Below are 144,179 nucleotides of genomic sequence, written 5' to 3'. Positions count from 1 at the left end.
AGCATTCTCTGTGTAAGTGTGTATACATAGATAGCTGTCAGTCACTGATAGCTGTACATGGGGAAGGTGTTACCAGTGATTGATAGCATTCTCTGTGTAAGTGTGTATACATAGATAGCTGTCAGTCACTGAGAGCTGTACATGGGGAAGGTGTTACCAGTGATTAATAGCATTCACTGTGTAAGTGTGTATACAGAGATAGCTGTCAGTCACTGAGAGCTGTACATGGGGAAGGTGTTACCAGTGATTAATAGCATTCTCTATCCAGAAAGTTTCAGGAATATCAGTTCCAGAGAGTTGCCGGAATTAGCCTGTCACCCTGGAGATGTTTTATGTTGGGTGCGTTCTCACTACAGAGGAAATGTTCTGGGTGCCTAGGCATGAATACTTCAACACAAAGATTCAGAGACGTGAACGGGGACCACTTTCAGCATCTTTTGTGACTTTTGTGTGGGTAATAAAAAATAAATAAAAAAAAACAATCCACTTGCTCGTTCATCTTGTCACACTATCGCTGGAGGTGGGCTACTTTTTTGCGGGCCACGCTGTATCTTGAGGATAGGTCATCAGTATAAAACACACGGAAAACCCCTTTAAATAAACTAAAGACCTAGTTTCAATTATAATTATTTTAAATAGTCATAATATACCAACCGAGGGGGGTAAGTACCCTGTCCACATCAGTCTTTCCATCCAGCGTGTACTGTGAATGTCTTATAAGGAAGATGTGACGAGTGGCTTTTGGCTTGTGCTTAATCAGATGCTGATTGAGCTCTTCCTCTCCGCTCTCACCATTGATCTTGCTCAAATTCACCAGAGACATTGGTTCTCGGCTATAAAATATAACAAAAGGATACACCCGTCATCAAAGAGGTATCAAACCAGTCATCAAAGAGAGATATGCTTGTAAATTTCACAATAACCTGGGGACAGAATAAAACTGCAATCATTAGTATTTTCTTTAGTATATCCGTCTTGTACTGGTCCCAAATTCTAGCCTGTACATTATGTCAGTCAAAACCACTCATTTTACATATACCCATGCTGGGTGAGATAAATATCTCGGTCAAATGCCAACTTTGTATAAATAAAATGGCAAAAGTTGTCTTTTGCCGAGATATTTCTCTCACCCAGCATGGGTATATGTAAAATGACACCCCAAACCACATTGCCCAACTTCTCCTGAGTACGGCGATACCAGATGTGTCACACTTTTTTGCAGCCTAGGTGGGCAAAGGGGCCCACATTCCAAAGAGCACCTTTAGGATTTCACAGGGCTTTTTTTTTTTTTTTTTTTTTTTTTTTTTACACATTTTGATTTCAAACTACTTCTCGCGCATTTGGGCCCCTAAAAAGCCAGGGCAGTATAACTACCCCACAAGTGACCCCATTTTGGAAAGAAGACACCCCAAGGTATTTCGTGATGGGCATAGTGAGTTCATGGAAGTTTTTATTTTTTGTCAAAAGTTAGTGGAATATGAGACTTTGTAAGAAAAATAAAAAATAAAATAAAAATCATCATTTTCCGCTAACTTGTGACAGAAAATAAAAAATTCTAGGAATTTGCCATGCCCCTCACGGAATACCTTGGGGTGTCTTCTTTCCAAAATGGGGTCACTTGGGTAGTTATACTGCCCTGGCTTTTTAGGGGCTCAAATGCGTGAGAAGTAGTTTGAAATCAAAATGTGTAAAAAAAAGCCCTGTGAAATCCTAAGGCCTCTTTCACACGAGCGTGACGGATTAGGTCCGGATGCGTTCAGGGTGCGTTCAGTGAAACTCGCACCATTTTGCAAGCAAGTTCAGTCAGTTTTGTCTGCGATTGCGTTCAGTTGTTCGTTTTTTTCCGCGCGGGTGCAATGCGTTTTGATGCGTTTTTCACGCGCGTGATAAAAAAACGGAAGGTTTACAAACAACATCTCTTAGCAACCATCAGTGAAAAACGCATCGCACCCACACTTGCTTGCGGATGCAATGCGTTTTTCACGCAGCCCCATTCACTTCTATGGAGCCAGGGCTGCGTGAAAAACGCAGAATATAGAACATGCTGCGATTTTCACGCAACGCAGAACTGATGCGTGAAAAACAACGCTCATGTACACAGACCCATTGAAATGAATGGGTCAGGATTCAGTGCGGGTGCTATGCGTTCACTTCACGCATTGCACCCGCGCGGAAAACTCGCTCATTTGAAAGGGGCCTAAAGGTGCTCTTTGGAATGTGGGCCCCTTTGCCCACCTAGGCTGCAAAAAAGTGTCACACATCTGGTATCGCCGTACTCAGGAGAAGTTGGGCAATGTGTTTTGGGGTGTCATTTTACATATACCCATGCTGGGTGAGAGAAATATCTTGGCAAAAGACAACTTTTCCCATTTTTTTTATACAAAGTTGGCATTTGACCAAGATATTTATCTCACCCAGCATGGGTATATGTAAAATGACACCCCAAAACACATTCCCCAACTTCTCCTGAGTACGGCGATACCACGTGTGACACTTATTTGCAGCCTACATGCGCAAAGGGGCCCAAATTCCTTTTAGGAGGGCATTTTTAGACATTTGGATCCCAGACTTCTTCTCACGCTTTAGGGCCCCTAAAAAGCCAGGGCAGTATAAATACCCCACATGTGACCCCATTTTGGAAAGAAGACACCCCAAGGTATTCAATGAGGGGCATGGCAAGTTCATCGAATTTTTTTTTTTGCACAAGTTAGCGGAAATTGATTTTTTTTTGTATTTTCTCACAAAGTCTCCCTTTTCCGCTAACTTGGGACAAAAATTTCAATCTTTTATGGACTCAATATGCCCCTCATGGAATACCTTGGGGTGTCTTCTTTCCGAAATGGGGTCACATGTGGGGTATTTATACTGCCCTGGCATTTTAGGGGCCCTAAAGCGTGAGAAGAAGTCTGGAATATAAATGTGTAAAAAATTTTACGCATTTGGATTCCGTGAGGGGTATGGTGAGTTAATGTCAGATTTTATTTTTTGACACAAGTTAGTGGAATATGAGACTTTGTAAGAAAAACCCAAAAAATCAATTTCCGCTAACTTGTGCCCAAAAAATGTCTAAATGGAGCCTTACAGGGGGGGTGATCAGGGAGTCTATATGGGGTGATCACCCCCCTGTCATTGATCACCCCCCTGTCATTGATCACCCCCCTGTAAGGCTCCATTTAGACGTCCGTATGTGTTTTGCGGATCCGATCCATGGATCCGCAAAACACATACGGACATCTGAATGGAGCCTAACAGGGGGGTGATCAATGACAGGGGGGTGATCAGGGAATCTATATGGGGTGATCAGGGGTTAATAAGTGACAGGGGGGGTGTAGTGCAGCGTGGTGCTACTTTACAGAGCTACCTGTGTCCTCTGGTCGTTGATCCAAGCAAAAGGGACCACCAGAGGACCAGGTAGCAGGTATATTAGACGCTGTTATCAAAACAGCATCTAATATACCTGTTAGGGGTAAAAAAAAAAAAAAAATGGCATCTACAGCCTGCCAGTGAACAATCGCCGCTGGCAGGCTGTAGATCCACTCGCTTACCTTCCGATCCTGTGAACGTGCGCGCCTGTGTGCGTGTGTTCACAGGAAATCTCGCGTGAGATGACGCGCATATGCGTCACTGTGCCTGGGACAGCCGCCTCCGGACCGCAATCCTGCGTTAGGCGGTCTGGAGGCGGTTAAAGGTGTGAATACCGTCATAGAATGACATTGGCTCTGTATCCTGCATACTCCATGCAGAACTTTCACACAGTTGGATTATAGGGGCTTTTTTGTGCCTATATTAAGCAACTGTATTATGACCATCTGAAAGCACACTTAGGCTACATTCACATCAGTGCTATCATTTCCGGTTCTTCTGCGCCGTTATAGGAGCAGAACAACAAAAGTGCCGAATATGGCACATAACAGGAATGGAAAATAACTTATCCCATTGACTAACGGAGCCCCCATCGCAGATGTGAGCATAGCCCAACGGTGGGTGTAGACATGGAGATGAGCAGCAGATTGTCAGAAAGGAAGCGTTCCTTCCCGACAGTTGGCTGCTCGCTCAGCATTTACCTGCAGCAATCTCCTTCACGGTGTTGAAAGGAGGGATCACTACTGCTATTGTGCGGCGGCATAGGAGGACATATTAGTGAAGGGATAGCACATCGGGGCTGGCTGTGTGGGGGCAGATTACTATGGGAAGGATTACTGTGTGGGGGAAATTAATATATGGGGCAGAATAAGGTCACTGCTATTGGGGAGGCACTGTAGGGGCAATTCAATTATTTTTGGGGACACTATACAGGGATTATTACCTGGAGCACAATATAGAAAGTTATTACTGGGGGCACTCTAGGGGACATTATAATTGCTGTAGACACTATAGGGCCATTTATCAAACTGGCATAAAGTAGAACTGGCTTAGTTGCCCATAGCAACCAATCAGATTCCACCTTTCATATTTGACAGCTCCTTTGGAAATCCAGTTCTACTTTACACCAGTTTGATAAATGACCCCAATTATGTCTACTGGGGTCACTATTTTTTCAGCAGTATTGTACCTGGGACATTGGGGAGCACAGCGGGCACAGTATTGGGGCTGGCAGGATGACACTGTGGGGACACCAGGATGAGGAGGTTGACAGAAAAATTGAGAAATCTAACGTGTCTGTAATGAACTCTATGTAGAGACGAGATGCGGCTGAAAGAATTTTTCATGGCGGTTTGGGTCAAATGAAGAAGAAGAGGAAGGAGAAGGTCTACATGACAGGAGATGTCCCTGGATGTAAGAGGTATGTGGTGCTGTATTCTCCTCCAAGTCTTTTTTTATTATAATTATATGTATTTAATTTAGGAGCCAATTTTGGGGTATTTTTTTTTTTGTCTGGAGAGGTCATATTGCCTAGAAGAGGCATAAAACAAATTAAAATAAACATTTAAAAAAAAACACTAAACTAAAATGGAGGGAGGGGCCCAAGTTGAGTAGACAGCCCCGGGCCCATCATGCACTTAACCCAATATATGCCCCAACCAGGGATTATTCTCAAAAAGTTAATAATCCGCATATGCCCCAACCAGGGATACTACTCAAAAAGTAAATAATCAGCATAAACCTATGGTATACACCATAATATGAAACCTACAAACAATTACCAGACCGCTTATGAATTAATGTCATGTCATTTTATTACATGATTACAAATCTCTCACAAACATGATTAAAGAACATGGGTGCAGGGAAAAAGCGACATTAACTGGAGGATAAACACAGCGGATACTATGTCCGTGAATCAGTCCATCTGTATACACATGATTAACAATAAAGTGCACTCAGTCACAATCAAAAGGACACTGAACGGCTACCCATGCTGCGTTTCCTCCAGGATGGTGCCGAAACGCGAGTCGGGGATGGCACGATCCACGAGGAAACACAGCATGGGTAGCCGTTCAATGTCCTTTTGATTGTGACTGAGTGCACTTTATTGTTAATCATGTGTATACAGATGGACTGATTCACGGACATAGTATCCGCTGTGTTTATCCTCCAGTTAATGTCGCTTTTTCCCTGCACCCATGTTCTTTAATCATGTTTGTGAGAGATTTGTAATCATGTAATAAAATGACATTATTTCATAAGCGGTCTGGTAGTTATTTGTACGTTTCCTATCATGCACTTAATCTGCCCCTGCTTATGGGAGATGTGAATGCAGCCTTATGCACACGACCGGTGTGTTTTGCGGTCCGCAAATTGCGGATCGGCAAAACACAGATGGCGTCCGTGTGCGTTCCGCAATTTGTGGAACGGCACAGACAGCCATTGATATAACTGCCTATTCTTGTCCGCAAAACGGAAAAGAATAGGACTGGTTAATTTTTTTTTGCGGACCACGGAACAGAGCAACGGATGCGTACAGCACACGGATTGCTGTCCGTTTTCTTTTGCGGCCCCATTGAAGTGAACGGGTCCGCATCCGAGCTGGGATGCGAACCAAAACAACGGTCGTGTGCATGAGGCCTTACACTTGTGGTTTTTGTCAGGCTGAAACCTGGAACTCATGCCAGAAACTGACCAGATCCCATTATAGTCAATGGGGTGCAGCGGTAAACGGCAGTATCCAACTGGGCAGGATTCAGTTGCAAGCTGAGACCTGGAAACCTTGAGGAACTGATAGTGAAAGTAAGCTAGCAGCTGTGTGCCTCTAGTTGCACAATGAATAAGCAGCGTCTGGTGAAAATGGAAAACCCCTTCCACAATAAACGATGCTGTTGGCAGCCCATGTCCGAGACCACATCACCCTGGGTGCTCCCTGCAGTGCACATTGTACTAAAGCACCGCCGGCCGCACATGCGCACAGGCAGCCTCACCGATCCCAGTTTCGGTCCCATCGCCCCTTTCCTCCTGGCACCGTCAATGAAGAGTCTCCTCCGTTCTTTCCAACTGCTACGGCAGCGAAGATAGCGGCAGTGGCGGCGGATCCTCCTATGACAAATCTACGTAGATACATAATGAAGACACGAATGAACGGGCACAAGACACAAGCCTGCTTTCCGGACTCCGCCTACTCTAGCCAGCTGCTTCGGCGAGCTCTAGACTAGAGCATTGTGGGAAGTGTAGTTTTGGCCTATCCTGGGCTTTCGGCTTGGGCTTCCGGGCTGCAGACGCTGGGATTGGACGATGATATGAATGTGCGATTACTGCGCCCGGAGTCAGAGCCTGGTCATCGCCTCAGGACTGTAATTACTGACCGGAGGTCCTAAAGGGCTGCTGCGGAATGGTTTCACCACCAGATGGCGCCACTGGTTCTACAGGTTGTGTGCAGTTTTCAGGGGGATAGACTTTTCCACACGTGTGGATAGGTTTAACAAAAGGTTACGTTTCCCCTAAACAAACTATACGGTATTTTCCTTGCCAGTCGCTCAAAATGATCTTCAAAATCTATTTTACAACGATGGATTTAGGGGCAGTCCTGTCAATGTCCTTTCTTCTCAAAATGAAATATCTTTCACACACACACACACACACACACACACACACACACACGGGGTCCGTGGGTCCGTGATCCGTGACTGTTTTTTCGTCCGTGGGTCTTCCTTGATTTTTGGAGGATCCACGGACATGAAAAAAAAGTCGTTTTGGTGTCCGCCTGGCCGTGCGGAGCCAAACAGATCCGTCCTGAATTACAATGCAAGTCAATGGGGACGGATCCGTTTGATGTTGACACAATATGGTGCCATTTCAAACGGATCCGTCCCCATTGACTTTCAATGTAAAGTCTGGAGTTCTTTTATACCATCGGATCGGAGTTTTCTCCAATCCGATGGTATATTTTAACTTGAAGCGTCCCCATCACCATGGGAACGCCTCTATGTTAGAATATACTGTCGGATATGAGCTACTTCGTGAAACTCTGATCCGACAGTATATTCTAACACAGAGGCGTTCCCATGGTGATGGGGACGCTTCTAGTTAGAATACACTACAAACTTTGTACAAGACTGCCCCCTGCTGCCTGGCAGCACCCGATCTCTTACAGGGGGATATGATAGCACAATTAACCCCTTCAGGTGCGGCAGCTAAAGGGGTTAATTGTACTATCATATTCCCCTGTAAGAGATCCAGGCAGCAGGGGGCAGACCCCCCCCCCCCCCTCCCCAGTTTGAATATCGTTGGTGGCACAGTGTGCGCCCCCCATCGGGCCCCCCCCTTCCTCCCTCTAATGTTAGAAATCATTGGTGGCACAGTGTGCGCCCACCATCGCCCCCCCCCTCCCTTCCTCTATTGTAATAAATCGTTGGTGGCACAGTGTGCGCCCACCATCGGCCCCCCCTCCCTCTATAGCAGTAACAACATTGGTGGCAGTGTGCGGCCTCCCATTCCCCCCCCCCCCCCCCCATCATTGGTGGCAGCGGAGTTCCGATCGGAGTCCCAGTTTAATCGCTGGGGCTCCGATCGGTAACCATGGCAACCAGGACGCTACTGCAGTCCTGGTTGCCATGGTTACTTAGCAATAGTACAATAGTAGAAGACTCATAGTTACCTGCTTGCTGCTGCGATGTCTGTGTCCGGCCGGGAGCTCCACCTACTGGTAAGTGGAAGGTCTGTGCGGCGCATTGCTAAAGAACAGTCACTTACCAGTAGGAGGAGCTCCTGGCCGGTCACAGACATCGCAGCAGCAAGCAGGTAAGTATGAATCTTCTACTGTTGTACTATTGCTAAGTAACCATGGCAACCAGGGCTGCAGTAGCTTCCTGGTTGCCATGGTTACCGATCGGAGCCCCAGCGATTAAACTGGGACTCCGATCGGAACTACGCTGCCACCAATGATGGGGGGGGGGGTGGGAGGCCACACACTGCCACCAATGTTGTTACTGCTATAGAGGGAGGGGGGCCGATGGTGGGCGCACACTGTGCCACCAACGATTTCTAACATTAGAGGGAGGAAGGGGGGGCCCGATGGTGGGCGCACACTGTGCCACCAACGATTTCTAACATTAGAGGGAGGGGGGGGGGCGATGGTGGGCGCACACTGTGCCACCAACGATTTCTAACATTAGAGGGATGAAGGGGGGCCCGATGGGGGGCGCACACTGTGCCACCAACGATATTCAAACTGGGGAGGGGGGGGGGGTCTGCCCCCTGCTGCCTGGATCTCTTACAGGGGAATATGATAGCACAATTAACCCCTTCAGGTGCGGCAGCTAAAGGGGTTAATTGTACTATCATATCCCCCTGTAAGAGATCGGGTGCTGCCAGGCAGCAGGGGGCAGTCTTGTACAAAGTTTGTAGTGTATTCTAACTAGAAGCATCCCCATCACCTTCTGTGTTAGAATATACTGTCGGATATGAGTTTTCACGAAGTGAAAACTTAGATCTGAAAAAGCTTTTATGCAGACGGATCTTCGGATCCGTCTGTATGAAAGCAACCTACGGCCACGGACACGGATGCCAATCTTGTGTGCATCCGTGTTCTTTCACGGACCCATTGACTTGAATGGGTCCGTGAACCGTTGTCCGTCAAAAAAATAGGACAGGTCCTATTTTTTTGACGGACAGGATACACGGATCACGGCCTCGGCTGCAAAACGGTGCATTTTCCGATTTTTCCACGGACCCATTGAAAGTCAATAAGTCCGCGAAAAAAAACGGAAAACGGCACAACGGCCACGGATGCACACAACGGTCGTGTGCATGAGGCCTTATTCTCACCCTTCCATGTGCATTTTGGATTAACCCTTTCCTGATGCAGTGATTTTCATTTTTCACTCCTTGTCTTCCTGGGCTATAGATGTGTCAGGCAGTGGCATGCCTAGGGTCGCGGCATATGAGGGGTTAATCCATCGGCATCGGCAGTATCACTGATGCTGGTGGATGCAGCAGGGATCCGGTTGTCAGTAACAGCTGGATCCCTGCCGTTAATTGCCGGACCCCTAATGAAGGGGGGGGGGGGGGGGGGGGGGAGGACCGCAGGACGAGAATGCTCGTCCTGGGGCGCAAAGTACCGGCCATTTAGGATGAGCATTCTCATCCTGGGTCCTTAAGGATTTTTAATAATTTGTTTATATTTACTTCAACAGATCTGTATGTGGGTTCATTTTTTGTGGAAACATCTGTAGTTTTAATTGAAACCATTTTGGGGTATGTATGACTTTTTGATCATGTTTTATTTAATTGTAGGGAGGTGTAACGGCCAAAAAACAGCAATTCAGACTTTTTATTTTTTATTTTTTTCGGTTATGCCATTCACACCAAACAGGATAAATATTTTAATAGTACAGGCATTTTGAGATGCAGCAACAATAATCATCTTCATTTTTATTTGCAAAATGGGGAAACAGAGGTGATTTGAACTTATATTTTTAAAACTTTTTTGCACATTTATTTTTAGTCTCCCTAGGGGACTTTAACTTGTGATCACTTAACCCATAGACTGAAATGATTTACCAGTACAGTGTATGGCAAAATCACAGGCAGGGCTTGATAGGAAGATGGGTCATCAATATTGTACTCCCTGGAAACCACTTTAACCGCCTCCGGACCGCCTAACGCAGATCTGCGGTCCGGAGGCGGCAGCTCTGCGCAGAGTGACGCATATACGCGTCATCTCGCGAGAGCCGAAACTTCCTGTGAACGCGCGCACACAGGCGCGCGCGTTCACAGGAACTGAAGGTAAGAGACAGGATCTCCAGCCTGCCAGCGGCGATCGTTCGCTGGCAGGCTGGAGATGTGATTTTTTTTAACCCCTAACAGGTATATTAGACGCTGTTTTGATAACAGCGTCTAATATACCTGCTACCTGGTCCTCTGGTGGTCCCGTTTGTTTGGATCGACCACCAGAGGACACAGGTAGCTGTGTAAAGTACCACAAAACACTACACTACACCCCCCCCCTGTCACTTATTAACCCCTTATGAACCCCTGATCACCCCATATAGACTCCCTGATCACCCCCCTGTCATTGATCACCCCCCTGTCAGGCTCCGTTCAGACGTCCGTATGACTTTTACGGATCCACGGATACATGGATCGGATCCGAAAAACACATACGGACGTCTGAATGGAGCCTTACAGGGGGGTGATCAATGACAAGCGGGTGATCACCCATATAGATTCCCTGATCACCCCCCTGTAAGGCTCCATTCAGATGTCCGTATGATTTTTACAGATCCACGGATACATGGATCGGATCCGCAAAACACATACGGACATCTGAATGGAGCCTTACAGGGGGGTGATCAATGACAGGCGGGTGATCACCCATATAGATTCCCTGATCACCCCCTGTCATTGATCACCCCCCTGTAAGGCTCCATTCAGATGTCCTCATGATTTTTACGGATACATGGATCGGATCCGCAAAACACATACGGACGTCTGAATGGAGCCTTACAGGGGGGTGATCAATGACAGGCGGGTGATCACCCATATAGATTCCCTGATCACCCCCCTCTAAGGCTCCATTCAGACGTCCGTATGATTTATACGGATCCACGGATACATGGATCGGATCCGCAAAACGCATACGGACGTCTGAATGGAGCCTTACAGGGGGGTGATCAATGACAGGGGGGTGATCACCCATATAGATTCCCTGATCACCCCCTGTCATTGATCACCCCCCTGTAAGGCTCCATTCAGACGTCCGTATGATTTTTACGGATCCACGGATACATGGATCGAATCCGCAAAACGCATACGGACGTCTGAATGGAGCTTACAGGGGGGGTGATCAATGACAGGGGGGTGATCACCTCATATACACTCCCTGATCACCCCCTGTCATTGATCACCCCCCTGTCATTGATCACCCCCCTGTAAGGCTCCATTCAGACGTCCGTATGCGTTTTGCGGATCCGATCCATGTATCCGTGGATCCGTAAAAATCATACAGACGTCTGAATGGAGCCTTACAGGGGGGTGATCAATGACGGGGGTGATCAATGACGGGGGGTGATCAATGACAGGGGGGTGATCAATGACAGGGGGGTGATCATCCCATATAGACTCCTGATCACCCCCCTGTCATTGATCACCCCCTGTAAGGCTCCATTCAGACATTTTTTTGGCCCAATTTAGCGGAAATTGTTTTTTTTTTTGTTTTTTTTTTTTCTTACTAAGTCTCATATTCCACTAACTTGTGTCAAAAAATAAAATCTCACATGAACTCACCATACCCCTCACGGAATCCAAATGCGTAACATTTTTTAGACATTTATATTCCAGACTTCTTCTCACGCTTTAGGGCCCCTAAAATGCCAGGGCAGTATACATACCCCACATATGACCCCATTACGGAAAGAAGACACCCCAAGGTATTCCGTGAGGGGCATATTGAGTCCATGAAAGATTGAAATTTTTGTCCCAAGTTAGCGGAAAGGGAGACTTTGTGAGAAAATACAAAATAAAAATCAATTTCCGGTAACTTGTGCCAAAAAAAAAAATTCTATGAACTCGCCATGCCCCTCATTGAATACCTTGGGGTGTCTTCTTTCCAAAATGGGGTCACATGTGGGGTATTTATACTGCCCTGGCTTTTTAGGGGCCCGAAAGCGTGAGAAGAAGTCTGGGATCCAAATGTCTAAAAATGCCCTCCTAAAAGGAATTTGGGCCCCTTTGCGCATCTAGGCTGCAAAAAAGTGTCACACATCTGGTATCGCCGTACTCAGGAGAAGTTGGGCAATGTGTTTTGGGGTGTCATTTTACATATACCCATGCTGGGTGAGATAATATCTTGGTCAAATGCCAACTTTGTATAGAAAAATGGGAAAAGTTGTATTTTGCCAAGATATTTCTCTTACCCAGCATGGGTATATGTAAAATGACACCCCAAAACACATTCCCCAACTTCTCCTGAGTACGGCGATACCAGATGTGTGACACTTTTTTGCCGCCTAGGTGGGCAAAGGGGCACACATTCCAAAGAGCACCTTTAGGATTTCACAGGTCATTTTTTACACATTTTGATTTCAAACTACTTACCATACATTAGGGCCCCTAGAATGTCAGGGCAGTATAACTACCCCACAAGTGACCCCATTTTGGAAAGAAGACACCCCAAGGTATTCCGTGAGGGGCATGGCGAGTTCCTAGAATTTTTTATTTTCTGTCACAAGTTAGCGGAAAATGATGATGATTTATTATTTTTTTTCTTACAAAAGTCTCATATTCCACTAAGTTGTGACAAAAAATAAAAAATTCTAGGAACTCGCCATGCCCCTCACGGAATACCTTGGGGTGTCTTCTTTCCAAAATAGGGTCACTTGTGGCATAGTTATACTGCCCTGGCAATTTAGGGGCCCAAATGTGTGAGAAGTAGTTTGCAATGAAAATGTGTAAAAAATGGCCTGCGAAATCCGAAAGGTGCACTTTGGAATATGTGCCCCTTTGCCCACCTTGGCTGCAAAAAAGTGTCACACATGTGGTATCGCCGTACTCAGGAGAAGTTGGGGAATGTGTTTTGGGGTGTCATTTTACATATACCCATGCTGGGTGAGATAAATATCTTGGTCAAATGCCAACTTTGTATAAAAAAATTGGAAAAGTTGTCTTTTGCCAAGATATTTCTCTCACCCAGCATGGGTATATGTAAAATGACACCCCAAAACACATTCCCCAACTTCTCCTGAGTACGGCGATACCAGATATGTCACACTTTTTTGCAGCCTAGGTGGGCAAAGGGGCGCATATTCCAAAGAGCACCTTTCGGATTTCACCGGTCATTTTTTACAGATTTTGATTGCAAACTACTTCTCACACATATGGGCCCCTAAATTGCCAGGGCAGTATAACTACGCCACAAGTGACCCCATTTTGGAAAGAAGACACCCCAAGGTATTTTGTGATGGGCATAGTGAGTTCATGGAAGTTTTTATTTTTTGTCACAAGTTAGTAGAATATGAGACTTTGTAAGGAAAAAAAAAAAATCATCATTTTCCGCTAACTTGCGACAAAAAATAAAAAGTTCTATGAACTCACTATGCCCATCAGCGAATACCTTAGGGTGTCTACTTTCCGAAATGGGGTCATTTGTGGGGGTTTTCTACTGTCTGGGCATTGTAGAACCTCAGGAAACATGACAGGTGCTCAGAAAGTCAGAGCTGCTTCAAAAAGCGGAAATTCACATTTTTGTACCATAGTTTGTAAACGCTATAACTTTTACCCAAACCATTTTTTTTTGCCCAAACATTTTTTTTTATCAAAGACATGTAGAAAATCAATTTAGCGAAAAATTTATATATGGATGTCGTTTTTTTGCAAAATTTTACAGCCGAAAGTGAAAAATGTCATTTTTTTTGCAAAAAAATTATTAAATTTTGATTAATAACAAAAAAAGTTAAAATGTCAGCAGCAATGAAATACCACCAAATGAAAGCTCTATTAGTGAGAAGAAAAGGAGGTAAAATTCATTTGGGTGGTAAGTTGCATGACCGAGCAATAAACGGTGAAAGTAGTGTAGTGCAGAAGTGTAAAAAGTGGCCTGGTCATTAAGGCGGTTTCAGCTAGCGGGGTTGAAGTAGTTAAAGAGACCTTTCTGTTTAAGGAAAAAAACAACTCACTTTAACTTGGGAATGAGCAGAATACTTACCTGGTAATTTTTCATCTTTTCAGCTGCAAATCCATCAATTCCCAGGCTCCTCTAATGTCATCCAAGATGGCCTCTCCACTTCTCAGACTGCCTGATGCACACTCTGTATTGGTGGCTGCTTGTCCAGCCCTGCTCTTCGATTGCCCAGCACTGTTCACGTTAGCCAATCCAAAGGCAATAGGACATGTCTTGGGCTACCAAATGCATCAGTCAGTCTGAGAAGGGGTGCAGCCATCTTGGATGGCAGAACAGGAAACTGGAATCTGAAGCTAGAAAGATGAAAAGGAGGGCATCATGTAAATGTCTTGTTTGTTCCCCAGTTAATGTGATTTTTTTTTTCTTGAACCAGATGGTTGCATTAAGTTCTCTGAGTAGTGGATGGGACAATGCTGCAATACCCTACATAGCTGCTACTTAGTATACAAGGTGCAGTGTAAATAATGAACAAACCTTAGCGCTCTCCTGAGTGCAGCAGTCTCTTAAAGCAGAACTAAACCCAGGAAAAATATCAATCATACAAATACATTTAATCCATAGTGCACACACAGCTATGTGTACAAGTGCTCCCCAGACTCCTGTCATAAGGAATTTAGGAGAGATCTTGCAGACAAAGTATTTATCTGCACTGCTATAGGAGTCCCTGCCCTTGGTCCCCACAGCCATTTTCTCTCCCACTCCGCTGATATCATCTGCGTCCCTGCCTTTCTCATTCCACTCCAGACAATTCAATTTCACCCCATTTAACCACCGAGACAGTGCTCTGCAGTGCAAAGAAGTGGTGAAGGACCTGTCTGATGTCACCATGTGGGTTTGATGTCACGTGTTGTCTACTACTAGAAGTTGTAGTTCTTTCCTTATACTCTCTCCCTGTAATTGTCACGGACGGTGTACAGGAAACAAGACAATGCAACATGCATATATGACTCACTGGATCCAAAGCTAAGGAACCAAGGGGAGACCCCTGCACAAGACCTAGCACTTTCCCTGGCTGCTCAGCCTATGCAAAGATCCCAGAGGTGGATGGTTGCATATCCACGTACCTCGACTATATAACCCCTGAACACCCTACAATAGTGAGGGGACACGACCACCGGCTCCCTACACCAGACACTGAGGGAGTCAGCGTCACCTGGGATCCAGCAAACAGAAAATAACAGATAAATGTACAGCACTTAACTTTGTAGCAGACAGGAAAACAGGATCAGGATGCACGCACACTCTAGGAAGAAGTATAAGCCGCCCAGTAATGCATTATGGGGCGGAATTTAAAGGGATGCAATCAGTCCAACTACATGACAGCTGAGAGAGGCTAACGAGATGAGGAACTGAATACCACAACAAAGAACACTCAAGGAGGAGGTTCTGAAAGGCTTCTGTCAGAGCTTCTCAGCTGTCTGGTTGTGACAGTACCCCTCCCTCTACGAGTGGACTCCGGACACTCAGAGCCCACCTTCTCAGGATGGGACCTATGGAAAGCCCTGATGAGACGAGAGGCCTTAATGTCCGTCACTGGGACCCACATCCTCTCCTCAGGACCATAACCCTCCCAATGAACAAGGTACTGGAGAGAACCGCGGACAAGACAAGAATCCACAATCCTAGAGACCTGAAATTCAAGATTCCCATCAACCATAATCGGAGGAGGAGGCAAAGGCGAGGGTACAATGGGTTGAACATCAGGTTTCAATAAGGACTTATGAAAAACATTATGGATCTTCCAAGTCTGAGGAAGATCAAGACGGTAGGCAACAGGATTGATGACAGACAGGATTTTGTAAGGCCCAATAAACCTAGGACCCAACTTCCAGGAGGGAACCTTCAATTTGATATTCTTGGTAGACAACCACACCAGATCACCAACATTCAGGTCCGGACCAAGCACACGTCTCTTATCTGCCACACGCTTATATCTCTCACTCATGCTCTTTAGATTATCCTGAATCTTTTGCCAAATAGATGACAAAGACGAGGAGAATCTGTCCTCATCAGGTAAACCAGAAGACCCCTCTCCCGAGAAAGTCCCAAACTGCGGATGAAACCCATATGCACCAAAAAATGGTGACTTATCAGAGGACTCCTGACGACGGTTATTTAAAGCAAACTCAGCAAGGGACAAAAAAGAACACCAATCCTCCTGATTCTCCGCCACAAAACAGCGCAGATATGTCTCCAGATTCTGATTGACGCGCTCCGTCTGGCCATTCGACTGCGGGTGGAAAGCAGAAGAGAATGACAACCGAATCCCCAAGCGAGAACAGAAAGCCTTCCAGAATCTGGAAACAAACTGCGTGCCCCTATCAGAGACTATGTCTGAAGGAATACCGTGCAATTTGACAATGTGATCAATAAATGCCTGCGCCAGCGTCTTAGCATTGGGCAAACCAGGAAAAGGGATAAAATGCACCATTTTGCTAAAACGGTCCACCACCACCAGAATCGCAGTCTTCCCCGAGGAACGAGGCAGGTCCGTTATGAAGTCCATGGACAGATGTGTCCAAGGACGGGAAGGAATGGGTAAGGGAAGGAGAGGACCTGATGGCCGTGAATGAGGGACTTTGGCACGAGCGCAAGTCTCGCAGGCTGCCACAAAACCCTCAACCGACTTACGAAGCTCAGGCCACCAGAATCTCAGAGCGATGAGATCCAGTGTGGCTCTTGCCCCCGGGTGCCCAGCAAGGACCGTATCGTGGTGTTCCTTAAAAATCTTGTGTCTTAAAGCGAGAGGCACAAACAACCTCCCAGGAGGACAAAGATCAGGAGCCTCTGACTGGGCTGCCTGCACCTCTGCCTCTAATTCAGAAAAAAGAGCAGAGACCACCACACCTTCGGCCAAAATGGGACCTGGGTCTTCAAAATTCCCGCCTCCCGGAAAACAACGTGACAGGGCATCTGCCTTCACATTCTTAACCCCAGGGCGGAACGTGACAACAAAATTAAATCTTGAAAAGAACAAAGACCATCTGGCCTGTCTCGGGTTCAGACGCTTGGCTGACTCCAAGTAGGCCAGATTTTTATGGTCAGTAAATACGGTAATAGGGTGTCTGGCTCCCTCTAGCCAATGGCGCCATTCCTCAAAAGCCAACTTGATAGCCAACAATTCCCTATCTCCCACATCGTAATTTCTTTCTGCGGAGGAGAGTTTTTTCGAGAAAAAGGCACACGGTCGCCATTTGGCAGGAGAGGAACCCTGAGACAAGACCGCACCCACACCCACCTCAGAAGCATCAACCTCAACTATGAAGGGTAAAGAAATATCAGGTTGCACCAAGATGGGAGCGGAAGGAAAACTCTCCTTGATATTAGAAAAAGCCTTACGCGCCTCTACCGACCAAGAAGAAAAATCTACCCCCTTTCTGGTCATATCAGTGAGTGGTTTAACAATAGAGGAATAATTCAAAATAAACTTCCTGTAATAATTGGCAAAGCCCAAAAAACGCATCAGCGCCTTCTGATTCTCAGGAAGCTCCCACTCAAGCACAGCGCGGACCTTCTCGGGGTCCATGCGAAAACAGAAGCGGAGAGAAGAAACCCCAGAAATTGAATTTCAGGAACCGCAAACACACATTTTTCCAGTTTCGCATATAATTTATTCTCCCGCAGGATGAGCAGGACCTGACGTAAATGTTCCTTATGAGTTTTGAAATCAGGAGAAAAAATCTAAATGTCATCCAAATACACTAATACAAATTTTCCCATCAAATGATAAAAAATGCTGTTCACGAAATGCTGAAAAACGGCTGGGGCATTCATCAAACTAAAAGGCATAACCAAATTTTCAAAATGGCCCTCAGGGGTATTGAAGGCCGTCTTCCATTCGTCTCCTTCTCTGACCCTGACCAGGTTGTATGCCCCTCTTAGATCTAATTTGGAAAATACTTTAGCCCCAACAACCTGGTTAAACAGGTCCGGGATCAGAGGAAGCGGATAAGGGTCACGAATAGTGATACTGTTCAGCTCCCTGAAATCCAGACAAGGTCTTAAAGAACCATCTTTTTTCTTAACAAAGAAAAAACCAGCGGCAACAGGTGACTTCGAGGGTCGTATGTGTCCTTTTCTCAGACTCTCAGAGATATAAGCACGCATAGCGATCCTTTCAGGTTGGGAAAGATTGTATAAACGAGATTTAGGCAGCTTGGCGCCTGGGATGAGATTAATAGGGCAATCATACTCCCTGTGCGGAGGCATATCCTGAACTCCACTCTCAGAGAAGACATCCGAAAATTTAGAGAGAAAAGATGGTACAGTCTTAGTAGCAACCTCAGAAACAGATGTCGTGAGGCAATTCTCTCTGCAAAAGTCACTCCAACCATTTATTTGCCTCGCTTGCCAATCAATGGTGGGGTTATGTTTAGTGAGCCAGGGTAGCCCTAACACTAGAGGAGTAGGCAAACCGCTAAGGACGAAACCTGACACATCCTCAACATGAGCATCACTCACAATTAAACGGATATTGTGAACTATGCCCTTTAATGATTTCTGAGAAAGTGGAGCGGAATCAATAGCAAAAACAGGAATATCCTTTCCCAAAGTGTATACCTGGAAACCATGAGTTATCGCAAATTGACTATCAATGAGATTGACCGCTGCTCCACTATCCACAAAAATCTCACAAAAAATGCTCTTGCTCTCTAGCAGGCAGGACAAAACGGGAACTACAAGCAAACGGAAAACCTTCAATTTCCGCCTCAACCCTGCCAATAGTAACAGACGGAACATTTTTAAAAGATTTTTTCCTCTTTGTTTCTTTATTACTCCCAGAGAACTGCCTGAATCTCCTAGAAGGACAAACATTTGCCAAATGATTTATACCTCCACAACAAAAACAAACCCTCCCATGCGGGCTGAATCTTCTATTGTCAGAAGCAATCAACCCCAGCTGCACGGGCTCCTGCTCAGAAGGGGCTGACAGCGACTGAGACCCCTGCGCACAGAATGGGACCGCTGCACCGTCCTGGGACTGAGTATGACAGGAAGGAGAGATCTCTCCTCTCTCTCTAAGACGCCTGTCAATACGAACGGCCTGAGACATAGCACAGTCCAAGGAAATAGGCCTTTCATGAAAGGCAAATGCATCTTTCAATCCTTCTGAAAGACCATGGCAAAATTGACTTCGGAGTGCAGCATCATTCCAACCAGTATCAGCTGCCCATCTCCGAAATTCTGAGCAGTATATCTCTGCGGATTGTTTACCCTGGCATAATAGACGTAGTCTAGACTCAGCCAGAGCAATACGATCCGGATAATCATATATCTGACCTAGGGATAAAAAGAATTCATCCACTGAACGGAGGGGCCGTGCCCCCTCCGGCAGCAAAAAGGCCCAGGACTGAGCGTTACCCCTGAGCAGCGATATAATGATCCCCACCCTCCGTTCCTCATCACCAGAGGAATGGGGAAGAAGGCGAAAATGGAGTTTGCAAGCCTCTCTAAATTGCACAAAATTCTCACTACCCCCGGAAAACGTATCCGGGAGCGAGATCTTAGGCTCAGAACAAACTCCATGAACGCCTGCTGAACCGGTCACTTGAAGCTGAGAAAAAGTCCTGCGGAGATCAGCTACCTCCAATGAAAGACCCTGAAGGCGTTCAGCCAAAAGTGAAACCGGATCCATGCTTGAGACTGTTTTGGCGGCTTATAATGTCACGGACGGTGTACAGGAAACAAGACAATGCAACATGCATATATGACTCACTGGATCCAAAGCTAAGGAACCAAGGGGAGACCCCTGCACAAGACCTAGCACTTTCCCTGGCTGCTCAGCCTATGCAAAGATCCCAGAGGTGGATGGTTGCATATCCACGTACCTCGACTATATAACCCCTGAACACCCTACAATAGTGAGGGGACACGACCACCGGCTCCCTACACCAGACACGGAGGGAGTCAGGGTCACCTGGGATCCAGCAAACAGAAAATAACAGATAAATGTACAGCACTTAACTTTGTAGCAGACAGGAAAACAGGATCAGGATGCACACACACTCCAGGAAGAAGTATAAGCCGCCCAGTAATGCATTATGGGGCGGAATTTAAAGGGATGCAATCAGTCCAACTACATGACAGCTGAGAGAGGCTAACGAGATTAGGAACTGAATACCACAACAAAGAACACTCAAGGAGGAGGTTCTGAAAGGCTTCTGTCAGAGCTTCTCAGCTGTCTGGTTGTGACAGTAATGCCTTCTGATAGTCCATAATAACATCCTAGACATGCTTGTAGTTTTCTTCTATTATAGTGTAGTGTAGTAGTGGTGCCATGACAGAGTGGGGAGGGTGTCAGCAGTAAGTTTGTGTTGACATCAATGTTTATTTTTTCCTTCTTCTGATCCGTCAGAAGAACAGCCCCCAAAAAACTGATCCTGTATTTTGATTATTCTCCTTTACATGGTCAGTGATTGATCAGTATTGGTAAGGCAAAAACAGGAGTGGGTCCAAAATAGAGATGACACAGGAAGGAAATACACTGCCCATGTGATAGAGGTCTAATGCGCAATTGACATGAGTTTTGGACATTTGCGTCTGATATCGGTTTTACTCAGATGGAAAAGAAGTCCTGCGTGAAGAACTTTATTGGCCTCTATCACATGGTCATTTTTTTTTTTTATCTGTATTTGATAAGTATTGGTAAGGCAAAAACAGGAGTGGGTCCAAAACAGAGAAGACACATGAAGGAAATATTTGCATGTCTTCTGTGTTTTGGACACACTAACTGCTTTGGGCTTCAGAATCATGATCAAATCCTGATGAAAAATACTGTGATAGATGCTCCAATGACAGAATCCGCTGTGTTTTTCATTTTTCGGTTCTTCTGATGAATCAGGAGAATGGTAAAATAAACTATCATGTCAACAAGGTCAAACTAGTGTCCCCAGAACAGAGTGGTGAAAGTGGCAACAGCATGAGGAGTCAACATAGTGGACCAGTCACAGAGTGGGGAGGTGGAGGGCAACAGCAGTGTCAATAACAGCACAGGCTGTGGCAGCATCAGAATAGTGGCTAAAGCACATGGACAGAAGTGACAGGCCAGAACATTAGTGCCAAATGATCTAGTCTGATGCATTAGGCACCAGTGTGGAAATACTGTCTGATCCACGCCCGATACATCTTTATAAGGCATCATTGGTTGCTATGACGCTGTGCGCTTCATGCCGCCGCTGCACTACAGTAATACACTCGTATAGATCATACGAGTTATTACTGTATATCAGCGGCGGCATGAAGCGCACGGCGTCATAGCAACCAATGACGCCATGCGCTCCTGCTGTCTGCAGGAATCCAGGCTGGGATACCACGGACCGTTCACGTATGTGCATTCGGCCTAAAGGTTAATCTCTCAACATTTTGTATTAAAAGGCAAATTCTCTTTGGGGTAACTATGCCCCCTGCCGCAATAAGCACCGGCTCTGATGCCACACTACTGGCTGGGCAGGAAAGTTTGTCCAGGGAAAACTCAGCCAGTTACGGTAACAATTCAAGTTTAGCTGCCCAGTAGTTCAGGGAACTTGGATCTGAGGTGACAGGGTGCAGTCCAAGTATGCCACCACCTGCTGGTTCAGGTTCTGCTCCATGTTCTGTTGCTGCTGGCTAGTTTGGCTAGTTTCTTCAGTAGGCGGGTGAATAAACGTGCTTATCAGAGACTGGAGGACTCATGTTATTGCTCCCCCACCACCCTCCAGCAGTCATGGCAGTGGAGCGTGAGCGCAGAGGGTCCCCCAGTCAGACCTTCGGGAGGATGGGCGATGGCTCACATAGGCAGTGACCAACTGACTAAATAAGGATGTCTCCATAGTAGTTCAGTTTATCCTCCCTCTCAGCAGGTGGGAAAAAAAAGGCCCCCATTTTCATCCGGTAGCGAAGGTCTAACATTGTGGAGAGCCTGTCATCATCCCTCTGCCAAATGGTGATAATAATAATTGTAGCTCCTCTCCTGTTGCTTATGCAGATAAACCACCTACTTCTGTATACATTTCCTGGGCGTTAATGTCCTCCTGCTCCACCAGTTCAGCCCTCACAGGATTAAGGTGGCCATGAGATGTAGGCGCCATGTCTCCTGACCCCTGGCCAGCAGGGGACATCTGCTCCAGGACGTGAAGGAGTGGAATAATATCATTCATACTGTAGTCCTGCCGACTGACAAATGAAGTGGCCTGCTCAAAGGGCTTAAGTAAATGGCAGGTGTCACGCATGAGCTGCCTCTGGCTAACGTCAAAATTACACAGGGGGGGACCCCTGTCCACCTGCACCATCAAGAAATAATTTACAGCCTTCCTTTGCTCAAACAGTCAGTCGAACATGTGGAGGGTGGAGTTCATACTTGTGGAAACGTTGCATATGAGGCGATGTTGTGGAACACTATTCTGCCTTTGCAGCTCAAGGAGGGCATGTTTTGCATGGTAACAGTGACTGAAGTACATGCACAGTTTCCTGGCCATTTTCAAGACGTCTTGCAGTTGGGTGGAAGACTTCAGGAACTGGGTTACAACCAGATTAAAGATGTGCGCCATGCAGGGCACATGGGTCAGCCCTCTTTGTTGCAGCGCCAACAGAATGTTCTTCCAGTTATCGGTGACCATGGTTCCGATCTTCAGTTGGCGCTCGATTTCGATTTCTTGGTTGATGACGCAGATCAGTTTCTCCCGGGGTGACTCCGTTCACCCTGGCTGGCCAGGTGCCGGATAGCATGACACCGCAGTTCTCTGCATAGGTGGTATGCTGGAGGACGACTCAGAACTGTGCCTACAGTGGAGGCTGAGGAGGACATTGGTGCTGCAATAACATAGCACAAGAACGCGGAGGTGTCATTGCCAACATTTGGCCAAGTTCCTGCTGGGTCTGGGCAGTAACCACATTTACCCAGTGGGCCGTAAAGGACATACTGTACAGTTACTGTATGTAAAATAAGTTATTTAGTGTCAATGTGGACACCCCAATAACAGTAATATTAAACAGCTTATTCACCCTAATTTGAGAATCAAGGCCTAATGGATTTGCTCATCTATTTAACAAGGTGGGCACCCCAATAACAGTTAAATGACACTACTTATTAACCCCAATCTGAGAATCAAGGCGTAATAGATCTGCATATCTGTTAAACAAGGGGGGCAGCCCAATAAGTTAAATTACACTACTTATTCACTCCAATTTGAGAATCAAGGCATAATAGATCTGCTTATCTAATAAACAAGGTGGCCACCTCAATAACCGTTAAATTACACTACTTTACCCCAAATTGAGAATCAAAGTGTAATTGATCTGCATATCTATTAAACAAGGGGACACCCCACTAACAGTCAAATAACACTGCTTATTTACCCCAAATTTGAGAATCAAGGCCTAATGGAATTACTTATCTACACTGAACAAAAATATAAACGCAACACTTTCGGTTTTGCTCCCATTTTGCATGAGCTGAACTCAAAGATCTGAAACATTTTCTACATACACAAAAGACCCATTACTCTCAAACATTGTTCACAAATCTGTCTAAATCTGTGTTAGTGAGCACTTCTCCTTTGCCGAGATAATCCATCCCACCTCACAGGTGTGGCATATGAAGGTGCTGATTAGACAGCATAAATATTGCACAGGTGTGCCTTAGACTGCCCACAATAAAAGACCACTCTGAAATTTGCAGTTTGATCACACAGCACAATGCCACCGATGGCGCAACGTTTGAGGGAGCGTGCAATTGACATGCTGACTGCAGCAATGTCTACCAAAGCTGTTGCCCGTGCCATGAATGTTAATTTCTCTACCATAAGCTGTCTCCAAATGCGTTTCAGAGAATTTGGCAGTACATCCAAACTGCCTCACAACCGCAGACCACGTGTAACCACACCAGCCCAGGACCTCCACATCCAGCATGTTCACCTCCATGATAGTCCAGCCACCCAGACAGCTGCAGCAACAATCAGTTTGTCAAAAACCGTCTTAGGAAAGCTCATCTGCATGCTAGTCATCCTCATCAGGGTCTGGACCTGACTGCAGTCGTAACCGACTTGAGCGGGCAAATGCTCACATTCGATGGCATCTGGCACGTTGGAGAGGCGTTTTGTTCATGGATGAGTCACAGTTTTCACTGTTCAGGGTAGATGGCAGACAGCTTATGTGGGTGAGTGGTTTGCTGACGTCAACGTTGTTGATCGAGTGGCCCATGGTGGCGGTGGGGTTATGGTATGGGCAGGTGTATGTTATGGACGCACATTTTATTGATGGCATTTTTGAATGCGCAGAGATCCTGAGACCCATTGTTGTGCCATTCATCCACGACCATCACCTCATGTTGCAGTATCATAATGCATGGCTCCATATTGCAAGGATCTATACTGTACACAATTCCTGGAAGCTGAACCACCCCCACCCCCCACCCCCTTTTATTGTGGGTAGTCTAAGGCACACCTATGCAATATTCAAATTTGTGAACAATATTTGAGAGTAATGGGTCTTTTGTGTATGTAGAAAATGTTTCAGATCTTTGAGTTCAACTCATGCAAAATGGGAGCAAAACCTAAAGTGTTTATATTTTTTTTCAGTATATAAAACAAAGGGGATACCCCAATAACAGTTAACTTACACTACTTATTCACCCCAATTTGAGAAGTAAGGATATAATAGATCTGCATGTATATTAAACAAAGAGGACACCCCAACAGAGGCGTAACTACCATAGCGGCAGACCATGCAACTGCTATGGGGCCCAGTTGGGATCATCTCTTCTACTGGGAGTGAAAACTTGGTCAAGACTCTACCCTCTAAAGAAACAACATTTAGCAAACAAGGCATACGGTCGTGTGCAAGATGCCTAAGAACGTTACCTTCCTTTTTTGTTTGGATTCTGGCTTTAGTTCCCTTTAAAAAAAAATGATTGGCACCTCTTTAAAAGGGAACCTGTCATGTGGATATTTGATTATAATCTAACTAATTATATACAATCATTAACTATTAAAAAGTACCTTAAATGTATTCACTTACTGGTGGGACAGATGGTTACCTCATAATATACACACAAAGATGCCGCATGCTAATGAGCTGATTTGAGTCCAGCGTGATGACATTGAGTCCAGCGTATATTTAATTCAGAGCTATAGCCACTCCCCTGCCCACCTGCTGCGGATTCATATGGAAAATAACTGTCATTCAGCTGCAGGTGGGCGGGGAGAGTCAGGAGCTCATGAATATTCAGGACTTATCATTATCAGCTGGAGCTTTTCAATACAAGATGTTGGCAGATTGACTGGGTCAATTAAAGAAAGTCACCCAGTATTTTTCTAAGCGAATCAGTCACTTATTTATGTTGCCCTTAGTTAGGACACCATAAAACTGGCGACAGGTTCCCTTTAATGATTGTGTTCTAAAGAAAGGCATAAAATGAAATAAGGAAGGACCTGCTAAATGGTAAGGTAACACATCACAGGATACGTGCCTGCAAGGCCGCAGTCATGGTTCCCATGTGAAGCCAAAATCAGAGTGGAACATACAGAGAAAGTATGATAGTTTTTTTCCACTTTGAACCCGTCAGAACAGTTTATACCCCTAAATTGCCACAACTGCCTTATACTGTAGGTAGGGCATTAGATGGATCCCTGTATCTATTCTTTGTTAAAATCTATAAAAAAATAAATAAAAATGTGTGAACATGGCATGCTGCACAGACCAGATGCAAATTACCTTTAAAGAGTCATGGAAGTAATGCACTGCTCACCTTGAGAGTTGCATTGACTGGTCCTGAGACACAAAGGGCATTTACCAATGTTTTTATGCCAGTATTGTGGGGTTAAAATGTCACACATTATGGAACACGCCCTATTTGCAACTTCTTTTTAATTTTCGCAACTCCTAAAGAAGCAAGTCTTAGTAGAAGGGGCGGGGCCTATTGCAGGCCACCAGATTTACTATAATATACTATATTACACCATAAACTGGCATAAGTTATATCTCAAGTCTCTGCTAGCCTCTAGCTGGCATACACTTGAGTTTCTGGTACATGAACTGCCTGAGATGTACCAACTTTATAAAGAGGCTTCTGACTCTTACACACATCCTACTCCAGCGCAGGGGGATCTAGCCTTGCATATGGGAGTGCCAGTCTTGATAAATGCCCCCAAATGTATCTGTCCTGATTGAATTAAAGGGGCTGCCACAAGAAAAATATTTTACATTTTTTAAACCAGCACCTGGATTTGAAAACTTATATCAGCTCGATATAATACTAGCAGAAGAATGAATGGGAAGATCTCTGGATCCATGTGAGGTACATGGCTGGTTCTGGCTTTGTTAGAAAGAGATCATGTACTTTATAAATGTTTGATTTTAATTTTTTACATTAGTCATCGGATAACCACTTTAAAACATGAAACGGTACGTCATTGCATGTCGGCTACATTGACACCTAGCACATGCGCAGAGGGATGTCAGTCAAGCCAGAAAGGAGGAGTTCAGGACTGATCAGTGTGACTGAACTACAATATGCAGGTGTTGAAAAATACCACTAAACACCACCCTGAAGCAGTTATATGAATAATTATGCACCACATGTAAAAAAAACTAACTTTACTTATTTTTTTTAATGCCTTTTACATATTTTCTTTCCCCCAAAAACAGCTGTCTGCAGATGAGGTTCTGGCTGGACTATAATCCTAAATTATGTTGCAAGGCCTGTTTAAAAGTTTGAACACTGACTTATTGGGCAGATACTGTCCAAATCGTGACACCAGAAGCACAGCTTTATTTTTTTGGGAAAGAGATAATCTGCATACCCTTTTCCTTGAGAAGCACCACATGGCCTGCTAGATATTCATTACAAGGAGAAAACAACTCTTTAACCTGAAGGTCCATCAAACATCTCCTGGACCTCCATCAGTATGATATGGAAAAGAGACAGGGGGTTGGTTGGTGAAGTTTTGTGGGCACCTGCATTAACTCAATTTTTAGTATTTTACATCAGGCTTTTATTATATAAGAAATTGTGAAATATTTTAAATGGTTTTGTGCACCTATCCATATAGAAAAACCATCCTTAAATATTCCGTTTTTACATTGGGCACTGAAGCACAGTTGGTTATGGCATTTGGCGTCTTACCTTGGAGAAGGGACAAGTATGTCCCGAAACCAGTTGGTTACCTGAACACCCCTCAATTGAAACTAAAGTAAAATCTTGTATAACTACCTGTGTTGCCCCCTTTTGTATCTAACTCCTTGACCTGCCAAGCCCCAACAATAGGTCATTTTCTGATGACACATTCCCTTTAAACTGCCTGATCCTTTTGTACTCTTTTGTGTCGGCTTTCTCCCTTATCCCAATTTACTACATATGAATGCTCAGCCTACTGTCCACTTTGGTTTCATCAAACTGTTATTCACTGCCCCCACCACCTGCTTATTGTGCTTTCTTTTCCTTTACACTCTCTCTAGTCTCTGCAAGAGGTCACCCCTTCAAACCCCCCATACTGTTAAAGGGGTTGTGTGCTGTAATTATATTGATGACCTTATCTCAGGATAAGTCATCAGTATTAGATTGGTGGGGGCAAACTTTCAGCACCCCAATGATCAGCTGTTTGAGGGGTCACAGTTACTTCCTTTTCACTGTTTAATTAGTTTATAGCAATAGTGCAGTGTAACTGTTAGTGTTCTAGTGAACAGGACAAGTAGTGACACTGCAGGTAATCATTGAAGAAGACGCAGCGCTCGCACAAGCTCCATGACCTCTTCTAACAGTTGATAGGTGGGGATGCTGGGGTCGGACCTTGCTGATCTGATATTGTGACCTATCCTGAGGACAAGTCATCAATATCAGTACAGCACACAACCCCTTTAATATTCTTACCCCTTCTGTATATAGCATCATGAGCTACAAGCTGGTTACCCTGGTGTCCTTCAATCTCACCTTTTGGTTAGAGAATAGATCACCCTGTTTCGATGTGCTGTATTTTTCTAGAAAGTGGCTTGATAGGTTTGCTACCCTGCCTTTTATTGGCCGATTTTAATATTGTACATTGTAAATGGTCTTTATTTCAATAAACACATTATTTCTCTTCTACATACTTACATTTCATTAATAAACCTAAATACATGACATGTTTCCTCTTGAGGGGAAACTCTGGACAAAAAACAAACAAAAAAAAACAGCGTACTATTATTGGAAGAGGATCAGAACATTAAACAAAAAGTACAAATATGACAGAAGGAAAAATGGGCAAAAAAAAAAAAAAAGAACAACATTTTTTTATTTGTGGGAATAACTGAAAAATACAGAGAACTTTATAAATTTAAAAAAATTGCAGGGAAACAGCAGAAATTAAAGTACATTGACAATGTAATTACATATACTGAAAAGAAAACCAAAACAGAAGCTTTCTGCTCTTTTTTTAATACAAGAAAAAAAATAAATATCTTGCTTTTAACCAGTTAAATTAGCTCATGCAAATTCTTATTTACACATACACACAATTCATAGGAAACCCTTGTTGTAGGGCACACCAATTTATGATACTGCTGCTAGTGTTCATATTTTACAACCATGTCTGCTCTTCCTCCTCAGGACCCAGAAAACAGGGTAACAGTTATTCCCTCTGCAACGGGAAGGTTGATCCACCTATGAGTGTAGTCCACCGGGCATGGCGGGCAAATCTAACTGGCAGCATCTGTGTGAAATAGTTAAATGTAACATACTTGTGAGGGCGACCCCTTATACATTTATTTCCTTGGAAAACACTGGTAATGCTTTTATATCCCTGCTTAAAGACGGGTGATTGGAACAGATAAATATGAATTTCTGCAGGTAAAACACTACAGTATTTTAAACATTTCTTGGGCTTTTCCTGCTTGTCAACTGAACACCACTCATTTCTAATTGGAAAGCTATTCTTCGCTATGGATACATTATTTTGGTCCTGGTGACGGACCTATTGAAATTATACAGATATTTAGAAAGTTGAATCAAGCAGAAAATAAATATTCAGTGTTTTAGCCCAGCTTCACACTTGGTTATACTAAACCAACCTTACATTACCATAGAATTGCCCTCTAGGTGCTGCAATCATAATGAGACCCTAAGGCTACTTTCACACTAGCGTTCGGGCGGATCCGTTCTGAACGGATCCGATCATATTAATGCAGACGGAGGCTCCGTTCAGTACGGATCCGTCTGCATTAATAACTTAGAAAAATTTCTAAGTGTGAAAGTAGCCTGAGCGGATCCGTTCAGACTTACAATGTAAAGTCAATGGGGGACGGATCCGCTTGAAGATTGAGCCATATGGGCTCATCTTCAAGCGGATCCGTTCCCATTGACTTACATTGTAAGTCTGAACGGATCCGCACGCCTCCGCACGGACAGCTGAACGCTGCAAGCAGCGTTCAGCTGTCCGCCTGGCCGTGCGGAGGCGAGCGGAGCGGAGGCTGAACGCCGCCAGACTGATGCAGTCTGAGCGGATCCGCATCCATTCAGACTGCATCAGGGCTGGACGGAGGCGTTCGCGTCCGCTCGTGAGCTCCTTCAAACGGAGCTCACGAGCGGAATTGCGAACGCAAGTGTGAAAGTAGCCTAAAATGTGGCCTTATTACGAAAGCATTCAAACTGTTCCAGGTTTCTTTCAGCAAGGCCACTGGTTCCAGTAAAGCTGCATTCATATAAAATACTGATACCTTTTTCCACTTTCTATTATAAAATAAAATTATCTGAAGATGGAGGTAATATAGTCTATCAATGCAGAAAAATAACCTTTACAAAAGGGGGTCAGCACACTAGCCGTTGTGAAACTACAACTCCCAGAAGAGACACCTGTTTAATTGTTCTCTACATTGCTATAGAAGTGGAAGGGAGCATGCTGGGAGTTGTAGTTTCACAACAGCTGGAGTGCCAAAGGTTGCCGACCCCTGCCTTACAGGATCCTTGCACTTTGCAAGCTCACATGGAGTTTGTATACAAGAACATAATAAATAATGCCAACTGAATGTACTAAAGGATGGCATTAATCTTTACTGAAGGGGTTGTCCCATGGGACGCCATATAAGAACGCCATAAAAGCAATGAAAAATTGTAACATTTTATGTGATCCTTAATTGTGGAACGACCCCTTTAACTCCATTTTAAACATAAGATTAAAAAAAAAAATAGATACTTTGGTGACTGGATCTCACCAACTTTCTACGCACAAAAATAATACTTAGACAGCTCTAACCATCATAATTAAAAGGGAACCGGTTTCCTCTTCTGTAGGATGCTCTAAAGGGAATCTGTCACTAGGCTTCTGCTACCCGATCTGATGGCAGCATGAAGTAGTTTCCAGCAATTTATTTCTTACTGGAATGCTTGCCGCAGTGGAAACAGAGGATGCTGCCTTCGAATCGGACAACAAATTTAGTGACAGATTCCGTAAAAAAATATATTGTGTCTGTAAATCACAGGCTAGGAGCAGTCCTGTTTCAAAGGGGTCATGGATGCAGGTAGGTTTGTCAGGTCTGTAAGTGGCAGTGAGGGATCATAGACTAGTCATGGACCGGTAGTAAGGCATGCTATTTATTAGCATGGAAGGCATGTTATGTTTTGCCATTTTATTGGCATTTTACTTTAACAGCCAAATACAATTCTAAATGTGCAGTAAAGTCTGCCATATATTCTACAATAGTCGATACAGAACATTTATAGCCATTTATAATTTGCTGCATAACTGCCTCTGGAAAGTGGGGGTGTAGTTTGTAACACAAATAGGCTAATGGGGTGTGTATAGAATAGGTGACCCCTAAATGTGGAAGAAGTGCCACCAGAAATCCTCTACTTTATGCTAGACTGCCCGACCTGGAAGGCAGTTATCGGGAAAGAACTGTTCCTTCCCGATAACTGCCAGCTTCTGAGTGGAAGTAAAGACCTGCATTTACATGCAGAGATCACCTCCACTATATGGGGATAAGCGATTGTCCTCATATAGTCATTGGGGAGATTTATCAAAACTGGTGTAAAGGAAAACTGGCTAATCTCCCCTATTGTTTCTGGGTAGCAGAGTGCTGTTCTGATCCCCAGCAATTATTATTGTGCCGCAGGAAAGATCATTTCACCTGATGACCATTCATCCGGTGATCGGGAGCACATTTACATGGATGGGCCTATTTTCGGGAACAAGCATTCATTGTAATGTTCAATCCCGATAATTGGGCCGTGTAAATCAGCAAGTAGGGAAAAGCCTGCCATGTGCTCCAGCAAAAGGAGTTCCAGGGCACGTGTGAACGAATTCAATGAAAATGAGAGGAAAAATACAGTTTTCCAGGATATAACTTTAAATAAAAGATCTGTAATAAATCAACAGGGGGAAAAGACTTGCAGATATTGCTAGGTCTTGTGTTAATTCTACCCAGAAAGGTGAAATATTTTAAAGGTTTAGATCATTCCTTATTTTTGGCACAAACTTGTCCTAATCTTCACATCATGCCAGACTTATCTTCTAGAGCATCTTCACCTTACATACGAAATGGTAAATTATCCATGAAGAGCGAGGAAATAAATAATGACAGAACTACAAGGTTACTTCATTTATATACATTAGAGGGCACTTGGGAATCCATTCCACACATGGCAGGATACATGATAGTCATCAGACATATGGTAGCTCCTGATTGAAGCAGGGGTTAAGAAACCCTGATATCAGTTCACACACTAAGCAGCACTGATGCACCAACCACAACAAGATAAATAGAAGTCCAACTAATGGATAGGGTTTGCTTCTTTCCATTGCTACTGAGCTGTGTGACATTTATAAATAACTGTTCTCTTTGATACATTCCTAGTAACAATAAATGGATATATTGCACATTTCCTGAAAATAATAGACTGTTGCAATTAAAGAGGTTGGTCCAGAAAAACTGTTTGGTAAGTCAATGATACAGATGATAGAAGTGGAATTGGCAAAGGTCCTGAAATTGGGACTGCCGCCATTCCACAAAATAGGCAAATATCAGCCTTGATCGGATCTCAGTTTCTATGGTGAACTTGCTGCACACATGAAGCCATTCTCCACTGAAACGACCAGGAGGTGAAGAGGAGCCGTCACCACTCCTGACAGGTCTGTTTTAGTAATTACTTGCATTCCACATGTAATAACAATAATGAAGCATCTATTCTTATGGCTCTATGCTGTGCCATTCCTTCATCATTCCTGCTAGAAGTTATAAGTGAATTACTAGCAGTTTACAGCGAAGGTCCAGATGGCTTCAGAATCTGATTGGACAGGGTCAGACTGCGCAGGGACACACACCCAACTGGAAATACCCATCTGAACCTTCATTGTAAACCGCAATTTATTCATAACTTGTAGCAGGAATAATAAAGTAATGTCACAACACTGAGTCATAAGAATAGATGCTCCCGATTGTTATTACATGGGGAATACAAGTAATTATTAAAACATATGTCAGGATAGGTAATAGGTCCTCTTTAAGAAAACTTAAAGGGCTTGTGCAGTGATTTATATTGATGACCTATCGTCAGGACAGGTCAGCAATATCTGATCGGTCGGGGGGTCCCAACACCCGGCAACCCCCCAGTTGATCAGCTATTTGAAGAGGAGGCTGCTCCACGTGAGTGCTGCTTCCTGTTCATTACACTGCACCTTGTCTCCATCACTTGAATGGAGTGAGTACTTGTAATTACACTACACCACCTCTCCACGGGAGAAGACGTGTAGTGTAAAGACCAGGAAGCGGTGCTCGCATGGAACGCAGCATGTTAATCAAACAGCTGATTACAGGGTGTGCCGGGTGTCGACCCCCCGCCGATCAGATATTGATGAGCTATCCTGAGAATATAAAATTGGTGCACAAACCCAAAAGTGTTTTCACTCTCAGGTTTCCATAGCTGCCATGTAATCATCCTTCAGTGGAAAAGGACAGGATGTTCTAATGATCTGTGGATGTTCTAGCTACTGGACACACAAACATCTGACCTGTTCCAATTCAAAAGTGGTTTCTTGAGAAAACCATTCAACATGGCACATGTGTGACAGGGGCAATCTGATACTAAACTATTATTTATTCATCTCAATTATACACATAAGGCTACTTTCAAACTAGCAGCGCGGACCTCCAGCAGGTTGTTCCGTCGGGTGAAAAGCCTGACGGATCCGTCCTGCTGCTAGTGACCGTGTGCCCCCGGACTGCCGCTCCGTCCCAATTGACTATAATGGGGGCGGAGTCCCGACGAAGGCACGGCAGCGCACGGCGAGAGGCTGCCAGAATAAAACTACAACATGTCCGACATTTATTATCAGCAGCCTCTCGCTGTGCGATGCCGTGCCTCCACCGGAACTCCGCCCCCATTATAGTCAATGGGGACAGAGCAGCAGTCCGGGGGCACACTGTCACTAGCGTCAGGACGGATCCGTCAGGCTGTTCACCCGACGGAACAGCCTGCCAGAGGTCCGTGCCACTAGTGTGAAAGTAGCCTAACAGATCTGCCCTAAGAAATAAACCAGAGAAAATCCATTAAAATAAAGACATGATGTCAATGAAACACTAGTACGGGAAAACTCCTGAAGCAGACCAGAATGTGTACACAGACAGGGCATTTTAGAAAATCACTAAGAGGTATGCAAACGTTTCTAAGCAATGTGGGAAGCCTACAAAGCGACGGGCTGTGCAGAGGTTCTAGCAGCAGAAAGAGGTAGTAATGCTAAAGTACATATCTACAGGTCTCACAAGGAGCTCATGCTTAGGTCTAGACACAGGGCTCTATAAATACATGCCAACGTGTGCCAAAGAAAGAGTGCTAAAACTCTCTAAAAGGTCCAGATCAGAACTGGAAACCATGAAATTAGATAAAGAAATAACACAACATACTTATAAACCCAAAATGCTCTCAACAAGGAGAATCTCAACCTAGATTTTCCTTCCTTACCAAATTGGAGACTATTCATGAATGCGAGTGGTGTTAAGCTGTAACCAGTCAGATCAGTGTGTTAAAAGGGATTCTCTAGTTGTAATACATTTCTTTACTGTAACTCGGTGTGAAAAGTGCCGAAACATTGTAAATTACACGCTGTTGAAATTCTGTCCCTGAGCCACGATCTCAAGCATGACAGGACTAGGCTTTGACGTTTTCAGCTCTATATACACTATGGGGTCAATTTATCAAAGCTGTACACCAGTTTTAGGTTGTACAAATGATGAACATTTTTGCACAACTGACATTCTGTTAAAAAAAAACAAAAAAACTTTTGGGTATTTTACAATGCTTATGGCACTTTTCAGGTAAGTGGAGCTTGGTAAAAGTGACAGTTATCAGATTTTACTCTAAAATATTGGTGTGAAACTATAGCTGGAATCTAGGCCAACCATAGCTAATGTAGACATTAGTTTGTGGCCCGTGGACAGCACAAGATGCAACACATTGATTAAGAGGTGTGTGCCTCTTAACACATTTGGCGCATCTTACGCTACTAGAGCTTTTTACCAAGACTAGCGTATGAAATGCCGGTCTTAATATATCGGCCCCTATGTGCCCCATAGAGACGACTGTACACAGCAGGTCTCCAGCAATAGAATTTTAAAAAGAAAGAAAAAAAAGCTGCAATCTCACCACCTCTAGTTTTCACAAATAGACTCCAGTTCAATATACTGCCGATAAACCTGTTCAAAATGCTACATAAAATGTTTACTGCAAATAGGCAGCAAAGGGACTGCACGTGTCCAACTGGATTATACCTTAATAATACATAAAGAAACTGGAAATTAGGTATTAGCAAGCATTTGAAAAATGAGAATGGGCCAGCTTTTGTTTGCCCCCATGTGTTTTGTCCTCCTATATTCTGAACATTCACACAACGTAGCCGTTTTGCCATTCCATGGGATATAATACACGTAAGACAAGATATTTGCTTCATTAAAAAAATAAATATAGAAAAAGTTCGTTAAAAAGGACCTGTAAAACATACACTGTTGCAACAAAAAGGCTAGTATAAAGAAAAATACTGAAAAATTAAAATAAATAAAAACAAAACAAAAAACAGTGCATTCTTAACCTGCACAGGGTACATTTTTATAATCTTGGATTTTTCCACAGAGATTTAACAAACAAATCTCCTGCTTCTGTGCCATGGTTTATACATAGTTTATTATGACATTTTTAATTCGTTTAAATATCGATTTTTATACTGCATGTTTTTCATTTCACAATTAATGATAAACACGACTGCCATGTGGCTGGATGGTGCCATGCGTTACGCAATGTCAATATGGCATTTACAAGGGCACTGCTCTGTCTGTATAGTGCAGTGGGGCAATCTTCATGGTATGATTAATTACACTGACTAGAGAGCAGGAAATATTAGCAGCCACACAGCAACACATTGCTTAACCCCTGTTCCAGAGGTGAAGGTTAAGGCAAGAAAACATCTACATGTATAATAACACTGATGCACCACGGCAACAGAGCGACAAAAAGACAAACACAATAACATGTTGCCTAAATGTGATATATAAAAATCTATGTAAAATTTTGCCCAAGGATAAAAATATGCTGCACTTCACAGATAAACCACTTCTGCTGCCTATTTTCTTCTTCACATAACACTTTTAAATGCCAGGAAAGACTTGTAGACATTGGTAGCTGGTGTCTACAAGCGGGAATAGAATTTTTAATATAGTACAAATTGTACAACAACTCAATCACATTTTAGAGTGCATGTAAGTTTACCACACACACACACTATATATATATATATATATATATATATATATATATATATATATATATATATATATATATATATATATATATATATATATATATATATATATATATAGTTCTCCAAGTAAAAAAATATGGTTAATGCTGCAATAAGAGATAGGCATGGTTAAGGGGTTCTACGGAGCTTTACCTAAATTCTCTCTACTAACCTGCGACAAAGAAGAGATTCAGAAGTACTTACCCTTCCGTTGCGCTACCGATTCCACAAGCTCAGCTATTATCACATGACTGCCCAACAGTGGCTCTTTCAGTAAGGTCCCAACCTGGTGTGGGTCTGTGTCTTCAGCGGAAGAGCCAGCAGCCAGACATATGGTCATGTGATCACAGAAGAGATTGTGGAATCGGTGCCGTGGATTAGCTGAAAAATTTAGGTAAAGGCCCAGAGGACCTCTTTGAATTCCTGCCATGTTTCCAAGCACCATAGAAGATTTTTATCTCAAGGAAGGGATGCAACTGAGCTGAGAAATCTCTAACATACTGCTGAAAATAAGAGGTATGTCAAGCATATGTGGTTGTTAGGCAATGTGCCCCTAGCAACAAGGCTGTCAAACATTTGCCACCTCAGGCTGCAGACTGAATGTAGCGGATTTCTAAATTCACCTGGAATTGTGCACAAAGTTATCATTCCACATAATGTCTGGAATCCATAGTGAATGAATACATTCTATATAGATTGGTTTAATAAACAAAATGGCCGAGGAAATATACGTATGCACAGTATGTATTTTGTTATCCAAGACATACCATACAAACACTGCTTTATGGTCAAAGTTACTATGTGAAGAAGAAACTACTCCATAGCACATCAGGGGGCTTATTCTTTGTTTTCTGTTCATATCCACTGATCCTGGAATTTATGCTCTCAGAACAGCTAGATTCTTTTATTATGACCTAATTCATTCAGACCCTGCAACTGAAAAGTTAAAATAAAATATAAAAAATGTCCTACTGCTCTCACGTTACAAGTTTTAAAACATTTCTTTTTTTTTTCATGGACAGACACACGTACAATGGCTTATTTTTTCTGTTCATCACGTAACCAATGTCCTCCCATTAATAATCATAGTCTTTGTTGTAAGAGGTTCTTCATCAGTCTTGACGTAAAGCTCCCACTGACCACATTCTCTTCTGAACGGTCCAAAAAAATATGCCTTGTACTTTACTGGTTCATTACCTGCAGCGTTCTGAGTGTCTGAGACCCTCAAATGCAGGGAAGTCTACACTGATATTTCATATGTAGTGCCTCCAACTCCAGAAACCTTCTTTACACTAGAATGCCGAGACGGACTCACTGTGGTAGTGCTCTGTGAACTAGACGTGGATCCCAGCCGACACTCAGGTCTTGATAATCCCTTTGGCTGTCCATTTATCTTACCATGAGGTGTCTTCAGATCTTCCCTGAAGAGAAGACAGTATGATTATTCTGCTAAGCTTCCATACAAAGGTTATTAACCAAGTGAGCAAATGAGAATGTAAATGAAGTCATAGGAAAAATAAATGATAATTCCATGCATTTAAGTGAGTCATGTGTTTCATTTCAGTTACATTAATATAAATTAAAAACAATAAGGTTTATTTTCTCTCTCCTGAAGGTGACCTAATTGGAGAGACATTTCCTTCCTGCATAAATCTCCCCCTACATTTCTACAAAAGGGTGCAAATACTGCAAAGGCATGACACTGCACGCCCACTTTATGCCTCAACCACTAGGATTTCAATAAAATGCCATTTTCTAATAATACATTCGCTTTAAATTAGTTCTATGTGGCTTTCATCATTATTAAGTTGGTGGGGTGTCAGACATCTGGAAACCCTGCCGGTCAGCTGTTCAGCAGTAGGTCCGGGGCCAGAACGACACAGCCCGTTCACTGTGATCAGACACCGATGAGCTATCCTAAGGGTAGACCTTAAGTATAAAAGTTCCAGAGAACCCCTTTAAGCTTCTGTGCAATCTCAGCATCTTGGGAGGTCACACACATATGGTCTGGGTTACATGATGACTTTGTCATTATATATAATACCTAAAGCTGATCCGAGATTACTGTTCTTTTCACACTATTCATGTCTGTGTCGCTTAATACATTTACTCTTTAGAGCTGTTATTTCCACCCCAATTATCATACGGGAAACTAATTTTTTTCCATACCAAGGAAACCCATGCTTTCTTGCCACTAGATTAAAGCTTAGATGTGATTCTGAGCAGTTTGACACCCCTACTGTAAAATTGATCTTGCGCGATTGATCTTGCTGATGTATTTTAAGCCTAACTTGCCTATGTGCCAAAGAACCTCGGTGCTTGAAAGCATGCTGGTTGCCAAACCCTGGTATACGTTGTAAGGTGTCGCGTACATTATGTGCACTAGGGGGAGCTAGAGATTTTAGAAAGGCTAGGATTTACATTGTGCCTTCATTTAACATCAAAGCATCTTTGGTCTTCACAAAGCTAAAGGTGGCACATAAATTTACCTGATAAAAATTACTATATAAGGACTTTTACATTGAAAACAACATGGAGAGTGTATCTACATTCCATGTACACCAAAATTTGATTGTAAGCTTTAATGGTCAGGGTCTCTTCTATTTCAAGCCATTACTGGGTGTAATACCGCCTCTTCCGATTGAAAAAAAAACTGGAAATAATGTACTATATAAAAAGAAAAGATTCACTGACACATACAGTTTGCCACCAGCATGAAGGTCACATCCTACGTATAAGCAAACATCACTAAGACTTCTGCTTATACAGGTCATCGAGAGACCATCTTCTGTTACATCCTATGTAGAACACCTAGGTGGGCGCGCTCTTCTACAATGTCCCCCAAAGCGCACCGAATTATTTCAGAAAGGGCTTATCTACTTTTCAATCTACTCTTGATATTAACCATCCCTCAGATGTGGTTTCTGGCTCGCAAGCTCATCTCTGGATACCCTGGACACGTGGGCCAGGTGGTTCTGTGTGGTTTAATGTGGGCCTAGAACTGCCACCTGTCGATACTTAGCTCGCTGATAGCTGTGGTCCTACTTCTGAAGGGGCTGTTTAGGTTTAACTATATCTGCATGGAAGCTGACTGTCCTAAGATATGTCTTATACAGGTATGCTGGTACCTGCAGAGTGGTATAAAGCTATTCAGAAGAACTTTTACAACCCAAAATGTCATTATGCAGGTATACGCATACTTGTGCAGAACGTGTCCCAAGACAATTAGATTCTCTTTCTTTCAGTTAGATAGAAGAGGCTGAGGTTTTGGGCTCCACATACTAAAAAAGGATATAGAAAAGGTAGGCAACTAGATAATTCAACGGGGAAGAAAGTCTCTTGTATAATGAGAGACTAGAAAAATGCCTTAAAGGCTAAATGTGTGCAGTCATACAAAAAACAGGCACGTGGTTTCTGTTCCAAGGACTTTACAAGGACCAGTGGACAGTCTTTACATGTAGAAGAAAGGCAGTTTGTACATGCATATAGGAATGGGTTCTATACAGTTAGAGTAGTCAATCTATGGTATGTCCTATCCCAAGAGGTAGCAATGGCTGACACTATGCCAGCATTTTAAAAAGGGCTAGATGCTTATTTAATAGCAAATGGCATTTGCTGAAAACTGTAATAAGGCCTTAAAGCCTCTCGGCCCTGAAAACATGCCTTCCTAAAGGAGCAGTTTCACGTGAGTGTGTTCAGTAGGGCAGGCTCGCTCTGCATGATGGGTGCATTTCCCAGACAGAACACATCTCCTCTGACACAAACTCACTGCATCATAATGATCTTGACCTAATGCGGTGAGTACAGTACAGTAGACCTGCAGTCAGACAGAAACTCAAAGCATCATAAATCATTATGCTGCTGCGAGTTCAGGTTAGATGACAGTGTTCGGTTCAGGAAACGGAGCCGGATTTTCTGGACCGAACACACTCGGTTGAAAATGGCCATATACGAGATGTATTTTACTAACTGGTATACTGGTCACAAGATTGCTAACATTCTTGCAATTGCTTTTAATCCTTTTAGAAGAAAGCACATACACATGTAAATTACAAAAAACTGAACTCGTTCACTCTTTAGAAATGTACTGTCCACATGAGTTATACATGTGGCAACAATGATTGATGATTAAAAACTGCCTAGGTGCTTCCATAGGGGATACAACTCTACAATATACAAAAATGAAAGGGTTTGGTCACTTTCTGGCTATTGATCAGCGTGTTTGTAACATGTGTATATGGCACTTAGGGTACTTTCACACTTGCGGCAGGACGGATCCGACAGGCTGTTCACCATGTCGGATCCGTCCTGCGGCTATTTCGCCGTGCCGCCACTCCGTCCCCATTGACTATAATGGGGACGGGGGCGGAGCTCCGGCGCAGCACGGCGGTGCACGGAGAAAGGCCGCCGGACTAAAATTACTGCATGTCAGGCTTTTTAGTCCGGCGGCTTTCTCCGTGCACCGCCGAGCTGCGCCGGAGCTCCGCCCCCGTCCCCATTATAGTCAATGGGGACGGAGCGGCGGTCCGCGGGCACGGCGAAATAGCCGCAGGACGGATCCGACATGGTGAACAGCCTGTCGGATCCGTCCTGCCGCAAGTGTGAAACTAGCCTTACTAGTATAGCCTTTGTTGATATTCTGTGCCATTTTCAATATTTCATAAAATATGCTCCCTTTTTGGCCTAGTCTTTTGTGCTGCCCATATGGACGGCTGCTGATGGAGGGTCATGTGACCAGGCAGCTTACTCAGCCTCCCCCATTCAAATGCAGCCCAGTGTGTTTTCATAGATGAGACAGAGTAATGTGTCTGGTCACAGCGGCCATCTTACGGACAGGACCTCTTTGCGGACAGCACGGAAGATTTGCCCTAAATGGAGACATGGCTTATGAAATATAGCAAAGGGCAAAGAACAACAAAGGCAGTATTACATACACATTGATTAACAGTAGCTAGAGAGCGGCCCCCTCAGTTCTATCGAAATGTCAGTTTGGGTAAATATTGGCATCTTTTCTTAGAACTTTTTGCTGTTCTTTTGTGATTCCTACTGGAAACGTATGAATAAGTTGACACCTGGCTGTTAACACCCCCTGGTCAATAAGCCATGTCCCTACACAGTAAGCCCCGATTGGACTGCGCCATAATGGCTATTTCATGGGGAATACAAACATTTACTAAACACACGTCAGGAGAGGCAACAGGTCTTCTTCCAATATATTAACCATAAACCCCTTAGTGACCATCCTGTTTTGGGCCTTACTGACCGGGCGTTTTTTTCATCGTCGCATTCCAAGAACTATAACTTTTTTAGTTTTCTGTCTATATAGCTTTATGAGGTCTTGTTTTTTGCGGGGAACAAGTTGTAGTTTTTAATGGCGCCATTTTGGGGTACACATAATTTTCTGATTAAATTTTATTAACTCTTTCTGGGAGGAAGATAGGAAAAACAGCAATATTGCCACTGCGTTTTTACGTTATACATTTTACAGCGTTCATTTTTCGGTATAAACACTATAATATCTTTATTCTCTGGGTCACTACGATTACAGTGATACCAAATACATATTTTTTTTTTTACATTTTACGACTTTTTTACAATAACTTTTTTTTTTAAGAAAAAATGTTTTTGCAATCTCAAGACCCATAACTTTCTTATTTTTCTTTCTATAGAGTTCAATGAGGGCTTGCAAATGGCACTTTTTGATAGCATGTTATTAGGTTTTTTCGGTGGCAACCAAGAATAAATTACCAATTCTGTTAATTTACATGAAATTTATGTAGAGGTCGTTACGGACGCGGCAATACCAAACGTATGGGGAAATTATTTATTTTTTTATATATATTTTCTTTCCTATAGTGCATTGCATTTTTAACACTGACCAGCAGGCTGCACCAGAGAGGCGCATCCTGCTTTAAATTACTGAAGGCTGAAGGCTGGTCTGGGGCCTACATCAGACCCCAGGCAGCCTTCACACACATCAGCACCCCACGATTGCATTTGCGCAGTCCGCTCCCTCTATGAGCACATTACATGCGGTGGGCACCATTGCCCGCAGCATGCAAAGTGTTAAACAGCCCGGATCGGCACTCCTGCCTGTGAGAGCCGGGTCCCCATGCAGCGCTTAGACTGGGATAGGGAAATTTATATCATTGGCTGTCGCATTTAGGTTAGTTGTCCTAGGGTACAAATTATTATTAAATGTTTTTCACTAGAATCTCTGCATAACCCAGAAAACACTGCCTGTTTCTTTTTTCCTAAAGATGTTACTGTAACCAAGGAAGTATGGGGCACAACACCCCATAAAAATATGAAGAAAGCTGTAATAGTCAGCATTTTAACTTGTTTTATATGCTATACGGTCATAAAAACCTAAATACTATAGCACTATATATGTATGGAGTACATGTTTTACTTGAGGGAAGAACAATTTTTCAGACTTTCACAGATTCTTACCTCTGAACCGCCATGGAAGCTCCTTCTACAAATTCCATGGTATTTAGAAATGTGACAGTTTTCCCTCCCCCATAAGAGGGAGACCTAGGTATTCCAGAGGGTGAAGATGGAACCTGATGACCAGGGGACTTGTATGACCCATTACTAACCCGTCCTTGCAAAGGCTGATGACTCTGGATATTGTTATTGGCCAGATCGGCCTGTAAGGATGTTGTGGAAGTCCTAGGCGCTCTGGAGACTGCACTAGAAAGAGAGGATACAGAGGACTGTAGAATAGGGTTCCTGGAGCTGAAGTTAGTAGCGCCTGCCAAAAGATTGTCCTTTGAACCATACCGGCCTGAAGTAGTACGTGGGTTCTCTGAGAGCGAGCTGACCTGCTGTAGGCTGTATGTGCTCGGAGTATCATAGACCCCTGAGTCTGCAAAAACAGAATCTGTATGAGAATGTAGCAGCTTCTCCCTTTCCTCCATCTCCTTCCTTTCCTGGATGGAGGCCATAATGGATTTGGAAAGGTTGTCATAGCGCACGGGAGAAGGATCTCTTTGATGTCCGGCAGCCCTGCTTAATACAGGACTGAAACTTTGAGCTGGCTGCCGCTCTGCACCTCTTAGATGGCACATTTTGGCAGACATATATGGTGAATGGTATCCCACAGAACCAGCGGCAGAGTGTGCAGTGCATTTACCAGGGGCTGGAGAAATTGGGTTGAGCAAACTGTCATAAGACAAACTCCCATTACGGTTAGACAAGGTGTTAGGGGAAAAAACACTCTTGTATGGTGTAGTACTGTCACCCTCCGATTTTACCATCTGCAGAGGAATTTTCTCAGACTCTCGACGCCCAGAATTCTTCAGGCTCAATGAGCGCGAGTTGGCAGTGAAATTGTCAAGCTGCAGTGGGGATGACTGGTAGGACTTATGGAGGGAGTTCTTGCGGTACTCATGAAAATCCAGGTTGGGCTCTGATTGGTAATCAGGATTTCTGCAGTCTTCCTCCAAGAACACACTGTCCTTTAGTCCTTCTTGCATAGAAATCTGAAATAGAAAGTTTTGCAAACATAGTAGCAAACAGTTACATCCCAACTAGAAAACGCTAAAAGGAGTATCTTCACATTTTTTTGTTATTTTTGTTGTTGTGGTTTTGAATTTTTTTTTGTAATATGCAGCAAAGCATATTTTTTACAATTTGCAAAAATATAAAAGAAAGTCCCATGTAAGTACATCAACGTCTGTGCTGGTTGAATGTGGTAATCTGCACCAGCATTACAAGATATTTGCCTTTTTTATATGATCTACTACCAAATCCACCACTATTTTCTGGCACCATGCTGTTTTATTAACAGCCTTCCTTGGGGCAGTGCAGGAACATTCAAGGACACCACAAAAATGTATTGGAAGGACACTACTCTCTGTTCGTGGATAATGCCCCACTAATCAAGTCGTATGCAGATAGCAGAAAAAAAATTACTTGTGGTTCCAATACCATGATGGCTTTTACTGTTACCTGTTCTGTTGCTGGATGGTAGTGCACTTTGGGATTTGCTCCAAATCTTGGACGGTATTTATACATGGCTGGAGTTGGAGGACTGATCATTTTTGGCGATAGTCCACTATCTGTGAAAAAAAATAACATTACAATTCCATAATTACATAGCAAACTTTTGTGCAAAGTTACTGTAACTTTTAAGTCCTAATACACAGTAGGTATTTTACAGCTGCAGTTATGTTGCTGGTATTTTTGGCCCTACAGAGTCTGCACCAGCCTTTAGGCTACCAAATGTGATAGCCTGCACAATCTATACATCAAAATTGGGACATGCAACCAAACAATGATCCAAAACACAAATATACATCAACAGGTTGGAAATGATTTATCTTAGAACGTATAAATTAAAATGGTGACTGTAATGCCATTGAAATACTGTGCCATGATCCTAAGCAGGCCGCTAAGGAAGAAAAATAAAACAGACACAAAAACGCCTCCTCGTCGCTCTATTCTATCAGTCTAAACTGTTTCTCCAGGAAGCTTTTTCTGAAGAGATTACCAACAAATGAGATTCCACTACATAATAAACAGAGGTCATCAATATGTATTTCTTAATGGAGTTGTCCCATCTGGACATACTACATAAATGTCCACTTTGTGCGAGTCTCACCTCTGGGACCCACTCCTATCTCTAAAACAGGACCCTGTCACAAACTGCTGTGAATGGAGAGCACACCAGGCATGAGCAACTTTCTCCATTCACTGCTGAAAATAGCCAAGTATGTGCACTTAGCTATTTTCAGAAGTCCCACGGCAGGGAATGGAGAAAGGCACACATGTACAGCCTGCTCTCCTTCACTGCTGTGCACAACGGGGTCCTGTTGTTGAGACAGGAGAGGGTCCCAGAGGTGGAACATCGGACATTTATGGAATATGACGGGGAATATGTCCAGATGGGTCAATCCCTTGAATAAAGAACCCTCCTGTTTATACCTTCATTATTTCCAAGTGTGCCCTTCAAGTCTGAATATTTGGTGGGGTCTCCTTTAGGAGGTAGTGGTGGCTGTATATCCAGAGATTTATCATTTATACCTTCCAGACTTCCTTTGGACTAAAATAAAAAAAATCATATGAATTAAGGGAGAGAATAGTAGAACAGAAATGAACACATTTTACTAAATCCGATATTCACCTTGGATCGGTGGAGGTTAGCCTGGATACCATTGTCGCTGATCTTTACCGTTATTTGCCTTTCTGACAGTTCCTGACGTATAAATGGAGGCTTGAGCGTGATTGATTGTCTCTTCTTTGGTTCAACCACATACCTTATGAGGCAGAGAAGTTTTCCTGTTAGACAACGTACTGACCAACCATGAGGAAAAAGTTTTACACAATGACGCAAGTCTGTTTATTCATCACTATAAAAGTTCCTAGGTTGATAAGTTATAGTCTTGTGCCTTTTAGTTTAGCACGTAAAATGCATACACTGCCAATGATAAGGGCACTTAGATATGTTTGAAACGATAAAGATGTTGTCCAGGCTAAGGGATAGCCTAATCTCAGAATAGGCCATCATTAGCTGCTCGCCATCTTCAGCGTAAAGAAGAACAAGGAGCCCTAGAAGTTATGATATTGTCCCCATAAAGCCCTGATCTCAACATCATTGAGTCTGTGTGGGATTACAAGAAGAGACAGAAGGGTTTAAGCAAGCCTACATCCACAGAAGATCTGTAGTTAGTTCTCCAAGATGATTGGGACAACCTCCCTGCCAAGTTCCTTCACACACTCTATGCATATGTACCTAGAAGAACTGATGCTGCTTTGAAGGCAAGGGGTGGTCACACCAAATATTGATTTCATTTAGATTTTTTTTTTTGTTTATTCACTTTGCATTTTAATTCATAAAAATAAACTATTGACACTTCTGTTTGTAAAAGTATTCTTGCTTTGCAGCATTTTTGTCTAAAACTTTTGCACAGTCCTGTAGAAGAGGATCCAGGTGGTGGGATGGAGCTACTGAGCATGTGTCTATACCAGTACTGGATACATTAAGGTGGCTGTTTTGAGAGGAAATCAATGGAAGAGAAGGGGGCACCATATATTTAACCGGAGCTCAATACCGGAAAAAAACTGATCAGTTTTATCCTAATGCATTCTGAATGGAGAGCAATCCGTTCAGGATGCATCAGTTCAGTCCCTCTTACGTTTTTTGGATGTAGAAAATACCGCAGCATGCTGCAGTTTTCTCTCCGGCCAAAAATACTGAACACTTGCCGGAATGCTGAATCCGGCATTAAGTGTTCCGGCAAAATGGATCCGGCTTTCCGGTTTGCACATGCACAGACCTTTAAAAATGCCAAAAATAAAATAATACCGGATCAGTTTTTCTGGATGACACCGGAGAGACAGATCCAGTATTTCAATGCATTTGTCAGAAGGATCCGCATCCGGATCGTCTGACAAATGCCATCAGTTTGCGTCCGGATTGCCGGAACCGGCAGGCAGTTCCGGCGACGGAACTGCCTGCCAGAATCCTCTGCCGCACGTGTGAAAGTACCCTTATAATTTCTATTGAAAGTGCATTCTGTAAATTGTCAGCTGCATCCACTGTGTCCATGGTAACAGACTACAAACTGTAACCTTTTTATGTAGTCATGAATGCTGGCTGACAGTTTGTAGTCTGTTGCCAAGAAGACAATTAACAGTAACTCACGATCTTTATCAAAATGCAGCAAATCTGAGCTAAACTGGACCTGCGCTGTACAAAAAAACAAAACAAAGAATAGATTTTATAGTGATTATCCTTATATGCAGAGGTAAATTTTATTTAGGATCGAAATCTTCTTCAAAGGGGACTGCACATATCACCTACACTGATGACTGACACACACAACTTCTTACCTTGGTGATAATGGGCTGCACAAAACATGCTGTATGTTCCCACAGCATCCTCTGGTGAATGGATTAACTCCTCCCCGAAATTTCCCTGTCACCTGGGTAACATTTTCACAAAAAAGGTGTAAGTTTGTGAAGAGGAAATCTAAAAGGTTAAAGGGAATGTGTCACCTATATTTTCGCTTTCTAATCAGTTTTCATTTTCAGATAAAAAATAAATAAATGTTTTCTGTACATGATTATGGGCGCAGCCATCTTGTTTGTGCTATTGTTAACCACATTTAGAGAAGTGCATAACAGCAGCCACCACGGACCACAGATACAATAACCTAGAGAGGGCTCATTGACTTCTATGGGAGGGTTTCCTAGGCATACTCTGTGACCTGTGTAGAATTCATTGTACAGGGAGGGAGTAGATAAGCTGCGATATCACCTATTGTGAATGGTGGATCCTGTGTTATGTAATTTTGCCTGTGATGAATGCTAAAAAGCAATCTCTACAGAAATAGTTGTGTTAGCTATTATTAAAGACTTAATGGCCAGTCTGAAAATTGCATGATTATATATTTTTTTCAAATGTTGTAAAAATTAAAAAGATTTAAAAAAAAGAAAATAAATCAAATCTATAAAATTTATTAACAAATATGCAAAAACCATGATTCAAACAGGTGGTCATTTTCTGATGACACATTCCCTTTAAACAAACAAAGCAGTTTTCTTTTCAGCCAGCAAGGATACATGGAGGTTAGGTCTCTGTTAGGGGTGGGCAATATAGAAGATATGCGATATAAACAATATAAATTTGGCCAACGATAGAGATTTTGTTTATATTGCCATATCGCAGAAGAACATGGCATGCGCCGATCTCGGCACGCACCATGTTCTCCTGAGTTGGCACTATGGAGAAGGAGAGAGCCCCTCCCTCCCCACTGTGTGCGGCTGCCGCTGACCGCCAATGAGAACAGACTAGGAGGAGGAGGGGAGGGACTGTGGCCACTCCACCACCAATGAGAACAGAGTAGGAGGAAGAGGGACTGTGGCCACTGCGCCACCAAGGAGAACAGAGAGGAGGAGGAGGAGGTGGTGAGGGACTGGCCACTGTGCCACCAATGAATATAGTTAATATGCCTGAATACAAACGTAGCCTGCATGTGCCATCCATATCCCATACCTGGCCTCTATTACTGCGAGCCGGGATCCGCCGCAATTATCCCCTCAGGTCCTGAGGGGTTAATTGCAGCGGCTCACGGAGCGCAGTAATAGAGGCCAGGTATGGGATATGGATGGCACATGCAGGCATATTAACTATATTCATTGGTGGCGCAGTGACCACAGCCCCTCCCTTCTACTCCCCCTCTTCTAAGTATTATATTAATTGCGCCCCCCCCCCTTCCACACGGATTAAATCACTGGTGGCAGTGGCCCCAGGGTGGCAGCTTCTGATCAGAGCCCCAGCAGTGTAATCGAGGGGCTCCGATCAGTTACCATGGCAGCCAGGACGCTACTGAAGCCCTGGCTGCCATAGTAAGCTCCCTGCTGCTGTGTGCACTATGCACAGGGCAGCAGGGAGAGTGTGAAGTCCTATTCACCCTGATAGAGCTCTATTAGGGTAAATAGGACAAGGGTTCTAGCCCCTAAGGAGGCTAATAGTTAGATTTTAGGCCATATCACCCACCCCTAGTCTCTGTTATACTAGCAAGTCTCCTCAAAAGAGGTCAGCATGTAATGCAGGTTAGTTGATTTTACGTCTTACTTAACCATAATGCATTTTACACCATAATACATTTTAGACCTAACTATAGGTGAAATTTGACAAAACTAAGGTCAGAACCTGTATGTGTCCAGTTTTTCAAACATTGAAAAAATACTTTTTACCTGTTCATTAGTGGTGCGACCTCGTACAACAAGAACAATATGGAAGCCAGTGAGACCAATAACAGGAATGAAAAACAGGCCAGTCACACACATGACTGATATCCTGGACCAACGGGATAAGGATTTTTAACTCTCCACAATTATTTTTAGTGAGATACATCTTTTCTGCAGAGAAACGTACTTTCATCAGACTGGCCTACCAACTCTTGTGCCCCGAGATGCTTTACTTCTCAAACCCATTGGTTATCAGACAAATGGCCTACAAGCTGCATGCTGCCAAGAAAATGTAAAAATTAAGAATTCAAGGTGAGCAGGGGTCCATTTCTTTCCCATTAGAACCACCACGAGATTGTCCGTCTGGATCAACACACGTTTCCTTGCCTGTTCTCCAACTACAGACAATGGGTGTTTTAGTTTTTTTACACCACAGATTTATTTGGATTAGGATATTAGTCAGGACAAACAATTATTATGGATAAATCTAATACATATTTTGCCTACTAACATTATCTAACCATAAATACTAATATCAAACATTAAAAGTGCAGGGTATTTATTTTCAAGGCAATGCAATCCAATATTGTGCCAACTAGCTCTTTTTGGCTATGATAACTTGATACCAGGACAGTAATCACTTGTAGAAATATGGCAATCATAAACTAATTAAGCAGAAAGGAATCACTACCATGAAATATGTTTGTTGACTGGCAACAGAAGGTCAACTAGAATTTACATTTGCTTTATGTGTGCAGTGAAAGGATACGTAATACTGGTGTGGGCTTCTCCCAGAACCTCCAGATGGTGCAGGACAAATATGAGGCCAAATGAGAAGACCCCGACCATGTGTGTGCTCAGAGACAGCAGGAACAGGAAGAAATAGCGGTAATTCCTGCGCCCTATGCAGTTATTCACCCAGGGGCAGTGATGATCAAAATCCTACAGACAGAAAATAGCCTTACATAAATCACAGTATTGTGATACTACAGATTTACAGTAATATTATACAGTAGTAATAAAAAATACATGATTATTATGACCATCTTTCTAACTTTTTAGACACCCCACACCACCATTGATCAGCTGTTCCAAAATACTTCTGGTGCCAGAACAACACAGCTCCATCCATTGCGTAGTGGACGGTGCTGTTTACTGCAGCGCTGCTCCAGTTTACTTCAATGGAAGCAGAGCTGCAGTACCTAGGTCTGTCCACTACGCAACGGACGAGGTGTTCAGTTCCAGTGAGAAGAGCTACTCTGAAACAGCTGATCGGTGGGGGTGTCGGACCTGAGCTGATCCGATACAGATGGCCCATCCTGAAGATAGGAATCCATATAAAAATCTTGCATAACACCTTTAAAATTCCTAATTCTATTCGGTATGAGCATGCACAAAGAATTATTGCTGAAGAATTTAGTACTAGTACAAAAGGTGGGAACAACAAATAAGTGCATTAGGTCATGCACAGGAATGGATTGGCTAAGAAATTCTACATATCTAATTGATATTTGTAGACTGTAAGCCCTTGCGGGCAGGGCCCCCTCTCCTTCTGTACCAGTTTCTAACTCGTCTTGCTCATGCTTATTGCAGTTGTCTGTATTATGTATGTATACCCCTTAAATGTACAGCGCCATGAAAGGAATGGCGCTTTAATAAATGATAATATGCCATCAATGCCTTCGATAAGAAAACATTGCTTAAGGTTACCTGTGACCTTAAAAAAATATCTATTATTGGTGTTCACGAGTATCTAAGCCTGCCACCTCAATTCTATGAGACATTTGCACAAGAGAGGAAATTTTCTATGCAGGTGCTATATCGCATCACATGGCGCCTGCGCAGGACGTTAGGGGAGAAAGCCAGGCACAACTTAAGGAGCAAGCAGCAGGGAAGTTCTGCATCAGTGTGACTTTGGGGAGAAAACCTTTGCAGCTTAGGTTAGGTATACAGCGTGAGCGGGGGGCTGGGGCACTTTGAAATCTAAAGCCCCCCCCCCCCCTTCCCGAGCACCTTGCAGCCGTTTTATGAAACTGCTTTTCCAGGACATTCACTACAGACAGAAACGACATAGAAGTATGTCTAGCATGCCTGGGCAACATTCTGCTGGCCATTACTGGCAGTTTAATGGTGAAAATTTGGCGAGATTGAGAACCTCCCTGAGAATACACAGAATAAAAATAGAAATGAAAGCCTAAGCCTTACCTCCACACAGTTATCACAGACACTGCAGTGTGAACAGCGAGGAGGCCGGTAAAAGTGACAGGTGGCACACCATTTCATCCGTACTTGTATTCTTTTGATCTCCACATTCTTGTAAAGGGGAGCTCTGAAGTCATCATCCTTGTCTTCATCTTCATCAGCTTATTAGATAAAAAAAAGAAAAAAAGAAAAAAACACAATCAAGAAGGGACTTGAACACAGACCATACAATCTATAACCAGCAATAGACTAGAATGCTAAATTACTCAAAAGGGCTATTCCAGTAATTTCAAGTTACCACTGGGACCCCCACCCATCACAAGAATGGAGACCTTGTAACCCTGGACATGAACAAGAGGCAGGTGCTCAGCTATTTTTGCCAGGTCTCAAAGCTGAATGGAGCAGCAGTGCAACCTGCCCATCTGTTTATTTTGCCAACCCTGCAGGATACAGAACCCACGTTCTTGTCATTGGAGGTGGTCCCAGCTGTAGGATCCCCACCAATCTAATAGGGGAGGACTTGAAAGTACCAGAATACCACATTAAGCCCCATGGCTTCAAGACTTATATGACAAAGCACAGGGTCAAAGTGACATGATTCCATGGACCTTTAGGCACCCTAAGGGAATCGGTCACTATGGTCTTGGACTATTTTCTGTAGTATGTCAAAGCACGTTTGAGAGATGAAAGCAGGAGCAGTAGGAAAATAAAAAAAATGTGATGTGGACTCTGTACCTGCAGCACAGTTCATATATTACTTCAGATAGTACTCCAGAATCAAGGTGACAGATGCCCTTTAAGAATATATTGTCCACTACAAGAAAAAATGCTTCCATAATAAAGTATCCAGTGGAGCACTGCAATGAACCATACTGAATGTGAAAGAAAGATAACTCCGCACCAAATTAGAGGCAGACAGACGTATAGCATGGCCCTAGGGATTTCTGTAGGAGCTTTATTATGTCTCCATACAACTCTGAGCATGTACAAAGCCGAGAAATGGCCATTCAGGGCATATTCCTCCTCTGGGACCTTCACCTATCTCCAGAAAGATCTCAGCCATCTCTGCATTATTTCTCCACCTGAATGCAGCGGATATGCCATAAACATCTCAGATGGGACTATGCCTTTCATGGAGTCTGTTTCCTGGCATTGTGCCTGATTTAACAATGAAGTTCCTGGTGACTGACTTCTTTAACTTCCAAAGTCACATAATTATTGAATAACATCTCCCCGAGTGGAATCAAACTCACAAATGATGCGAGTATGAATACAACTATGATTGCACCGGGTATCAAATTATCTATACCAGGGATGCTCAACCTGCGGCCCTCCAGCTGTAGTAAAACTACAACTCTCACCATGCCCTTCTGTAGGCTAATAGCTGTAGGCTGTCTGGGAATGATGGGAGTTGTAGTTTTGCAACAGCTGGAGGGCCGCAGGTTTAGCATGCCTGATCTATACCCAAACAATACTTTTGTCCCTGGATCAATTCTATACCGGGATTTGCTATTTACCGATACTAGGCTGCACAGCCTAGTATCACTGAGGGAACATGGCATGCGCCACTCTCGGCGCGCACCATCTTATCCTGCCATCCTGAGCAGACACAGTGGAGAAGTAGGGAGTCCCTCCCTCCCCACTGTGTGCGGCTGCCGCTGGCCATCAATGAAAACATATATAGATCAATTAATATAATACTGAGAAGAGAGGTATTAGGAGGGGAGGGACTGTGGCCACTGCGCCACCAATGAATATAGTTCATGCCTGAATACAAACGTAGGCTGTGGGTGACCGCCAAATCCCATACCCAGCCTCTATGACTGCGATCTGAGGGGTTAATTGAGGCAGATCGCAGCGCGCAGTCATAGAGGCTGGGTATGGGATTTGGCGGTCACCCACAGCCTACGTTTGTATTCAGGCATAAACTATATTCATTGGTGGCGCAGTGGCCACAGTTCCTCCCCTCTTCTCAGTATTTTATTAATTGCTCTCTATATATATATATATTAAATATAAACACAATAAAAAATTAATATATTACATATCACCACGTCCGAAAAAGTCTGAATGATTAAAATATTAAAAAATATCCTATGCAGTGTACACTGTAACAGAAAAATAAAAAAAATTCAAAATCATGCAGGTTACCATTTTTTGGTAACCTTGTTTTCCCCCCAAAATAGGGTAGGACTGTTCTATTATGGGCCAGACGTTCCATAAAATGCGTAATGCACAAGGCTTTTTTTGTGTTTTTATTTTTTTTGCGTGGTATCTAGTATTGCAATACTTTTTTATGGTATCGAAATAGAATCAAAATGTTGGTATTGTGACAACCCTAAATACACCTATACCTGAAAAAAAAAGGTCCACAAATCTGCAAATTTTTTTTCTTAAATCGCCTCCCTTTCCCCAAAATCTAAATAAACAAAAAAATAAACATCATGAAAATATTTATCCAATATGGCAAACTGCAAAACAGTAAAAAGTCAAAATGGACGAATTCGCCTTTTTTGGTTGCTTTACCTCTCACAAAAATAAATTTAAAAATTGAACAAAAAGTCACACAAAATCCAAAATGGTACCAATGATCGGCGCACAAACAAAACAAAAAAAAAAAACAACTTTACAAAATGTGGGATTCCTGTAATCGTACGGACCCGGAGAATGAAAGTAACAGGTCAGTTTTTATCACATAGGGAACACTGTAAAAACAAAACCCTTAAAAACTGTGGCAGGATTGCATTTTTTTTTTTTCGAATTTCACCTCATTTGGAATTTTTTGCCCGAGCTCTCTACTACATCGTACGCAATATTAAATAGTGGAATTAGAAAGTAAAACTTGTCGAGCAAAAAACAAGCCCTCATACGGCTATGTGAACGAAAAAAAATAAAAAAATAAAAGTTATGGACCCGGAAAGGTAGGGATATAAAAAAAAAAAATAAAATATCCCAATGTTATTCCATAGAGCAGCATTAAATTAATCTTAAAATGGAAAGACTATGGCACAACTAGGCCACTCACTGAAACTCACAAATGGGGAAGGAGGACATTAATCAGAGATTCAACACCGATGATGACACTGAACGAGCTCCAGATCCACAGTGGAGATAGAAGCATCTGACCTTGGGACCACTATAAGCCACACACCCCACAGAGTGGGAAATTATGGAAGAGTGGTCACCCGAAAAAAATAAATAAAATAAAAATCATAAAGAAAGCAAATTTTGAGTTCACCAAATAGCATGTAAAACATTGCATATGTAAAAACACATAGAAGGTTCTCAGGTCAGACGAGACTAAGGCCTCTTGCAAACGACTGTATGTATTTTGCGGTCCGCAAAAAATACAGATGACGTCTGTGTGCATTCCGTATTTTGCAGAACGGAACAGCTGGCCCCTAATAGAACAGTACTATCCTTGTACATAATGCGGACAAAAATAGTTCCATATTTCTGTTCCGCAAAAAAATAGAAACTGAATGCACATGGAGTACCTTCCCTTTTTTTTTTGCGGACCCATTGAAATGAATGGTTCTGTATACAGTCCGCAAAAAAAAACAAAAAAAAAAACGAACGGAACGGAAAGAAAATATGTTCGTGTGCAAGAGGTCTTACACTGAACTTTTGGGCCATCATGGGAAACACTGTGCGACATAAACACAACACATCCCATCACGCCAAGAACACTACTCCCAGAATGAAGTATGGTGGTGGCAGCATCATACCATGAGGGTGTTTTTCCATCAGCAGGGACTGGAAAACTGGTTGGAATTCAAGGAAAACGGATTGCAATAAATACAGGGCAATTCTTACCAGAGATTTGAGACTGGGAGGAGGACAATGACCCTAAACATATTGCCAAAGCTAAACTGGAGTGGTAGAAGGGGGACATTTAAATGTCCTGGAATAACCTAGTCTATGTCCAGATCTCAATTCAATTGAGAATCTGTGGCAAGGCTTGAAGACTTCTGTATACTAACGTAAAAAATCCAACTTGAGGCAGTTTTGTCTGGAAGAATGGGCAACAATCCCAGAGTTTAGATGTGCTAGATAAATCCAAAGAGACTTGCATCTGCAATTGTAGCAGAATGTGGCTCCACAAAGATTTGACTTTCAGGAAGTGAATAAAATAACTGATTAAAGGAATACTAAAATGAATGATAAAAGAAAGCAAGAAATATATAGTTGCCATGAACGTTTTGGTCAGTCTGCAGTATTTTATGCATCATTATTAGGGATGAGCAAATCGACTTCACATAAAACATCTAAAGTCGATTTGCATAAAACCTTGTTCTAATACTGTACGGAGCAGGAGCTCCCGTACACTATTAGAATGTATTGGCTCCGATGAACCGAAGTTATTGCTTTGCGAACTCTCGCGAGACTTCGCTCAATAACGTAATAAATTATTTTGTACTGTAAAAAAAACATTTCCCGAACTCACGTTCGGTTCCAAGGTACCACTTGGAGCCAATACATTCTAATACTGTACGGAGCTCCTGTTCCGTACAGTATTAGAACGAAGTTTCAAGCAAATCGACTTCAGATGTTTTAATGGTGTCATCTCAAACAATGGTGCATGTCGCTACGATATGCCACCAATGTCAGACAGGTGTGGGTCCCACCTCTTGGACCCGCTCCTATTTCCAGAACGGGACCCTGAAAGTGAAGGAGAGTGCATCCAACGTGCTCTCCATTTATTTTTATCGGAGTTCCAAAAATTTCGGAAGTCTCATAGAAGTGAATGGAGAGCGCACATGCATGCACAGCCACCCCTCTATTCACCTCTGTGGGACTACCAGAAATAGCAAAGCAAGTGCTTGCTTTTTTTCAGAACTCAATGGAGGGTGGCCAAGCTTGTGTGGTGCTCTCTCCTTCACTTTCAAGGGCCTTTTCTGGACATAGGAGCAGGTACCAGAAGTGGGACCTGCACCTGTCTGACATCAGTGGCTTATCCTAGGGATATGCCACCAAAGTCTGAGATGAGACAACCCCTGTAACTACCTTTTTTGTCTACCGCAGACAGAACACAGCAGGGAGGTTCCTGCTTCAGCCAGTTGTTTCACGGCAAGACACAGGACTGGGACACGACGGGACATGGTTGACCTTCTGGGACACAAAGAAGATTTCCTTACATATTACTCAGTTTTAATAGGAGACAAAATAGGACCAATTAAATGGAGGAAATTAAGGGGAATGCGCTGAACTTTTTTGTGCAGAATCTGACACCCGATGACATAGGATTATTGTAGAATTTAATCTAATTTGCATCTTTACATGCTAAACGTTTAGGCCCATATTTCATTATATTTGTTTAGGTCATAATACACACTGCGCACTTTACACAGTAACAAAGCATAGTGAATGTAATCCCTAAAGAAGTGGGTATGGAATGTATCCATAATTCCATTCAAAACCGATGATTAGGTATATGGAAAACATTTAGGAAAATAACCATGGGTGTAGCAGTTTACTTTGTGGAAGGCTGGCATTTCTATTCTAAGCTTTTTTTATTCTTTAATCTCCTTTGTTATACAATGTGGCAGCGCAGGGTTAATCTTCAGCAGGAAAAGACTTGCTAGGTAGGTAGCTTTGGCAAAATGATTCCATTTGTGCTGAGCAAAGGCCTGCGTCCTGCCCGGCTCTGCTAATCTCACCGTCCTGTTGTCTTATTAATATTGATTGCATGGAGCCAGCGATGGGTTCAGCTCGAGGTCTCCCTGTGATGCGAGTCCCTATACAAGGCAGATGGGAGTCAGCAGCCACAATCCACACACTTATCATACTCTAGAGCTAAAACTGACAGCTTCAGCAACACCATAAACCTCACGTGAGGTCGCTCCATCTGCACAGCAATATTTGCGATATTCCTAAAGGGGGAAAAGTTACCTCTTGGGAAGATACCAGGATCCATAAAGGTTGCCATGCTGAAATTTGCCAACACAAAGAGGAACACAAGCCCATTGTACACTGGGATAGCTGGAGAGATTTCTCTTGTTAACCAAGGGCACCTAAAGAAAGAGAGAAGATGCTGCATAAAACACTTTTATTGACTGGTAAAGTATAGGGAATTCTACTCTGGCACACAAGACAGCAATGTATTCAAAATCCAAGACCAGGTCCACAGAATCGATAACGAGCGTCTTATAAATAGTGAGATTTGTGAATTTCACATGGAAAACAATGGAAGGTGGATTCTGAGTGAATGTATTGCATGCTGAAGTGAACATACCCCAAAGCCACTATCACATGGTCTGTATTTGTAAGCCAAAACCAGGAGTGGAGAAAAAGTATTGGAAAAACGTGTGCCTCTTCAAGGTTTTGAGCCCATTCCTGTCTTTGTTTTAGAAATACTGTGAAAGTTCGGGAACCTATGACACATATATATTACAGACTAACCATGGGATTAACTCACGTGAACTCACAGCCTCATAGATCCCCATGAAGCTGGGAGTTCAGGTCAGTTAAACTCAAGGTTGGGCTGCAACACATCCAGGGAAAACGGATGTATAATGCACTGGAATAATGACATCATAATGAATAACAAATCCGGCCTTAGCCTATATGTTACTACAGAGGTTCATTACCCAGTTCCCATTCAATAACTCAGAAAATGGATTCACTTTTCTTAACTCATTAATGGACTACATGGATAGATCAATCATGGCTGAAATATCAATAAAACTATACGTTATCGTAGTATAAAATGATTAGGATGGGTCAGTAGTTGACATTTGACAAATGGGCAAACCTGGCCATACACAGGAGATTAAAGCTGGCTGGAATGAGGGATGTTGGCCATTACGGCCGACTGACATTTAAAAAGTAGCATGAAAGATCGTGCACGATGATTGACGGCAGACTGTTCTCGGCCATGATGGAAGATTTTGCTCGTTGTCGGCTGAAACTGCATCTTTATGGCATGATCAGCTATTTGTCTGCCATTGTGCTCAAGAACTGACTCCCTGATCGGATCATTCATCCAAACAATCACATGGATGACTGATCGGCCACAATGCATCCAATCATTGTCTCAAGTGTATGACCAGCTTAAAGAGCCCTTTACACGGGCCGAGAATCCGCCAGATAATCGATAACAAGTGTTCATAGGAACGGTCGTTAGCGATTATTTGGTGATGTAAAGGTGCTGCCGATTACCCAATGAACGAGAAAAAGCTCACTCGTCGGGTAATTGGATTATTTGTGTATGCAAAGAAGGTGCTCTCTAAACAGCCTCTGGTGCCGGCAAACAATGATTCTGTATGGGAACGAGTGATGGCACTAGTGATCACTTCTCCCCATACATGTAATAGCAGAGGTCTCCTCCACTAATGAGCAGGCGATTGCCAGGAAGGAACGCTTCCTTCCCAACAATTGCCTGCTGAATTGTCCTGTCTAAAGGGACCTTTACTGAGAGTAATGCCTGCATTAGACTGGCCGATTGCCAGCCAGTTTATCATTAACGAGAATTCACAGGAACACTTGTTAGTGATGATCTGGCAGTCTAATACTACCGCTGTTTAATCGTTCATTGGGCAATCAGCATCTTGCTGGCGGCAGATCGGCAAACAACTAGACAGCATGGGGACAAGCGATGGCATAATGATCGCTCGTCTCATCCCGAGAAGGAGATCGCTGCATGTTCTAGCAACTTTGTCCTCTGCCAGCAAGCAAGCAATTGCTGGGAAGGAACGCTTCCTTCCTGACAATCGCCTGCAGGATCGGACTGTCTAACACCGATCCAAAAGGAATTGAATGCAATCTATTGTTCCCAGTTATCAGAAAATTCAGATAAGGAAAGTTAATGATGTAGTAGATGGTACCCAGGTGTAGGAATGCCAGAATGGTGTACGGTGGCTTAAATGACCCTTAATGTTGGTGAACGCGTCACGGTGCTTCTACCTGTATACGCTGGACCCTAAGCGTTGGCTCCAAAGCAATGAAAAGGGGGTAGTTGAATGATGGAATAAAGAATAAATTGAGTCCATAACTTGTGATGAAGTTGAAAACAGCTTTACTTTGCTTAAACGTTTCTCCAAACAGTTTCAGGCTTTGTCTTGGTTCCCAGCAGGCTTTAGCATTAACGGTCTGTGACAGGCAAACGTCTCTCTGCTGTGCTGACAGGCTTAAATAGAATCTCTGCTTCGGCAGGATGCTGCAACTTCTCTCTGTAGTCTGATTCTAGATTTGTCCAGGGAGCTATATTTCGTGCCTTCAGAGGCTCCAAGCTGTGGCTTCTACGTCCAGCAGAGCTGAAGGTGCTCTAGCTGGCCTAGACAAGGCTTGGCATGGGCACATCAAATGGCGACGTGCCCAGCCCTTGCTTCCTTCCCCAAGCAGGGGGTAAGCTAGACCAACTCAGTAACACTCCACTCTCCCTGCAGCAACTGGGACATGCCCACCACACCGCAGAGGGGGTGTTAGAATGTAATTCTCCATTCTATGCAACTATTAGGGATCGACCGATATTGATTTTTTTTAGGGCCGATACCGATAATTTGTGAACTTTCAGGCAGATAGCCGATAATTTATACCGATATACTGGGAATTTTCATTAAAAAAAAAAAAAAAAAAAAAAATCCTACACAAATCTGCTGAAAATTTATGTTTATTGTTAATGTGTAGTTTTGTTTTTGTAAATTTTATTTTTCATTTATACTTAATATTTTGGTTATTTATTTTTTTAAGTTTTAGTTTTTTTCTAACTTTTAGCCCCCTTAGGGACTAGAACCCTTGTCCTATTCACCCTGATAGAGATCTATCAGGGGGAATAGGAGATCACACTGTCCCTGCTGCTCTGTGCTTTGTGCACACAGCAGCATGGAGCTTACAATGGCATCCAGGGCGTCCTGGCTGCCATAGTAACCGATCGGAGCCCCAGGATTACACTGCTGGGGCTCCGATCGGAGGAGCAGGGGAGAGGGGATCATGTGGCCACTGCCACCAATGATTAATACTGGAGGGGGGGCTTGGGGGCGCACTGCGCCACCAATGTTTTTAAATTGGGGGGCGCACTGCGCCACCAACGAAGTTAAATCTCTAATTTATTCAGATACAGGAGGCAGGAGCTGCAGAATGACATAGCCGGCTCCCGACCTCCTATGAGCGGTAGCTGCGATCCGCGGCACCTGAGGGGTTAACCGAGGATCGCAGCTACAGCTCATAGGAGGTCGGGAGACGGCTATGTGATCCTGCAGCTCCTGCCTCCTGTTCAATTTTAATGAATGAGAGAATCCTCTTCATTGGTGGCGCAGTGGCCACAGCCCCTCCCCTTCTCTTGTAGGGGACAAGAGAAGGGGAGGGGCTGTGGCCACTGCGCCACCAATGAAGAGGATTCTCTCATTCATTAAAATTGAACAGGAGGCAGGAGCTGCAGGATCACATAGCCGGCTCCCGACCTCCTATGAGCTGTAGCTGCGATCCTCGGTTAACCCCTCAGGTGCCCTCCCATTGGCTGCAGAGGCAGCAGCAGCACAGGGGGAGGGAGACACTGCTTCCTTCTCCCCTGTGCTGCTGAGGGAACACGGAGAGCGCTGTCAGCAGCGCGATCTGCGTTCCCCATAAGTTATCGGAATATCTGCAAAATAAATGCCGATACCGATAACAGTCAAAATCCTCAATATCGGCCGATAATATCGGTAAAACCGATAATCTGTCGATCCCTAGCAACTATAGCTCTGCCATTCACGCTGCCACCTGCTGATGAACCAGGCATATTACATTTGAACATAACCATGGCAAAATAGGAAATGCACATTGTGAAGGACTTGGAAATAAATACACAGGATGACACTAGGTTAACCATAGGAGATAGTAGCGAGGTGCATAAGTAGTAATGACACTCTGGGGCGTTGCAGAAGCATCATTTTGCATATCATGCTACAAGACGGCACAAAATAAAAAGCACAATCTGAAAACAGGTCACACATGAGCTAGCGGTCCAGATATTGCTCACGCATTCTGCACGAGCATACCTGCTTGGCCGAAACAACATGATTATTTCCACGGAAAGAGGAACAAGTCTCTGACCTCTCTGGCTGCAGCACATCTCCTGTGGCCTGTTGAAATCCAACATGCCATATCCCTCTGTGTCTCCCCATTCCTGTTACCCCCATAATTGCCATATATAAAAGCCAGAATGTGCCAATACACATTATATTGTAGTCTGACCCTTAAAAAAAAAAAAAAAAAAGCTGTCCAGACATTTTAGATAGCCGTTGGCTAAATGCACATTTAGTTGATATATATCCTCCTATAGATAGAGAAGAAAGAGAGAAGAAAGCTACTGACCAATACCTCTAGAGGAGCTTCTCTCTACTGTCAACAGATAGATCAGGCTACAAAATACAGTACTCAGATTGATGGCAACTTATACTGTATTCTGATTTAATGACAGTATAAGTTGATTTTGCAGATATCCCATGTTGACCTGCTACGTGCTAACCAACATAGGACCTGCAGTTCAAATATGCTGGGTCTCTTCAGAGAGACTAAGTGTATTAGAATGAATGACCCAGGGTTTTTATTTGCTATTGAGATGCCATGGTCACAGTTGAATTACTTCAATTGGCATTATTGCCGGTTGCGGAAATTACCTGCGGGCCTCTGCTGTTTGAAACAGCAGAGACCTGGCGGTTATGGTGCCCGCTGCATGCGCATGCGGTCCGAACCTGTTAGGGTTTAAGGGGTTATCCAATCACACTGATTCTACTTACCTTGCTCCCGTGTCGCTTCTGACACCCGCACGGCCATCACTGCATCTCCCGTTGTGCTGATGAAAACATCTGGTCACGGGAAGAGCAGTAAATAGCAGGCCGTGACAGAAATGAGCCTTACTAGCATCATCCACGATGCGGGTAAATGAAGCTACGCGGGAGCCCGGGAGCAAGGTAAGTAGAGTCAGTGTGAGGGGCCCAGGCAGTAGGGATGGCATTTTAGGGGTTGGATAACCCCTTTAAGGCTTGTTCACAATCATCATTAGGAAAGGCCAGGTGATGCAAACTTCAAGCGCTTTATAAATATGCAGACGAAACCAACATTGTCCCAAAAAAACAGCATCCATTGGTTTGTCAAAGTAGCTGCCCAACACTCTGAAAATGAAAATGGATAAGTCCCAGGAAGCAGGAGAAGCCAATAAAAGATGGCAAAGCGTTTTTCAGGCTTCCATTTCCTCAGTTCGCAATGTAATTAAGAGTCAGATGCTCATAGGATTTCTAGAAAGACAATTCAGAACCCCTGCTAGACCTTCTGGAGTTGTGGTACATTGTTCTACTGTTCAGCGACACTTGCACAAATATGGCCTTCATGGAAGAGTCATGAGAAGAAAACCTCTCCATTCTCACCACAAAATTCAGCATCAGAAATTTGCAGAGGAACATCTAAAAAAGTCTGATGCATTTTGGAAACAAGTTCTCTGGACCGATTAGTAGGGATGAGCGAATCGACTTTGGATGAAACATTCCTGAACTCTGGAACCGAACCCGAGTTCAGGAAATTGTATTTTACAGTACAAATTAATTTATGAAGTTATTATGCGAAGTCTCGCAAGACTTTGCGAAGCAATAACTTCGGTTCATCTGAACCAATACATTCTAATACTGTACGGAGCTCAGTCAATTCGCTCAGCCCTACTGATTAGGTTAAAAATATAACTTTTTGGTCACAATGAGCCATGGTTTGGTTGGGCACAGAATGTCATGAAAGGGACATCTCTTTGACCATTAAGCATGAAAGTGGATCAATCATGGTTTCAGGACGTGTTGCAGCCAATGGCACGGGGACATTTCAAAAGGTAAAGGGAAAAAAAAAAAAAAAAGGAGTCTATGAAATTCCAGCAAATTCTGGACGCAAACATATCAACTGTAAAAAACTGCTGAAGTTGAAAAGAGGATGGCTTCTAAAAATGGATAATGATCTTAAAATCTTAAAAACACACCTCAAAATCCACTATAGACTACATCAAAAGGTGCAAGCTGGCCTTTTTACCAAGGACCTCACAGTCCCCGCATATGAACATCATTGAAGAAAAAATAATCTGTGGACAGACCTCAAAATAACAGTCCATAGAAAACAGCCCAGGAGAACTGAAGACTTTTGCCAGGAAGAATTGATGAAAATCACTAAAAAACAAGAAATGAAAGACTCTTGGCCGACTACAAAAAGCATTTACAAGCTGTGATATTTACCAAATGGGGTGCTACAAAGGGTTGCTTCAGGCCTCTTCTTTTTTGTTGTGTTTTTTTTGTTATGAATGTATCATCTTTAGCATTATGCCTTTTGGAGATCATTTAATCTTTAAATTTATTAACTGTTCCAAGTAACAGTAATTTTGACCAGGGGTGCCCAAACATGAGCATGCCACTGCCTATTTATTCAGCATTGTGGCCTTTTTAACCACAATTTACTGTATTCCTGTCATGCCTTTACTGATATTCAGTGCTGTACATGGTGACTTTAAGGGCTCTTTCACACCTGCGTTCTTTTCTTCCGGCATAGAGTTCCGTCGTCGGGGCTCTATGCCGGATAAATCCTGATCAGTTTTATCCTAATGCATTCTGAATGGAGTGAAATCCGTTCAGGATGCATCAGGATGTCTTCAGTTCCGTAACGGAAAGTTTTTTGGCCAGAGAAAATACCGCAGCATGCTGTGCTTTTTGCTCCAGCCAAAAATCCTGAAGACTTGCCGCAAGGCCAGATCCGGAATTAATGCCCATTGAAAGGCATTGATCCGGATCCGGCCTTAAGCTAAACGTCGTTTCGGCGCATTGCCGGATATGACGTTTAGCTTTTTCTGAATGGTTACCATGGCTGCCAGGACGCTAAAGTCCTGGCAGCCATGGTAAAGTGTAGTGGGGAGCGGGGGAGCAGTATTCTTTACCGTCCATACGGCTCCCAGGGCGCTTCAGAGTGACGTCAGGGCGTCCCACGCGCATGGATGACGTGATCACATGGCACGTCATCCATGCGCATGGGGCGCTCTGACGTCATTCTGGAGCCGCACGGACTGTAAGTATACTGCTCCCCTGCTCCTACTATGGCAACCAGGACTTTAATAGCGTCCTGGCTGCCATAGTAACACTGAAAGCATTTTGAAGACGGATCCGTCTTCAAATGCGTTCAGTACACTTGCGTTTTTCCGGATCCGGCGTGTAATTCCGGCAAGTGGAGTACACGCCGGATCCGGACAACGCAAGTGTGAAAGAGGCCTAAGTCAGCAAATGACCTTTCAGTACAAGCCCCCTGCAAAGTCCACCTCTCTCTGTCCATCTACAATATCTTCACAACATAACTCCACATATGTACTCTTACTGTCCATGTAGGCAACAGCTGGGATTTCTGCAATACAGCTATATCCCTGGTTTTCAGAGAAATTATTAAAGAAAAAAAAAGTGCCACAAAGGGTCAAAAATTAAAACATAATACATACTCATCTTTACAGATCAACCGCCTCTGCCTTTCCGTCGGTCCCACTGCTCTTCACCACCTGGTCCATGCTGGCTACTCCGCTAATCACTGTCTGTAGAGGTAACAGACCTCTGCCAGTGACTGATTGAGCGAGTCTTTCCTGGCATTTTCCAGCATGTTTAGCCAGAACTAGGAATTACAGTGGGGACCAGACCAGTGACAGATCAGCAGCAGCAGGTGGGCAGTGAGAGAGAGAATGGTTAGGTTTTAATTTTTTACCCTTTCTGGCCTATCTTTTAAAATCAACATTGATTTCCCTACAAATCCCCTTTAATGGTTTTCTACTGCCATGGTCCTTAGTTTAATGGGAATTTTTTTTAACGTTTACTTTATAGCCTTCTTCCATAAATCAGTAATACATGTAGCGAACATCACTGTCAGCCTCTCATATTCCAAGATAACCTCCAGCATTTCAATACTTATTCAAAGTCTCAAGCACAAGGAGCCGTGACCCAGCACTAACGCTCTGCACACACGCATGAGCCATGGACTGAAAAGCATTTTTCCTTGCCTACTCGTCCTTTCCCGTAAATTGAACAATATGTTCCATTCTGTTAAGTTCAGAGAAACATGTTCTCCAGCATTTATCAATATGCAGAACAGTGAAATCACAGCATGCTCCCTTTAAACTTGGGAACAGTGACAGTTTAATAACATGCATTTCAGCTCATTTAGACATTTCTTAGACCCTCTATGTTTTATGCTGTATTCCAACAGATTCCACATATTATACCGGGGATTTTTGGGTTTATGCAAATAAAGCTTGTTCATTGCATAATTAAAGACGAATGGCATCACTGCACTGGTAACTTCCTTCCTAAATGAAAAATAAGCAGCCTTCTACATAGTTATCCTTAAAAATGTGCTTTTTGATACTGTGCAGTGTGTGCAAGTTCTTCACCTAGCTGGTAGTGCTGCAGAATCTGACCTACAAATCCATGTTGAATGACATGGAGGACAGCACTTCTCCATAAATGCAGTCTCTTTATTCGGTTAATACCATACAGGCAAAGTTTCAATCCATGTATACAGGTGGCCAGTAGGCTATAAGGTGCTACTTTTATGGAAGAAGTGTCCTTAAAATCTTTCTAAATGGATTTAGGTCAAGTTCTGTTAAATTTTAGCCTCATCTGACCAGATAACCTTCTTCCATGTCTTTGGGGAGTCTGCCACATACTGACCATATCAAACTCCAAACATGTTTCCTTATGTTTTTCTTTAAAAAATGTTTTTTTTCTGACCACTCTTCTATAAGCCCCACTCTGTGGGGTGTTCGTCTTAGGCCGAATGCACACGAAACTCATGGACCAGGCAAGGAGGGTACTAATAAGATTCAGCAAAGGCTCCAACAATAACATTGAACGAGCTCCTAAGATCCACAGTGAAGGATGCAAGGATCTGTCCAAAGTATAAGGCCGAATGTTTCACGGCCGTGAGCGGTCCGTGGAACCACGGGCTGGATTCCTGCTGAGAGCAGGAGCGCACGGCGTCATTGGTTGCTATGACGCCATGCGCATCCTGCTGCCACAATATAGTAATACACTGGTATGATCTATACCAGTGTATTACTGTACTGCGGCGGCGCAGGAAGTTGTCTGGATGCGGCCTAGCCGGATATGGCTGTTCAGCACCAGAACCCATAGACTATAATGGGACCCTGCAGAGATGGCAGCATTCGGCCAAACAAAAACAGTTGTGTGCAGCAATATGCATTTATGCCAGGTATCGGCCAGATTCCCAGCAGATGCCATTACAGTCTATGGGGCCTGGCAGGCACGCCGCACTATCCAGCTATGTCGGATCCAGAGAACTCCAGCAGGTTGTTCCTCTGCTGGAACAGCCTGAAGGATTGCGAATGTGAAATTAGCCTTCGTACAACCTGTTTAATTCACAGAAACCACAAACATTTGTAAAAATATTTTTTGCCTTGTCGTAGGTGTCCATATCCTTTAATATCTGCTTTTAAATATATTGCACATTTGATTTTATTCTGATATATATATATATATATTCTAGGGAGAAAATACCTTACAAAAGGCGCACAATAGCGTCTCTGATGCCCCGTACTACACCACCATATACTTCACAGGTTTACGCTCTGAAGTGACTGAACTGGAAACAAATCCAATACTTGTAGGAGGAAACACTACTACTCAGTATCAACATACTAATGCCATGACATCAGTGCTGGAAACCAATACCGAATGGTGGAGGAGAACAAACATCTGCCCTGTACATAAATACTTCATATATGTGTAATGAAGTTATGGAACTAATCATACCTAGAACAGCTACACGGGAAGATGACTTGCTAACTCTGCTTCCTGTTGTCTCATACAAATGTATATACATGAAACGGATGGTAAAATATACAATTTTATTGAAAGATCTTGACACTGGTTCGGACACAGAAGGGTAAAGACGGACAAAAAGCTGCTTTGACACAAAACACATGCATCTCAACGTCTGTCACTAGTAAAAAGCTAAAAGGAGTCGGAGTGGATATAAAGTTCTCATTTACCGTACCAAACAAAATGAAAGTCGCCCTCCATATGCTGAACCTAAGGTCTTAACCCTTTGTGGACATGAACAATCGCCATAACTGATGTAATAATATTAATGTACAGGTTGTGGTAGTCAAGTAAAGTAGTTATTTTCCATGAAGAAGGAAAGCTGTTTTTCTAGTGCCATGTATTGGGGGTAGCTCCCTACGAGTCAACGTCTGAACTTATAACAGGCCTTGTAGCAGGACCATGGATATAAGTAAAAAAAATAAGGCCTCACGCACATGACTGTATGTTCAGTCCACATGCAAACCACATTTTTTGCGGATTGGATGCAGACCCATTCATTCTAATGGGTGTCGCAAAAGATGCGGACAGCGTGCTATCTGCATCCGTATGTCCATTTCACTGTCCCACAAAAAAGATAGAACAAACGGATATCACATTTCTGCAGGAGTAAATAAAAATATCGGCATGGAAATAGCCAGGACCCATGTTTTGTGGATCAGCAATTTGCGGACTGAAAAATGGATATGGTCGTGTGCAATCGGTCACAGGAAGAGACCTATCCACAGACAACTGTTTCTGCTGCTTGTCAATGCAGATCAGGGTGCTGGTTGGCTATGTAGGACCCTGTTAACCCCTTCAAGACCAAGCTAGTTTTTACCTTCAGGATCAGGCCATTTTTAGCAAATCTGACATGTGCAACTTTATGTGGTGATGACTTTAAAAAACACCTTTACTTATCCAGGCCATTCTAAGATTGTTTTCTCGTCACATATTGTACTTCATGACACTGGTAAAATTGAATCAAAATATTCCATTTTTATTTATAACAAAAAATACCAAATTTACATTTAGAAAAATTAGCAAATTTCAATCTCTCTACTTTTATAATAGTAATACCTCCAAAAATAGTTTTTACTTAATCCAGTAACAAAGCAAGGGTTAACAGCCATACAAAACTCAATATTTATTACCCCAATTCTGTAGATTACAAAAAAAAACTATTTGTGATCGTAAACTGCTGAACGGGCACACGGCAGGGCGCAGAAGGAAAGGAATGCCATATGGTTTTTGGAGGGCCATGTCACATTTGAAGACCCCCTTGATGCACCTCTAGAGTAGAAACTCCCCAAAATTACCCCATTTTGGAAACTACAAGATAAGGTGGCAGTTTTGTTGGTACTATTTTGGGGTACATATGATTTTTGGTTGCTCTATATTACACTTTGTGAGGCAAGATAACAAAAAAAAAAGCTATTTTGGCACAATTTTAATTTTTTGTTATTTACAATGTTCATCTGACAGGTTAGATCATGTGGTATTTTATAGAGCAGGTTATTACGGATGCGACAGTACCAAAAATTACAGTACCAAAAATTACTCCATATTCCGAAAGCCATAGTTTTTTTTTGTCTTATGTAGGGTCTCATTTCTTGCGGGATGAGATGATGGTTTTATTGGTACAATTTTGGAGTGTGTATGACTTTTTGATAGCTTAGTATTACACTGTAAAGTGAAAAGAGTCTGAGAGCCATAGTTTTATTTTATTTTTGGGGCGATTGTTTTAGGTAGGGGCTCATTTTCTGCGGGATGAGGCGACGGTTAGATTGGTATTATTTTGGGGGGCATACACCTTTTTGATTGCTTGGTGTTGCACTTTTAGTGATGTAAGGTGACAAAAAAAGTTTTAGCAGTTTTTATTTTACTTTGACAGTGTGGTTAGGGGTTAGGTCATGTGATATCTTTATAGAGCTGATCTATATGGATGCGGCGATACGTAATAGGTCTACTTTTCTTTTTTTCCCCATTTTTTACAATTTTTTTTACTTTATTTTGGATAAATGGACACTATTTTTTACTTGAAACTTTAATATTTTTTTATTATAAAAAAAAAAATCACTTTATTTTACTTTTTATATTTGTCCCACTGTGGGACTTCATCTTTTCAGTGTTTGATCCCTGTTTTAATTCAGTACAATACATGTATTGTACTCGATTAATCGTTGTTAACGCTTTTTTTTTTTAATCATTATATATATATATATATATATATATATATCATTTTTCATTTATACTTAATATTGGGGGGCTTGGGTGGGGCGCACTGTTCCACCAACACTTCTAATACTGTGGTTGGATGGGGGGCGCACTGTGTACTGAGGTTTGGGGGGGGCGCACCGCACCAATGACGATAATTCGCCCATTAATTCATATACAGAAGGCGGGTGCTGGCTGCAGAATCGTATAGCCGCACCTGACCTCGGTAGTTAACCCCTCAGGGGTTAACTGCCGCAGATGGCAGCTACTTGTCATAGAGGTCGGGTGCGGCTATATGATTCTGCAGCCAGCTCCCGCCTCCTGTTGAATTTGAATGAATGAGTGAGTTAACATCATTGGTGGCGCAATGGCCACAGCCCCTCCCTTCCTCTTCTCTCATTTGTGGCAGCGGCACAGGGGGCAGGGAGACACTGCTTCCTTCTCCCCTGTGCTGCTGAGGGAATACGGATCGCACTGACAGAAGCGCGATCCTTGTTCCCGATTTGTTATTGGCATATCGGCAAAATAGATGCCGATAACTTTGAAAATCCTAAATATCGGCTGATAATATCGGTAGGGTCCTTTCACACTTGCGGCAGGACGGATCCGACAGGCTGTTCACCCTGTCTGATCCATCCTTCCGCTATTTCGCCGTGCCGCCGCTCCTACCCCATTGACTATAATGGGGACTGGGGCGGAGCTCCGGCGCAGCACGGAGAAACAACGGAACAGATCAGGAAAGAAACAACGGACGTGTGAATGGACCCTAAAAGTCCTGCATGTCCGACTTTTTAGTCAGATGGCCTCTCACCGCGAATTGCGCCGGAGAGGTGGTCCAGCGAAATAGCGTTAGGACTGATCCAACAGGGTGAACAGCCTGTCGGATCCGTCCTGCCGCAAGTGTGAAAGAACCCTAAAACCAATAATCGGTCGATCCCTAGTGTGAACTATTATTATTATTTATTATTAAAGCGCCATTCATTTGATAACTAACACCAAAACCAAAATACTTTTTGTGTTGAATGCGACTGTTTATGAACTTTCCAAGAGTTTGAATAAACACTGAACTGTTTGATTTAAGAACTAGTTGGTGCGTCTATACTGCGCCCGCTTATCCTGTCTACCACAGCAAATCCCCACACTACGTGAAAATATGTGCAGAAGAAATATCGTAGTTATGTTCTGTAAGCGCTATGATGAGTGCAGAGCCCATACTGAGAGGTGTGATCGAGAGTGTGGAACCCCTGCTGTAAACAACAGTGCATTCTAACACTGACAAGTAAAGTACAGACTTTTGCCTTCTCAAATAGCCGATTGGCGGGCAACCTGGATGTCGGACCCCTACCGATCAGATACTGATGACCTATCCGGAGGACCAAATCTCGGAAAACCCATTGAACATTTATCTATACAAAGCAGGACAAACCCTTTACAGTAAGTGCATACCAAGACCGTAACCTCTGTACAGCTACACTAATAAAGTTTGGACCTCCATGTAGCCAGGCCTAAGATTCAGCAACAGTAATACCTTGTGTTTCTACAGTGTACTATGCAGCATTTATGTCACTATAAAAATTAATGTTGTAATAGAAATGAATACTAAATAGAACACTTTGTCAACCAAAGAAAAGCTATAGCAGAGAAAGGTGCAAATTCATACTTGTTTCAAGACATGTGCATCTGTAAGTACTGAAGGAGTTAAGGACTTGCTGCACAGAACGGCAAAGCCCTCCTATGAAAGGCCAGCAACCCACACACAGAGCAGACAATACATGCGCAGGCGGCTCCTACACTGTCTCTCTACATTAGAAGGCCTAACAGATTAATATCAAAGGGTCACTCTACAGGACGGTGGAGCAGTCAGACATTTCCATTCGTTGACATCTATAGCGCACTCTCGGCATGGACACACACATGCCCTGCTAGGATCTTCTCAAACACTACTGTGACCTGAAGGAATCTTCCAGTCTACAGGTTAAAATCATCACCATTTGTCCTGGCATGCTCACACGCCGTCTCTTACGTTTGGACTTCTATACGGAATCCACCTGCAATCTGCCTTCCATTGGAAAATCCACGGTGTAGTTTATACGATGGGGATTTTTCCACATGCAATTTATAAAGCTCCCCTGCAGAAAAACAGGCTTCCCTTCTTGATTTGATTTTTGCCTGGAAACCAAGGCGGATGTTCGAATGTGGATTATCCTCAACTGAATAGGGTTAATCTGTGCCAGGAACAGTTTGTAAGGCTGAAAAACAATAAAAGTAAGGTCATCCAGTTCAACTTCTTATTCTGCAAAGTTGATCCAGAAGAAAGCAAAAAACCCTCATGAGGTAGAAGTCCATTTCCTAAACGTAGGGACAAAAGTCTTCTTCCAATCTCCCACAATTCCACATCTGCCAACAGAATATAACTTGTAATATTATCATTCTCAAGATGTGACAAATACGTGGCGAATTCCGTGGCAGACGCACATCAGATTTTTGTACATCGTTCGCTGTGTGTTCATACCATAAAGCAGGCTGTTCCGGCACAGAGCAGCCTTCACGAATCCTCTACTTTCACCACTGGATTCCCATTCACTGCAATGAAATTCCGTGGTGATCCGGCCCTTTTCCGACATAAATGATGAGTGTCAGCCGGACAATACGGTTACACGTGCCAGAACATGCAGCCAGACTTTCTTAAAGGCTAGCTACACCTTTGGGGGCAATTTTTATTATTGCATTGTACTTATTTCGGTCTTTATTAAAAAATTTAACCATCCACCTTAAGTTTATCTAGTAGCAGGATTTGAAGTTTCACTGGCTTTGTCAGGCAGCTCCTTATCTCTGACCTCTCACCTCCGACACTCATTATAGCTCAATTCTATCTTATTGATAAGAATGTGGCTTAAATAAGTGTTTATGACCTTTTAGTGATTTAGAGATAAGGTTAGATAATTTAAAATGTAAAAGTACTCACACATCTAGAAAAACTGTTAACCTTGTGTAACAGAACATAATGGCTAATTGCAAAAAAATTTTTTTGCTAAAATTGAGTAAAATGCAATAAAAATAAATAAATTGTACATAGCCTTTAACAGATGTGAACGTAGCCTAAGGTCCGTTTCACACTTGCGGTAAATATATCCGCCAGATCTCTCTGCATTCCGGCATTGCTGGTAGTCACTCCATCGCCGTTCGGCTCCATTCACTATAATAGGGCCTGGTGGAGATCCAGACGCAACCCAGAATCTTTGCTGGGAAGCAGCCAAATAAATACTGCTGCGTGCAGCAGTTTCCGTCCGCCTGCTTCTCGACAAATTTGCCAGGTTTGCGGCCAGATCTCAGCTGGTCCCCATTATAGTGAATGGGGCCGGCGGGTGTCTGAAAGCATCTCCGGCAGGCTGCTCCCCTGCAGGAACAGCCAAGTGAGAGGTAAATGCAAGTGTGAAACTTGCCTAAGGAGTATACCTCCTTCCTTTAGGCCTCATGCACACGACCGTTGTTTTATTCCGTGTCCGTTGCAAAGTTTTTCGTGATTTTCTGCGGACCCATTGATTTTCAATGGGTCAGTTAAAAACTCGGCTAATGCACCGTTAATGCTAATGTCCTATTATTTCAAGTCAATGGGACCGCTAAAAAACACGGAGACACACAAGATTGTCACCCGCGTCCGTTTTATTCCTATCATTTGCATGGCAAACCTGTCTTAGACTTTTTTTTTACATTCCTTTATGTCTGGTGGTCCTCCAAAAACAAAAGAAGACACACGGAAACAAAAACGGACACAGATCACGGAACAACAGAACCCCATTTTGCGGACCGATAAAAACAACTGTCGTGTGCATGAGGCCTTATCATCAGGTCAGTAAATGGCTGGCAAGTCTTTGTTCACATTGACATTTGACAGTTACATCAGAATGTTATTGTTTCCAGACAGAATAATTTAGTAGTATGCAGAGCTATTACTGTCAAAAATAACAGAACCCAGACCTACACCCATCGGTCCCCATTATAAGTCACTGCATTCCCTGAGAACCTTTTGAAAACAATCCTCGTCATAGAGGTCACGTCTCTGAAGAAAATCCATGATGCCAGTGCGAGCAGAGCCCAATACTCAAACGTTTATCAATTTTTTTTTATAATACCAGCAAAGGGCATATTCATTGGAACTGGTCCCTTTTAAATGCGATCTTTCACCGACCCACACCAGCAAAGATCCCCAATAAAATCAACCCCCAACAATTCAAATTTCAAATCAAAGGCTTTGATCACACAGAAAGCATTTCTCTTCATGAAGTCAAAAGAGAAACGGTATTTTTCGCCCCATAAGACGCACTTTTTCCTCCCCAAAAATGCCCCTGCGTCTTATGGGGCGAATGCTGACATGTTTAACATCGCTGGCTGCGATGTGCGAGCGGAGGAGGGACTGGGAGGAGGAGCTGGGGGCCGGCAATTGCGGCGGGGCAGTGCAGTCACACAAATATAAAATGTATTATTCAATTAAAAGTTATTAAACATGCCCCCCTCACTCCCAATAGTACCGTATATCCTAATTGCTTCTGTATAATGCCGACAGGCAGGCCGGGCGGCAGCATAACTCCCTGATTTCATGTGCCTGCGCCGCCTACTTTATGAATAAAGTAGGCGGCGCAGGCAAGTGACGTCAGTGAGAGACGCCGCGGCCGCCCGGCACACCTGCCGCCATTATACAGAAGCAATTAGGATATATGGTACTATTAGGAGTGAGGGGGGCATGTTTGAAAACTTTTAAATTTAATAATACATTTTATATTTGTATACTGGGAGACACACACGGAATCTGTGGATGGCACAGTTAAGGGGTGGGGGTCTGTGGATGGCACTGTTATGGGCTGGAGGGGGGGGGGGGTCTGTGGATGGCACATATATAACAGTGCCAGCCACAGATCCCCCCTGTAACAGTGCCAGCCACAGATCCCCCCTCTGTAACAGTGTCCGTCATCCACAGATCCCCCCATAACAGTGTCCGTCATCCACAGATCCCCCCGTAACAGTGTCCGTCATCCACAGATCCCCCCGTAACAGTGTCCGTCATCCACAGATCCCCCCGTAACAGTGTCCGTCATCCACAGATCCCCCCGTAACAGTGTCCGTCATCCACAGATCCCCCCGTAACAGTGTCCGTCATCCACAGATCCCCCCGTAACAGTGTCCGTCATCCACAGATCCCCCCGTAACAGTGTCCGTCATCCACAGATCCCCCCGTAACAGTGTCCGTCATCCACAGATCCCCCCGTAACAGTGTCCGTCATCCACAGATCCCCCCGTAACAGTGTCCGTCATCCACAGATCCCCCCGTAACAGTGTCCGTCATCCACAGATCCCCCCGTAACAGTGTCCGTCATCCACAGATCCCCCCGTAACAGTGTCCGTCATCCACAGATCCCCCCGTAACAGTGTCCGTCATCCACAGATCCCCCCGTAACAGTGTCCGTCATCCACAGATCCCCCCGTAACAGTGTCCGTCATCCACAGATCCCCCCGTAACAGTGTCCGTCATCCACAGATCCCCCCGTAACAGTGTCCGTCATCCACAGAACCCCCCGTAACAGTGTCAGTCATCCACAGAACCCCACGTAACAGTGTCCGTCATCCACAGATCCCCCCATAATCGTGTCCGTCATCCACAGACCACCATTAGTTCCAAACCCACCAAAAGCACACCTTTTGGTTAAAAAAAAAAAAAAATTCTTATTTTTCTCCCCAAAAACCTAGGTGCGTCTTATGGGCCGGTGCGTCTTATAGGGCGAAAAATACGGTAAGTCAATCTAGAGAAATGCCATAAAATCACAGCCGCCTATTATCAGAAATCTCCATTCAGTAACTTTCGTACGCAACTCCTGTGGTGTGAATATGGCACCGGGAGACCAATACCATTCAGACATGAAAAATTCTGCAGTAAAGTTAGACTCTGGATCAGACAGGGTCGCTTTTTTGGCTTTTAAAAAATTTGTAAAAATGATTTTTTTATGTCACTGACTGCCAAAAATAGCACAAACCAAAAACACTAAGTAGACCCGCTCATTCTTTCATATAAACGTATAGCCTACTAGCAACAAGTGGCTACAGCATTTTAACCGAAGAAAAAAAGAAAACAAGCATCCAGCGCTGTATGTTCTTCAGCTTTACCAGCACAAAGCCTTGGGATTGATTGTTCACTCTGTCGGTAATGTCTACATTGTAGTGTATGTCCACGACACATTTTCTTCCCCCATACCAGGAAGTGTGAACGAGGAATGTTAGTGACCTTCCCCTACGCAGGTGACAGCTGTCAGCACACAGTCATGCATATGAAGGTACCTTTTTTGTCACAATTTATCATGTTATTATTCATTTATGTATTTTTAAATTATTAGTACATATTGGGGTTCATTCACACGTCCGTAGTTTATTGCGGATCCGCAATACACCCGGCCGGCACCTCCATAGAACTGCCTATTCTTGTTCGCAATTGCGGACAAGAATAGGACATGTTCCATTTTTTGGTCTGAGCCGTGGGCCAGAAGTTCGGGGCCACGCTCCGGAAATGTGGATGCGGACAGCACACTGTCCGCATCCTCTAGAGAATGAATGGGCCCGCACCCGTTCCGGATAATTGTGGAACAGACATGTAAATGGACCCTTAAAAAGAAAAAATACACAGACAGTTGTGGCTGCTTGATACTAAGCTGCAATTCTAGAACTTTAACAAGTGCATCTATCGGTCTATCACTGGATAATGGTGAAAAACAAGGGAACACCGCCCCAGAGCTACACGGATTGTGTCAAGATCTGTTCAGTAAAAAAAAAAACTAATGACTAATGCAGGCAAGTTCAATCAGTTTTTTCTTTGACTACGTTCAGTGTGTGCGCGGTTTACCTATCCGGATTGCACGTGTTTTCGTGCAAGTGAAGAAAAACCTGAAGGATAGGAGTCTACATCTCCTAGCAACCATCAGTGATAAATGCATTGGGTCCGGATGCCTTCCGATTTTTTACACAAGCCCTATTCACTTCTATGGAGCCATGGCTGCATGAAAAACGCACAATATAGAACATGCTGCAATTTTTCCTGAACGTAAAGATAATGCGTGAAAAATGCCCACTGAAACGAGGTCATCAATATCTGAACCCCAGTCCTATCCTAAACATGCTCTAAGGCTACATTCACATTTTTGTGCTCCTTCCATGCCCATGTTGCAGATCACAAACCTACGGGTCCATAAAATATGGGCACTGGCCATGTGAACTCCGAATAGCGGAGTGGACCAATTGGGTCCACAAACCGCAAGATACGGCGAAAGATAGGACATGTCTTTTGCATAATGGCGGCACGGACTCTGAAGCCCACGGAAGGGCTTCCTGGTCTGTGCCTACACGCCGCAAAAGACATGTCCTATCTTTGAAGGCGATGTGCCCGTACCACAATGCGGCGTTCACACAGCCGATGCCTATGTTTTTCGGACCTGCGGTTTGCGGTCTGCAACACGGGCCTGCTGGCAGCACAGTAGTGTGAATGTACCTTAAAGGGGTTGTCCGGGTTCAGAGCTGAACCTGGACATCCCTCCATTTTCACCCCGGCAGCCCCCCTGACTTAAGCATCGGAGCAGTTCCTGCTCCGATGCTCTCCTTTGCCCTGCACTACTTCGCACAGGGCAAAGGCATTTTTTGGAGATCCGGTGACGTACCGGGGCTCTCCATGGGGCTGCCAGGAAGCCTGGTGACGTCATCGGCACTGATGGGCGGGATTTAGCCGACCTTGCCCTGCGCGATTCAGCGCAGGGCAAGGGAGCGCATCGGGGCATGAGATGGGAGGTGGGGCATGAGATGGGAGGTAGCGCAGGTAGGGAGACTTGCAAAGAGGCATCTTCAATGTGCAATATGCAAATCCAGAGCCTAGCCTCGCCGAATTGTCTTCATAATTTGTTGTAACAGTCAAATGGGACTATTTTGTTTTCACCTAAAATTGTTGTCTTTAAGGGGATGTTCAGTATTTTTTTTAAGAGGTATTAAAAAAAAAAAAAAAAAAAAAAAAAAAAGGGTCATATTTACCTCACTGATACCCCACTGCTCTTCTTCCAACCCTTCCCGAATACATGCCTGCTTTTACTTCTTCCTGCTACCTTTCAAAGCGGGATGTGACCGCTGCAGTCATTCACTGGCAGCAGCAGTGAACCACTATATCCAGTGACTGGCTGCGATGATCACATGGCTTTGTCAAGAGGGAGCAGGAATAAGTACAGACTGGACGAGGACGCGGGTGACTGGTAAAGTATCACCTTATTTTATAACATTCTAAACTGGTTCTAAATTGTATTTTTCTGGCTGTACAGCCCCTTTAAGTATTGCTAAGTTATTCCTTTATAAAAAAAAGGGACATTGGCAAACAATCTTAGAAACAGCGATGAATGGGTTAATTTTACTTAGCAGCTGCCATGATATCATTGTAACCCAATCCTAGACTGTCTGGAATATTTCACAGCTTGTTAAATTGAAACGGACTAACCACTGCCGTTATTAACCCTGTCAGTGCTGCATCTCAAACAAAGTTATTTACCCCGTTTCACAGGGTCACTCTTACATGCAAAATACTAGTAAACAGAATTAAATATGCTATAGCAAGTTAAACACTACGTCGAAAAATGGAAAAACACTACAAACACTACATTTTAATATAATGCAGGACAAAGTGATGCAAATTTCAGGCTTCACTCACACAACATGGCAAACGTGCATTTTACGTGTTTAAATTCCCTAGGACAGGGATCAGCAACCTTCGGCACTCCAGCTGTTGTGAAACTACAATTCCCAGCATGCATCATTCATTTCTATGCGAGTTCTTAGAAGAGCAGAGCAAGTATGCATGTTGGGAGTTGTAGTTTCACAACAGCTGGAGTGCCGGAGGTTGCCTACCCCTGCCTTAGGAACTCCTCCCATAACCCTTCCTGTCAGTCACTTCTGCTTCCTACTGGGAGAGGTAAAATATGAGCAGTCTGTACATGTACGAGAGGCACACATGGATCGTACAGGAATAATCAGTCACATAGTAGTTCCAGGTTACATGTAATTCGATGGGTGATAGTAAAGTTCTTACTAAGATTGCATGCAGTCTGTAATATTAAGCCTAATGCACACATCCGTGAAACACGGACCGCGAGATACCGGCATGATTTCCTGCCGAGTGCAGGAGCGCAAGGGAATTGGTTGCTAAGACGCTGTGCGTTTCGTGCCGCCACCGCTGTCCACGCCGGTATCTCATGGTCCATGTTCCATGTTCCACGGACGTTTGCATGAGGCTTTAATGGGTTCTCCAAAACATTTAAGGGAGCCTGTCCCCTCCAAAATTAGGTTCCCCTGAAAAATAACTATACCTTTCTTGTGAAAATCTGGTCATCTTATCTTGAGAAATGCTTATTTTTGTTGTACAAATAAGTATTTTGGTGCACTTTGGGGGGGGCTTCTCAATCCAGTGCACATTGCGGTCCCCAATGCATGGGCACTGTCCGTGTGGCAGGCGCAGACCCATTCAACTTTAACGGGTCGGTGATCCGTCCACACCACAAAAAAACTAAGTTCTATTTTTTGTGGTAGGGAGGCACAACTTACTAATTCAGCAAAAAAAAAAAAAGCATAAATGTAACATAAAACTTGCTAACGAGGTGTGTCTCAAACACACCAAACATCCGCGTGTGAATAAGGTCTAAAGGGTTATTAGCTAAGCTGCCAATGCATAATGACCCTTCTGGCCACAAACAGCAGCCCTGTGTGATGGCCGCTGATGGGCTGCAGGCTTCTATTTTAAGCTGTAGGTGACAGATGCTCCGAGTTTGCATTTGGTTAATGGAGCCCAGTTCTTCGATCTCGTCTTTGCATGAAAGCTGTTGTCTCATGTGAAAACGAAAGATGAAAAGGTAAAATGTCAGCGCAGTGACCCTCATGCCCAATGAGTCACATACAAAATCAATCTTTTCAAAAATGGTACATTATTTTACCTGCAGTGCAATTAGGGTTCCTTCACACAGCTTTTTTTTGCCTTTGTGTTTTTTGGGCTAAAAAAAAAAACAAAAAAAAAAAAGCTTGACCATTGTTTTTGGTAACTTTTTTTTGTGGCATGTCACTTGATAAATTTGGCTCATCTTTAAAGGGAACCGGTCATCAACTTTATGCTGACCTCACTGAGGGCAGCATAAATTGGTGACAGAAATGCTGATTTCAGCGGTGTGTCACACATCAGCTAAATGTAAGCGGTTGCCGAGAACCAGCATCATAATCATTGCACCCCAGGCCTTGAAGAGTCAAATCTACCTGAGAAGAGTCCTGGTTATTCATAATCTCCTGCTCTCCCTGCCCCCCTGCTGATGATTGGCAATACCAAAATCCTAGTTGATCACAGCACTCTGTCAATTCTGGCTGGTGTGGGTGCTCGTCAGCGGTTTGTTCCTGGCTCCACCTCCTGGAACTCAATTCGTGTCAAGCCATTTCAGACAGCACTCCAATTGTTTTTATTGACCGGGCATGGTGGTACACAAAGCAACGTTTCGGGCACACAGGATGCCCTTCGTCAGGCAGAAACCTGTCCACTGCGCCGGCTCTTCCCTCGGTCCAGGGGACACATTTCTGCCTGACAAAGAGCATCCAGTGTGCCCGAAACATTACTTTGTGTACCACCATGCCCGTCCGATAAAAAACAATTAAAGCATTACAAAATTGGAGTGCTGTCTGAAATTGCTGACGATTGGCAGTTCTCTCCTAGAGAGAAAGGGAGAAAACTAGGTAGAAGACTGTCCGTCATCAGCAGGTGGGCAGGAGAGCAGTGATTTATGAATAACCAGGACTCTTCTCAGGTGGCCAGGACTCTTTTCCAAGCCCAGTCTGTAATGATTGTGATGTTGGTTCTCGGCAATCACTTATTTTAAACGACAGACCGCTGAAATCTACTCGCCTGTCTCTACTTTATTCTGCCGTTAGTATGCCCTTTAAACATAACACTTCTGTCTTGAGAGGAGTTATTCACAAATCAGTGTTTGATCAGTGACTTCCATCAGTGATTGTGAGTCAAAACCCGGAGTGGGGGCTACAGAGTTAGGGCTCATGCACATAACTGACTATTTTGCGGACCGCAAATTGCCAACCCGCAAAACACAAATGTACACTGCCGGTATCCATAGACTGTAGCATATGCTAGAATTATACTGGCTCATTGCTTCTGTTCGTTGTTCCCTGGTACAAAAATAAATAAGTAAATACTTATGGTACATAAAAATGGTAAATACATAAAATAAAAAAAACTCAATATAGGGGTTTTCTTCAGGATAGGTCATCAATATCAGATCAGCGGGGACTCAACACCAGTTGTTTAAAAAGGCCATGGCCACTTCCTCGGCCTGTGACGTCACATTCATCACCACATAGCCTAGCCCCACTTTAGGCAGACACAGGGGGGTTTATCAATACTGTGGCAACTGAAAACTAACATTCCCTCCATTATTAGGGCTGCACACCACACACCTCAACCAGTGTGTACAGCAACATGGCTGCAGTGACAGGAAGCCTGCTGTATCCCACCACTATGCCCATACCAGTCACCATAAACCTCATATTTTGCATGCCACAAAACATAGCAATACAAAGCACTTTAATTAGCATGGACAATCACAATTTTAAGCAAGTGGCATTCCTTGTCATACAATAAGCACCTGCTGTAACTATACACAGAGTGGGGATTGAGCCATTCCTGCATCATACACGGAGAGGACGAGAGGACAAGGGAGAATGGGTGCGGCACGTTAGGCCCATTCCTTACAGGTTATTTTGAGACTTCTCTTCAGCAATGCAGCTACTATATATAAAAGGGGCTGCCCAGAGCGGAATCAAATTCAACAAAGTCAAGCTAAAGCAGATAAGGACAATCCATCATATAGACTGTACTCAGTGGGGGTCATTTATAAAGACCACCTTTCCCCTCTGCACTGCCAGAGTTGTGTGCCTCTTCATTAGGCTTCTTGCACACGGCCGTTACAGTCCCCAATGCACGGGCCCCGTCCGTGTGGCAGCCGAGACGGATCCAGACGCATTGAACTTGAATGGGTCCGTGATCTGTGCGCACCTTCAAAAAAAAATAATAATAATAATTTATCTAAAAAAAAATATAGATATAAAAAGTTCTACTTTTTTGTGGTGCGGAGGCATGGACAGAAACACCACAGAACTACTCCGTAGTGCTTTCGTGCCTCCGTTCCGCACCGCAGCTCCGGATTATTGAATGGGTCCGCATCTATGATGTTCTGCTGTTTGTGGGCCGCAATACAAGCCACGGTCGGCAACTGCCGGGTGCATGAGGCCTAAATTAGGTGCACCGCCAGCAGTCCGTGCGCCTGGAGTAAAAACTTCTCCAGTTACTGACATCTCTTGGGAAATGAACTGCTGCAATTTCAAACGGCAGCATAACCAAATCACGACCACGCCATGTGGTTGTACCTTCACACCGGTTTTCTGACCTGGAGTAGATTTCAAATCTAGGCGCACAGGCTGCGCTTAATTTATGACAAGGCCTGCACCTAGTCAAAGAGCATTCTCTGGCATCGCAGGGTATATCAAAATAAATGACCCCCCAATGTGTTTTGGTGGTGTTTTTGGGGGGATCAGGGGTGTTTTTCCAACAAGCAGCATGGTCTGATTACAGTGCTTTTCTTTCCTAGTGTTTTTCCCATAAGCTTCTATATTGGACAGCAAAAGGAGACCTATTAAAATTTGGTATATAAAATGCTTTTTGAGGAAAATATATTACCATCCAAAAGGTTATTCCATCATGAAATAAAGATTCGTTTTTTAATTATGTAGAATAAGGCTGTATAAGGTTGTTTTTTTTTTTGGGGAAAATAAATTCCATTAATCTATTCACAATGTCATGCTCTTCCAGAGGTTTTTGTAAGATTATTGGGCAGTTTCTCTGCCTACAAGATATTATCACAGATGCTTGGGTTACTTTTGCAGTTCTTAAAACTGAATTCGACTCAGCAGAGATCACATGCCTCTTCCTCACAGCAAAAATGTTATAACATGAACAGAGTTGAGAAAAAGACCTTAATCCTAACTTCTACAAACCTATGAATGCAGAATCAACCTAAACAAACTAATATGAAAAGTTGTTATTCTAAAAATCTTCATCTACTTGCATATTATAAGTTATACCAGCAAGAATTAGTCTTTATGTAGAAAACTATGATTTAAATCAAGCCTTACTGACTAGTGATTTAAATCAGTTTGATTTAAATCAAATCCACCCTGCTGTGCAGTACTGCAGCTCTGCCCCATTGATGCCAAGGGAGCTAATCTGCAATACCAGACACAGCCCACGCACAGGGTTGGTGCTGTTTTTGGAAGAAAGCAGCCATGTTTTTCCAAATCCTTTCATTTTGTCATCCACTCTTTACAAGTGACAGCCTATCCTCAGGACTGGCCCTCATTATCTGATTGGCAGGGATGTCAAACCAGCAGTTCTGCTTCATTCATTTCAGTGGGAGCAGCACTGCGGTAACCACATCGGGGAGAGCTGTGTACTGTGGCACCTACCTCCATCACTGGATCTACTGGAGGGGGTGCAGGGTGTCAGACCACAGAGCACATCATGACAGCCTAACCTTGCTTGTAAGAGCAGACATTTCACTTTATAACATATAGAGAGAGAAAATGGAACTAAGCTTTCACCCCGCTAGTATATTATAACCAAAGACATAAAATAACGGTCGACCAAATGCATGTTTTGGCAGTAGCTATCCTTCCCGTCATCCTTTCACTAACAGAGAGACAGACAGCTGCCATGACTTCATGTAGGCAATAGAGCCTGTTGACAATTCATGATAAATCACTAAAATGGCCCCGTAGTACAGATGTCTGAATGTGACCTCAGGTCCCATACACATAAGGCTACACTATACGCCTGCATGCTTCCTCTTTGTGACACAGGATCAGAAGACTGCTTTGGAAGACGCCATGGTAATATGAAGACAGGAAGATGTCTCGCAGACCACAGGAGTCATGAGAGATATTATCACGTACAGCTTTAGATGTTAATGTCCATCCAGTTCGGCCTGTTATCCTTCAAGTTGATCCAGTGGAAGGCAAAAAAAAGAACCAAGTGAGGTAGAAGCCAATTTTCCCCACTATATGGGGGGGGAGATCTCTTTCCCGACTCCAATCAGAATAACTCCCTGGATCATCGAGCCTTCTCCTAAATTCTACTAACTATAGCCTGTAATATTATTACGCTCCAGAAATACATCCCGGCCGCTCTTGAATTCCTTTATTGTACTCGCCATCACCACCTCCTCAGGCAGAGAGTTCCAGAGTCTAACTGCTCTTACCGTAAAGAATCCTCTTCTATGTTTGTGTACAAACCTTCTTTCCTTGAGGCACAGAGGATGTCCCCTCGTCACAGTCCTGGGAATGAATAGATGATGGGATAGATCTCTGTACTGAGATAAAATGCAGTGTAATCTGCAGACAGCATGTTCTAGAGCAGGAGAAGCTGAGCAGATTGAGATATACATGTTTCATGGGGAACGATTCAATAAAACTTGTAAGGCTGCGTTCACACTTCAGTTATGTGATCAGTTATTTCCATCAGTTATTGTGAGCCAAAACCAGGTGTGGGTCAAAAACACAGAACAGGTGCAAATCAAATAACTACATCTGATCTCTGTGAAGGCTTCACTACTGGTTTTGGCTCACAATAACTGATTGAAATAACTAACCAAATAACTGAAGTGTGAACGCAGCCTAATTGATACATTTAAAGGGATTGTCCAAGTTATTTTTTTTTGTTCTTTGTAGGTTTGTAACTAGGCAAATTTAAGGACTTTACAATTCACTTTATCTTCAGTTGCTGATTTCTCAGATTTCATTGAGGGTCACATGACCTGTGATGTCAGCCTCTCTCCCTGCTCGGATGATGTTTCCTGCACTGCTGCTGCTGTCTGCTCTCTCCCTGGATTCTTAACCCCTTCAGCAGCACAGGGTCAGGGCTGAAGGCTTTACTGGGTAGCTGCAGACAATGAAGAGACAAATGCTGGGCACAGGAGCCGACAGAGGAGTTCGGCAGAGCAATGCACAACAGGTAGGGGGGAGATCCTATGTGTATCCGCAGTGTCATTATACAGCTGGGACTTGTAGTCCTACACATACAACATGCTGCTGAGTCTCCCAGCAGGCAGACATGTCACTCAGGGCAGACATTCACTCCCTCTGCAGAGCAGGGGAGGGGCAGAGATTGTTGTTATTGCAGGTAAACAAAGAGTCAGAAGAGAACCAGGGAAATGAGAAAATAGATATTTTGCTTAGCTTAGTTATATATTGGTGACCATCAGATTTAGAGCCCATGCCCATAAACGTAAGGGCTCCGTGACCGTGCTGCGGACCACAAATTGCGGTCCACAATGCACCGGCACAGACCGTGGGGCAGCCGCATGCGGATCGCGGACACATTCACTTGAATGGGCATCGCGATCCGCATCCGATGGTCCGCACCACAAAAATTTAGTGCTTCCGTGGGGTTCCTCCATTGCATTCAAGTGAAAGGGTCCGCGTTTCGTGATGCGGAATGCATAAGGCCAGTGCCCGTGTATTGTGGACCCACTGTATGCGGGCCGCATTATGGCCACGGGGGGCACGCGGTCATGTGCATGAGCCCTTACTTGCTATTTTTATTTTCCATAACTTGGACATCCCCTTTAAGGCTACTTTCACACTTGCGTTGTGGGGGTTTTAATTCCGTCACTATGCACACATACACGCGTGTCAGTTCACTCTTCACCACAGGCAGTGTTTATTTCAGAAGACAGCAGTAAACATGTCCAAACTTTAGCTTTAGGCTTTCTTCAGCCCGCAAATAATACATAACATAAAGTCCCACACTTTGTGTTCAGTCCAAATCAGAAACAACAATACGATCTCACCACTCTCTGGTGTCTTTCAGAGACCAAATCCTCCCTCTCAGCTTGTCAGCTTTCAGTTAGCCTGTGCAGACTTGTGATCTCCCCAGCTGGGATTCCCACATCCTTTTTAACCACACAGTAGGAAAACCCTGGATGGAGTACGGGAGTGACCTGTCCCACCCAAGCTCTCTGGTCACTCCTAAAACCCGGACCCAAAATCCACTTTAATGAAAACCTCCCAGCAACCTAATGTTACTGGTATACTTACTTCCGGGAATTATATCACTGAGGCATACATTCTCAGTGAGACGTACTGATCATCCACGATTCTTCCCTCTGGGCTACTACATACCCTCCCCCTCTGCCTAAAGCCGAGGGGCTGGGCACCTGTTACCATCAAACAATGTACCCTTGATAAAGCATCGGCATTCCCATGCAACTTCCCGGGCCTGTGTTCTATATAAAAATTGAAATCCTGTAACGTCAGAAACCATCTCGTTACTCTGGCATTACTCCCCTTTTTCTCAGACATCCACTTTAGTGGTGCATGATCTGAAACTAATCTGAACCTCCTACCCAGTAGATAATATCTAAGGGAGTCCAGTGCCCACTTTATCGCCAAACATTCTTTTTCCACAATAGAATAATTTTTTTCGCAGGGGGTTTTCGGCTCAGATATAACACCGGGTGTTCTTCCCCCCTAACCTCTTGGGACATCACAGCGCCTAGACCTACCTCTGAGGCATCTGTCTGCACTATGAACTCCTTACTAAAATCTGGGGCTACTAATACTGGCTGCTGGCATAACCGTAGCTTAAGCTCGTTAAATGCCTGTTCTGCTTCCGGGGTCCATCTAGCCATGACTGACTTTGTCCCTTTTGTAAGCTCCGTTAGCGGGGCAGCTATTGTAGCAAAATTCGGTACAAATCGTCTGTAATAGCCCACTATTCCCAAGAAAGCTTTTATCTGTTTTTTTGTAAGTGGACGTGGCCAGGTTTGAATTGCTTCCACCTTGTTAATCTGGGGTTTAATCAGACCTCTCCCTACTACATACCCGAGATATCTGGCCTCTTCCATACCCATGGCACATTTTTTGGGGTTTATGGTAAATCCGGCTGTTCTTAGGGAATCTAGTATGGCTTGAACTTTACCCAGGTGACTCTCCCAATCTGGGCTAAAGATGACGATATCGTCCAGGTATGCAGCTGCATACTTTTTGTGAGGGCCTAAGATCCTGTCCATAGCCCTTTGGAACGTAGCTGGGGCACCTTGTAAACCGAATGGCATCCTTACATATTGGTAACACCCTTCAGGTGTGGAAAAGGCAGTCTTTTCTTTAGCATCCTTTGATAGAGGGATCTGCCAATACCCTTTTGTTAGGTCTAACGTAGTAATATACCGCGCTGGACCTAACCTCTCAATGAGTTCGTCTACTCTTGGCATAGGGTAGGCGTCGAACTCCGAAGCCTCATTGAGTTTTCTGTAATCATTACAGAACCGCCATTCCCCAGTCGGTTTTGGTACCAAAACTATTGGACTGGACCACCCACTCCGGGACTCCTCAATCACTCCTAGCTCTAACATCCTTTCGATCTCTTGTGATATTACTTCCTTACGAGCCTCAGTCAATACAGACATCTGTCGTATCAGTAGCTGATTTGTCTCCTGCTGGGCTTGCATAGCCTCCATATGGGCTCTCTGCTGTTGAGCAGTAGCCTGTTGCTGTAGCAAGTTAGCCTGCACCAATTGCTTTACTAAATCCTCCATGGTTGGACGTTCAGACTGTAATTTCGCTGCAGTTTTTACCCAGGACATGTACTTCCTACAACTGCTGGTGGCTGCGATTTCTAGGAGCGTTGTGCCCGCATCCTCCACCAATTGTGGGGGTTTTAATTCCGTCACTATGCACACATACACGCGTGTCAGTTCACTCTTCACCACAGGCAGTGTTTATTTCAGAAGACAGCAGTAAACATGTCCAAACTTTAGCTTTAGGCTTTCTTCAGCCCGCAAATAATACATAACATAAAGTCCCACACTTTGTGTTCAGTCCAAATCAGAAACAACAATACGATCTCACCACTCTCTGGTGTCTTTCAGAGACCAAATCCTCCCTCTCAGCTTGTCAGCTTTCAGTTAGCCTGTGCAGACTTGTGATCTCCCCAGCTGGGATTCCCACATCCTTTTTAACCACACAGTAGGAAAACCCTGGATGGAGTACGGGAGTGACCTGTCCCACCCAAGCTCTCTGGTCACTCCTAAAACCCGGACCCAAAATCCACTTTAATGAAAACCTCCCAGCAACCTAATGTTACTGGTATACTTACTTCCGGGAATTATATCACTGAGGCATACATTCTCAGTGAGACGTACTGATCATCCACGATTCTTCCCTCTGGGCTACTACAGCGTTTTTTGCCTGATCCGGCAGGGATCAGCAAAAATGCTTCCATTACCGATAATACAATCTGCAGCCGTTGTGAACGGATCCGGTTGTATTATCTTTAACATAGCCAAGACGGATCCGTCATTAACTCCATTAAAAGTCAATGGGAAACAGATCAGTTTTCTATTGTATATGAGAAATCGGATCCATCCCCATTGACTTGCATTGTGTGTCATGCTGGATCCATTTTGCTCCGCATCCAATGACTAAAAGAAAACCGCAGTTTGTTGCGGTTTGCTCCCCGGTACGAGAACGTAACCAAACAGAACGTTCAGTTAAGTTTTGTCCCCATTGACAAAACAGAAGCGTTTTTCTCCAGTACTGAGATCCTATGACGGATCTCCATACCGGAAAATGTAAAAACAAGTGTGAAAGTAGCCTAAGGCTCTGTACTCTCTGAGCTCTGTACACAGGGGAGGCGTTATCAGTTACTGACAGCTCTCTGTATAAATGTGTATACATACATATCACCGAGTGGGACAGCAGGGATTTTAATAAATAAAATTACTTGATTTGCAGAATCTTTTCCCACAAAACTATATCAATCTGCTCAGCTTCTCCTGTTCTATAACACACTGCCTGCAGACAGCACTGCATTTTGTGATGAAAGGTTCTCTTTAAAGTGGAGCTGTAACCACTCCTGACATGTCTGTTAGTTTAGTAACTACTTGCATTCCCCCATGTAATTGCAATTCTGGAGCATCTACTCTTATGATTCCTATGTCATTCCTTTATTATTCCTACTAGAAGTTATGAATGAATTACTAGCAGACTGTAATGAAGATCCAGATGGGCGTGTCCCTTCCAGTCCGATATTATCCAATCACTGCTGCCAGTGTCAGACTGTACAGAGACACACCCCTCCCCCAAACGGGTTACAGCCATCTGGACTTTCATTGGAATGCCCTGCCAAGTCCTGCTTTATCATAGAACTAAATTGTCACCACATCAGAGCTCTTTTCCCAACCTGTAAGAAAGGAGAAAGTTGTGTGTTGTGTGTGTACATTGATGTGGATAGGGATTTGAACTCCACAAAATTTCATTATGATAACAGTAGACTCCCTGAACAAAACGTGTAGTCATGGGGACACGGGTGCAGAATTGATGTAGGCTTTTGGTCTGTAACTTCAAGAACTGATAACCCTCCCAAAAAAATAAAAAATCTTAAAAACACCCGGGAGCGCCACCGATCAGCTGCTTGAGAATGCACCGGCGCTCCTGTGAGCGCTGCTGCCTTCTCACAGCTCACCAAGCACAGCGGCTGTACTTGGTATTGCACTCGGCCCTATTCACTTGAATGGGGCTGATCTGCTCCTAGGCCACGTGATCAATTAACGTGTTGTCACATGGCCTAAGGAAAGCTGTGAGAAATCAGTGGTGCTAACAGGAGTGCCGGCGTCTTCTCAAACAGCTGATCGGCAGGGGACTCGGGTGGCGGACCCCAACGATCAGATACTGATGACCTATCCAGAGGGTAGGTCACCAGTATAAAAATCTCAGAAAACCCCTTTAATAACAGTTCTTTCTATTGAGCCAATATATTCCTCAGCACTTTACAATCACAGGGTACATACAGACTAATCAACAATCTAAACACGAGTGAGGGCCTTGCCCGCAAGAGCTGACAGTCTAGGTAGGAGAAAAAGGGGTGGCACAAAACATCGACGTCCACAAGGTAGTACACATAAAGCTGTATGAGCCAGTTAACAGTATCTGTGTATGCACTGGTATGAAGTGCATCTGAGTGCATGGCGTGTGGGAGAGACCGTTAGACGAAGGAGGAGAGGAGTTACATTAGGGAATGTGATAAGGATTTGTATTTAGCGCACACTTTAAAGGGATTAAAAGGGGTTGGTCACTCCTGAGCATAAACTTGTTAAACTTTTGGGGGGGGGGTTCCTCAGGGGTGAACCCTTTAAAACTGTGACCGTTGGGTCATAATTTAAATGTCTGGAGTAGAGCATACCAGAGAACTGGTGCTTCTCAAGGAAAGTCTTGTAGATCAGAGGAAGCGGTTTAAAATATAAAAAATTAAAAAAATATATAATATATTATATATATACACACACAAACACACACACACACACACACACACACTTCACCTTTTAACTCTTTTTACATGACATGTGTTTATTACCTTTTACAAATGTCACCAAGGCATTCTGAAAAAGGCAGGCTGCGTATACTAGCAGAAGCAATGTCCCAAGGGTAGCGCTCTACAGATGGTCATTTCAGCTGGCCACAGGACATAAAGCTGTCTGAGTGGAAAGGGCATTAATAGACTAGACTGCTGTTTTTCGTACTGGAGACTGTCCAATAGCTGGAATGTGATCATGAAGAGCGCCGATGTCTGTACAAGGCTTCTCATCCCACAGGGAAATGTAAGCGCTGTAGAAGAAATGTCTGCGTTTCATCTCCAGAAATTTATAGATATGTGCACCTCTTAGTAATGGAGCGTTACAATATATTTGGAAACTACAATGTAGGGTTTTTGGTTCAAACTCCTGCCTACATACATTCATGTTGGAGTAACCAGTCGTTATAGGAGCAGAACAACGAAAATAAAAGAAGTGCCATGATGGACATGAATGGCACCTCACAGACCTCTACAAATTATTTCGGGTTTTCATCAGTCAGCCTGGACAGCGCAGCATGTAAGAATACTCTGTCCAGATAATCTGTCAGAATCAGTGACAGAGGTTCCCATCTAGCTGAATATAGATAAAAACGTGATAATAGCGCCCCCATGTACTATAAATAAAAAATAAAATGGGCTTCTATACTTTTTACAAATAAAGCTGTTAACCCTAACTAACCCTTATGGCTATTACATCAGTGCTTTTGGTGGGCTTTTTTATTCTGCGTGTCATAGCTATGTCCAGGGACATTTCTCATCTCTTCTGTACTACTAGTCATACCTAAAGAGGACCCGTCACCACAAAATGCAGTGCAATCTGCAGACAGCATGTTATAGAGCAGGAAGAGCTGAGCAGATTGATATATAGTTTTGTGGGAAAAGATCCAGTATAACTTTTAGGGGCACATTTATTAATACCATCATTTTAGACGCCGGTCTTAATAAAGTTCCATAACTGGTAAAGTATCCGAAATTATGAAGAGGCGCAGAAAACAGGTGTAGAAAATGATGAATGAGACGGGCCTGCCAGATGAAGTGTATAATGTGATGGAAAAATGAATTAAGCCACAAAGGAAGCAATATGGACCATCACAATACATTAGTAAGTGCCTTGTAATAACTGCCAACATGATAAATGTCATTTATTGAAGTGAGACAACCCCTTTAAGTTAGAAAAAGCTGAGAATTAAATGGATAAAATTACAAATGTTACTGAATATTTTCCCATAAAACTATAGTAATCTGTTCAGCTGCTCCTGCTCTATAACCTGCTGCTGTCAGATTGCATTTTGTGGAGACGGGTCCTCTCCCGAGTGTATCTATACTTAAAGGGAGTCGGTCACCACATTTGAGCCTATTAGACAGATCCAATAGCGTTATATGTGCCACCCAGAAGTTTAAAACGGTACCTTTGTTGCATATACCGGAGTCTTGTTTCAGCCAAAAATGAACTTTGTAGGTTCTGTAAATGCGCCCTCTCAAGTGCCCAGGGCGGCGTCTCAATCTTCCGAGCCTAAGACCGGACCTCCCCAACGGCTCATAACCCCGCCCTCCGTGTGCCTCTGCCCGCCCACTCTCCTCCTCCTCTCCTTTTCCACTGCGCCGCAGGAGAGAGGAGGAGCGTAAACGGGCGGGCAGAGGCACATGGAGGGCAGGGTTATGAGCCGTTGGGGAGGTCCGGTCTTGGGCTCGGAAGATTGAGACGCCGCCCTGGGCACTTGAGAGGGGCATTTACAGAACCTACAAAGTTCATTTTTGGCTGAAACAAGACTCCGGTATATGCAACAAAGGTACCGTTTTAAACTTCTGGGTGGCACATATAACGCTATTGGATCTGTCTAATAGGCTCAAATGTGGTGACAGACTCCCTTTAAAGGTTCTAGCAACTGAATTCTTGCAGCTCCCCACCCTATGGCCTGTACTTTAGGGCCGATCTTCTGTTTCGGGCTCGTTCCTCCCGATTCATAAATTGGCGCATCAGGTGTGGGGAGCTGCAAAGCTGCAGCAATACAAGAATCTGCCGGAGGATATCCCTTTGTAGAACAACCCGATGTTTCCGCATCTAATGCAGGGTGAATGGGAGGTGGTTTGGAGAGGATATGGGGTATGCTATTTGAGGGATCTATATGAAAAGGGTATCCTGTTCTCTTTCTCCCAGCTGCAGTCCAAAGCGGGTGTTCTAAGATCGCACTTTTTCAGTTATCTGCAACTGAGACATGCCCTCCAGGCCCAGTTAAGGGATTTGAATAGGCTTGTGTCAGCCTATCCTCTGATAGGGGTCTTCAGGACCCAAGGCCCGAGGGGATTTATATCCGCCATTTATACACAATTACTCGGTCTTAAGATTTCAGCTTCTCCATTGGGTGCGGAATGTAAATGGAGAGGGAATATACCTACTTTGACGAATGAGGAATGGGGAGAGGCTCTGGAGGCTCCAGTGGCTGTATCTCCGTCTCTCAATAACAGATTGACACTAGGGGTGGGCGATATAGGCGATATAGGCGATATGCGATATGAATTTGGGCCACGATATGGATTTTCGCCATATCGCCTATATCGCCGGACCGCGATATGATCATTTTCTCCTGAGCCGGCCGGCACAGCGGAGGGAGGAGGAGGGGGGAGGAGGGAGTCCCTCCCTCCCCACTGTGCGCGGCTGCCGCTGAACACCAATGAGGACAGAGTAGGAGGAGGAGGGGAGGGACTGTGGCCACTGCGCTACCAATGAATGTGCCGGCCATATCCCACAGGGTCCCCCTCCTCCCCCCCATCATTGGTGGCAGTTTGCAGTTCCGATCGGAGCCCCAGCAGTGTAATGCTGGGGCTCCGATCGGTTACCATGGCAGCCAGGAGTCACGCTGCTGAAGCCCTGGCTGCCATGGTATGTTAGTGAGCAGAGAGCAGCGCATTATACTCACGTGCGCTGTGGCCGCCGGTCGCTCCTTCTCATAGGTCTGTGCGGCGGATAGCTAATGCTTACAGCATTAGCAATGCGCCGCACAGACCTATGAGAAGAAGGAGCGACCGGCGGCCACAGCGCACGTGAGTATAATGCGCTGCTCTCTGCTCACTAACATACCATGGCAGCCAGGACTTCAGCAGCGTGACTCCTGGCTGCCATGGTAACCGATCGGAGCCCCAGCATTACACTGCTGGGGCTCCGATCGGAACTGCAAACTGCCACCAATGATGGGGGGGAGGAGGGGGACCCTGTGGCCACTGCCACCAATGATTAATACTGGGGAGGGAGGGGGGTTTGCGTTACCAGAAGGGGCAGATCAGAGGCTGGGGGAGAAGATCAGAGGCTGGGGAGGGGAAGATCAGAGGCTGGGGAAGGGGGAGAAGATCAGAGGTTGGGGAGGGAGAAGATCAAGGCTGGGGAAGGGGGAGCAGATCAGAGGCTGGGGGAGAAGATCAGAGGCTGGGGAAGGGGAGAAGATCAGAGGCTGGGGAAGGGGAGAAGATCAGAGGCTGGGGAAGGGGGAGGCTGGGGAAGGGGGGCAGATCAGAGGCTGGGGAAGGGGGGCAGATCAGAGGCTGCGGGGGGGCAGATCAGAGGCTGCGGGGGGGCAGATCAGAGGCTGCGGGGGGGCAGATCAGAGGCTGCGGGGGGGCAGATCAGAGGCTGCGGGGGGGCAGATCAGAGGCTGCGGGGGGGGCAGATCAGAGGCTGCGGGGGGGGCAGATCAGAGGCTGCGGGGGGGCAGATCAGAGGCTGCGGGGGGGCAGATCAGAGGCTGCGGGGGGGCAGATCAGAGGCTGCGGGGGGGCAGATCAGAGGCTGCGGGGGGGCAGATCAGAGGCTGCGGGGGGGCAGATCAGAGGCTGCGGGGGGGCAGATCAGAGGCTGCGGGGGGGCAGATCAGAGGCTGCGGGGGGGCAGATCAGAGGCTGCGGGGGGCAGATCAGAGGCTGCGGGGGGCAGATCAGAGGCTGCGGGGGGGCAGATCAGAGGCTGCGGGGGGGCAGATCAGAGGCTGCGGGGGGGCAGATCAGAGGCTGCGGGGGGGCAGATCAGAGGCTGCGGGGGGGGCAGATCAGAGGCTGCGGGGGGGGGCAGATCAGAGGCTGCGGGGGGGGCAGATCAGAGGCTGCGGGGGGGCAGATCAGAGGCTGCGGGGGGGCAGATCAGAGGCTGCGGGGGGGCAGATCAGAGGCTGCGGGGGCAGATCAGAGGCTGGGGGGGGGCAGATCAGAGGCTGGGGGGGGGCAGATCAGAGGCTGGGGGGGGCAGATCAGAGGCTGGGGGGGGCAGATCAGAGGCTGGGGGGGGCAGATCAGAGGCTGGGGGGGGGCAGATCAGAGGCTGGGGGAGCACATGAGAGGCTGGCGCCATGGTCAGCTCCCTGCTGTTGTGTGCACTATGCACAGGGCAGCAGGGAGAGTGTAAAGTCCTATTCACCCTAATAGAGCTCTATTAGGGTGAATATGACAAGGGTTCTAGCCCTTAAGGAGGCAAATAGTTAATAAATAAAAAGTAAAAAATAAATAAAATTTAAACACCCCCCCCAATATAGAAAACAATATATCGCAATATATATCGCATATCGCACATGCTTAAAATTATATCGCAATATAGATTTTAGGCCATATCGCCCACCCCTAATTGACACAGCTCTTCATTTTAAATAGGTGCTACTTGACCCCAACCAGACTTTTTAAAATGGGTAGGAGGCAGCATACGGAGTGCCATAGGTGTTCACAGTTGAATGCGGATTTCTGGCATCTAATGTGGGATTGTAGTCACATACAGTCGTTCTGGAAAGGGGTGGTGGACGTAGTCCCTGATCCCGGACTCACTAGTGGTTTGTCCTAAATCTTGCCTTCTGGGTATCGTGGATGATGAGTCACGCTCACGTTATACCCTCACCTTCATTAGGGAAACCCTATTTATGGCTAGGAAAGCCATTGCCCTTAGATGGATGGCAGACAGACCGCCTACGGTTGGACAATGGAAAACCATGGTTAATAACATTATTCCCTTCGAGAGGATTATTTACTCTCGCAGGGGTTGTCCTCAAAAATTCGAGAAAATATGGGGACCTTGGTGTGCTTCCCATCTGACTGCTACGACGGCCCATCTGCATTCGATGGATTGAGGGATATACCCGACCAATTGCGCGTTCTCAGGTTCTACTGATGCGACTTGATTGGTTAAAATGGATCACAGTATGAACTATATTGCTTTGCCTAAAGACGTCTGTCAACATGATGTACTATGGAAACTGGGTTCTGTTTACTCCTTTCTGTAATGATGCGGATTGTTTACTTTTGCAATATTTTCTTTACAACATTGAACGACTTTGCTCACTGTAATACTCCTTGAATGTACTGTTACATGTCTTGCTTACCATTTTTCAATAAAGTGAGTTAAAAAAAAAAAAAAAAAAAGGTTCTAGCAACTGATGGGGTCTCAGCACCCAGATCCCCACCGATCAAAACCTTTGATATGTCGCTATGACATATCAAAAGCTTTTCAAAAGTACAGGGACACTTTGATATACCATTTTCCTTTTGTTAAGAATAATTATAGGGAGGCGCCGTGGAGGCCACCGTTATGGGGAAGCGCCGTGGATAACCTTTAACCACACATACAGACAAACTAAATATAACCGTGCGAAGCCAGGTAATTCTGCTAGTATACAGGGGAAACTTGAAAAATTTGAATATGGTGCAAAGTTCATTTATTTCAGTAATGCAACTTAAAAGGTAAAACTAACATATGAGAGACTCGTTACATGCAAAGCGAGATATTTCAAGCCTTTGTCATAATTTGGATGATTATGGCTTACAGTTTATGAAAACCCCAAAGTCTTAATCTCAGGTACCCTTTGCTCAAGGGGTATGGATTAATTAGCTGACTAGAGTGACACTTTGAGCCGAGAATATTAAACCTTTTCACAATATTCTAATTTTAAGTTGCATTACTGAAATACATGAACTTATGCACGATATTCTAATTTTTCGAGTTTCACCTGTATATAGAAAAGAAACCCAATGGCGGCATAGATACACAGATATCGGTAGCCACGGCAGCTAGTGTGAAACCATACATTCCTGGCCTTAATAGAAACAGAAAACATTACACTATAGAATCGAGGTTGCATCTTCGAAACAGAATTACAGATTTTCAAAATTTTTGAAAAATTATAGAGGACCTGTCAGATTTCTTGACATGTCCATTTTAGTAAATACTTGTAGTAAAATACAGCACGGTGGCTCAGTGGTTACTGCTGGTGCTTTGCAGCGCTGAGGTCCTAGGCTCGAATTTGGCTCATGCACACAAACGTATTTTTTGTCCTTTAGGTTTTTGTTTTCTTTGCAGCCCGTATGTAGAACCATTCACTTCAACGGCAAATGACTGTGTGTGCATTCCAAGTCCGTATGGCCGTTTTACAAAAATATAGAACATGTCCTATTCTTGTCCGCATTGCAAAATTCGAAAATGAAGAGGGCCGGTATCAGTGTTTTGTGGATCGGCAATTTGCAGATTGCAAAACACCAACTGTGGTCTGCATGAGCCCTAACAGTGTAACGTAACAATGCCCCAGAATTGCTATTTCATGAACACAAGCATTTACTAAAACAGGAACAGTGACAGATGCTCTAAGGGTCCGGCTACACGGGGACATGCGTCGCATCTTTTGTAATTATAGTCAATGGTGTCGCAATGCAACATGCTGTGACACAATATCCGACTTGCATTGGACATCATGTCACAGTATGTGGCATTGCGACACCATTGATTATTATTATTTTTTATTGCACGACTTTTCTGCAACACATGTGCCATGTAGTTGTAGCCTTTTTTGTCTCTGTGTAGACACAGACAGACCCTAAATCTGTGCTCGGAGTTGCACTGGGTTCAGCTGCAGTACTGTAAAACTATTTTACATATATCTGTGTGGACATATGCCTCTGAAAATTATTTTTAGGCCTCATGCATAGTACAGAGCCATGATACAGCACCCATAGAAGTGTATGGGGGACATTTATCATTCCCATAGCACCTGAAAAGTAGTGTTAATGTCTTCATGGACACCAGTTTTCTGGTGTAAATGAAGCAAGAAACCTACCGCAGCTCTGAGCTGTCGTAGATTTCTGGTTAGGAGCATGGACTGCAGGAGGATGCGCCAAAATTAGGCGCATCCTCCAGCAGCTCAGGGGATATCATGACATGTGCAGAAAGTGCCAGCCTTGACAAATCTCCCCCTATGAGTCCATATTGTACCTCCATATGCCTCCTATTTCATACAGAATCCAATAGAAAAGGAGGCGCAATAAAGGTAAAAGCCACATGCCTCTGGCATGATGTAGAGATTGTACAGGTCACTGTAAAGACTCTCTGCTCTGCTACGTATTAGTCTTTGCTTGTCAAAAGATATCTCAGACAACCCCTACAATAGCTTCAAATAAAAAAAGAAAATCTTGTACTCGCCCCTTAATTCAGCGCCGTTCTCTGCAGCGCACTGCGGCCCAGGAGTGGCTGTAGAGGCCACGCGCTGCATATCAGCATGTTGGTAAACAGCTACAGGAGCACAGGATCAGCGATGGAAAAAGGGGCGACTTATGTTTTTTTTTTAATTTTAGCTATTCTTTCTACAACCTCTAAGGCCCCTTTCACACGGGCGAGTTTTCCGTGCGGGTGCGAAGCGTGAAGTGAACGCATTGCACCCGCACTGAATCCTGACCCATTCATTTCTATGGGGCTGTGCACATGAGCGGTGATTTTCACGCATCACTTGTGCGTTGAGTGAAAATCGCAGCATGCTCTATATTGTGCGATTTTCACGCGACGCAGGCCCCATAGAAGTGAATGGGGTGCGTGAAAATCGCATAGCATCCGCAAGCAAGTGCGGATGCGGTGCGATTTTCACGCATGGTTGCTAGGTGACAGTCTATTCACTGAATTATTTTCCCTTAATAACATGGTTATAAGGGGAAATAATAGCATTCTGAATACAGAATGCATAGTAAACTAGCGCTGGAAGGGTTAAAACAAAATAAAAAAATTGTTTAACTCACCTTAGTCCACTTGATCGCGGCCCGGCATCTGTTCTTTGTTGAATAGGACCTGTGGTGAGCATTGCAATAATTACAGGACCTTTGATGACGTCACTCCGGTCATCACATGGTACGTCACCATGGTAAAAGATCATGTGACGTATACCATGTGATGACCGGAGTGACGTCATCAAAGGTCCTGTAATTATTGCAATGCTCACCACGGGTCCTATTCAACAAAGGACAGATGCCGGGCCGCGATCAAGTGGACTAAGGTGAGTTAAACCATTTTTTATTTTGTTTTAACCCCTCTAGCGCTGGTTTACTATGCGTTCTGTATTCAGAATGCTATTATTTTCCCTTATAACCATGTTATAAGGGAAAATAATACAATCTTCAGAACATCAATCCCAAGCCCGAACTTCTGTGAAGAAGTTCAGGTTTGGGTACCAAACATGCGCGATTTATCTCACGCGAGTGCAAAACGCATGACAATGTTTTGCACTCGCGCAGAAAAATCGCGCATTTTCCCGCAACGCACACGCCTCTTATCCGGGCCAAAAATATGATGCCCGTGTGAAAGAGGCCTAACTGTATTCATCTGAAGGCTGTATTAGACAGGCAGATTGTCTGCCAGATGATCGCTAAATCGTTAGCGATAATCTTGTAGTGTAATACGGTCACCGATTACCTGATGACAAGCAAACGCTCGTTCATTAGGTTAATCTAAATCTTTTAACAGGTTGGGGACGAGGGATGGTATAACAATTGCTCCTCACTCTGCTAAGTAGGAGATCGCTGCATGTAATAGAGGCAATCTCTTCCACTGACGAGCAGGCGATTGCCGAGAAGGAACCGTTCCCTCCAGACAATCACCTGCCTGATCTGGCTGTCTAATACAGCCTTAACACAGATCATTCCAGACAGCTGTAATTAAAGGGTGTGTCCTGTTTAGGATACCCATGTTCACATACCCTATTAGGGAGAACCGAGTTATTACAGGACAGTCCACTATTCTCAGGACCCTCATCACTTGGAGAGAGTGGTTACAAAGACCATCTCTCACTCTGTCCTGTAATGTATTACACAGATAGCACATTGATTTGGGGATTGTGTCATTTCCCCTGTGGTGGTGAGTCATAAAAAAAAAAATAATAATAATTAACATGGACCCTCAGGCAATTATTGGGAATAGTTTCCTCCCAATAACTGCCTGCTTCTCAGAGGAAGTGAGAGCTGCATTTACAAGCAGCCGTCATCTCTTCTGTATGGGGTCTAGCGATTACTCACACATTCATGGTTTCTGGCCAGGCCGATCTGCTTCCCAGAAAGGATCCAACGAACAAGCATTTGCTCATTCATTGGGTGATCACTGGTAGTTTTACACAGGGCGATTATCGGGAACAAGAGGAAAACTCCTTCCTGATAAATGCCCTGATCATCAACCCATGTATACAGGCCATTCCTGCCAGATTTTCCCACAGATAACAGCTGATCACCAGTGGGCCCAGCAATGGTCAAGCATCCTTCCAACAAGTGTGGAATGCCCATAGCAGAGGACCGCTTTACATGGGAAGAGTAACATTCTGGTTTGCAGAATGTCTTCATGCTTGTCTCAGAGGTAAACACTGCCATCCCGATGCCAGATAATCGGATCTAGTAAGGTGTTCTACGTATAGCAGAAGATCTCTCTACAGCTTTGTATAAAAACGACCAGCTCATTCTGTTTAGTACATTTCATAACTGTGCATCACATGGAGCACCTTTTCTACCAAACGTTTGTATCGGAGAAGCAGGACATGTAAATCCTTGAGTAGTTGACACCGTGCATCCGTTAGATTAAGCCATTATGGTATAAACCCAAGACTCCTGAGCTATGATGTATAATCCATCCACTGCATGCATACTGGCCCGTCTTCCAGGCTATAAAAGGCAGAGCGATCTTCTTATCTTGCCGAGACCTAGGATTAGCTTCTTATTAGTTTAGTGTATGGAGAGATGGTTATACAATTATAGGATCAAGACAATGAAGCAGCGGGGATTGCAATCACAGGAATTTGAGGACAAACACTAAGATCCTTTCACACTGTTTACTACCTGAACAGCTGCAAAAAAAATACCAAGTATATACAGTATATCTACTGCAGTATCTTGTAGTCTGCAAATTACTGGAGTATCTCTGTGTCTGTGGCAATATACATAGAACAGAACTGACCGGCTGAGATGGTAATTTAGGGCAGTCTGTACCTTGCCTACCATGAATAAGGTCAGAGGTTATCTAAGGGGGAAGCAGTCATAAGAACATGAAAAGCTGGATTCAGCCCATTGTTGAACCAGTGAAACATAAAAAGACAATGCACTGTACCCAAACACTAAAAAAAAAAAAAAAAAAAAAAAGCCTTCTTGCTCATAGCATATCAGAATGTACACTTTATTACTCTAGTACAGTTAAAAGGCATATCCAAGGGGCTGTCCTAAAAAACGCTACGCGCTTAGGCCCCTTTCACACGGGCGAGTTTTCCGTGCGGGTGCGATGCGTGAGTTGAACGCATTGCACCCGCACTGAATCCTGACCCATTCATTTCTATGGGGCTGTGCACACGAGCGGTGATTTTCACGCATCACTTATGCGTTGCGTGAAAATCGCAGCATGCTCCTCTTTGTGCGTTTTTCACGTAACGCAGGCCCTATAGAAATGAATGGGGATGCGTGAAAATCGCATGCATCCGCAAGCAAGTGCGGATGCGGTGCGATTTTCACGCATGGGTTCTAGGTGACAGTCTATTCACTGTATTATTTTCCCTTATAACATGGTTATAAGGGAAAATAATAGCATTCTGACTACAGAATGCATAGTATAATAGTGCTGGAAGGGTTAAAATAATAAAAAAGTTAACTCACCTTCTCCTCCTGTTCGCGTAGAGGCCGGTCTGTTCTTTAGCTGTGGCTGAAGGACCTTTGATGACGTCAGATCACATGCTCCATCACCATGGTGATGGACCATGTGATTGGAGCATGTGATCTGACATCACCTCAGGTCATTCAGTCCACAGCTAAAGAACAGACCGGCATCTACGCTAACAAGAGGAGAAGGTGAGTTAACTTTTTTATTATTTTAACCCTTCCAGCACTATTATACTAAGCATTCTGTAGTCAGAATGCTATTATTTTCCCTTATAACCATGTTATAAGGGAAAATAATACAATCTTCAGAACATCAATCCCAAGCCCGAACTTCTGTGAAGAAGTTCGGGTCTGGGTACCAAACATGCGTGATTTTTCTCACGCGAGTGCAAAACGCATGACAATGTTTTGCACTCGCGCGGAAAAATCGCGCATTTTCCCGCAACGCACCCGCCTCTTATCCGGGCAAAAAACATGACGCCTGTGTGAAAGAGGCCTTATAGAAGGACAGCCCCTCCTGATGTTAAGGCCAGAGGGGATTTATCACAAACTGCACTGCACTTCAAGTCACTACTTTTTGGGGGTTACTTGTGCAAATAATTTCATTTTGTGTTGACACCACTCACTCCTGTTTTGAAAAGTGGGTGGGGAAAAGGGCGTCATTAGCGCAAAAATTAGTTTTTAAAAAGTGACAAACTCATTCTAATAACTGGAGCAGCATTTGAAGTGTTAGGGCACGGCCTCAGGGCTCATTCACACGATAGTTGCACGTTTTGCGGTCAGCAAATTGTGGATTACGGCTGTGTGTGTTCCATCTTCTGTGGAACGGAACGTCCAGGCCATAACAGAACAGTCCTATTCTTGTCATCCATCACGGCCACGATCGCCGAGTAGCGGTGATCTCATAGAAGCTAATGGAATTGCCGTGGCAGTCGCTAAAAATCCAACATGGCTGGATTTCTTACAACCGCCGCACGGATCCTATTCATTTCAATGGGAGCACCGCTACTAAGCAAACAAGACCGCGGCGGCTGTTGAGCAACCAGTGTAGTCGTACCCTAACTAGGGAACAAACAGATCACTTACAGGTGAAATCTGAAAAATTAGAATATCGTGCAAAAGTTCATTTATTTCAGTAATGCGACTTAAAATTAGAATATTGTGAAAAGGTTCAATATTCTCGGCTCAAAGTGTCACCCTCTAGTCAGCTAATTAATCCGTACTCCCTGAGCAAAGGGTATCTGAGATTAGGACTTTGGGGTTTCATAAACTGTAAGCCATAATCATCCAAATTATAACAAATAAAGGATTGAAATATCTCGCTTTGCATGTAATGAGTCTCTCATATATTAGTTTCACCTTTTAAGTTGCATTACTGAGATAAATGAACTTTGCACAATATTCAAATTTTTCTGAGTTTCACCTGTATATGGTGATCTCCTTTTCATCTTTTCAGCTGCAGATCTGTCTATTCTTAGGCTCCTCTTATGTCATCTAGGATGGCCCACCGTTCTCTGACTACTTCATGCATACCACTCATTGGCAGTCCAAACACTTCTGTCTACCACTGCTTGTCTAGCCCTGCTCTTAGATTGCCAGTTTGAACAACTGAACAAAAAAAAGGGATGGAGAATACAGCATCCTACATCCAGTAGAGGTCCGGCACATGCCCAGATGGGAGCAGAGTCCAAATCCGCCCCCTAGTAATAATCAAATAAGAGAGAAAGGCAGCACTTGTGGTTTATTCCATATACAGCAATCCAGTTATGCAACTTTTCGGTTAGGTATTAGCCTTTTTCGAGTATGCATACACCTACACAACCACCAGTTTAAATACCCATAGTAAGTGATGTCATAGCAGAAACACAGGAAATGTATTCCTAAGAGAACATGTATGTACATCATAAACCTATACACCAGTATATGAATCATAAGAGTATCCACAACATATGTCACATGGAGGTAAAGAGGAGACTGAAGTGCGCATGTTAAACGCTGGGTCGGAAGTGACGTAACCATGGCGAACGGACCCTTGCACACGAGCGAGGCCGTAATGGTTAGGCAAATCAAAATTTAAAGGTGCAGGGGCAACATAGCCCTGTGATACAATCATGTACATGACGACCGGATGCTTGTTCACCAAATGATTGTTCAATTTGCTATTCAACCATCAACCAACTTCTATATAATGTATATGGCCTTTTACAGTTCTTTAAGCGGGCCATTCATGTCCAATCAAACCAGGCGATGGATGAAAGATCTTTCTGGTAACGTTCTTTCAAAGAAAGATACCTCATTCACTAATGATTTTTCTTTGAAAGAAAGATCTTCCATCCGACTATAGGATAAATATTCCAAACACGGACGACTTCTCAAAAGATGGTGGTCTGTCACCAGTTGGCTAAAACGATCGTTCGTTGGAAAATTTATATTGGCCATCCAACTTTAGACTAATGTATATATGTATCTTTAACTCCCTACTCCCCTGATGATCTCTCCAAGTCCTACCTACTATTCTCTCCAATATAATTCCTCACCCCTTCCAACAACGTTGCAGGCTACATTTTTTTTTCACATTACACCCACAAACTTTAAAAACTTATTTTATTGGGATTATAGGTGATTGACCAACATAAAGTTCCACGTATGTGTGAATTGAACGGAAAATTATACATGGTTTTCAATATTTTGCATTTGTAGGACCACATGTCTTTTGGGGTATGCCTCTACCAGCTTTGCACATCTAGAGGCTGACATTTTTGCTCATTCTTTGCAAAATAGTTCAAGCTCAGATTGCCACAGATTCTCAATGGGATTTAGGTCTGGACTTTGACTGGGCTGAATATGCTTGGATCTAAACTGTTCCATTGTAGCTCTGGCTGTATGTTATGGTTGTTGTCCTGCTGAAAGGTGAACCTCCACCCCAGTTTTTGCAGCCTCTAACAGGTTTTTCTCCAGGATTTCCCTGTATTTAGCTCCATCCATCTTCCCAGTCCCTGTTGAAGAAATGCATCCCCACAGCATTAAGCTGGCACCACCATGTTTCATGGTGGGAATGGTGTGTTCAGGGTGATTGATGTGCAGTGTTAGTTTTCTGTCACACATTGCGTTTTTCATTTAGTCACCTACATGTGGCAAACTGCAAATGGGACTTACTATGGCTTGCTTTCAAAAATGGCTTTCTTCTTGTCACTCTTCCATAAAGGTCAGATTTGTGGAGTACACGACTAATAGTTGTCCTGTGGACAGATTCTCCCACCTGAGCTGTGGATCTCTGCAGCACCTTCAAGGTGACCATAGGCCTCTGGGCTACTTCTCAAAGGCCAAGTTCACAGTTCAGTTATTTACATCAGTTATTGGGAGTCAAAATCAGGTTTGGGTCAAAAACACGGAACAGATGCAAGTCTATCCATTATACCTTATCCATGTGCGAGTTTCACTACTGGTTTTGGCTCACAACAACTGATGGAAATAACTGGCTGTCAGTTTAGGTGGACGGCCATGTCTTGGTAGGTTTTCTTTTGTGCCTTCAATTCAGTGGAATTTATTTCACCAGCAAAAAAAAATGTGACGTTTCGACCGTAAAGGTCTTTCTCAAGCAACATACAGAGTGAATAGTAACAGACATATATACCCATTCAATCCCTCCCATTAAAGGGGTTGTCCCACTTCATTAAATAGGGCTACATTAAATCATTGCCCCCCACTGAACATTTCTTCTAATACATGTCATTAAAAAAAAAACATAGCATTCAGCCTAAAAACGCTCCTTTCACTCCCCTTTGTTTGTGCTGGTATCCCATGGATACGGCCGCATCTCGCCGGCCGCATCCATGCCGCACCTGCGCACTGGTAACTATTGCGATCCTACAGCCGGCCTCTCACTCACACTGTGAGCGCGCACGTCGCATAGTTCTGCGCATGCGCGGGCGCCCGATCATATCAATGTATTACTGTTTTCTTGTAGCAGGAGGGAGCGCACGGCGTCATAGCAACCGAGGACGCCGTGCGCTCCCTCCTGCCGCCGGAATACAGTGATACACTGCTATTATCTATAAGAGATGATGACATGATGTGCTGCTAATAAACATTGAGTGCGGCCCCCCCCCCCCCCCAGTATAATAAACATTGAGTGCGGGCCCCCCCCCAGTATAATAAACATTGAGTGCGGGCCCCCCCCCAGTATAATAAACATTGAGTGCGGGGCCCCCCCCAGTATAATAAACATTGAGTGCGGCCCCCCCCAGTATAATAAACATTGAGTGCGGCCCCCCCCAGTATATAAACATTGAGTGCGCCCCCCCCCAGTATAATAAACATTGAGTGCGCCCCCCCCAGTATAATAAACATTGAGTGCGGCCCCCCCCAGTATAATAAACATTGAGTGCGCCCCCCCCCCAGTATAATAAACATTGAGTGCGCCCCCCCCAGTATAATAAACATTGAGTGCGCCCCCCCAGTATAATATACATTGAGTGCGGCCCCCCCAGTATAATATACATTGAGTGCGGCCCCCCCCAGTATAATATACATGAGTGCGGCCCCCCCCAGTATAATATACATTGAGTGCGGCCCCCCCCAGTATAATATACATTGAGTGCGGCCCCCCCCAGTATAATATACATTGAGTGCGGCCCCCCCCAGTATAATATACATTGAGTGCGCCCCCCCCCCCCCAGTATAATATACATTGAGTGCGCCCCCCCCCCCCCCCCCAGTATAATATACATTGGTGGCGCAGTGGGAAGTGCCAATGAGGGTTAAAAAAATAAATAAAAAAATTAACTCACCTCCACAAATTGATCGTGTAGCTGCCGGTCTCCTGTTCTTGCTTCAGGACCTGTGGTGACGTCACTGAGCTAATCACATGGTCCATTACCATGGTGATGGATCATATGATGTACCATGTGATGACCACAGTGATGTCACCACAGGTCCTTTGACAGGTCCTAAAGAAAGAACAGGAGACCGGCAGCTGCGATCAATTGGTGGAGGTGAGTTAATTTTTTATTTATTTTTTTAACCCTCATTGGCACTTCCCACTGCGCCACCAATGTTTATTATACTGGGGGGGGGGGCCGCACTCAATGTATATTATACTGGGGGGGGGGGCGCACTCAATGTATATTATACTAGGGGGGCCGCACTCAATGTTTATTATACTGGGGGGGGCGCACTCAATGTTTATTATACTGGGGGGGGCCGCACTCAATGTTTATTATACTGGGGGGGGCCGCACTCAATGTTTATTATACTGGGGGGGGCCGCACTCAATGTTTATTATACTGGGGGGGGGCCGCACTCAATGTTTATTATACTGGGGGGGGGCCGCACTCAATGTTTATTATACTGGGGGGGGGCCGCACTCGATGTTTATTATACTGGGGGGGGGCGCACTCGATGTTTATTATACTGGGGGGGGGGGCGCACTCAATGTTTATTATACTGGGGGGGGGGCGCACTCAATGTATATTATACTGGGGGGGGGGCCGCACTCAATGTATATTATACTGGGGGGGGGGGGCCGCACTCAATGTTTATTATACTGGGGGGGGGGGGCCGCACTCAATGTTTATTATACTGGGGGGGGGGGCCGCACTCAATGTTTATTATACTGGGGGGGGGGCGCACTCAATGTTTATTATACTGGGGGGGGGGCGCACTCAATGTTTATTATACTGGGGGGGGCCGCACTCAATGTTTATTATACTGGGGGGGGGCGCACTCGATGTTTATTATACTGGGGGGGGGCGCACTCGATGTTTATTATACTGGGGGGGGGGCGCACTCAATGTATATTATACTGGGGGGGGGGGCCGCACTCAATGTATATTATACTGGGGGGGGGCCGCACTCAATGTTTATTATACTGGGGGGGGGGCCGCACTCAATGTTTATTATACTGGGGGGGGCCTCACATACATTGTCGGCTCCAGAAGGATGACTCATCCACATGAACGAGCACGCAAGGACTGAGCTCTCAGGGTGAGTCATGAGGAGGCGTGGCCGGCCTTCACTCAACTGCCGGAGCCAAACCAGGAAGTTATCAGGACATTTACTGCTGGTAAGATTGAAAAAGCAAAGTGGGACAACCCCTTTAAGTCACATGTCCCAATTATACATGTAAATGAAGTGAAAGTTACACCAATATAGTGGATGAAAAGAGGATCCACTATATTGGTGTAACTTTCACTTCATTTACATGTATAATTGGGACATGTGACTTAATGGGAGGGATTGAATGGGTATATATGTCTGCTACTATTCACTCTGTATGTTGCTTGAGAAAGACCTTTACGGTCGAAACGTCGCATTTTTTTTGCTGGTGAAAGGGGGAACTTCTGACTGGCTCCCAACACGGCTGGCACCACCACAAGATAAGACTTTTTTGTTGTGCTGCTATACGCATTTTTTCCTAAGGTTTGCTTTTGTGCCATACTGCTTTCATTTTCAGATGATGGCTTAAACAGTGCTCCGTGAGATTTTCAGAGCTTGGGATATTTATTTTTGTAGCCTAACTCTGCTTTACAATTCTACACAACTTAATCTCTGACCTGTTTCGTGTGTTCCTTTGTTTTCATGATGCTGTTTGATCACTAATGTTCTTTAACAACCCTGTGAGGCTGTCACAGAAAAGCTGGAGTTCTACTGAGAATAAATTATATACAGGTGGACTCCATTTACTAATTAGGGGGCTGAATACAAATGCACCCCACACTTTTCAGATTTTTATTTATAAAAAATGTTGAAACCATTTTCTCTTTATTTCACACATACTTGCTATGTTGTGTTGGTCTATCACATAAAATACATTTCAGCTTGTGGGCATAATGTGAAAAAAATGTGGAAAAGTTCAAGAGGTATCAATACTTTTTCAATGCACTTTACCTCACATATTTAACTCTTGGGTGTAGTTCTGTAATTAAGATTGTCAAAATATGAATGATCTAAATTAATGACTGGCATACCTCAATAAGACATTTAGGGCTCTTTCACAAGAGCAGATGCCATGCGGGTAATCTGCTGCATGAAAGACAGCCAAGCCCCGTTCCAGCAGAGACATGGAGCATTAACATGATTGATACTGCTCTTTGCCTCTCTGATCTTTTTACTACAAAATCACGGTGAGATAAAGTGGTCACTGTGATTTTGTAGTAAAAAAGGTCACAGAGAGGCACATAGCATTATCAATCATGTTAATGCTCTGTGTCTCTGCTGTCCGGAACGGGGCTTGGCACTCTTTTACGCAGTGGATTCCACGCACAGGATCCGCTCATGTGAAAGATCCCTTGGCTAGTTTTAAAAACTGTACTGGGTTAAGTATAACTTCATGTTTAATTGAAAAAAAAAAAAAAAAAAAAAAAAAAAAAAAAAATTATATATATATATATATATATATATATATATATATATATATACACATACACACACACACACACACAATTAGAACATTCCAAATTTAAAAGGGGTTGTCTAAGATTTTAATATCCTCAGGATAGGCCATCAATATAGATCAGCAGATATCAGACACCTCACAACCCATTCAGCTGTTTGGATGTAGCTCTGGCACTGGAAGTACTGGCGCCGAAACTACACAGCTCCGTCCATGTCCACTTTCAGAGCTACAATGAAACAGCTGACTGGCAGACGTGAGGGGTGCGAGAACCTCACCGATCTGATACTGATGGCCTATCCTGAGGATATTAAAATGCTAAACAAACCCTTTAAAATTGTGAATGTTTTGCTAATTGTACTTATAGATGTAATAAAAAATAAAATAAAAATCTAAAATAAAAAACAGGAGTACAGTTTTACAGGCTTCAAAAACAGCCATTGCCCAAAGTTGGCCTTAGAGCGCACAGAGACACGTTCGGCTCGTATGTGGGAGACAAGAGAGATAGCTGTTGGCCAAACGATACTGCATGTCACGGTGCTGTGTGTAAACTAGTCTCAATCCTAAATATCTGGCTGAGGAATGCCAGACTTTAATTTAGATCATTCAAAATTTGACAATGATAATTACAGAACTACACCCAAGAATTAACGTCAGAAAACACACTCTGATCAATAGATTCCGACAGGATTCACGATGAAAGCATCTAAATGACAGCATGTCATTTTCAAGGCACGGTGGTTAACTTCCTTGTCAGAAATAGGATTACAGTTTAAATTGACCAAACTACCAAGGAATTTTACTTTAATACAGTTACCTGTGTGCAAGAAACTTTACAAGGGCACAGAGTCCTCTGCGGCCCACGCTCTAAGGACCCGCAGGAACTAAAAAGGTGGCCATACAAGTTATTCGGAAGTTGATCACAACAGACAATTGCAGCCAAAATGATCTTTTGTCTGGTGAAATTTACCAAACGATCATTTTAGCTGACAGAAGTTGGCCGTGTTGAAGGATCTTTCATCCATCATATGGTTTCACGGAATGTGTATGGGCAGTTTGAACAATTGTAACATCCAATATGGACTAAAATGTGTATGGCCGTATCGGCAAAATGATCATTCACCAGATGTTTGTCCATCAGCCAACTTCTATCTAATGTGTATGGACACCTTCGGGTGAAGGCCTCTAAGGCCAGACACACAAGAGCGACTTGAATGCGAGCGAGTGTCATTGCAAGGTCCTATTTTAATCTCCCCTCCTCTGACAGGATAGCACAGCATTAGGACTCTTGCACACGACCGTAAGGCTATTTCAGTATTTTGCAGTCCGCAAAAAACGGATTCACAAAAAACACGGATAACGTCCGTGTGCATTCCGTTTTTTTGCAGAACGGAACAGCTGGCCCGATAGAACAGTACTATCCTTGTCCGTTACGCGGACAATAATAGGACCTCTTTGAACGGAACAGAAAAACGGAAACGGAAGGCATACGGAGTACCTTCCGTTTTTTTTGCGGATCCATTGAAATGAATGGTTCCGTATATGGTACGCAAAAAACGAACCGTAAATGAAAAAAAAAAAAAAAAACACGTTCGTGTGCAAGAGGCCTTAGGGTCCATTCACACATCCGTAGTGTACTGCGGATCTGTAATACGCCGGACCGGCACCTCTATAGAAATGCCTATTCTTGTACGCTATTGCGGACAAGAATAGAACATGTTCTATTTTTTTTTCGGGAGCTGCAGACTGGAATTCTGTCCCCATTAAGAATAAATGGGTCAGCACCCATTCTGCAGAATTGCGGAATGGATGCGGACCCATTCTACGGACGTGTGAATGGACCCTTATAATGATTTATAATGCTGTGTGACCCATAGGTCACCTGCACAGAAAAATCATAATGCAGTACGGTGCCAGCAAAGTGCATGAGATTACACAAGTCTTACACTTTGTGGATTTTTTTTTCTGCATCCGCACTGAATCCTGGACCATTTATTTCAATGGGTCTGTGTACATGAGCGTTTTTTTTTTCACGCATCAGTTCTGCGTTGAGTAAGAATCGCAGCATGTTCTATAGTCTGTGTTTTTCATGCAGCCCTGGCCCCATAGAAGTGAATGGGGCTTCAGTAAAAAATGCATTGCATTCGCATGTAATCCAGACGCAATGCGTTTTTCACCGATAATTGCAAGTACCACATAAAAGGTTAGTATATAAAATGAGAATGCTCGGACTGGGAGAAAACGTCTGTATGTGGGTAAGTAACTGGCTCAGTGATAGAAAACAGAGGGTGGTTATTAACGGTACACACTCAGATTGGGTCACTGTCACTAGTGGGGTACCTCAGGGGTCAGTATTGGGCCCTATTCTCTTCAATATATTTATTAATGATCTTGTAGAAAGCTTGCACAGTAAAGTATCAATTTTCGCAGATGACACTAAACTGTGTAAAGTAATTTACACTGATGAGGACAGTATACTACTACAGAGGGATCTGGATAGATTGGAGGCTTGGGCAGATAAGGTTTAACACTGATAAATGTAAAGTTATGCACATGGGAAGGAAAAATGCAAGTCACCCGTACATACTAAATGGTAAAACACTCGGTAACACTGACATGGAAAAGGATCTAGGAATTTTAATAAACAGCAAACTAAGCTGCAAAAAACTGTGTCAGGCAGCTGCTGCCAAGGCCAATAAGATAATGGGTTGCATCAGAAGGGGCATAGATGCCCGTGATGAAGAACATAGTCCTACCACTTTACAAATCGCTAGTCAGACCACACATGGAGTACTGTGTATAGTTCTGGGCTCCTGTAACAAGGCAGACATAGCAGAGCTGGAGAGGGTCCAGAGGAGGGCAACTAAAGTAATAACTGGAATGGGGCAACTACAGTACCCTGAAAGATTATTAAAATTAGGGTTATTCACTTTAGAAAAAAGACGACTGAGGGGAGATCTAATTACTATGTATAAATATATCAGGGGTCAGTACAGAGATCTCTCCCATCATCTATTTATCCCCAGGACGGTGACTGTGACGAGGGGACATTCTCTGCGTCTGGAGGAAAGAAGGTTTGTACACAAACATAGAAGAGGATTCTTTACGGTAAGAGCAGTGAGACTATGGAACTCTCTGCCTGAGGAGGTGGTGATGGTGAGTACAATAAAGGAATTCAAGAACGGCCTGGATGTATTTCTGGAGCGTAATAATATTACAGGCTATAGCTACTAGAGAGGGGTCGTTGATCCAGGGAGTTATTCTGATTGCCTAATTGGAGTCGGGAAGGAAGTTTATAGTCCCCTAAAGTGGAGAAAATTGGCTTCTACCTCACAGGGGTTTTTTTTTTTTGCCTTCCTCTGGATCAACTTGCGGGATAACAGGCCGAACTGGATGGACAAATGTCTTTTTTCGGCCTTATGTACTATGTTACTATGTTGTTTTTAAATCTTTTTTATTTTAATTTTTTTTCACAGATCCTGACAAGGGATGAGCGAATCGACTTCAGTTCCAAGTGGTAACTTGGAACAGAACCAGAGTTCGGGAAATGTTTTTTTTACAGCATAAATGAATTTATGTTTAATAAATTTATGTACTTTAAGTTATTACCCAAAGTCCCGCGAGACTTTGCGAAGCAATAACTTTGGCTCATCGGAGCCAATACATTCTAATAACGTACGGAGCTCCTGCTCCGAACAGTATTCAAACAAAGTTTTATGCGACTCGACTTCGGATGTTTCATCCGAAGGCGATTTTCTCATCCCTAATCCTGACACAGTCTGTATCAGGCTACTTTCACACTAGCGTACTTGCTGGATCCGGCAGGGTTCAGCAAAAACGCTTATGTTACTGATAATACAACCATCTGCATCCGTTATGAACGGATCTGGTTGTATTATCTTTAACATTGCCAAGACTGATCAGTCATGAACTCCATTGAAAGTCAATGGAGGACGAATCAGTTTTCTATTGTAGCAGAGAAAACGGGTCCGTCCCCATTGACTTGCATTGGGGGTCATGCCGGATCTGTCTTGCTCCACATCCCAGGATGGAAATCAAAATACAACAGGTTGCGGTTTGCTCTCCGGTATGGTAACGCAACTAAACGTAATGAAATACATTTTGGAGCATTCCATTCTGTTCCGTTTTGTCCCCATCGACAATAAATGGGGAGAAAACTGAAGCGTTTTTTTCCGGTATTGAATTTGAGCCCCTATGACGGTTCTCAATATGGGAAAAACTAAAAACGCTAGTGTGAAAGTAGCCTCACTTGTGTCAAAGAGGCGTTACAGTTCACTTTTTCTACGCCAACATTTTGCTTCACAAAGCACTCTTGTCTTGCCAAAATTAAATTAGTAGTTGTACAGAGCAGAATTCAGAAAATGGAATCAAGTCTTTCATAAAGACCAGGAAACAAACCTTGTAAAAACCGGATAGCTCTGATTCAACTACAATCTATCATCCAGATACATTCCACAGGGACACAAACAAAGTAATAATGGCTTAAAAATAATATAATTGTTGTCTGGTAGATAACGCCAAGACCGGCGTAAGTGGAAACTAGTAAAATGTGAAACTAATACCGTATGTAACTTCTAGAATCTAACGTACAGGCAATATTATTTTTAATGCAAGTTTTAGTTATCTGTAATCCTTGTGTGCCCCTGAACTGCGCCCTAACTCAAAGTTACAGGGACTGCACCCCAGTAAGTAATATATATTTATTTTGTGACACAGCAAGGGGTTTTGTCTGGGAAGGCAGGTATTTTCCTCCCAACATGTGCAGCTGGGATGGTTTCCAGCCAGGTGAGTTCAAATACTGGACCAGAGTTTAAGTGCCGGTTCGGGTTTTGGCAGCACCTGGCTGTCCTTAAATAGGAAGCTGGGCTCAGCAGCTGAGTCTCTGTGTTGGTATCTGAGGTTTTGTGCCGGACTGGAGGGCTGAGACCCATGTGCAGGGAGAACAGGCTCCCTAAAGCCTGCTGTGGACTACTGGAGGCAGAACTGCCAGCAAGGTGACTTGTGTTATATGAACTTTTCATTGTGTGTGAATTAACACCAAGACTGCAAAGTGACGTGTTGTTTTATGCAACTGCCGCAAGTGTGAATAAACACTGCCATTTTGAGTTAAGGATTCGTATTTTGCCTCTGTACTACGTCCGCTTACCCTATCTACCAGAGCGAAACCCCATTATACACACACACACACACACACACACACACACACACACATATATACACAATACTTTATGTGGACATCTGAACAATACATACAAATTCCAAAACCAATGCCATCAATATGAAACGGTCTTTGAACACCTTCTCAGAAGACATCACTTGTGCAGAAGCTACAATCAATGGTCGATGTAACCCCCAACTACAGTATTACAAAAGTACTATAGTGGGACAAAGCTAGCTTACCATACAAATGCATCATTTTTGGAATCCATCGTACACAACAAAACATGACAGCTGGTAAACCCCTTAGGGCTGTTTTTTGTGGTACACAAATCGTGGATCTGCAAAACAGATACCGGCCGTGTGCATCCCGCATTTTTCCTTCTACACTATGTTACAAATGTCTATTCTAGTCCACAAAATGGACAAAAAAAAGGACATGTTCTAAATTTTTTTTTTTTTGCAGGGCCGCAGTACGGACTTACAGATGCGGACAGCACGCTGTGTTCTGTCCGCATCTTTTGCTGCCCCATTGAAATGAATGGGTCTGTATCCAATCTGCAAAAAAATGCGGATTGGATGGATGAGGCTTAAGGGCGGATTCACACTTAGAAACTTCTGTATCAAATCTGCTAAGACGGTCCCATTCATCAGATTGAGGCTTTAAAAAATAAATAAATAAAACACGGCTGCTGCAGCAACCACCTCATTTAGGTCAATGGAGCTGGTATTTTTTTTCATCAAAATGTCTGCCGCATGTGAATTTATCCCAGGCCTCTTGCACATGTTGCGTATTACAGACAGATTTGCATGTGGTAAATCCTCATCATTAGGCCTCTGACCGAGTCACTAGTCCTCGTCAGTGATGACATCCATGACAAGACAGTCAGTGTTACATCTGTGAAGAGTCCGTATTCCACATGCACCTCAAGGCTGCAAAAAGATTTCCAAAGCATGGCCGTTCCGCAAAAAATAGACCATGTCCTATTATTGGACGTATAACAGACAAGGATAGGACTGTTCTATTAGGGGCTGGAAGAGCCATTCCACAAAATGCGGAATGCACACGGCCGTATCCGTGTCTTACGGATCCACAATTTGTGGACCCCAAAACATTCAACAGTGGTCGCAATGAGCCCTAACAGTGAAAGCCACTGACAAAACGTGAATGCCACCAGTGTTCAGTCAGTGTTTTCCAAGGACCCATGGACTTCAATGGGCATGTTTGATCTGCAACCTGGGCCAAAGCGGTGCATGCTAACATTGTTTTTCCACCGAGCCACAGCCAGTGGAAAAACAAGGATGTGTGAACAAACACGTTAAAGACAAAAGGTTACGCGTGCTGTCTGTGGAAAACGCGTCCATGATTCACTGATGTGTGAATGGCACCTTATACAACACTAGCTAAGTAGATGACAAGTTGAGGAAATTTTCCATCTGTAAATGCGAATTTTGCAACGCAAATTATGAAATCCGTAGCCTATCAATTCTTTCTGTGGATTTGCGATGCATGGGGAGAAATCCAGGGAAAATCTGCCTCAAATTCCAAATGCCGATTCTGCCATGGCTGCGTCTCCCAATCACAGCGATATGTGCCTTCACATCCACATGGAAAGTCCAAACCAAGTACATTTGCAGGTAGCCCAAGGCCTCATGCACACGACCATAGTTTCAGTCCGCATCCAATTCCAATTTTTTTGGAATGGAAAATGTGGGATGCCCTCGGCCGGTATTTGTGTTTTACGGGAAAGCGATTTTCGGACCTCAAAAACAGATATGGCTGTGTGCGTGAGGCCCGAGATTTAGTACCTGTACCCCAAAGCTTAACACTCACCATGATATCAGAACATCACACCATCACAGGAAAAATGGAGCATTTTTGGGAAAATGTGGCAAAAGAAAGCAATCTGATTACACCCTAAATGCCTGAACGGTAAGGACGCAGGAAATTTATCAAGACTGGTGTAACGGAAAACTGGCTTAGTTGCCCATAGCAACCAGATTCCACCTTACATTTTCCAAAGGAGCTCTGAAAAAGGAAAGTGGAATCTGATTGGTGGCTATGGGCAATTCAGTCAGCTTTACTTAGGGTGCATTCAAACGACCATATGTATTCTGCAGTCTGCTGAACGAGGAGCCGAACAATATTCGCATGTCGTCTGTGTGACATCCGTTTTTAGTTTTTTTTTTGCTTAACCAATATAACAATGCATACGGACAAGAATAGGACACATTCTAACTTTTTTGCGGGGCTGCGGAACAGACATATTGTGTGCTGTCCGCATCTTTTGCAGCCCATTGAAATGAATGGGTCAGTCTTCGATCCGCAAAAAATGCGGGTCAGATGAAGAGCAAAAATATGGTCATGTGAATGAGGCTAAAAGGGTATGGCCACACAGCAACACTGGTAGCGCATATGTCGCGGCCAGGATAGCAGAGTAGCGGTGATCCCATAGAAATTAATGTGTCCGTACAAGCCGCAGCAGGAATATATTAAAGGGGTTGTGTCACTTCAGCAAGTGGCATTTGTTATGTAGAGAAAGGTAATACAAGGCACTTATTAATGTATTGTGATTCTCCATATTGTCTCCTTTGCTGGCTGGATTCATTTTTCCATCACATTATACACTGCTTGTTTCCATGGTTACAATCACCCTGCAGTCCATCAGCAGTGGCCATGCTTGCACACTGTAGGAAAAAAATGCTGTCCTCTCTGGTGACCAGAAGTGTGGGAGCGCACATAGGCTGGTGCTTTATTTAAAAAATAAATAAATAATTTTTAAGGCCTCTTTCACACGAGCGTGTCTGGATAAGGTCCGGATGCGTTGCGGCAAACACGCGCAAGTAGGTATCCAATTGCAGTCCGTTTTGACTGCGATTGCGTTCGGTTTTTATCGCGCGGGTGCAATGTGTTTTGCACGCGCATGATAAAAAAAAAAACTGACTGTGGTACCCAGACCCGAGCTTCTTCACAGTTCAGGTTTGGGTTCAAGGTTGTGTAGATTGTATTATTTTCCCTTATAACATGGTTATAAGGGAAAACAGCATTCTGAATACAGAATGCTAAGTAAATTAGGGCTGGAGGGGTTAAAAAAAATAATAATTATAATAATTGAACTCACCTTAATCCACTTGTTTGCGCAGCCGGCATCTCTTCTGTCTTCTTTTTTGAAGAATAGGACCTTTGATGACGTCACTGCGTTCATCACATGGTCCATCACCATAGCGTAGGGATGTCATCAAAAGGTCCTTTTCCTCACAGATGAAGACCGAAGAGATGCCAGCTGCGCGAACAAGTGGATTAGGGAGAGTTAAAAATGTTTATTTTATTTTTTAACCGCTCCAGCCCTATTTTACTTAGCATTTTGTATTCAGAATGCTATTATTTTCCCTTATAACCAAGTTATAAGGGAAAATAATAATGATCGGTCCCCATCCCGATCGTCTCCTAGCAACCGTGAGTGAAAATCGCACCACATCCGCACTTGCGATAATGTGCACATCCCCATAGAAAGGAATGGGTCCGGATTCAGTGTGGGTGCAATGCGTTCAACTCACGCATTGCACCCGCGCGGAAAACTCGCCCGTGTGAAAGGGGCCTAATAGTGTGCAAGCGCAGCCACCGATTATGGATTGCACGGTGGTCGTAACCATGGAAACGAGACGTGTATAAATGAGATGAAAAAAATTAATCCAGCCAGCAAAGGAGGCAATATGGACAATAACGATACATTAGTAAGTGTCTTGTATTAACTCTGTCTACATGATAAATGCCACTTGCTGACGTGAAACAACCCCTTTAACTAAGTAGATCCAAACTGGAAGCCCTTTATTTGTGTCTTCTTTCTGATAGTGATACTGATACTAGAAAGGTGATGTCTCCTTCCATAACACGACCTGGTATGAGACGACACAAGGAAGGGTACACTGGGCAGACTTAGGCGTCCCATTTACAAAACCGCTTGGCCACTAAGAATTTAAACACTGAATAAATAGTTTGATTCTGATTAGTTAATATGATGTTGCTGCGCTCTGAATGGCCGCAAGGTGGCCACGTCCCAGCTGCCTCAAGGTCCCATTCACGTTTGGGGGTTTTTTTGCCAGTGGAATTTATTTTTATGGGAGGTCACTCTGCACTTCATGCGGCCATGACCTCACCAAGAAAGGACGTGCACTTACCTGACATGGTGTCGGGACAGACGCCACTGGTGTCTACTAGCGGTTTAGCTCCATTCTAAGGGGTAAACTGTGAGCAGGTGCGTGGCATTCACCTTGAGGGTAGGTTCACACTGTGGATGCTGCTAAGGTTTTTCAATTCCAGTACCATGGACCCACTCACAGCCCCATTGAATGGAGATAAACCGCAAAAGGACACCCACCGCAGCTTCCAGACAATGTGCAAGGAAGGGCATGTTCTTTCTTGGTGTGGCTTTAAAGAGAATCTGTCACCTCGATTTTGGACTTTTAATAACAGTGACACTTCAGATGAAGAATCCCCCCCCCTTTATCCCACTGTCAGCGCTCCGAGCTGCACCAAAATACACAGTCCGGACTGCTGTGCTGTTTAAGCATAATGAAAAGGACGTACGCATTTACGGCAGTAGGGGGGGGGGGGGGGACGACTGTGTTTGGACTCCATATCTGCAGTACTACTCATGTATTACTGTAGATAATAGTCCAAAATCTGGGTGACAGATTCTCTTTAAACCGCCGGCAGCACAGCCTACTATTGAAGACAATGTGAGGCAGACACCAGGAGGCTACCAGAGTTTTGGCAGAGAATGTGTGAACATACCCTAAGGCCTCGTTCACACTTCAGTGATTTCCATCAGTGATTTGTGAGCCAAAGCCAGAAGTGGAGCCTCCACAGACATGAGGTAGAAGGGAAAGCTCTGCTCCTGTTCTGTGTTTAGAGCCACACCTGGTTTTGGCTCAAAATCACTGATGGAAATCACTGACTAAACACTGAAGTGTGAACAAGGCCTAAGAGTGCCTGCCCATGTGCCATACAGATGTTTTATGCCAATACCAGGGGCAGATTAAGGACTCCTCACTACGGTGGGCAGATTAAGGACTCCTCACTACGGTGGGCAGATTAAGGACTCCTCACTACGGTGGGCAGATTAAGGACTCCTCACTACGGTGTTCGGAAATTCTTGCAGCAAAAACACTATGTGGGAATCCAACCTCAAGCTGGCCATACATCTTTAATGGCTGTCACCATTCCTCCAAACCTCGCTATGCCCACGTACACGACTTGGCCGAGTGTGCATGCATTCTGGATGGGTAGGGATGAGCGAAATTCTGTTTTCAAGTTCGGCATATCTAAGAATTCCGTTATGGATTCCTCTACCACTGACTATAACTTATGGTCCGTGGTAGCGGAATCCATAACAGGATTCTCAGATAACCCAAATCTTGTACGTAGAGTTTGAAAACACAAGTTTGCTCAACACTAGGGATGGGCAGAGCGGGGGGAATACCGTTGCCAGTCACCTGGCTGGCTTTTCTCCCCTGAAAACGAAAGGATTGGGCATGTTGAGATCGAGCTGCTGCTGCTCCTTCTCTCCCTAATATCTGCCTCCAAGAAAAGTTGGGTAACCCCTAAATATATCAGTCAGCCCTGCTCACGATTAATTGGATGTGTATGGCGAACCTTAGACTGCTCCAGTTATGACACATAGGCAATAGGCTAATGGGGTCCCGTTCACAGAGGTGCTAGCGTGCGGTACTGTCACATTCTGCCATACATAAAACACACCTGCAATAAATGTGAACAGGGTCCTCTCGAAACCATAGCCAAATACATGCTGAAACGATGCCAAGGTAGTGCAAGTGATAAAATACATCTCATTACGCTTCATCATCATTTCCATACACCTAGTAATTTACTAGCACAATAAAAGCCAACAGCACACTTCAAAAGCAGTAATAAACAACCGGTCATTCTAGCAAATGAGAATTCAAGGAGTACCAAAAAGACCTATACGATATAAAGCAGAGATTGGTGCGGATAAAGTGGATGCTTTGGCGGGGTGAGGCGGTATACTGCCATACGGTAAACCATCATGCAAAGAAGACTTTACACAGAAAGCCGGAGGCTGCCTCTACCACAACAACTTCTATATGGTGCCAGCTCTGATGGTGGCGCTACATAAGTCAGCCATAATAACACTCCCAGGGAACCACCTTATCCAAAGTTTATGCCAGCCTGGGTTCCTACCCTCACCACAGAGGCAGCACCTACCATCCCATACATGAAGAGCTGGCAGAAAGCAGTGCCCTCCCCCACATACCCTGCAGGAACAATAGGCCACATATATACATACAGTGACAGACAGAGCACTGGTGCCCCTGCCTCCAAGGCCTAGCACAGTGCACAGGAGTGCCCCCCAGAGCTCCTTCACCAAGGCCTGTGGCCCCACCAGCCTGGATGCCAGGCCCCACCAGCAGCTGCCCCCCAACCAGCAGAGACCCCCGCTCACATCCAGCTTGTACTTACGTGAAAACAAAAAACAAAGTGGTGGAGCCCACTAGTAAGGCAGCGGCAGTGGCGACAGGGATGTATTTCGTAGGCTTAAACCTCTTTCCAGTGCTGCTGGGCATTCTGTAGGTTACACATCACTAGTCAGATCCCAAGAGAGAGGCACCAGGGGGGAGAGAGGGGCACTGACCGCACGATCCACGGAGGAGGGAGAGAGAGAGAGTGAATGGGGAGGGGGAGCGCAGACAGACATGGAGAACAGCTGACCTGCTCGCACAGGAAATCCCACCCCGCCGAGCCCAGCCCTCTGCGAGCCGGCGCCTTAAGGTGGATCCGCCGAGTTCCTCCCGTTCCGTGGAGCGGTCGCCGGGCGGGGGACAGTGCCCTCCAGAGTTTTTACAATATTCCTAGGAGAAGGACGTATATCGGCCCCGTTACCGCCATAGAAGCAATAGTCTTTGGGGGGCTGCTATCATTTGAGATCGTTTTCATGTCACCTTTAAAGGGGTATTCCCATCTTGGATATTGGGGAATATACCCCCAGGTCCCACACCTGTACTTAGAGCAGAGCCCACAAAGGGCGCCCCACCTACGTGTGGTCGCCCTCCATTCTTTTCTAGGGGTGCGCGCAGATATTTTTGGAATGAATGAGAAGCGCAGGCCACTGCTCTGTTCACCTCTGAGGGGCTTATGGAAAAAGCCCAGCCACCACTCAGGATAGAAATGAATGGAGGGTGGTCGTGCACGCGTGATGCGCTCCGGCTTCGTTCTAAGGCCTCATGCACACGGACGTTGTTTTGGTCCGCATCCGAGCTGCGGTTTTAGCGGCTCGGATGCGGACCCATTCACTCCAATGGGGCCGCAAAAGCTGCGGACAGCACTCCTTGTGCTAAAAGAATGGAGGGCCACAGCAGCGTCTCGCCAGAAAACTTCTTTATTCAGGAACACTCCTCACAACAAGGCATATAAAAAGTAGTTTGCAGCAACGTTTCGGCTAGGAGTAGCCTTTGTCAAGCATGTTAACAAGTTAAAATCACAGCCTATAAGTAGCACATGACAGGCCCACCCACACCGCTAAGCAGCCAATAAGATTCAAATTCATGTATAACACACCTGTGTATGAAATCAATGGGGACCGACATGCTGAAATAGATTAGCCAGCTGTAGCAAAACGTACCCATGTGAGGCCATCATATACAGAGCTCCTCCGTCCCTCCAGCGTCCCATGATCGGCAGTGCGCATGTCTGCATACGTCATCGCATGCGCCACCATGCGGCGGCGCGCGTATGACGTGCCCAAGTAAATCCGAATGCATAGTTCACGCCGGACAACTTACATCATCAGGTGGCGGCCGACTGACGTCACAAGGCCACTCCCACCTGGCGTTACGGATAGAAATATGCATGAGGACTCAAATGGGGCTGTACATGGAGGGCGATCGCACCACTGTAGCACATGAACAGTGTGCAAAAACGCTCGCCAAGGATAACAACAATAAGGCATAGAAAGCGCACTGCCATTAATACTAGCGCAAGGAAGGAACAGGGAGATATACAAAAACATATAGGCATCACATAGGTACAGCAGGCATAATAAAAAGAACAGGAATCACTAGATATCGGTGACAAATAGTATTTTCACTATGCACAGGCTACCATTGATAAATAATATATCATACACAGGTGTGTGTAGACAAAACTACAATGATCATCATGATGCTATAAAGCGGTGTGATTAAGGCACATAATTAAAAGAACAAAGCAAAAAATACTGTAACAGAGGAGAAATATGAAATCAGCCATATAAAGAATATTTCTTGATTAAATCCAGATTTAGCTGATGCCAGCCACATTGAACTCGAGATTTAAACCAAATGGCTGTAGGGATTTCAATGTGTAGATCCATTTGAGTTCCTTCTTCCTTAATATCGCATCCCTGTCACCCCCTCTCCGTAACGGACCCACGCTGTCAATGACTCTAAAGCGAAGTTGGTTAACAGAGTGCCCCGCCTCCACGAAGTGTTTCGCAACGGGCTTATCCATGTTCATCTTGCGTATGGTACTCTTGTGTTTGTTAATACGCTCTCTAATCTCCATGGTGGTCTCTCCCACATAAATAAGGCTGCAGGGGCACTGGATGGCATAAATCACATCCCGTGACCTGCAGGTATAATAGCCCTTGATTTTATATTTTTTCCCACTGTAAGGGTGGGAGAAATATTCACCTTTGAGAACGTTACCACAATTACAGCAAGATAAACATGGATAAGTCCCGTTTTTGCGCGGTGCAAGAAGTTTTTGTGTCGGTGACTGGCCACCTACATCGGATTTAACCAGTCTATCACGGAGACTATGGTTCCGTCTGTATGCCATCAGCGGCGGGGATTTGAACTCTTCTATATCTGGCAAACCCCGTTGGAGTATATGCCATTCCTTTCTGAGGATATTGGCAATGTTGCCGCTATCCCGGCCGAAGATGGACACAAACGGAACCCTAGTCTCAGGGACCGCCTTTGTTGATTTCCGCAGTGCGGTGCACCTGTCAACCAGCCTCACCCTCTGTTTGGTTCGAGTGAGTAGGGGTTTCGGGTAACCTCGTTCCAAGAAACGTGTGCACATCGTATCAATCCTTTGTGCACACGTTTCTTCATCAGAGACAATTCTCTTCACCCTTAAGAGTTGGCTCCATGGAAGGGAGTCGAGCATTCTATGTGGGTGGTAGCTATCATGCATAAGTAAAGTGTTGCGGTCAGTAGGCTTCCGATAGAGGTCCGTAGCCAAAAGACCCTCCATCACATAGACTCGCACATCAAGGAACTGCAACTCACTAGGAGAAACAGTTATAGTGAATTGCAGACCCGGGACACCCGCATTCAAATGAAGATGAAAATTATCAAGTTCATTCAAAGTGCCTGTCCAGATCATAAAGATGTCGTCGATGTAGCGCCACCAACATAGGACTCTCTCAGAGAAAGGGGAGTGATACACGAGTTTGTCCTCCACCTCAGCCATAAAGATGTTAGCGTAGGTGGGGGCCACGTTGGACCCCATGGCCACACCCCGCTGCTGCTGATAGAAGGTGTCCCCGAACAGGAAGTAACTCCTCTTCAGGACCACCTCCAAGAGGCGGAGGACAAATCGGCACACACCCGGGGAGAGCCCCATGTCGGTCAGGGCCACATCGACGACATCTAACCCATATGTATGGTCAATCGAAGTGTACAAAGACACTACATCGAAACTGACCAACAAATATTGGGCGGGCAGTTGTAAATCCTGTAATTTAGAAAGAAAATGCCCAGTATCCTTGATATAGGATGGGGCGGAGGTCGCACGGACCTGCAATAACTTGTCCAGAAAGACAGACAATGGATTGAAGGCCGAGCCCCTACCAGAAACAATCGGTCGGCCCGGTGGGTCAATCAATCTCTTGTGAATCTTGGGGAGTATGTATAACATCGGGGTGATAGGGTGGGGCACCATGAGGTATTGATACAAACCATCATCTATAATGGAACTTTGTAGTGCCTCCTCCAATATCACCCCGATGTCACGCATAATATCCCATTTGGGATCACCGGGTAGTTTCTTATAAACCTCAAGATCACTCAATTGTCTGTCTATCTCTCCAATGTACATCGCAGTGTCCATAACGACCACCGCCCCACCCTTATCTGCAGGCTTAATGGTAATGCGGGTGTCACGTTCCAATGACATGATAGCCTGTCGTTCAGGAATCGAGAGGTTATTCCTACCACCAGTGGGACTTAAAGATTCGATCTGTTTATGCACAATTTGAATGTACGATTCAACCACGTGGTTGGTATGAGGTGGTGAAAAGACACTGGGTTTCCTGAGTTGAAATTCTTTACATGTTAATAACGCTGTATTGTTATTACTAATCACAGGTGTTTTATTAGCTTCAACATTTTTAGATGCAAAAAAACATTTTAGGCGTAAGTTTCTAAAGAAACGTTGTAGATCTAACTCTAGAGAAAACCAGTCTCTATCGACAGTAGGAGAGAAACTGAGTCCCCGACTCAATACCCGTGTCTGTACGGGAGTGAGTGGTACTGAGGAGATATTAATGACTAATTGTGTTATCTCCGTGGATTGCGTCTGGTTGATCTCGCAGACATCACTTGATTCTGAGGTGGCTTCCCTTTTACGTGGCCGATGGTGCTTTCTTCCACCCCGGCGACATCCCCGTCGCCTAGTTGACCTAAAAAAGGGGCTGACGTGGAGGGTTCATCAGTAGAGTCGGAGACGGTGGAGAAACCAAAATGATTATGGTCAAACCTCTTATTACGCCTCCTCCTAGGCTTCCCTTGTGGCTGTTGATTGCGCCAGTTGTACACTTTTCCGGACTGGTAATCCTCCAGATCACGGTGCCATTTTTCCCTTTTAACGCGCTCAGTTTCACTTCTGTGGCGTAGGGCTTGCTGTGCTATTTTATCAGTGTGTACCGTGTATTCCTCAACACTGGTCAAAGCCTGGATTTGCGCATTCAGCTCGACAATCACACCTTTAATTTTCTCCACCTCCTTACACAAAAAGTCAATATTGAGCAATATCAATTCAAAGGAGTACTTGTTACTCACCGCCTCAAATTTCATACAGAAATCTGTATCGTTGGGAAAGAGGTTAGGTCGTAGGTGAGAGCGTAAACCTCTCGGGATCCGGCGGTTCCTATAGTACTCTCTCAGAGTGCTCAGATGTAACTCCATCGTGGTCAGTCTTTTAGACTCCTGTTCACATTTGCGTTTGAGCAGATCAATGGAGGGAGTGCTTAAGAAGGAAACATCACTGGATTCGGATCCAATCAATTTCAATATTTCCTCCTCTGTATACATATATGTCGAGGTGTTGGGGGTGTCCATGTTCTTACCCGAGCCTGGGGGTACATCCATAATCACATAGAAGTGTAGACAGCAGGAATACTCCCCTGGTGCACGCTCCCCGGATCAAATTGTGGAGCACTCCTTGTGCTGTCCGCATCCGTTGCTCCGTTCCGTGGTCCGCCAAAAAAATATAACCTGACCTATTCTTGTCCGCGCTTTGTGGACAAGAACAGGCAGTTATATTAAAGGCTGTCCATGCCGTTCCACAAATTGCGGAACACACGGACGCCATCCGTGTTTTTCAGATCCGCAATTTGTGGACCGCAAAACACACAACGGTCGTGTGCATGAGGCCTTAGTATATGTGAGTCCAACTGCGCCTATCAGATATTGTGGATGTATCCTAGCAATATACCATCAATGTTTAAGATGGGAATACCCTTTTAAGTCTGGTTTTAACGGTGCACAGTCTTCATGTATTTGGTGCAGCTGCATATAAAAAAAAAAACCGCCAGGGGCTGCCAAGTGTAGGGTGCAACGTTTCTACAACGTTTCAAGTGTCTCAGATCATAAATGTCTATAATTCAGGTAAGGAGTTTTCCAAATGCTCTTTTTCCTGATGACCCACCCTCTGCATAGGTCATTAGTATCTGATCTGCGGGGGTCCAACACTCAGGACCTCCACCAATCAGCTTCTGTGAGCGCTGCAGCCTGCTCGCCAAGCACAGCACTGTACATTGCATAGCGGTTGTGCTTTGTATTGCGCTTTGCTCCATTCACTTCTATGGGGCTGAGCTGCTCCTCGGCCACGTGATCGATGAACGTGACTCACTGGCATAGGAAAAGCAGAGAGAAGTCCGCGGTGCCTACAGGAGCGCCATTGCCTTCTCAAACAGCTGATCAGCGGGGGGTCAAGGATGTCAGACCCTCACTGATCAGATACCAATCATCAGTTAAAACACTTGGAAAACTCCTATGAACATAGGCGTGAAAAGTGGCATGTCTCCTAAATGTCGCAGAAATATCCCAATTGGCATGCCGTGCAAACTTTTTACACCAAAAACCTGACATGTGCGGTTTGATAAATGTGCCCCTCAAGGAAAGCTTGAATGAGAGTAAATCAGGTGTGGGACTTGAAGATTTCGGAAGGGATCCTGATCAAATTCACTAACAAACCCGTTCACCTGCGCATCCATATTTCTGCGGATTAGCTCCATTGAACTGGAATAATCCTCGTGCAATATCTGCGTCACATCAAACTGCGTACCCTTAGGTCTGACGATGTCAAAATCCCCAAAGTTTCTGTCATGTTTTTTTTTTTTCATTTTGAACACAATGGGAGGCTGTTCCAGCAGGGATGTGGAATCCACGCTGAAATCCGACACAAAAATCCGCCGCATGAACTTACCCTTGATGTACTAGAAATTTTAGTGGAAAAACTGAGGCTTTTGTGGTGGTTCCGCTGCAAAAAAACATGATTAAAACGCATGTACTACATGCAGGTTTTGCCACGGTAAAGCCAGCAGACTTCATCCTCGACATTGCAAAGAGTGCAATCCGCTGGGGAGAACCACAGCATAAATTGACAGGCTGTAGATTTCCAATGTCCACGACCGGACAATTGACCCTATGTTTTCTGTACACAGTGTTCCTTAAAACCTCATGCGCTCTGCTGCTACTGCCAATGCTGCATATTCTCCTCATGCAGTTCTGCTGTGGAAAATCTGCAGCATTTACGCTATGCAAGGCCCCTTTCAGACGAGCCAGTATTCCGTGCGGGTGCAATGCGTGATGCGAATGAATTGCGCCCGCACAGAATCCAGACCCATTCATTTCAATGGGTCTGTGTATATGAGCATTGGTTTTGATGCATCACTTGTGCACTGCGTGAAAATCGCAGCATGTTCTATATTCTGCGACTTTCACGCAACACTGGCCCCATATAAGTGAATAGGGCTGCCTGTAAATCGCATCCGCACTTGCTTGATGCGTTTTTCACTGATGGTTGCTGAACAACTTAAGACGATCGCAGACAAAACTGAATGACTTTGTTTGCAAAATCGCGCATTTTTCACTGAACACATCCGCAACGCTTTCAGACTTAATCCGGACGCGCTCGTCTGCAAGGGGCCTTAGTGTCAGCCTCAGATTTCTGCTGCGGATCCAACAGTAAATATGTCAGATTTACTATTGGAAAACCCAACAGATGTGAACAAACCCTAAAGCAGGCATGCTCAACCTGTGGCCCTCCAGCTGTTGCAAAACTACAACTCCCATCATTCCCGGACAGCCTACAGCTATCAGCCTACAGAAGGGCATGGTGGGAGTTGTAGTTTTACAACAGCCATCCCTGCCCTGTGCAACACAGTCATACTTGTGTGTATAAAGCTTAAAGGCTATGTACACTAGGGATGAGCGAATTTCATATTTTGAAGTTCGGGTTTAGGTTGTGGTATAATCTGAACTGCGTTATGGATTCCATTACCACGGACCATAACGCAATTCTATGACAGAATTACTTTAGAGGCATTACGTTATTCATTCCGTCATAATAGAAGTCTATGAGCTGCATAACGGATCTTGCATAACCTCAAGAGCACCAAGTACCTTCCACACTGAGCTAATGAGTAAAGGGAAGTAATAACAAAGTTACTCAACATTTTGTGTAGATTTGTAATGTGGAGCCGACAACTTCATGGAATAAGAAGACTACAGCTTATCTGTCTTAAAGGGAACCTGTCACCGGGATTTTGAGCTGGGGACATGGGCTGCTAGATGGCCGCTAGCACATCTGCAATACCCAGACCCCATAGCTCTGTGTGCTTTTATTGTGTTAAAAAACCGTTTTGATCCATATGCAAATGAACCTCATATGTGTCCTGTATCCGGAGATGAGTCCAGCGGAAAGGAGCCCAGCACCGCCCCGCGTCCTCCGAATCTCCTCCTTGCTGGCTGACGTCACAGAGCTGGAGCGCCGAAATCTCGCGATGCGCGAGCTAGCGCATGCGCAGTGTCGGCATCATGTTCATTCCCTGTGCTGGCATCAGCACAGGGAACGAACTACGCATGCGCTAGCTCGCACATCGCGAGATTTCGGTGCTCCAGCTCTGTGACGTCAGCCAGCAAGGAGGAGATTCGGAGGACGCGGGGCGGTGCTGGGCTCCTTTCCGCTGGACTCATCTCCGGATACAGGACACATATGAGGTTCATTTGCATATGGATCAAAACTTTTTTTTAACACAATAAAAGCACACAGAGCTATGGGGACTGGGTATTGCAGATGTGCTAGCAGCCATCTAGCAGCCCATGTCCCCAGCTCTATGGCCAAAATCCCGGTGACAGGTTCCCTTTAAGGCGCATTTACACACGCAGGTGAGCAGCAGATTGTCAGGAAGGAAGCGCTCCTTCCAAACAGTCGGCTGCTCGTTAAGTGGAGGTCAAGCACCGCATTGACATGCAGCGATCACCTCCACAGTATCAGGACAAGAGGTCAGTATTGTGATCGATCGTCCTCATACAGCAGCAGATCGTTGTTTAGACGGCATGATAAACAATAATGTACCTGCACTAACTACAGCTTTACCTGATAAAAGAGTGTGTCATCTGCTGCACTTTAAGGGTACTTTACACCTCATCACCACGACGGCCACTAGGAGATTGACCCCTGACCTCTGTAGGGGCAGGAACAGAGAGAGGGTTTAAATCCCACCACCAGCACCAGAGTTTCCTGTCCCTACAGAGGACAGGGGCAGAGAGAGTCTCCCTGTGGGGAGATGAAGATGATGGACGCCGTAACACCTTACCTGGTGTTTCCCCTGCCCTCCTGCGGTCTAAGTACTAATGCTGGTCAGGGGTGAAGGAGGGAGGCCTCGCTCCATTACTATATGTGACCCTGCTCCCGGGACGCGATCTCCCGATGGGCCTCCGTGGCTGTAGCTGGGTGCGCTTCAGGTAAAGCGGCGGACGTCACTTCCGGTGGACGGAGGAAGTGACATCTTTTTGGATGCGTCTCCATTTAAAACCGGCACAGCACATGGAAGTGCCGAACGACTCTGCGTTGTGTGTGTCGACATGTTGACTGAGCCCCGCTCCCCTGGAGACCCTTCCGTGCCGCCTGCTGTAAGTTCCCCTGTGGGGAAGCGCTTATCTGCCCTGTTACTTCTTTTTTTAAACAACTGTACCAGGTTGCTTGGTTCCTCCTCCTCCACCTCTCTGGCTTGGGGCTTACATGCTCTATATTCCCTTGTATGTTCAGCATAGCTGATTTGGGGTTATTCTTCCCAGGTCCCTAAGGAGGCTGGCTCAGAAAAAAGTCAGGAAGCCGGCTAAGTGTGTGTCCTGAGTTGAGATCCATAAAACACGAGGAAGTAAAATCCTCCTTATCCCAATTTTCCTCTATACCCAGGAACCCGCCACCACCTAAAAGACAGAGGGGACCATCTCTTTCTTTATCAGATTCGGAGGAGATAGCGGAAAATGCTTCATCCTCCAGAACCTGGGAGGACGAGGAGGCCTCCTCTGATATTGAGACTTCCGAATCAGACAGAAGGTTTTGTTTTTCCTTGGACGAAATGCCAGACCTACTAGGGGCAGTTCGGGCCACTATGGCGGTAGAAGAAGCTCCAAAAGCCCACTCCGACCAGGATGAGATGTTCGGGAGACTCTGGGTAAAAAAAAAAGAAGGTTTTTCCCGATCAATGAAAACATACGAGATATGGTGCTTGATGAATGGTCCAATCCAGAAAAGGGCTTGGGGTGTCCAGGTCCTTCAGGAATTATCTTCGTCTATTGTTTGACCCTAACGAAGGCAACATTTTTAATGAAACGCCAAATATTGATGTTCAAGTGGCAAAAGTCAATAAAAAGACTGCCTTGCCCTTCGAGCACGCCTCCCAGTTACGCGACCCCATGGATAGGAAGGCGGATAGTCTTTTAAAAAAATCTTGGGAAGCCACTATGTTTAATTTAAAAGCAAATATTGCTGCCACCTCGGTGGCAAGGTCTATGGGGTTGTGGCTAAATGAATTGGAGTCTCACATTAGGGACAAAGAGAAATCTTAAGATCCTTCCCCTTACTGAAGTCCGCATGGCAGATGCCTCGGCAGAATCTGTCAGATTTGCTGCTAAAGACGCCGGCCTCTCCAACGCGGCCCGCCGGGCTCTGTGGATGAAGAGCTGGTCAGGAGACAACACTTAAAAAATTAAGTTATGCTCCATTCCGTTCTCAGGAGAATATGTCTTCGGCCCTGTCTTGGACCGTATCTTAGAGAAGGCTGCGGACAAGAAAAAGGGCTTCCCGGAAGAAAGACCCTATAAAAGGAAATATCCCTTTCGTGCCACCACCAGCCAGAACAGATCTTATAGGTATAAAGGGAAGTCAGGATGATGGAGCTATCCGAAAGGCGGCAAGGGTAGAAGTACCCCATCCTCCTCCCAAAACAAATCCTCAGATAAACAATGACGCCAGAGACAGGGGAAGATTGAAGAATTTTCTGACTCCGTGGGAGTCCATTACCTCGAACCCTTGGGTCCAGGACATCATAAAATTCGGATACCAAATCAAACTTTCTGTATCTCCCCCAGACCGCTTCATTTTTACCAACCCGAGCTCCTCCAACGTACGCAAGAAGATTCTGCAGGGAATTCAGAGCCTTCTGGAAATGGATGTGATAGTACAGGTTCCAGCAACACAGCTAGGCCAGGGGTTCTACTCAAATCTCTTCCTGGTAGAAAAGAAAGAAGGCTCATTCCGGACCATTATAAATCTAAAGGCCCTGAATAAATTCATAGTATATCGAAATGCTTACTACCACGTCCCAATCCATCCAAATTCTCAAAAGTTTTTAAGATTTGTCATCCAAGACCACAGGGGAGTAACCTTTCACTTCCAGTTTACGGCCCTTCCCTTTGGGATATCATCTGCTCCCAGAGTCTTCACGAAACTGGTGGTCGAAATGGTGGCCTTCTTGAGGCGCAAAGGACTGGTGATTATACCATACCTGGACGATTTCCTCCTGATTGGAAATTCAGAGAGCCAACTCAGAACAGACTTACTAACCTTCCTGTCTCTCATTCAAGATCTAGGGTGGTTGGTGAACCAGAAGAAATCAAATCTTCTACCCTCCAGCACAATCCAGTTTTTAGGGGTCGTCCTGGATTCCCAGGTTCAATATAACTTTCTCCCACCAGACAAGGTCAGAAACCTCCAGTTGAAAGTCCGACTGTTTCAGAACAGGAGGTCTTGTCCCATAAGGGAAGCCATGAGTCTTCTGGGTCTTCTCTCATCCTGCATTCCGTCTGTCCCATGGAGCCAATCCCACTTCCGATCTCTCCAGTCATGGATTATCAGAATTTGGAACAGGCAGCAGTCTTCTTTGGATCAAAAGGTGCTGATCCCTCCAGCAGTGAAGGCCTCCCTAGACTGGTGGAAAAGCAAAAACAACCTGTCCTTAGGAGTTCCCTGGGAGAAGACTCCCCACATACAAGTGCTTACAGATGCAAGCGAAAAAGGATGGGGAGCGAAAGTGGGAGATCATTTCTTTCAGGGTTCCTGGATGCCAACAACCCGCTCTCAATCTTCCAACTTCAGAGAAATGAAAGCGGTTTGGAAAGCTCTGAAAGCCGCAGAGTACCTACTCGAGGGCCGGCATGTAAAAATTATTTCCGACAATATTATGACGGTAGCATACCTCTCTCACCAAGGAGGGACGAGATCAGAGTAGCTGATGTCCGTGGCAAGGAAGATCTTCAATTGGGCGGAGTCCCACGTAAGATCCATCTCCGCGATTCACTTGAAAGGAGCACTGAACGTGGAAGCAGACTATCTCAGCCGCCAGTTAATAGACCACACCGAATGGTCTCTAAACCAGGATGTGTTTCAGATACTAGTAGAAAGATGGGGCACCCCACAAGTGGACCTGTTCGCCTCCAAGAGGAACACAAAGGTACCAACGTTCTGTTCCTTGAACCCACGGGACAATACTTGGGCGCTGGACGCGCTCACGATACAATAGGACTGGGACCTCTGTTATGCGTTTCCACCCCTGCCTCTACTTCCCAGGATAATTCAGAAGCTCAACCGAGAGGATACAACTCTAATACTAATAGCCCCTTATTGGCCGAAGAGGAGCTGGTTCCCTTTTTAAAAAAAACTGTCAGTAGAGGAGCCATGGCCTCTTCCTTCCAGGAGGGACCTGCTTCATCAAGGGCCAATTTTACACCCAAACCCGAGTTTCCTCAAATTATCAGCTTGGATCCTGAGGTCCAGAGATTGAAATCACTGGGTCTTTCCGATCGAGTAATATCTACCCTGAAAGCGAGTAGAAAGAAGGTTACCTTCTCGATCTATCTGAAGACTTGGAAGAGGTTTTGTTCCTGGATCGGTAACCCTGCCCCAAACTTAGAGCCGCCTAATTTTCAGAAGATCCTGGACTTCCTCCAGCAGTGTCTCAAATTAGGTCTTAGACCCTCCACCTTGAAGGTACAAGTCTCGGCCCTAGCTTGTTTCTTTGATCAAGATCTAGCCAATCACTGATGGATCAGAAGATTTATGAAAGCAGCCTCTCGGCTACGCCCTTCTCTCAAATCCCAGATCCCCAACTGGGACCTCCACACAGTGCTCACAGGCCTGACACTCGCCCCTTTTGAGCCCCTGTCAAGTTGTTCCACCAAACATCTATCTCTAAAGACCGCGTTTCTGGTTGCCATCAGGTCCGCAAGAAGGCTAGGCAAAATTCAAGCTTTGTCAATATAAGAACCCTATCTCCGTATCACCGACGATAGAATTATTCTTAAGCTAGATTCCAGGGTTTCTTCCTAAATAGTATCTGATTAACACCGAAACCAGGAGATAGTTTTGCCTTCCTTTTGTGGTAATCCCTCTAACGATAGAGAATCTAGTTTCCACTCACTAGATGTAAGACGCTCGGTCTTACGGTATCTTGAAGTTACAAAAGGATTCCGTAAAACCAACAATCTATTTGTCTTGTTCTCAGGTAAGAATAAGGATCTAAAAGCTTCTAGGTCTTCTCTAGCACAATGGATTAAAGATTCCATTTCTATCTGTTATAAGATCCAAGGCCTGCCTTGCTCCTCAAATCTAAGAGCTCACTCTACCCGAGCTATGTCCTCCCAGGCCGAGCGGGCCGGAGTTTCTCTAGAGGACATCTGTAAACTGCTACCTGGTCCAACATTCACACCTTTACAAAACATTATAGACTAGACCTATCTAGTTCAGACTTGTCTTTCGGACGTAAAGTCCTTCAGGCGGTCGTCCTCCCCTAAGTTATAATTTTTTATATCTCCTAGTGGCCGTCGTGGTGATGAGGTGGAAAGCCGGAATTAGACTTACCGGTAATTCAGTTTCCACGAAATCACCACGACGGCACATATTCCCTACCCTTGATTTATTGAATTTCTTCTCACCACCTTTTTTCTGACTCTGTAATTTTGGACACACTGGTGCTGGTGGTGGGAGGGGGGGATTTAAACCCTCTCTCTGTTCCTGCCCCTACAGAGGTCAGGGGTCAATCTCCTAGTGGCCGTTGTGGTGATTTTGTGGAAACTGAATTACCGGTAAGTCTAATTCCGGCTTTCACACTAGCGTTTTTCTTTTCCGGCGCAGAGTTCCGTCCTAGGGGCTCAAATCCGGAAAAGAACTGATCAGTTTTATCCTAATGCATTCTGAATGGATGGAGAGTAATCCGTTCAGGATGCATCAGGATGTCTTCAGTTCAGTCTTTTTGACTGATCAGGCTTTTCAGAAAACCGTAGCATGTTGTATTTTTACCTCCGGCCAAAAATCCGGAACACTTTGACTGAACACAGGATCCGGCCTTTTTCCCATTGACTTGCGTTAACGGCGCCGTGTGTTCCGTCAAAACAGATCCGGTTTTTGCATGTTAAACCCGAAAAATGCGAAAAAAAATTGTTAAAGTCCACAAATGGCGGATCCGTTTTTTCCAATGCATTTTTTCATTGTGATCAAAATCTTGATCAGGATTCAAATGTAATCAGTTTTCACAGGTTTTTCTGGATCCGGCGGGCAGTTCCGTTGACGGAATTAAACGCCGGACAATGTTAGTGTGAAAGTAGCCTTACACGGGCAGATTATCGGGTTATGGATTTCTGACGGCCCCCATTATAGTGAATAGGGCCGGATGGAATGCCAGCTGCGGCCAGCAAGGACAGATCCAACAGGCTCTTCCCGGCCAGAACAGCCTGCCAGATCTGTTTCGCACAAGTGTGAAACAAGTCTAAGGGTAAGGCCTCATGCACACGACCGTGCAATTTGCGGAACGGAACGGGCACCGGCAATATAAATGCCTATTCTTGTCCGCAAATCGCGAACAAGAATAGGACGTTATATTTTTCTTGCGGGGCCACGGAATGGAGCCACGGATGCGGACAGCACACGGAGTGCTGGCCGCATCTTTTGCGGCTCCATTGAAATTATTGGGTCCGCATCCGAGCCTTATGTGATTTGAAATGGTGGAGGTACTTGTATGTTGTTGTCTCTCACCCAGTGGTACCTATCATATATATTTTAAATGACTTAGTAAAAGCTATGTTTTAAGATACCCAGTTCACAAATTAATTCTGCTGTCTGCATCCGAGACGCCAAAACGGAGGCTCAGATGCGGACCCAAACAACGGTCGTGTGCATGAGGCCTAAGACTACACGGTCAGCTTTCTTGAGGCAGTTTTGGGAACCAAAATCAGGAGTAGATCATAAAAGGAGAGAAATTGTAAGGCCTCATGCACACGACCGTTGTTGTGTTCCATTTCGCAAAATAGGGTTCCGTGATCCGTTTCCGTTTTTGTTTCCATGTGTCTTCTTTTGTTTTTGGAGGATCACCAGACATAAAGGAAAGTAAAAAAAAATCTAAGACAGGTTTGCCATGCAAATGATAGGAAAAAAACGGATGCGGATGACAATCTTGTGTGCCTCCGTGTTTTTTAGCGGTCCCATTGACTTGAATGGGTCCGCAAACCGTTTTCCGCGAAAATAATAGGACAGGTTATATTTTTTTGACGGACTGGAACCACGGATGACAAACGGTGCATTAGCCGAGTTTTCAACTGACCTATTGAAAGTCAATGGGTCCGCAGAAAATCACGAAAAACGGAACAACGGAGTAAACAACGGTCGTGTGCATGAGGCCTAAAGGAGAGATATAACTTCAGCTATGTCCAAGAGGTGATCCCCAAACTGCTGTCATAAGCAGTTTAGGAGACATCTTGCAGACAAAGCACTTTGGGGGGAGATTTATCAAGACAGGTGCTTTCTGGGCGTTCTTGATATCGTATGCACTGCCGGAGGATGCGAGACATAAATGCATCATAAGTTAGGTGTATTCTATTCTATTTAAACAGAAATCTACAGGAGCTCGGCCACTGTGCCTGTAGAGCTATAGGAGTCCCTGCCCTTGGTCCCCACAGCCTCGTTCTCTCCCACTCCCCTGAGATCATCTGCCTCCCTGCCTTGCTCATTCCACTCCAGCCAATTTCATTTTGCCCCATTTACCCACTGAGAGAGAGTTCAGCATGTCCCATAATAACAATCTGGACATGCTGGGAGTTGGAGTTAAGTCCTCATATCCCTGTCCATGTAATAGCCACTGATGCCCCATAACAGTCTAGACATGTTGGGAGTTGTAGTTTTGTCCTCTTAGACCCCTCTCCATGTAATGTCTATTCCCCATAAGAACAGTGTGGACATATGGGTAGTTGTAGTTCATTCCTCTCTTTTTTTTTTTTAAAAAGACCACAAATCCAGACTCAATCTCTAGCAGCACCTGACAACAGTCCCGTTTTTTGTCGTGTAACAAAACGTCATAGGACAAAAAAAAAGTGATGTGAGCCTTACATGCTTAAGTAATAACGACTATCACCAAAGAGGAAGATCTGATTTCTGACAGATGAGGAAGGTTTCCATCAGAACAGGCATTTTCTCCAACCGTTGTCTGGGTTGTATTACAATGTATTGGAGGGGGCAGGGGGATTTATTTTATTTATCTTAGTAGATTTAGTATTCTGTAGTCTGTTACATCCCCACATGGTAGTAACCCAGCTTTCCCAGGATCCTGAAAGGCAAATCTGCCAAGCTGTGACACTATTTCGCAATGGAGAGTGGGATTTATCTTGGTAGATTCAGTATTCTGCCATTTATTACAGCTTCACATGTGGAACTGAATCCGAGTTCGGGAAATGTTTTTTTTACAGTAGAAATTAACTTATGAAGTCGTTATGCGAAGTCTCGCGAGACTTTGCGAAGTAATAACTTCGGCTCATAGGAGCCAATACATTCTAACACTAATTACATTTTGTGTGAATGTAACTTTGCATTAAAGAGGTATTCCGGTAAAGTAACTTAATTTTTGAAAAACTGCACTAAGTCTACAAGCTGTGACCCAACCAGAACCCATACCTATACATATAACCAGAGTTTCAATTTACCTTGCAAACCATTTGTCTAGCTCCTGTTAAGCCTGAAATGGACTGAGAGAATCATGGCGCCTGATCTTCCCTGAAAAAACTTCAAAGACTACAATTCCCACAATCCCTAGCTTTCCTGCTGTGAGTGTTGATGTCCAGTCACGCCCCCTCTACTCAGTAATTAGCAGCACACTAACACACCCTTTGTTTCACAAGACATTTAGCTAGAGAATTGATAGCAAGACACTGAGCATGCTCGACCTAAGAAAGGCTCAGAACTACAGGTCGATGCCATGGTAATTTATGAGGAAACCGAGTGGTTAGCAGAGGAAGAAAACTACTTTTATAACTATTGAACGGTAAAGGGAAGTTAAATAACAGGAATAGCTCACTCTTCAGCAAACGAACGGTAAAGATTTAAAATTTATATTAGGTTTTTATTGATGGTGAATTAGTCTAAAACATAAGTTATAGTTATGGTAACCGGAGTACACCTTTAACATAGAATGTTCCACATCCCTCTTAGACTTTGATATAAATTAGAATATTTTAGTCATAGAGTATGTGATATTGTAAGGGTACATTCACATGCAGACAGGGCCCCCATCCTCTAAGGGGCCGCCTACTTCAGTGCTGCTGTTCAGCTGAATTGTCCGAGGTCTGGAGGTGTTCCTGTTCCCAGACTCTGTGCTCTGACTCCATATATGGCTTGGGAGTCCCTGCTCTATGTCCATATATAAAGTCAGTGCTTCTGGGAGTCCCTACTCTAACCCCATATATGGCTGTGTCCATATATGGAGTCAGTGCAGGGGGTATCCCCAAACATTGTCAGTATGTTTGGGGACACCCTGTGTATTTAAGTTTTAATTAGCCTCTATTTTTGAAGTGTTTCTGCTAGGATTCAAACTCACAACCATCATCATTAAAGGCAAGAGCCTTAACCACTGAGCTATAGAGCTCAATGTTAAACTGCTGCAGAGAATCCTTATAGTAGTTTCTAACGTATTAGTTACTCATATACAGCAGTATAATTTTTTTTTGTAATTGTAAAAAAAAAAATGTATGGCACTAAATGAATTTGGAATTACAAAAAAAAATATGCAATTACAAAAAAATATAAAAAATTATACTTCTGATATATATACATAATACATCCAAAATTACTACTGAGGATTTTAGCCATAATATATTTGCAGCAGTTAAAAATGTAGCTCTATAGCTCAGTAGTTAAAGCTCTTGCCTTTAATATAGATGGTTGTGAGTTTGAATCCTGACAGAAACGTTTTAAAAATAGAGGCTAAAAAAACTTAAAGACACAGGGTATCCCCAACAATAAGAAGTTTTATTTTATTTAAAAAGAAAAGAGCAAAACATAAAATATGAGCAAATAACACCCATGTTAAAGGGGTTGTGTCATCTCAGACAATACGATGCCCATGATTGCCTATTCTTTAATTGTTAATTTTATTTTGGGGAAAGGGGGGGGGGGGGGGTCATTTCATTTTTTATATTTTTTTATTTTTTCAAAACTTTTTTTTTGTTAGATCCCCAAGTGGACCACAACTTGCAATCATTAGATTGCAGTTGATATAGAATAATGGAAATTGCTCCATTATTCTGTATAGAAATCACTACACCCCAGTTCAGTGCTGCCACCTAGTGTCCTGAACTGGGATATGCTAATAATGATCCTGGAAGCCTAGTACAGGCTGCAGCTCATTATAACAACAGGGTGCTTTCCCCCATATCTGCCAGGGCAAAGCGCGCCTGAACAGGAAGTGCAGGCTTCTGGTTTTTAACACTCTCAGATGCTGTGGTAACATTTTACCGTGGCAGCTGAGTGGTTAAATGTCCACGGTCAGCATTACCGCTTTTGTGGACATTGGCCGCGGGTGCCTGCTGTGGTTGCTACGCCACCTACTCCGTTCCAGAGCGGGAACCGTCAACCAACATGTGCCGTACATTTACGGCGGATTTTGGCAAGGGGTTAATGGTCACATGACAAATGTGTATAGGACAGGGCTTTCTTTATGCATGGTCTGCTGGAGCTTGTAGAGGTACTTGCAGCCATGTGAGGGAGGGTTTAGTGGTGTTAAATGTAGGCAAAAAACGTGATGTGAACCCAGCCTTTTAGCCAGTGATTTTTTTTTTTCTAATTCTATTTATTTAATAATTAAAAATATTTAAAAACTACCGGCTGGCCAACCTCTTTAACCATTATGCAGCTGGTTTCAGCTGTTATCTCCTACAGGCGATTTGGAATTGGCTGTATTATGTCAGTATTTTGGCTTCAACACGCAGAACTATATACTGTATAATGAAAAATATGGCTCCTAAATGGACCGAAATGAAGCAGTTCACGCTCAGCCTAAACAGTCTGAAAGATTATATAATTAATGATTACTATGGTAAACAGCTTATAAATGATCAACACTTCATCTCAATATGAAAAAAGAAATCCTAACCTGTCTGCATTATATCTTCAAAGATATTAAACCATTTATTGCAATTTATTACACAACATACCAGTGATTCAGTGTTAATGCATACACGTCATTAATCCCTTCTCTGAACGAAACCTACACTCATACTATAGGATTAGGATTTCAGACCAGAAACGGTGATCTTACTGGTTTCAGGTCACACCCGTATGTCTGACATACAAACAAACAATGCAAAGGTGTCAGTATAGTTCTGCTATAATATAACAATCCATATTACAATCACTGACTTCTCTTTTTTTTTCTCTTGGCTTGCCAAAAGATTTACCATGGTAATCACCTGGCACATGAATGATGCCAGTCCCAAGGAGGTAAACAGAGTGGCAGCTTGCATGCTAGGATGCAGCTCCATTTACATGGGGGACCCAGGAGACTATTCTTAAAACACACCAATTCTGAAAACTGTAGCGAAAAGTGGGTGTAGCTTTCTGGGCATGGGTGTGAACTGATGCCTATTTTAAGAGCAATTCCACACATCCTAGTAGGTGTAGATTTCCTTAACGGGTCTTCCTGTCCCACCGATATTAGCGGGTCTGGCCAGCATTACTCTAATGTGTGAGAGCACCTTTGGGCTTGGAGTTAGGAACAGGTTTTCATTTTCCTCTACAACATAATGGCCAAGATTTACAGATGGCTAAAGCTTAGACCGGCTGTCTAGACCTGCACCAGATATATCACAGGGGCTCAGGCTGGAGGAGAAATCTGGTGCAGGGACAGACACTTTTCTCTGACTCTATACTGACTAGTGGTTGGCTTACTTCGAGGCAGATTTTTATGGCAGAATTGTGGCACAATTTTGGTGAATGTTAGACCCACCCTTTTCCTCATGCCCTTGTCAAGCATGTTGGAAATAAGTTTAGAAACCATAGATGCACTATGTGAGCAGGACTGGTTGTTGCTACTTGAAGAGCTGCCTAAAGGGGCGAGGAGCCTTAACCCCCAATACACTACAGATTGTAATGATGCGGTCCTGCCTATGATATGCCATTATGGCTGAGCTGCCTGACAGGAAAACTCACCAATATGTAGTATAGGCAAGTGCCAGAGCGTAGTGTGTAGTGAGGCCTCACCGGCCTAGGCAGCTAGTGAAGGCAAACAGTCCCGCTCACATTCTAGGACAGGTTGCTGGTGGTCATTTTAAATCATTTTCGGAGAAACTCTTAAAGCCCATGGAAATACAGTTGCAAGAAAAAGTATGTGAACCCTTTGGAATGATATGGATTTCTGCACAAATTGGTCATAAAATGTGATCTGATCTTCATCTAAGTCACAACAATAGACAATCACAGTCCGCTTAAACTAATAGCACACACAGAATTAAATGTTACCATGTTTTTATTGCACACACCATTTAAACATTCACAGTGCAGGTGGAAAAAGTATGTGAACCCTTGGATTTAATAACTGGTTGAACCTCCTTTGGCAGCAATAATTTCAACCAAACGTTTCCTATAGTTGCAGATCAGAGGTGCACAACGGTCAGGAGTAATTCTTGACCATTCCTCTTTACAGAACTGTTTCAGTTTAGCAATATTCTTGGGATGTCTGGTGTGAATCGCTTTCTTGAGGTCATGCCACAGCATCTCAATCGGGTTAAGGGTCAGGACTCTGACTGGGCCACTCCAGAAGGTGTATTTTCTTCTGTTTAAGCCATTCTGTTGTTGATTTACTTCTATGCTTTAGGTTGTTGTCCTGTTGCAACACGCATCTTCTGTTGAGCTTCAGCTGGTGGACAGATGGCCTTAAGTTCTCCTGCAAAATGTCTTGATAAACTTGGGAATTCATTTTTCCTTCGATGATAGCAATCCATCCAGGCCCTGACGCAGCAAAGCAGCCCCAAACTATGATGCCCCCACCACTATACTTCACAATTGGGATGAGGTTTTGATGTTGGTGTGCTGTGCCTCTTTTTCTCCACACATAGTGTTGTGTGTTTCTTCCAAACAACTCCACTTTGGTTTCATCTGTCCACAGAATATTTTGCCAGTACTGCTGTGGAACATCCAGGTGCTCTTGTGCAAACTATAAACGTGCAGCAATGTTTTTTTTTTTTACAGCAGTGGCTTCCTCTGTGGTATCCTCCAATGAAATCCATTCTTGTTTAGTGTTTTACGTATCGTAGATTCGCTAACAGGGATGTTAGCATATGCCAGAGACTTTTGTAAGTCTTTAGCTGACACTCTAGGATTCTTCTTCACCTCATTGAGCAGTCTGCGCTGTGCTCTTGCAGTCATCTTTAAAGGATGGCCACTCCTAGGGAGAGTAGCAGCAGTGCTGAACTTTCTCCATTTATAGACAATTTGTCTTACCATGGACTGATGAACAGCAAGGCTTTTGGAGATACTTTTATAACTCTTTCCAGCTTTATGCAAGTCAACAATTCTTAATCGTAGGTCTTCTGAGAGCTCTTTTGTGCGAGGCATCGTTCACATCAGGTAATGCTTCTTGTGAAAAGCAAACCCAGAACTGGTGTGTGTTTTTTGTATAGGGCAGGGCAGCTGTAACCAACACCTCCAATCTCATCTCATTGATTGGACTCCAGTTGGCTGACACCTCACTCCAATTAGCTCTTGGAGATGTCATTAGTCTAGGGGTTCACATACTTTTTCCACCTGCACTGTGAATGTTTACATGGTGTGTGCAATAAAAAAATGGTAACATTTAATTATTTGTGTGTTATTAGTTTAAGCAGATTGTGATTGTCTATTGTTGTGACTTAGATGAAGATCAGATCACATTTTATGACCAATTTGTGCAGAAATCCATATCATTCCAAAGGGTTCACATACTTTTTCTTGCAACTGTATATTTGGAGCAAATTGCTGCCTGTATTGTAGCTGGTGAAAAGTAAGGCTTTCTGTAATAAGACCCTGACGTGCAGTGTATTAGAGGCAACATTTACGTTCTGGAATCTCATTCTTCCAGTGGATTAGTTTCCGTGCAGAGCTATACACGAGAAGCATGCTTCTGTTTCTGGAAGTATTTTTTGTTACATGAAAGGAGATCACATTCTGATGAACCAAGACAAAACAATCCTGTATAACTGATATGCCCGCAGGAGGTGAAGTGTTCAGAACTTCTTGGAATCTGTGTAAATCGTAATCCAAATCAGAATATCCAGAGATAATCAGTTGCTCTGCTTTGATTTGCTGCCCGTTTTTAACATAGTAAATCCCTCCTTTAGAATGATGAAGACCATTTTTATTTAAGGCGACACCAATTATTCCTGGACATCAATTTTTGCTGTTCGTTCTACTGGTGGTAGAAAAAAACACTCTGTCAAAGTGACTTATAATCTATACTACCATTATAGAAATATTTGAAAATATGCATACCTTTTATGGAAGATAATGGAAAAAAGCCATACACTTTCATTTGGGGGATACTATTTCTCCTTATGGAGAGCACCTAAACTGCTTGAGGAGTCTTATAGGCCAGGTAATGCTCCTCTGGAATTCCAGGAAGAGGGTATGCTAAGTATCATTTGCATACCCTCTTCTTAGACTTTCATTATAATATCCCATATAAGGGAAACTTTCCATACATTTAGCCAAGAGAGGGCTGTATTTATAGTTTGTGTTGCCCTAATTTCTTAGATAGAATACAACTCCTTACGACTAGTACACAAGTGACAGATCTCACCACAAATTTGTTACATGCAGATTGTGCTGCAGATTTGCCATTTATTTAACCAATAAACATTGAAATCGGTCATCCTACCTGAGGTTACTGCGCTCTTGATATAGGTGCATGTCCCAAAGGTGAGACCTACATCTATCAGACATTTAAGGCATGTCCTAGGATCCTAAGATGCGAATACCCCTTAAAGCGTTTTCCTGTGCTACTTATCCTTAGGATAGATCATCAATATCAGATTGGCGGGAGCCTGGCAGCCAGCACCCCCCCCCCCCCTTCCCCGATCAGCTGTTTGTGGCAGAGAACAGAACTGGAAGCACAGGCTGTGTAGTGAGCACGCTGGGTTACTGCAGCTCAGCTCCCATTTCTCACTAGCAGCTGTACTGGTACATTTCAATAAATTAGAATATCATTGAAAAATGAATTTATTTCAGTAATTCAATTCAAAAAGTGAAACTCATATATTATATAGATTTATTACATACACAGTGATCTATTTCAAGCATTTATTTATTTTAATGTTAATCTTTTCATATGGCTTACAGCTAATGAAAATCCAAAAGTCAGAATCTCAGAAAATTGGAATATTGGGTAAAAAAAAGTTCAATATTGTAGAATCATTGTGTCACACTCTAATCCAGGGATGGCCAACATGAGGCTCTCCAGCTGTTGTAAAACTACGACTCCCAGCATGCCCAGACTGCCTACAGCTATCAGCCTACAGCAGGGCATGGTGGGAGTTGTAGTTTTACAACAGCTGGAGAGCCACAGGTTGGCCATCACTGCTCTAATCATCTAATCAACCTCTCAAGCCTCTCTGTCCTCTCCTGCATAACGAAAACAGGACGGATCCGATATGCTGACTGTTGTAGAAATATTAATAGTTGTAATCTGCTTGCATCAAACTTTGTGTAAGGAAATGTAAACCCCCTTTCCCTCAACCGCAGTCAGCCAAAGGTGTTTTCATGTTAAGTTCTGCTGAGCAACTCCCTTCCCCCTGCCCAGTCTGTTCACTTTTATTTACTCACAAAAGGTGTAAAACGGGCTGGCCCATAACAAGGATGCAGGAAGTGATGTCATACAGGAAGTGATGACACACAGGAAGTGATGACATACAGGAAGTGATGACATGGGAAGACAAGACACCATCATTTAGAATAACCTAGCCAACAAACACATGTATGCAATAATCTACCATTACCACTGGAGCGAACTCCATCTAGCCTTGCTCAGTGATCAATGCCAGATAAAGTTACTATGATCCTCATGCATGTTTATTTACAGGACAACGTCATTATCTCCAGCGGCTGATCAGGCGCACTAGAGACAACAAACACACGTTCCTTTCGTTATATTATTCTCTTAACAAATGCATCCACGTCAAGCCAATAAATCTGCGTCTTGCGCGGGGGCCCTAGCCGGCGTCCATACATCAGCCAATAAAACACTGCTCTGCTGAACACATCAGTCTCCCCCGGCCCACAGCCCAGTGCTTAGCACATGGACCATTCGCCGACGGAGACCTCTGCGCCCAGCAGCTGTGACAGGACATACACAGGAAGATATCCACTCCAATGGTTTACCCTGACACTGAGAGACATGGTGACATACACAATATATTAAATACACATCCTAATAAAATTTCCACAACATGGCCATGGACTTCTATTATGACGGAATGCCTCTAAAGGCATTCCGTCATTGAATTGCATTATGTTCCCTGGTAACAGAATCCATAATGCAATTCAGCGTAAATCCAAACCTGAGACTTCAAAAACTGGAGTTTGCTCATCCCTACACAAAAGTCATTGCTAAAGAAGCTAGCTGCTCACAGAGTGCTGTATTCAAGCATATTGATGGAAGTTGAGTGGAAGCAAAAAATATGGTAGAAAAAGGCGCACAAGCAACATGGATAACCGCAGCCATGAAAGGATTGTCAAGAAAAGGCCATTCAAGAACTTGGGGGAGATTCACAAGGAGTGGACTGTGGCAACAAGTGCCTCAAGAGCTACCACACACAGACGTATCCAGGACATGGGCTACATCTGTCACATTTGTTGTGTCAAGCCATTCATGACCCAGAGACAGCGTCAGAAGCGTCTTACGTGGGCTAAGGACTGTTGCTCAGTGGTCCAAAGTCCTGATTTCAGATGTAAATTTTGCATTTCATTTGGAAATCAAGGTTCCAGAGTCTTGAGGAAGAGTGGAGAGGCACACAGTCCAATTTTATTGAGGTCTAGTGTGAAGCTTCCACTGTCAGTGATGCTTTGGGGAGCCATGTCACCTGCTGGTGTTGATCCACTGTGTTATATCAAGTCCAAAGTCAGCACAGCCATCTACTGGGAAATTTTAGATGCATTAATCCTTCTGCTGACAAGCTTTATGGAGATGTTTATTTCATTTTCCAGCAGGACATGGTACCTTCCAAACACTACCAAAAGTACTAATACCTGGTTTAATAATATAATAATAATAACATTTATTTATATAGCGCCACCATATTCCGCAGCGCTTTGCAAATTCATAGGGTTCATGTACAAAACAAAAGTAACTGGCTAATATGCAACTGAAACACTAGGAGT

General features: G+C 44.2%; 2 protein-coding genes across 4 annotated transcripts in view; both read right to left on the bottom strand.

Moving 5' to 3' along the window:
* PGAM5 (PGAM family member 5, mitochondrial serine/threonine protein phosphatase) overlaps positions 1–6,685 on the bottom strand; it is a 15,925-nt gene extending 9,240 nt beyond the window's left edge. The window contains exons 1-2 of one of the 3 annotated variants that reach the window (XM_044290030.1): positions 6,357–6,685; positions 655–833 (exon numbers count right to left, since the gene is read on the bottom strand). In XM_044290030.1, coding sequence (XP_044145965.1) covers positions 655–833; positions 6,357–6,496 — 319 coding nt within the window. In that variant the 5' untranslated portion in view covers positions 6,497–6,685. Of the gene's footprint in view, positions 1–654; positions 834–6,286 lie in introns of all 3 variants that reach the window. The other 2 variants (XM_044290039.1, XM_044290049.1) reach the window with 2 other exon arrangements.
* A 29,158-nt stretch (positions 6,686–35,843) lies between these two features.
* On the bottom strand, positions 35,844–119,456 carry ZDHHC8 (zinc finger DHHC-type palmitoyltransferase 8). Its single transcript, XM_044275590.1, has 11 exons — positions 119,202–119,456; positions 56,578–56,699; positions 50,689–50,846; positions 49,253–49,425; positions 48,490–48,592; positions 46,621–46,712; positions 44,912–45,044; positions 44,713–44,830; positions 43,738–43,847; positions 42,235–43,268; positions 35,844–37,202 (listed from the first exon to the last, which is right to left on the bottom strand). The coding sequence occupies exons 1-11, from the start codon at positions 119,303–119,305 to the stop codon at positions 37,022–37,024; spliced, it is 2,328 nt and encodes a 775-aa protein (XP_044131525.1). The 5' UTR covers positions 119,306–119,456; the 3' UTR covers positions 35,844–37,021.
* Between the last annotated feature and the right edge of the window lie 24,723 nt (positions 119,457–144,179).

Source organism: Bufo gargarizans, chromosome 1 (assembly GCF_014858855.1).
Source record: "Bufo gargarizans isolate SCDJY-AF-19 chromosome 1, ASM1485885v1, whole genome shotgun sequence".
NCBI lineage: Eukaryota > Metazoa > Chordata > Amphibia > Anura > Bufonidae > Bufo > Bufo gargarizans.
This window is presented reverse-complemented; position numbering and strand designations above follow the sequence as displayed.

What these genes read in the sequence shown, in the direction of transcription:
- ZDHHC8 (XM_044275590.1), bottom strand. Translation starts at nt 119,305, where the DNA reads ATGCCCAGCAGCACTGGAAAGAGGTTTAAGCCTACGAAATACATCCCT. An exon ending in GAAGCCCACACCAGTATTAC is followed by an intron (nt 48,593 to 49,252) that starts GTATCCTTTCAC and finishes CCGTTGGTCCAG; the next exon opens with GATATCAGTCATGTGTGTGA. An exon ending in CACACTTGGAAATAATGAAG is followed by an intron (nt 43,848 to 44,712) that starts GTATAAACAGGA and finishes TTTTTTTCACAG; the next exon opens with ATAGTGGACTATCGCCAAAA.